At 37.4% G+C, this 144,179-nt stretch overlaps 2 protein-coding genes and 1 pseudogene across 2 annotated transcripts; all 3 read right to left on the reverse strand.

Moving 5' to 3' along the window:
• Positions 1–4,458: 4,458 nt before the first annotated feature.
• LOC134663093 (acireductone dioxygenase) lies at positions 4,459–11,220 on the reverse strand. The gene is made up of 4 exons (XM_063519422.1): positions 11,051–11,220; positions 10,017–10,183; positions 9,140–9,272; positions 4,459–4,629 (listed from the first exon to the last, which is right to left on the reverse strand). The coding sequence occupies exons 1-4, from the start codon at positions 11,171–11,173 to the stop codon at positions 4,498–4,500; spliced, it is 555 nt and encodes a 184-aa protein (XP_063375492.1). The 5' UTR covers positions 11,174–11,220; the 3' UTR covers positions 4,459–4,497.
• Positions 11,221–15,929: 4,709 nt separating this feature from the next.
• Positions 15,930–103,191, reverse strand: LOC134663079 (uncharacterized). Its single transcript, XM_063519399.1, has 4 exons — positions 103,019–103,191; positions 39,231–39,321; positions 16,535–17,232; positions 15,930–16,099 (listed from the first exon to the last, which is right to left on the reverse strand). The coding sequence occupies exons 2-4, from the start codon at positions 39,286–39,288 to the stop codon at positions 15,989–15,991; spliced, it is 867 nt and encodes a 288-aa protein (XP_063375469.1). The 5' UTR covers positions 39,289–39,321; positions 103,019–103,191; the 3' UTR covers positions 15,930–15,988.
• Positions 103,192–122,207: 19,016 nt separating this feature from the next.
• On the reverse strand, positions 122,208–124,093 carry LOC134647489 (uncharacterized; annotated as a pseudogene).
• Between the last annotated feature and the right edge of the window lie 20,086 nt (positions 124,094–144,179).

Below are 144,179 nucleotides of genomic sequence, written 5' to 3' on the forward strand. Positions count from 1 at the left end.
CTCCAATGAAGGCGTAATTAGAGTGTAGAGAAAAATGCCCGCATGAGAAATTAGGCCTGTTATTGTGTATGCAAGTTCCAAGATACAATTAGTAGGTACTTAGCAAAATAACTTACCTACGTGGATATTGTATTTAACGCGTTACTCTGGAAAAAGAATGTACGCATGTCGCCGTTTGACACGTTTATACATTTTACTTCGCAAGAATAAACATAAGTAAAATGTCTACTGTCAGTTAATGTAGCCTATGTAAACATCACTTCGATCCAGAAAGATCTTCCGATAAAAGCCCATGTTCAAATTAACCTGAATATAAATGTGCTAACAAATATAAATCTGTTTTATTGCACGCCCGTCAATAACGCTGCTCGCACTAGCTGTTAGTGCTTGAGAAAGGAGACCTATAATAGGATCTCCGAAGCATGTCGCGCGACGCGAGTGACTAAAAATACGTGAGTACTGTAAAATTATTTTAATGGGGGCTCATGTAGACGGTGCGAGAACTCGCACGCGAGTTTCATTACATTGCGTCATTTGATCGGTCGGCTGAATTGATGTAATCTCAATGGTCCGCAATGTAACTAAAATCGTATACGAGTTCGCGCGCCGGCTAAAACTCTAAATGAGCCCTAGTACCCATGTCTCACGACAGTTTAAATTCGATTCCATAATACGGTACACGGCGGGAAGAAGTTGATAACTCGAGATATTTTATTGAAGAAATTTGAACTTAAAATTAAATTGCATAAGGTTCAAATTTCTTCAATTTTTTCCCGCGAGTTATCAACTTCTTCCAGCCTTGTACGGATAATAGTGTTTTATGTGCATAATCAAATGGCACTTACTTTATGTAGTTCACCATGATCGCGATGTACCATAATCCGAACGTTATGATGCCTGTGGTCTCCACCATCTTCTGTTGGCAACAAAATTTGGATGAACGATGAAATGGAAGACAGTCAAATGACAAATGGTAGGTAGAAATTTTACGTACAAAACTTTTAGGGCCACCCAACACTAGCGTCTCCCGAGCGTCGGCGTCTAGTCAACTCTATGGCTGCTGCTCGACGCAACGTCGGCGCAATTTCGATAGCGCTGACTAGACGAAGACGCTCAAAAGAAGTGCGGGGTGGCACTTACTGTCTCTATTATCATTGTTTATGTTTGGGTATCGTGTGAGCATGCGACTCCTAACTTCGTAAGACCACCATATAACATTTTCCTATTAAGTTAGTTTGTTGCATGCTCACTCACAGTCTGTTTTATTTGTTTAATTTCTTTTTGCTGAGAATACAAATTTATTTTGGGGGTGAGGGTTTAACACATTCAGTGCCTAAAACCCGACTATCGGGTATTTTATGATTTCGTTCCCAGGCCGGACGACCCGATAGTCGGGATCGTGGTTACACCATGGTTACACCTTTATATGACAAAATTTTTGTAGCCTGGCGCGGATGTCTTGTTTGGCCGGGTGGCAATTAATGTGTTACAGTGAGCTACGAAATTGCATGGCTAAATTATGAATGAATTCATTGATAAAGTCGCCATGCACTTTTACGGCTGATGGTACCTACTTAATATAGCAAGGTTTGTAAGTTATTAACAGCCCTAACCTATAGATAGACCTTGCAGTCTATTGTTATTTACATACAACCAAGAAGAGTGCCCAAACCAGTAAAATATGAAAATTACCTCTGTCTCTTACGGGATAATTTGTGAAGGCGGTCGCCTGTTCATTTTGTGGATGTTTTAAATAATTTTTCGATCTAAATATTACATAATACGGGGAGCAACACGGGTGCAAAACAGTAACTGACGTTGTCAGTTGACGCGTTACATTTTTCGTAGAATAGCCTAAAATAAAACTATGGTAAGAGATTAACAAAGAGTTAAGATTAAAATTGATTAAAGTCGATTATGGTCTTGGAGGATATAATCAAACGGAGACGCCATGTCTGTAATTTTCTGTACAAAACAGTCTGCCGATTTTTGCGGGGGAGGGGAACGTCAAATGTATGCGTAACGTAAAAATAGCCATGTCAGATAAACGTCAGTCCATACATTGTGTATGACCGTTGGCCGCCTATTTTCGACAGAGGGGAAAGCCTGTTAATGGCTACTCCGTTTAGTTGTATCCTCCAAGATCATGGTATGTGCGGAAAGGGAAGAGTCGTGAAATGTATGGGGCCCAATACATTCCACAACTCTTTTCTTTCCGAACAGACTATATTTGTATGTTTGTAAATAGGTAATTCAATATGAAATTTACCCGCTATTTAACTGTTGATCCATCTAAGGTTCAAGCTAACTTGGCTGTCAATGCTAATTGTATGAAATGTCCAATGTAAAGTAAACCCTAAATGGCTTAACTGACTGTACCTAGGTACCTACTTACATAATTTAGTATCATGTTAGTATGTCTCACAACAGTTTAATTTCGATTACTTACATAATTTCTGAATAAGTCATGGTACGAGCCGGAGTTTGAACCCGCAACCTCCGGATTGTCTATCACACGCTCCGCTAAGCTACCAGCGCTCATAATGTAGCTTCACAATATTACACATTTAGATATAAATTATATTATAGAGAATCAAACACTTACCCTTGTTATGAAGTTAAACGGATTTATTTAAGTAAATGTAGTAACTACGTCAACCTCCCTTTCATTAAAAAAATTATTATCTACTAGGCCATGATTGGTAGTTAAATTAGGTTATACTTAAGGTCTCTACACACGTTGCAACAAATTGAATTCAATCGATCAATGAAATGCAGCTATAGGGAGTATTACTGCAATGTTCTGCCGCCAGAGTGCAGCACTAGCGCCTTTCGTAAACCATAGAGAAATATAATTATTTCAGAATGTCGTTTTAAAATGAGAGCGTAACTTTGATTGTATGGCGGCGGCATTGTTGGTGAGACTATTAAGTTACCTAAAATAAAAGTTATTGTTACTTTAGTGCTTGGAATAAAACTACCAACTAACATGCAATATATTTATTAACATAAATTCATATAAAATAGAGTAACAATATTTCATAGTCATAGGCATATTTATTTATATTCAAAACTCAATCATGATGTTGAGCAAAATCTATTTTATCATTATCAAGTGTGTTGCTTAGTTTTCCTTTATCCTCCTAAGACCCAGAAGCATTTGTTTTGTTTTTGAATTTGGAACCCTTAGTTACTCAATGAAAGTTCAAATTATTTTTTGGAATATGTACAAAAATTTGTACGCAGGGACTTAGGAGGTTAAATTAATACAGATGTAGTGCATAATTGTTATCCATCGTATTTACTCGAAAACGTTCGCATTTGTCATGCTAGTTCAGTCAACCTCAGTACTTTTTGTACCGAGACTGAATGAAATAGCAAGACACGTTCGTGCGTCTCCGTAAAAATACGAAAGAAAACATCTGTATCTAGATAATGTGATATGTCATGTAACATGTTATGATAGTTTCAAAAGTAGTTTCTTTTATATTAAAGCAAGGCAATATCGATCACATTTTATGGCCATAATGGTTTAATAATAAAACTTAATATAAGAATATAACCTTAAATTAAACATTGCAAATAAACTGCTCCTAAATTATGGCTGGCGAGAAGTAAGTCGTTTTCTCGTAATTTACGACTTAAATACGTGAGTTACCCGTTTGAATATATACTCTGGCAAGCCCACTTTGTTAGTAGAAAAAGGCGCGAAATTCAAATTTTCTATCGGAAGATAACCCTTCGCGCCTACATTTTTTAAATTCTCCTTTTTCTACTGACGGAAATGGCTTGCCAAACTATATTTAGTATCGCCAGGCGTGGCTCACTCCGCGATTTCGTCGCGTCGCTACAAGTACCTACAAGTACATGCGGCCCACACCAATTTTGGTGTCTAGGTAGAGCAGTGTAGTAATAATACCTACACCAAGTTATTGTATAGCATTAAGTTAAATTTTAATTCTCATTTTAAGTGAATAATGTATATTTTTATGAGAATAAATGTCTTAAACCATATGTAGTTGCCGCGCACCGCTACGGGACGGTCGCCTGCTCGCGCTTGCGCCACCTAGCGGTCATATCTGTCGTAATAGACGCGTTTTGTTAGAGAGTGAATCTTCTGTACCTAGTACTATTATTTATTTTGTGGTATCGCTATGTCTTAGCCCGTTTCTACACTTGTAAGTTTTACTTACGTAAGTAGGGACAAAGCTATTTGTTAGAATGAGATAACGATATTCATCTCTCATTCTCTAGTATAGCTGTGTCCCTACTTACGTAAGTAAAACTTACAAGTGTAGAAACGGGCTTAGGCCGCCTTTACACCTGTAAGTTTTACTTACGTAAGTAGGGACAAAGCTATTTGTTAGAATGAGATAACGATATTCATCTCTCATTCTGTGGTATAGCTGTGTCCCTACTTACGTAAGTAAAACTTACAAGTGTAAATCCGGCCTTACGGAAGTTTTGTGAGTGGGAAAGTCGGAATGTGAAACCCAGTTAGCAAGCGGCCACGAATCCCTTAGTAAGTTTCTCCACATATTCCCGGCGAGCGTCCATGTTGTCGGAGGGGCGGTTGTGCGCGGCCCACACCGGCTCACCGATAAAGAACCTCTTCACTTTTATGTAGTTCTGCAAAGTAATTGCAGATTATTACCCCCGAGTGTAGAAGGATGATTAAAGCTCCCTCCGCACTCGTGAATCTCGGCGCGAAGCCGCGAACGCGAGTGTGGAGTCAAGATCGCAGCTCTGCGTAATCGACTCCACAATCGCGTTCGCGGCTGCGCGCCGCGATTCGCGCACGTGTGTGGAGGGGGCTTAATGGGAATGGTGGGGATGGGGAGAGACTCATATGAACTTTCACGATTTTCACATGTTATTATTTACTTTAATCGGACTTAATCGCGTAAAGTGTCATTCTATGGAACTTGCTAACTATGTAAACAAACCGCCATATTAAAAATACCTATCAAACAATATGAATTTACTAGTGACTTTTTTTTACATAGTTAGCAAGTTCCATAGGACACTTTATACTTGGCGTTGTTTAAAAAATCCATATATGCCAAAAATGCCGTACATCATTTTGGAAAAGAGCTGATAGGTACCCCTCAAACTGCCGGATTGATTTTTATCAAGCACTAGCTGTGCCCGCGGCTCCGCCCGCGTGGAATTCGGTCTGTGTCAGTAAGCTAATTCATCCCTAATTTCTCTTTCTCTCCCCTGGAGGCGGAACTTGAAGTAAAGTTGACAGATGGATACGATTAGCGGACTGAAGTCCAGATAATAGTTATTTTCGATACAAGTGCGAAAAAGAGGAAATTCGAAACGAGTGGCGATAAATTAAAACACGACCGAAGGGAGTGTTTTAAATCGACACGAGTTGCGAATTACTTATTCGCACGTGTATCGAACAACGTTTTACAGTACATATGGCACTTTAAAGTTTCGACATACGCACGAAAAGTGCTATTTTACGCACTAGTGCGGAAAAGTAGCCCCATATGTACTGTAAAATATTTTACAATTAGGTAGGTACTTACCACTAAACAAAACTACACTCCAAAACCAATAGTTTTTTTCGCCCTTATTCCAATATTAGACGTGATTTAAACGACACAGAGTTATAGTAGGTGTATAACGGACCCCTGCGTGGGCGGGCGCGATGTGTAGCCAACGCGCCCAATGAGGTGAAGGGGTGATTTCCCCAAGAGTCGGGTCCGAGTCCGGACGGCCGCTGGTGAGGTTGCGGAAGAGTACTTCGGCGTTCCTGGGACCTCGCCTTATAGCAGCGAGGCGGCAACAGAGGGGTTTTAGTGGGTAAACCTGGGGTCTCATTAGCTCACAACAGGGAGTCCCACATAACCATCCCGGCCCGTCCCCGCGCCGGGTGGTATGCTTAAAGCATTTCCCCTCTTAAAAAAAAAAAAAAAAGGTGTATAACGGACAATACAGTACTACTTTTGTATTTTTACGTTCTTGAGTGTACCTATCCAAAACATGTCCATAGCAAATATCATCCAATTCTGTCCTCCAGTCAAATCATTCTGAGCATGAAAAATTAAGATTTATACACATAGAAATCCATACTTCCTAACAAACTTTAGAATTTAGGTCTAATATTATATTAGTTAGAAGTAAGATTACAGGAAAGGAGAATATTATAAATATCAAAAACTTGAGGCCGAGTATTTACACTTTATTTACAGTTATGTTTATGTATGCACAACTAAATATCTACATATATGTATGTACCGGGGATTACTTTTAACAGTGTAAAAAAATGTAATTATAAATTGGCCTAAGTCGTAGTCGCTTGGTAGGGTGCCCAGAATGCCATCTTTATTAAAGTAGGGCTTAACCCTTAAAATCGTATTAAAAACGCGAGCGCAGCGAGCGCGAATTTTTTTTTATAGAAAAAAAATTGAGAGATGGGAGTAATGTTGTCAGGGACACAGCCGCAATGGTTTACGTGAAACGTTGGTGTGGATATCTAATGCGAAAGCCGAAGGCCGAGCTCCATGTAGGGCCGAAGGCCCGAAGCGTCCAGGCTGTCAGTACTTAAGCACAGAACAATAGTATCAGTGTCTAAATGCGAAGGCCGAAGGCCGAGCTCCACGTAGGGCCAAAGGCCCGAAGCGTCCAGGATGTAAGTGTTTAAGTCGTAGTAGTAGTCGCTCGATAGGGTGCCCAGAATGCCACCTTTATCAAATTAGGCTTAACCTTTAAAATCGTATTAAAAACGCGAGCGTAGCGAGCGCGAATTTTTTTTGATAGAAAAAAAATTAGAGAGGCTATGTCAGGGACATAGCCGCAGTGGTTTACGTGAAATTTTGGTGTGGATATCTAATGCGAAAGCCGAAGGCCGAGCTCCGCGTAGGGCCAAAGGCCCGAAGCGTCCAGGATGTCAGTGCTTAAGTCGTAGTAGTAGTCGCTCGGTAGGGTGCCCAGAATGCCATCTTTATCAGATTCGGCTTAACCTTTAAAATTGTATTAAAAACGCGAGCGAAGCGAGCGCGAATTTTTTTTGATAGAAAAAAAATTAGAGAGGCTATGTCAGGGACATAGTCGCAGTGGTTTACGTGAAATTTTGGTGTGGATATCTAATGCGAAAGCCGAAGGCCGAGCTCCATGTAGGGCCGAAGGCCCGAAGCGTCCAGGATGTCAGTGCTTAATCACAGAACAATGGTATCAGTGTCTAAATGCGAAAGCCGAAGGCCGAGCTCCGCTTAGAGCCGAAGGCCCGAAGTGTCCGTCGTAGTAGTAGTCGCTCGGTAGGATGCCCAGAATGCCACCTTTATCAAAGTAGGCTTAACCTTAAAAGTTAAAAACGCGAGCGTAGCGAGCGCGAATTTTTTTGATGGAAAAAATTGAGAGAGGCTATGTCAGGGACACCGCCGCAATGGTTGAATTTTGGTGTGGATATCTAATGCGAAAGCCGAAGGCCGAGCTCCGCGTAGGGCCGAAGGCCCGAAGCGTCCTGGATGTCAGTGCTTAATCACAGAACAATAGTATAACTGTCTAAGTGCGAAGGCCGAAGGCCGAGCTCCGCGTAGGGAGGAAGGCCCGAAGCGTCCAGGCTGTCAGTGCTTAAACACAGAACAATAGTATTAATGTAGGTTAATGTGTGTGCTGGACTCTCCAGTACCCGCTGATGCACCGCAGTACTTACCGTCGAGCGCGTCTGTCGTGCGAATCCGCTGAGCGGTCAACCGTTCTTCGCACTGCGTGAACGTCTCCGATTCTTCCTCAGATTCCTGAGACCGTGCTACCTTGTAACCTCAATACGTTGCGAGAATTTCGCGAAAAATTCGTTTTTTTCGGATAGGTATGGTAACGCGTTTAAAATGCAAGTCCCAAATTGTTTGACATTTACAATTACTTAATACCTATTTAAAAACTTTCGCGTTTCGAACACATATTAACTCACATTTATAGACGGGCCTATCTCGAAATTTATTTTATTACCTTTATTTACCGACGTTTCGACACAGGTTTCACTGGTCATGGTCGCGGCTAACTGATGTCCCAACAAAATTTCAAAACAGAGATTTGTGCAACTACCCGACGAAAAGTGTATGAAAAAGTTTGGGGTAGACATCATATTTTCAAACCACCCACTTCACATAATGTTAATTATTGTCAATAAACCCGCGATAGACCCGTCTATAAATGTGATTTAATATGTATTTGCAAAGACGTTTGACATTGACTAAGAAAAATGTTGTTTTTTTTACAAAGTACATTCACAAAAAAAAAGTGTGCACCACTTTCTTAAGTTAGCGCCATAAGATTCAGGTGCAAACATAACTTAATTGAGTGTAGTGGCCACCCCCCCTTTTAGGGGTTGAATTTTTCTAGCCTAAAATAGGGCCAGGCAGTTTCTTGACAGATTAGTAAAGTTTGCATCAAAATCCGTTCAGCCGTTTTCACGTGATGCGCGGTCAAATAAACAGACAAACAGATAAACAGATAAACAGACAAACAGACAAACAGACAAAAATTCTAAAAACTGTTAGAACGTGTTCTGTTATCGATTCTAAGTATCCCCAACCAACTTTTTTTCGAATATCTTCCATGTACAGACTTTCGACCCTCTTCAGCTTTATTATATGTATAGATAGCCAAGAACCACAGCAAGGAACCGCTTTCACTTAAAAAACTGCATTCAATTGGTCCATCTGTTTGAGAGCTTCGATGCCACAGACAGGCACACAGACAGACACTGGAGTCAAACAATAACACCCCTCTTTTTGCGTGGGGGGTTAAAAATTAGACACAATTAGTGACAACTATTTACTTACATTGAAGTCAAGAGTGAAGCGGTCTTAACCACTTAAAAGCGCCCACCAGCATGTCCCCTGGGGTGACCTTGATTCACATCCAAGTAACTTACAGCCTCGCAGCTTTAACCAGGCGTGGCTCACTCCGCGATTTCATCGCTTTGCTACAGGTAGCTAAAAGTACGTCCGTTCGGACCCAATTTTGGGGAAAGCCATAAGCCACGCGTGGCGCTGTCGCCACCTAGCGGCCATATCTGTGCTGATCGTAACAGACGCGTTTTGTTAGAGAGTGAGTCTTCTGTACTTAGTACTATTATTTATTCTGTGCTCTAACCTCAAAGTTACTTTCAAGTACTCACATTGAAGTCAAGAGTGAAGCGGTGGTAGATACCACTGGGGAGCACCAGCATGTCCCCTGGGGTCACTTCGATGCGGATCCACTGGTCGTCACGGTCACGCACGTCAAAGTAGCCGGAGCCATCCAGCACAAACCTGGAATCCAATGTGAAATGGTTAAGTTTCGAAATCTCTCCATCTCTTTAATAAAGTTTTCACATTTGCAACTTATAGAAGGTCAGGGTCCACTTGCCATCCCAATGTTAAGTATTATTTTTTTGTTATAGCAGTAATACTTATAATAATATAGCCTTTATTTCTGACATTTAAACTTAATCTATATACATATTTTAAATTGTGAAGGTCAGGGTCCACTTGCCATCCCAATGTGAAGTATTTTTTTTTGTTATAGAGGTAATACTTATAATAATATAGCCTTTATTTCTGACATTTAAACTTAATCTATATACATATTTTAAATTGTGTTTTTAACTTGATGTTTCCTTGTCAGTTTGCCTTCTGGCAAAGGCCTCCCCTAGAATTTGCCAGTCTTCTGTCCCTGGCTTGATTCAGGTTAGATTCTTGTTTTGCGTTCTAGAGTTGCTTTATTTATATATTTATTGTTTTATCTGGTTTTTATTAAGTTAGTTATGTTTTTACATTTGGTTTTTGTATTTCGGTTTTTACATTTCGGTTTACTTAGATATTATATTATAGCCAATTTGCTGGAAATCAAACTGTACACTTCATTGTTTATCAGTTTATCATGCATCGTTTTCCTCGATGTAGTGTCCAGCGTGTCCTGTGACACAAAGATATACATACTCTGTGAGCATTTAATCTGTCTACCTAGAGTAACGCTTTAAAAATCTTGCGTTAAAATATAAATAGGAAATGTACCTTATCTCTTCATCAGTATGCAAGTGCTCAGTGTAGAAGGCAACCAGTTTCTCTTCATAGTTGGGCAGGGTTGCCTTGGAAGCCTCCATTCTGTCCTCGTAGGTGTAGCCGCGGTCCTTCTTTATCTTGTCTAGGACTCCGTCAGTCTCATGTGTATCCACATTTAGCTGAAAAATTTAGTAGAGATTTTATTTATTTTCTTTTACATTTATCTGCCATCGGCTTTCTTAGCCATAATCAGATTATATGTATCTTATACATTTCTTTTTCAAGGTGGTGGTCCATTAACCACCATTCCATTTATGTGAAGAGAAGGGGTGGGTTATTCTCTCTGGTGTAGTAGAGAAATTGAGGAGTGATTAACACTTTCTATGGCAATTAACAAACATCGCTTGAGTACATATTAACTCACATTTATAGACAGGTCTATCGCAATATTTAAATTATTACCTTTATTTAGTAAAATAAATTTCGCGATAGGGTCTATTGCGTTTTGAACACATATTATTAACTCATATTTATAGACGGGTCGTCTATAAATGTGAGTTAATAATATGTGTTCAAAACGCGAAAGTTTTAAATATTATATCATTTGAGTATTTTGTGCTCTCAATCAATATCCATACATGTAAATGGCCAATGGACCCCGTATCGCGTGTCAAATCAAAGGTTAAATTTTTTTTGTGGCCTTACCTACCAAAAAGCTGATGTACATTCATTTAAATTTGATTAGTGCAAATATTTGTATTTCGGAGTCTTATTTGAAGTATTCATTATGTATTTTAGTCTACCAAAGTTACTGATATTTCCATGCGATAAAGTTAGAAGTCAAAGTAACAATACTTCAGTTACATTGTTTTGAAAAGATAAGATAACAATAATTATGTCTTTGGATCGAACATGACTCTCGTTTATTTAAACGTAAGTAGATGAAATACGGTCAGTAATGACGATATTACAGTTGGTAACTAATTAGATGCAAATTAAAAGAGAATAATCTGAGTAAAGATAAAAATAAGGCGTAAAAAACTTACGCTAAAGTATTCCACACCAGTTTTCTTATACAATTCATCGAGAGATACAAACTGAGGCGGGTTCCTGTGATGTTCCGCACGCTGATCATTCTTATCGTCGTCCATATACCAGGCTTTCACCATTTTGTAAAAAGAAAATACAAATAAATAAAGAAATAATTAATGCAAAGTACTGAGGAGGGGCAATATTAAATGACCGAGTCTGAGATTGACACATGACATCGCTTTGTTTGTCATTGCCAGTAAAATAAATTAATAAACCTCCAAATTTATAAAATAGAAAAAGAAATTTATTAAAGTCGTAAGTCGAAGTAAACTTGGTTCAACAAGGTAATTTAATTGATTTTGTGACTGAATTAAACTCTATTTTGGAAAATTAGAATTTAAGGATGTTTTTTCCTATGGTACAGTGTCTCTGTCTCACCACTAATTTAAGGGTATTTGATTAATGGCTACACCGGAAAGAGGCGTCTTTTAACCTTGTTAACCGCAAGCGTGTACGAGGGCTGTTTCAGACATAAATAAAAGCAATTATATTTATTTTTTGCTACTTTTTATCCTAGACCTGAACAGCTAGAATACCGTATCACCAAAAGAAGGCGGCAAATACTTTAAAAAAAGTCGCAAGATAGGTTTTTCAACCGATCAAGCATCTGCACGGACTGGATCAAGACCTGGAACCGAACTCCTGCTCCCTTCACCTTGACGCTGGCGAAATTGTCCCAATGAACAGATGCCATAAGAACTAAAAACTGAAACTGAACTGAATAACCCCAGACTAATCCTGATATCTGAATTCTGAGGGTTGATTTCCCGCGCGCTTACATTTTTTAGTTTCCCGTTATTGTCTGGGCTTCCTTTTAGCTTTGCCGTAAGTATGGTAAGAATCATAGATGGTAGTGGTAAGAATAGTGGATTTGTGTCTGGGTGGGTTTGATATGGTAGAGGTAGGTATACCTACCTATGTTGTGTATGGCATGGTCCAACGTAATGTTATAATATGTGGTGGCTATGTAGAATAAATGAAACATCGTCCAATTCCAGTAAAAATAGATTTAATCCAGATAATACTAGTGTTACAACTTAATGCATTTGATGAGCAAACTAGGTAGGATACATCAATGTTTTGGTGGTCTATGTAGGTATCAATGTGGTATAATTTCTTAGCACCGATACGGGTACTTATGAGGGTAGGTAATGAAGAACCTTGACAAACAAGAGTGGGTATATCTATTGAATTTCTCTTGCTTGTGACTATAACACAACATTTAAAATTAAATATATTATATCTTTATACAATCCATTGTCATAACTAATAATATGCACCTACAAATAAACAATTATTCCATTTACAACAATAAAAAAATTAAATTAGGTAGGTATGCTTTAAATTAAGGTCATTTTATTAAACTACCCACATTGAAATTGATTAAAAATAGATTATTTTAATAAACTCAGTATTTAAGATTCTCGGCTTACTTGTATCCCGCTAAAATGAATGATCTTGAATCAGAAAGTGCAAAAGTTACATATTTAGTCGTAAATATTTTTCACCAAACTACCTACTTCTAAATCACACAGATTTAGTTTACACGATTTATATAAATATATTACTTCAAATCTTATTTGAAACGCTAAGTTAAGGTACACCTAAGTTTGATATGACCGTAGTGGCTACGGAAATTAAGTTTTCAAATAATTCCTGATAGGTCAATAGTGCAATGCAAATTAAAAACGTGGAAAAAAAGTAAATGCAACAGATCATTTGATAAAACAAGTAATGGACGGATGTCTAAATCACAATCAAATGAAATAATGCATAAAGGTGTTTACACAATAGTCTTTAGGAAACATCGCGCATGTACAGTCAGCAAAAAAGGTCAGCATGGGACTATGTACAGTCGGCATCAGATATACCGGAGCGGCCGAGATGCTTAAAAATATCTGAACACGCATTCTAACGCCTTGACAATAGAGGCGTGTTCAGATATTTTTGAGCACCTCGGCCGCTCAGATATATCTGATGGCGACTGTACATACATATGGGTAATTAAATTGTGTTTTTTGTAGCTGTGACCACATAGATGAAAAATAGGCAGAGGTATTTCATAACTTGCCGATTTCCACGTGCTTACTTGAGCGGCCAGGGGCCCTTTTCTCAAAAGCTTGTAACTTGTAATACAAGCGGATGTCACTTTTTAATAGCTTTTGTTAGAATGAGACTTCCACTTGTTACAAGCTTTTGAGAAACGGGCCCCAGTGGCCTAAACCAGACAAGTACATATGTTTTATTAAATCGTTTCGTCTATATGTCTTAAGGCCCGTCCAGACGGAACAATTAAATTACCAATTTAATCAGAGATCGGATTATACCTACAATTGAATACTGGAATCGGCGAGGCAATGTCCTTCCTTTTCATTTTTGCTTTCGAACCACACAATTATACTTGGTCAACCAGATCTTGACAGTAGAAATAGGCGGCAAATTTGAAAAATGTAGGCGCAAAGGGATATCGTCCCATAGAAAATTTGAATTTCGCGCCTTTTTTTACTGACAAGATTGGGTTGACCAGCTATAAGTTGTTAATTTCAGCTTGTGCGGAAAATTGTCCCGCCTGGACACCCACTTAGTGACCCTAACTCTGTCTATTTGTCAACTCTGTCTCTAAGACATAGTTCCATGCTCTATGGGCTGGTTTTCCATTTCACCGATTGTACTTTATAATAAGTATAATTCACGCTGTCCTATTTTATATTTCAAGACAAAAGGGGGAATGCGCGCTGTTTTCAGTCGACCAATGGAAACTAAGAGAGACAATAGTTGTTAGGTATATACAACTTATACATTTAAATATCTAAATAAAGTAACAAAAACCGATGAATACACTAACATACATTAAGATGCGTGGACAGTGGACAATATGTTGTTATCTTAATAGTTTTTTGCCATTGACATAATGATGTTAATGATGTTATATTACAGCAAAAGAAATACCTATCATCATATTATTTAGAAAAATGTCGTATATGTATACTTCAAATTCTGTAGGTACCTAATAAGTATAAATATGATAAAAGCAAAATATATTTGATACGTAATATTACGTAAAAACTTTTAACATGGGTGATATCAGTTAGATCTAAACGCTGTGTTTGACATTACACAGTAAAATGTGCCATTCTCAATCTAAAGGGTACTTATTGTCGGTTGTCAATATGGCGCTGTTTGCAATAGCTTCAATTTGAAACCAACCTTATCGACCACCGACAATGTGGTACCTTTTGATCGAAAATCACAAATATTTAAATGATTTTAAAAGACGTCAATTGCTTGTTTTTTATAATCTCCAGATTTTGACCAAAAAAAACGATCACGTCATAACCACAATGATCGCAAAGGTCCACATCTTAGTAGTAAGTACAAAAGAAGAAGGGGTTTCATTATAAGATTTAATACTTCATCTTCTAACAGTACATTGATATAATTGAGATCATTAACACATACCTAAGCTAATAGACATCGGAAATCACTGGTCCAACAATATTTAAATAAGCATAAATAATCAAATATCAATTCCAATCGTCAATACAGTTAATCAGTTTTAAGTTTAATAAATCGATAAAATTAAAACTTAAAAATAGTGTAAAAGCGGTAAGAAATAATAGTAGTTACTATAATACTAAATCTAGAATCAAATCATGTTACAACAAGTCTAAAAATAATTATCACATTATGTACTATTTACAGAAGTGTCGACGAATCGACAACTACTAATATAAATTAATAATTACCCGAGTTAAATGTTCACACCGATTATTAATATTAATCAATAATAAATCGTCACATTCTTATTAATTACAGACAAGACATATTAAATCTTGGGGTTTATTTTTACAGACATTCGTTTGACGAATGTGATTAACTGATTTATTGTTCTCATTTCATATAGGTACTGAAGTCGCAATTTCTTAAAGCAAATAAGCTTAGGGGAAAAGTGAAACCGTCGACATTTCAGAATATTGAAACAATTAATTTCAATCAAAATAAGTTAAGGTTAAATGGGGTTTCTCGTACATTGGGCAAGAAAAACACTATGTTTCCCTTACGATAATATATACAGACGTAGCTAGTGCATTATTGTTTTCCATCGTACTTTACAGAAACGTATGTATTTGTCATGCTTCTTCAGTCTCAGTACTTTTTGTACCGAAACTGAAATAGCAAGATACGTTCGTACGTTTCCGTGAAAATAAGATGGAAAATAATTATGCACTACAACTGTATTTATTTGCCAATGCGGCCAATTCTATTGTACTTTAGGTCAAAAATTACATTTTTTTATAGTTCTGATTAATGTCGTTTACAAAAGTCAAGACTACATACACATGTCGTCAATAAATACTTTGAAAATCACTCATATTTCACAATGTAAATTATCATTTGCATTGGAAACTTCATCAATATTTCCTTGATAACACGAAATACAAGCAATTTCAAAGGTCCGTATGTTATCCTATCTTAAATTGAAAAATACATTAATTTCCACTGTCAATTTCAAGCCAGGCGGTAGACAGTTTAAATATTAATGAAAACAAAACAAAACCATCTACTTAACTACACAGTTCACTTTGGAAGGGTTCTTAAAGAATCGAATACACTTTTCTAAACCTACTTTGCTATCGAGAGCCCCAAAACCGGATAAGTCATTGAGTGCAAAACCCAAAAAAATATAAATAAATATATATGTCACTCGATCACTATATTATAATAAAGCGCCACCTTTTCTCCTCATACACAATGACATATTTTACATAGGGCCCCCAACAGCGCCGTACATTTCTAAAACATGACGCCAACAAACAGCAACTGATCACTAGTAGACCTTATGTCGCCGCAGTAAGGTTCACAAATGGCTAGTCATGTCAACGCTGTTACAGTTACAGCTTGGTGTGTTTGACGGTGTCCGTCCAGTAGTTCTGAATGGTCATGGCCTCCAGCGAGTTGAGGAACGAATCGTTGTCGAGGCTGTACATCTCCTCGGAGTTGTCCTGGAATGTAAAACGATTTATTTTAGCATTAGGCATATAAATTTACAATTCAATTATTTAAGGCCATGACTGATATGAATGTCTATGGTTACGGAAAACTGTTAGAATTGAGAGGTTTCCAATTGAAAATATTGAAATTGACGTGAATTAAGATCAAAATCGCAAAAAGGTGTGTTTAAGTTGGCCCTTATACAGAACTAGCTTCTGCCTGTGACTTCGTCTGCGTGGAATGATGATAATGATTGATAAAAACTACGGAAGGATCCCCGGGCTTCAAATCATCTCCAAATTTCATCTAAATCGGTTTAGCGGCTTTAGCGTCAACAACAGACAAACAGAGTTACTTTCTCTTGACCACAATGGTATGATTAAATTTTAGAAAATTAAGTACAAGTGACATAACAGAAATGAAAACATGTACGTTGAAATACATACCCGTATAGTGCTGTCATCAAGATACCCGCTAGAGTCAGGATTCGAGCATTTATCATTCAACGTCTGCGGCTTGTTCAGGTACCTCCGCCTGTACAGCACGAAGGCCGTGCTACCAGCCAGCGCGCCCAACACTAAAGCAGCAAACGATATCCCAGCTATGGCACCCGTGTCCATACCGCCTTCCTGCTCGATCACTCTTCGAGAAGATTCTACGTTCGGCGGGATGCGAGTCTGCAGGAAATTCTGAGTTTCTAAAGACAAAGGCTTGTCAGTCACTATTCTGCTTTCTGATGTCCGTTCTATAGTATCGGCTTTTACTACATCGGGCCGCGTTAGATTCCTTCTTTTTGATGCGAATGTTGCATTCTGACTGTCAGTTAAATTAGTGAGCTCTGGCGCTGTTGTTGTGTTTGAAACCGTCACGTTTGGCGCTGTCACCGTTTCTGTCACATTTTTGTTATCTGTCGCATTTAGCGGCACTACTGGTGTTGTAGTTGCAGTTGTAGCGTTAGTTACATTCTGAATCGGTTGTATAAGCTCGTCAGTTTGATTGGCAGTAACGTTGAAGGGTTTGGCGGTGGACATTGTTTTGGTGAAGTACATGGCCCGGCCCTGCCGGTCGCCGGGTTCTATTTCTACGTCGGTGGTTAGGTGCTGGAGTTCTTCGGACTGGGGCGCAGCGGTTATTTGGCAGCTCCCTGGAAACAAAGAAAATAATGACGTTAGTAAGTCATGTTATGTTTATAACCTTGTCACGTTATTCAGTAGATTGCTTTAATCCTAAATCATTAGAATAACATATTTAATTTTACAGCGTATTGGCATTTTACAGCGTATTGGCGCCCCTAGCTGTAATGCTGTAAAATTACCCCTGAATAAATATCAATATCAAATTATTAGTGTACCAATTTTTATAGAAAACAATAAGGTAAAGATTGTTACATGTAAATAATTGGACATCGGTCTGTCACGAGCCATTTGCTATACTAATGCAATGAATTTTGAGGAATGACAGTGCGTGCAATGTTAACATACTGTTATTATTTAATAGTTCATTTACCTACGTCTCAATCGACGAATAACATACATTAGACATTTTAATTATAGTCCGAGCAAGAGCTCCGTGCGTTTAAAAGCTGACTCCGGTTGTATGTACAGCCATCAGATATATAGGAGCAACCAAGGTTCTCACAAATATCTGAACGCGCCTCTATTGTCAAGGAGTAAAATTGCGTGTTCAGATATTTTTGAGCACATCGGCCTCTCTGATATATCTGATGGCCACTGTACACACTCGTCGCCGAGAGCCTAGGGAAAAATGCGACCCAATCGGAAGAAAATCAAGTTCAATTTCAAGGAATTAACATGGGTTTTTGCAGTATTAATGGTGTTAGGTGCAACTCACATTAGCCCTGTGTAAGGTGATTCTCTCTCTCTTTCTCTTTCTTTGTAAATGCTTCAAAATGTGGTGTGGTGTGGTCTGTGGGTAAAAATCTAATCTAGTACACTACAACCCGATGATATCAGATGTCGGAAGATCTTTGGAGAAAGACAGCTGCGAAAGAGTGTCCCATCGCATCGAAATCATCGAATCCTTCTATTTTTGCACTAACACTATACATACTATCTTTTACTTAAGGTCATTCGCGCAAAACAGAGAAACAAATAGTAAAATACACATTCATATATTCTCGCGTGTCATCCATTTATGGATTCGTCTGCAAATTAATTCGTACGGCGTAACGAACACAGTTTGTTCAACTGTTATAGAACCAATTAGTCTTTACAAACTGCGATTATACGAGTTCCATAATGAGCGAAAGAGCAATGAAAACGGATCACTTTCTGTGTAACTTTTTTGTATCCAATTATGCTGTGTTTTTTATATTCTAGATACATATGTATTTACGGATTGTAATCATCATCATCATGCTCATGTATTGATTGTACTGCATCGGTCTAGAATGCTAGGTCGTCTAGGCGACATAACTGAACACATAGTAATAAAATAATTGCTATGAGAAAAATTCTTGGCCATAATCGTCGCCGCAAAATGCTCCTTTCCTGTCGAGTTATAAGCACGTTTAACCCTTAAATACATGATTTTTTCGTTTTGCCCGAAATTAATATATATATCACATAATTGTTTGCCGTTTCTAGGAAAAATAGTAAAAAAAAATATATCATCGATTTTCACTGGGAAATCAGTGTTAAAAGTTGCATAGTCTAAATCATATTTTTGGAAATATATAGCTATTAGTAAGGGGTATAGGAAAAATCTTAACTGCCAACAGAAAGGTACACTATTTGTGATGTTCCTATGATAAAATTTGTAAATATAAAATAATTACAAACCCCGAAAAATCTGCCCAAAATCACATACTAAAAATCATCAACTTCCAGGTTTTTCCAAGTTTTCCGACATTTTGTCTATAAACAAATGTAACTTTTATAAATTAAAATACTGCGTAAATTTATGTAATAATTCGGAAAATTTATTAGTTTTACTATTGAAATAATATACAAGAACAAATAGAATTTGTTTAATAATGCATATCATTTGATGTTTACGTTGTGTGTATAAATGCATCACTATGCATTTAAGGGTTAAGCTCGTGGGGCTCTTGGTTGGTTCCCAGAAGCTATACAAGGTGACAACTATTCCGGTTCTTTAAGTTCAAGAACAAACATCTATAGATTCTGATTAAAAGTTTTACGATTTTTACACATTATTAACTGTAATACGGGTCTTCAACTTCAACTCCACTTTAGGCAGTCTCCGAGAACACGGGAGGTAAATTTTAAAACTTAATTAGGCGATTAAGTCCTGTGATAGTTAATAAACATGTAGATGTTTTCTATTTACGACTAAACGAATATTGAGTGTGTGATTGACGAGATTGATACAATTTTTTTTTTAATTTTTAATCGAGTAATTTTTGTTACTACGGGAGCGCGACCTATTATAATTTATAGCATTTAGATCGCTGTTTACAAAAATCTACACGACGAATGAACGAAAAATATAATTGAATAATTATTTTGTTAGGGTCGCTAACTATCCCTAGACAATGATATTTTAACTCCGAGGAGGGCGTTCCAAAATTGAAGCGCTTGAATTGTACAAATTGTTATTGTTGATATTTAATTGCACCTCGGCAAGCTATATTTAGCTGTGCACGTATTAGTAACGAGCTGAAAGAGAAAGAGACACGCTTATGTTTAACAACGAGTGTAACAAAGATCAATGGCATGCAAAAAATAATCAACATAAACATGACTAAATCAAGAATACGTGGTTAGTTTTTCTTGTTATTGGCGCTCACGCTGGCGCTACCCTGTATAGCAAGCGAGGGAAATCCTGCTTTAAAGATAAATGCATCCGGAACGGGTACAGATTATAGAACATTTGTCGCCGTAACATATTCCACGAAACAGGTGTCTTGTGAAGCTTCCTTTGTGGTAGGATTTATCTATGGAAAGACATACAATAGGTATAGGCAAAAATCTAACACCATTATCTGCCGTGCCCCCGTCATGTATTCATATTCATATTCATATTTTATTGATAACGTTAATTACATGTCAGGAGTAAGTACATAAAATAAAATTACATATCACTAAATGTAAACATACTTAACAATAAATAATTAATAGTCGTGTCGATCATAATTATAAACTTAAAACTAAAATAATTCCATGTTTCGTTAAATAATTTTAAATAGTTACATTAAGGCTTTCTAATAATCCATATTAAAATAATATCTAAATTAAAAATAAAATTTTCCAGTGAAAGTAATGTCCCATCATGGTCCCATCGAAACAGTGATTTAGACTTTCACATTGTGTGTATGGATCAATGACACCCTGTCGAAGAATTCGTCGATCGTGTAGCAGGCCATCTCCAATAACAGTCGAGCAAACCAAAGAGGCACGGCCGTACCATCCTTTTCTAGAAGTGATTCAGACCATTTTCGACGTCCTGTAATTTTGTGCTGGCTAAAGCTAGAACCCTGAATTTTCATAGATATTTTCGCATAAGACAGAAGTTAAATTGGACAAGACCCTCTGCAGAATACTACAGCCACAATAGCACTTACTTTATATGTTGCTCTCTATTCGTTCCTATTGGTTGTTTTCTTGAGCCCTCCCTGATTTGATTACGGTAGACGAACGGTGGCAAAGGGGAGAGCTGATAACGATGAGATTACTGTTGCTATCGATTTTCAACGTTTTTGACTAGCTGTGCCCATAGCCCTGCGTGCAGAGCGTGTGTAACTCTGTCTGTCTTTTACCTCTTCTCTTCACGCTTAAACCGCTTGACCGAGTTAGATGAAATTTGGTATGGAAATAGTTTGAAGCTTGAGGAAGGTACTTTTCATCAAATTTGGTATGGAGATAGTTTGAAACCTAGGGATGGACATAGGATAGTTTTTATCAATCATCATAATCCCAGGCAGATGAAGTTGCGGGCAGAACTTTAATATTTGTAAATGTCTACACTTTTTGTGCTATAATTAAAATCAACAAAAGGCACAAAAACCGCTCCATTTCCCCTGATACTAGTAAATTACTTGGAATACGCGTTTTATTTTTACATTACCCACCCAAAACAAATATTATTCTTCGAAGTTCTAATTGAAAATATATTTCAGAAGTTCATTGCAGACTCCCAGAATTTAATAAAATTAAATATTAAATTAAAAGTACCCAGACGCTTGTTTACCAGCCTAAATAAAAGTAAACAAATTCTTGCAATAAAAACTTGGTTTAACCTTCGCATTCCTGGTAGAGCAGATGAATGCAAAACAAAAGAAAAACGAAATTCGTTCACAGCGGCATTTCATTAAGGGCACAATTTTTTTAACATTTAAGATGCTGCTCTCAAGTTACTTAGGAAGAGACAGATAGATAAATAAGTATTTGCAAAAAAAATAGGTAACATGTTGGTACCTATATACATGTTATAGTTTGGGACATATTCTCTTCATACAAAATATTGAATTACGAAAAGGTTAATGACGAGGATGATGAAATTAATTACGATGATTATGAGTTTGGAAAAGGGATAATTTGGGTTCATTCTTGCAAGTAGGAAAAGTGTGTTCCATTCTAAATTACTATATGAATAGGGTTTTAAATAATAATAAGTTAAATAGTAGGTAGAGACAAACCAAAGAAAGTCTGCAGCGCTAGATTAAAAGTAGTTTTTAAAAATCAGTATGCGACAACACCACAGAAAATGGATTAAATAGTCTTGATACTTGTGAAATTTCTACCATATTTACCGTCTATGAAAAAATTAAGCTGTATGCACAGCTTAATTTTTATGGTAAAATAAATTTCATTCCAACAATAGATGTCACTATTAATATGTAGACATATACTAATATTGATAAATAATATTGGGAGAATGTGACATTTGGCTTCATCAAAATTAATAAGCTTTTGTAATATCCGCGACGGCGGTAAATAGGCACAGAGGGCCTACCGCGAACACCGAAGTTCTCAATATGCGAGCATCTTTCTCTTTTACTCCCATTAAGGCGTAATTAGATTGACAGAGAAATTGCCCGCAATTTGCGAACTGAAGTTTTCGGAAAAACGAAATAAACCATTAAAACAATAAACATATATTAAAAATTAATTTTAGCTTTAACTAGTAGGTACCCATGCCATAAGCATGGAGGTTGTGGGTTCGAGCTCAAAACCCGGCTAGTACCAATGAGTTTCTCGAAATGTTAGAGGAAGTTCATAAGTATGCCTATACCTATTAGGTGTGTTCAATTTGCTGTGAAACCTTAGTCTAAACCAATATTATATTATCTAAGTAGGTACATATGGTGAAGTATTAAGATGTTTCATTCCACTTACCCGTCATCAACTCCAAATTTTGTAAACATTGTCGTTTTTCAGCTTGAATCGCCTCGTGCTGACTTTTTACAAGTGTAAAATTATTCGTCATGCGGAAAAGTAACTCCCGCACGCCGGTTTTGTAAGGTTTCACCATGTTTATTCCGTTCATCACAAAACACAATGAATATTTAAACGATTTTGACAAACAGATACCATAGTGCATGACGTTTACTGACTGCTTAAAAAACATTGCCATATGTAGTTTTTTAATTCGATGTCAAATTATTGCGCTGCAGACTTTCTTTGGTTTGTCTCTAGTGTAACGTGATGGTGAATATGCAAGCGGTAAATTATTAACTAATTGAAAAAAAAATACAGAACCCTAAAAACTATTAAAATCCTACCAACTGCGCCATATAAGTATAAGTATCTCGTAATGTGTTAATCATACAGGATTGTGACTCTTGGAGACCCTATACATCTCTAAGGATAATTTGATAAACTATGTTATTTTTTAGTTCTGACACTTAGAGACATTTACACCTCTAAATAAGTTTAGATTTTTTTTCCATGTATCTGTTTTGTTTTTATTTTAATATTATTATTATAGTTTTTTTATGTAATTCGACATTAAGAGACCTTATACATCTCTAAGTAATTGTATTACGTTAGTTTGATTTGGTAGTTGTAGTTGTATTTAATAATTGTTGATGTATAATTATTATTATTTTGCTTGTATGTAAATTCAATGTTGACGTGTAAAAGTGCCCTTGTGGCCTATTTGCTGAATAAATGTTGAAGTTGAAGTTGAAGTAATTTACGATGAAAGTTAAATACACTAAAGGATAATGAAAACAGGTCACTTAGCATAGAATTTTCTTGGACGTGGATGAATTCATTATTTTATTCCATCATCAAGCTATCATACATTTCAATATTTACATAGGTACCTACCTGGTAATACTGAGTGTCAAAATCCTTAACACGTTGATAGAGTTAGACCAAAAGAAGTTTGCAACGAGTTAGATCCCATATACGCAGTGCCAGTGTTATACGTCATAATTTTATAGAAGTTTGACATTTAAAACAACACTCGCACTGCGTGTGCTATCAAGATAGTTGCAGACTTATCTTGGTCTAACTCTACATATACAGTGGCTGTATTGTACCTACTTAAATAAAACAAATTCTGTAAAAGCAGAAGCTATGCATAATATATGATTAGGTACGTTGTGAAGCGCGTAATGACGCACCCCAGATTCCCTAAAACGCAGTATTGGAAATTCCTTTCTATCATTTCTATCCAAACGCCGGCATGTAAATGTCATGCGGATTAAATTTTTCGTGGGTCCCGTTTTACTGACGTGACGCTATGTATATTGAGGATGGTATGAAATGATACAAGTGCGATATACAAAGCATTAAGTATACGCTTTGTGTCAAAGTGGCGCGTGCCTTATATTGAATTTATTACACGATAAGTGCAAACATTGTGAAGATATACAATAGAATACAACCAGTTTTATTACTTCAACAACATAAACCTAGGTAGAGAGAGCACTGGTGGTTTCAAGTGGTCTTATCGCTAATAAAAGTGCACTTTCAGGTAACAATAAAAGTCTAGTTAAATGCAAATCAAGAAGAAGGTTTTTGTCTAAGACTGTCAGTTGTTTTAGGAGATATTGTTTTTCGTTTCTTAAGGGTGTGCAATAGATCTCTATATATTTTTTGGGCAAATACAATACAATATTCTTTAGCATCTGCTAAAGAATATTGTATTGTATTTGCCCAACCTTAATTTTGCCCAACCATATACACAATATCGTAAGAACCATTGGAAATTCATAGAATTTTGTACTTCATTGTGCAAGGAATTCCGGCTTCAAACTGTTTTTTCAATGGCCTATATGGCTCTTATGCGTGGTTGGGCAAAATAGTGGATTGAATAAAGGTAACATATATCTCTGAAGGTTCAGGTTAAAGGACTTACAAATTGAAAGTGGGTCAGCTAAAGGACTAGATAGTGTCCGGTTGGTCGAATGCTTCAATCAAATTGAAACTTTATTTCTAGAGCAGTAGGTGCACTCTGGGTCGAAGTGGTGGAGAGAGCATTTATCCCGATTTCTATGGGCTTACATTACACAGTTCCGTATATGTGCATTGTATGTGTAGAGGTTTTGAAATTTAGAGAGGAGAATGGAACGATGAATGAATGGATTGAAACTGCACGGAATGGACTGAATTATTGTTCTTGTGGTCACTCCACGATTATTCCTATATTCGTAGGTACCTACGTTATATTTATATTTTTTTTTTTTTGCCAAACTTATTATTGCGAAGCAAATCCAATACGTTCCCCTACTGGATAAAGACATTCCAAGCGATACTACAAAATAGTACAAGAAATTGGTATAAGGAAGGAATGGAAAAAATCACACGGTTCTGGTAGGCTTTGGTAGCAAGTTCGAATTTGCGCAAAGCAGTGACTTTTTCCTCTCTATAATAAAAAAAAAACCCATTCTTTCAACATTTCTCCCAATGATCCCGAGCCATATGCTACTAGGCCAATACGTACCTACTACTTATCACCTGCATTCAAACTGTATCGAACAAAACTTCTGCTAATACTAGACCTACAAATACGTAGCATCTGTGTTTCAACCGGTACGACACGTGCAAATGTACAAAAGGCCGACTGGGCACAATTGCAAGTCCATTGCTCCGCGTCCTCTGCCTATATTGGGCAACCGTTTCAACTAGAGTTCCAGAGGGTTTCATTTATATTTAGAACGAAACATATACGCGAAAATATTTCTCGATAGCTAAAGCGGTACGCGGCTCATTCTCTGCAGTCTGCAATTGTTAAGGTTAATAAGACAAACAAAATTTAAAGAATCAGAATACTGCTCCCACGTACTTGTGATATAAAAATGTATGGAACTGCCGTTTCAGTGGATAAGATACAATAAATATGCCAAACTGGGTGGTCGCCATCGCAATGCTTCTAAATTGATACACATGAAGTAAACTTAAACTTTTTCATGACGAACTGTAAGTATACTCGTAAGTAAGTAAGTGCCTATAATAGTTCATTCTATAATTCACAGTGACTTCACCACGTCACTCTATTTTTTCATACCATTAACCACCCCTTTCTTCAGTACAATAACGTGGAGAATCAGTGACTTTTACTTGATACGTAATACGATCTAGCTAGAGCAATGGAATGTTTTTATATGTCAATGAAAATGGGTCACTACTTATGAACATTCCTTTCCAAAATGACTGGTTCTCAATAAGTATGGTTGTAGGTAAGGTAATTGAATCTTTCTGTTGTACCACTTTGTGTACTGTAGGATTAGGAAATCAATCAAATTACATTACCTCAAAATATACAAACAGACGGGTGGAAATTGTGTTCTGTATGGAAGGTCTGGTATATTATTGAAAAGTACTGATTTGTTGCCTTATTTAACATTTTGCCGAGACTAAATTGTTACAAACGGGGAAGGGGAAGAATGAGAATGAAATGGCTCGATAACATCAAAAAAGCGGCCAAGTGCGAGTCGGACTCGCCCATGAAGGGATCCGTATTTAGGCGATTTATGACGTATTAAAAAAAAACTACTTACTAGATCTCGTTCAAACCAATTTTCGGTGGAAGTTTACATGGTAATGTACATCATATATTTTTTTTAGTTTTATCAATCTGTTATTTTAGAAGTTACAGGGGGGGGGGGACACACACATTTTACCACTTTGGAAGTGTCTCTCGCGCAAACTATTTAGTTTAGAAAAAAATGATATTAGAAACCTCAATATCATTTTTGAAGACCTATCCATAGATACCCCACACGTATGGGTTTGATGAAAAAAAAAATTGAGTTTCAGTTCTAAGTATGGGGAACCCCAAAAATTTATTGTTTTTTTTTCTATTTTTGTGTGAAAATCTTAATGCGGTTCACAGAATACATCTACTTACCAAGTTTCAACAGTATAGTTCTTATAGTTTCGGAGAAAAGTGACTGTGACATACGGACGGACAGACGGACAGACAGAGAGAGAGACATGACGAATCTATAAGGGTTCCGTTTTTTGCCATTTGGCTACGGAACCCTAAAAATGGACAAACATCAAAGACTAGGAAAGACTTTGCAAAGGTGGCCACTGACGCCCGCTAGGGCATGGCAGCAAAAGCAGAAGAAATTGTTACAGAATATAACAAGCAACTCGAACAAAGCCCTGAAACTAAGCTACGTAGTCAGATTAAATGCAAACTACGGCCTTCATCAAATATTGAACGAGCGAAATTGTGGCTATTTCAGTTAGGTACTTGGTTCACGGGCCCCTCGTTTTATTCGGAATTTATGGCAGAGTTTGTAGTTTCAGCGTAGATTATTAAATAATTATAATTTATATTTGCGTCGTATATCAAAGTAGTGTAATAAACCCACAAGATTTAACTTCCTACTAATTATTATTTCGAAAATTAACGACCGATTAATAATAAAATTAACGGCAATGTTAAAAATGAAAGTACGTTATGAAAAATATATCTTAAACCCATAGTTTCGTAAGTTTATAAATTGTAATATGTAGAAACGTAAGGTTTGCAAATTCATTATATTAACGAACTTTGGTATAACATTTTTAATCCTATCTACTTATTATTTATTTTTCATCGGGATTCAACAGGTTCGGTTAAGTTGTCCATGTCAATTGAAGTTATTTAATGCGTTATTACTTATTATAAACTGTATACAGAAATATGAAAGCCGAATTTTTTACCTATTCTTAATGTATTCGGCCCCACTATGGCATCGGTGACCTTTGTAATAAGATTAACGGATGTCCACAGTGTGAAGCAATGGTACAGTCAGCATCAAATAGATATTGACAACCAAAGTGGCCAAATATATCGGGGCACGCCTTATCGTTATGGTAACAAATGGTGTCTTACGATATTATTTGGCCTCTTCGGCCGTCACTAGCTATTTGATACTGACTGTAAGTACGTACGAAATACCTGGTTGAGCGGAAAAACAACAAAAGGCGTACGCGTATAAAATTGGGGTCGGGCTTAATTAACTTGTGGAGACCTTGTGTTTTTTGTACGAGTGCGTGTACTTAACGTAGGTAACTATTGCGTGGAACTGACACGTGCTCGTTTACTTAGGTTTTAGTACTAACTTATAAATTATAATGCCTCAGAAAATGATACAAGTTACGGTTGACGAACAAATTTCGTTAAAGCAAACGTTATATTAGGTTCCAGCTGTCAGGAGCAAACATTTTTACAGGTGACTGCTAGAATTTCTCCATTTACCAAGTTTAGTTCAGTGTTACAACAACAGATTAAAATAAGTTTTAAGATCTATCTAGAGATGACATTATTTTAATATTTCACCGTGAGGCGATAGGAAAACTTGAACGTTAATTCTCAGAAAAAAGTTTGCTTTGCTTATAGTTCGTCGAGTATACCTTATACATTTTTCTCCATCTTGTTCCAAGGCGCCAAAAGTGCCTCCATAAAGCGTAAGTATAAACAAAAGCAAGGAACGGAAATACTGCCACGAGTCGGGCAAGCTTCGGTAACTCGGTTGATCAGATCTCTTTTTAAAGACAGTACCTACGGTGTTCCGAAAGGTCGCGAGGTCGAACCTTGTTTATAATTTAAAACTGTATTCCACGGATATACACTGAAGAAGTTGATATACCTATATTTTGTTACCTGTCTGTAATATAGAAGAAATCTCTGTGCACGAATAGCTGTGATGGATTGACGTCATTGCTAAGACGCTGGCCGCATGTTAACTGTTTCGTTAATGTTAATTTCATTTTTATTACTTTGAGTCATAGCAAATGATGTAGGTATTACTGACAATTTATCCATGATCTTCTTGGTTGCTCAAGGATCTAAAACTATTCATTGATTGACTCTTGGTTATTAGATTGGATTCTTCTTCTTCAGTCGGTCCCTCAATACTGAGGATCGTGACATCATGTCCTTCTGTTGAAGACCAGGTTCCTCCATAGGGTTCTGTTCCCCGCCAAGCGCATGGCCTTAGTTTTAGATTTGATTAGCAAAATTCTAAAAAACATAAAAAACTTCAGAAGCGACCTGACTCGACTAACTGCTTTCTTTATTGGTGTGTTGAATTGAATTTCAAATTGAAAGCGGAATGAAAACCATCTGAAGCCAACGTTAATTGCATGCAAATACAATTAAGTGAGATAAAATTGATATAAATGGTGCTAACCACGGTTTTTAATATGCAGTTTACACTGAACAAGGTACTTTACTTGTACCCTTGGGGTTTAAATGCAAAATCAATGGTATTTTTACTTTATATCCGGTATATCTATCAGCTTTATATTTTTAAGTATTAAGAAACATCGCCAACACATATTTATACCAGTTCATGAAATATTTGCAAGATAGAGGCGACGTCTTCTAATGCGGATAAAGTCGCGGGCAGAGGCAAGCTTGTCTTATCGTAGTTTTCAGTGTATATCTTTTTAGATTAACTACAGCTAAAAGCTACAGCTTAAAGCTAAATACGTCTAGAATAAGAAATAAAAAGTCGGCTGGCGTTTACCGAGGAAACGAAAGCACTTACCTACCCATTACGTTCCAGAAAAAATAAAATAACTAAAAGCTACAACTTGATCAATTTACGCTATTAAGTATTAAATGCTCTGAGGCAAACTGAGTACCCAAGTATAGTTTGAGAGTAGGTAGGCGACATTGCCTATAGGTTGCTAGAAATTGATTTTTTGTCATGTTATTTTTGTTACAAGTTTTTATTGCAAACTGTACTTTTCTTTCAACGATCGAAAATTAACCGGCAAAGTGTTAGGTTAATAGATCTATTCCTAACACTTTCAAAGAGAAGCCTTAACACTCAGCTTAAGGCTTGGCCCACACCGAGGCTATTTTAAGCGGTAGATATCCATAAGGAGTATTAAGTACAAGCTTAAGGCTTGGCCCACACCGAGACTATTTTAAGCGGTAGATATCCATAAGAAGTATTAAGACGAGATGAATAGTATTTTTAGTTACCTGGGGGCATAGCCAAGGTGACAATCGTTTGCAGAAAAAGAAACGAAACGCTATCATTTCCCTTCCATACATTATTGCCGTTTATCTTAGAGTTTCGTTTTGTTTTCTTGCAAACGATTCTCATCTTGCTTAGCTTCTCGACACGCTTATTAAGACGAAACAGGAGCTGACATTTAAATATTTTAGGTAAATATACCCGTCTCGCTAACGGAAGCGGCTCCTAAAACTAGTGCGATAAGGACAAGGCGAAGAATCCTGCGTAAAAATCTCAAAAATCAAGGTTTCGTACTCGACTGTTTCCTCCTCCAAAACTTAACCAATCGTAACCAAATTTGGAAATCTAAATGATTATGAAATTATCTGTGTCGGACCGTTTTGCGTTTTTGGCTAATTGATATCAGTTTTGAATACCACGCCTCTCATTGCGGCATAGTCAATTAGGCATTTTGGCCATTTTTGAAGGGCTCTAGCGCCTTAAAAAACAAAAATATCCAAAAAAGCTAAACGGTCCGACACAGATATTGACAATATTAATCTGTGTTGAAAAAATCATTGCTCTAGCTTCAAAACCCATGGAGGAAACAGTCGAGTACGTTTATATGGAGAAATGACCATCCTGTTGGCTCTTAAGAGGGAAGTATTATTAGAGGCAAAGGTTTTGGCACTACTGCCAGCCTATTATGGATAGCTTTATCCATCTTTATCCACGTGATAAAATAACTGTCACTGTTTAACACCGTGGGAAAGAAAGTGACGGACACCGTTTTATCACGCTGTCACGTAGACAAGAACGACCATCATATCCGTACTGGACTCCGTTTAAACACACATATGAGCAAATAAATGTTCTAACCTCCTAAGTCCCCGTGTACAAATTTTTGTACATATTTCAAAAAATATTTTGAACTTTCATTGAGTAACTATAAGGGTTCCAAATTCAAAAACAAAACAAACGCTTCTGGGTCTTAGGAGGCTATAGTTGGTCAAACCAATTTGTCAGTAAATAAGAACAAAAAAAACTATAGGTACTCATCCTTTTCTTTTGGGTGCTAATACTAGTGTAAGACAAAGACAGTATGATTCTCTCTGTCGATGTTTGAAATGAGACAGTCCTTTGACAAACTATATTTCAATATTTAGCCATTTTTACGCACGACCTAAGTATGTGAAACCCCGCATCACCAACATATTTAATGCGCTAGCTCACGTAATATGTAGGGCAAACCTTGGCTTATCGGTGATACTTGGTAATTCGGTGATACTGCATTATAATCTTACACAGTTCTCACCATGAGGAAATGCGAGCTATAAAATTGTTGGCAGCTGTTAGTTTTGATGCTTGCAATTGGGTTGGCAGCGATTTAATTGCTTACATTTCAGCATTGTAAGCTCAGCGTAAGATAACAACGCATCATCACCGAATTACCAAGTATCACCGATAAGCCAAGGTTTGCCCTATAAATTGCCCTTTACCTAATCGTATCTATGCAACGTGTGGACTTGGCTTAAACGAAACCCTACAACCCTGGTCAAGCTGACTCATTCACTACGAGCCTTACATAAGTCCGGTCACCATAATGTCGCATAATGCATTCTGCCGTCCACATATAACGGCCGTTTGAAAATGTATTCAATTATATACCTTATTCTATTGTTACAAGTTCCAAATTCAAACTTTGTTTTTCAATGGCTGATGTTATGCGCAATGGAGCAACGTTATTGACATCAGGGGAATAACGTAGGTACGGTGGGCGTGGATTTTAACGGAGTGCGTATGATGACGATGTTATTATAATTAGATTTTATAACCTCTTTATTCTTCTTTCTCATATTCATGTTACATATTGGCGATCCTGACTACCATAAAAAGACTCTTTTATATAATGCGATGCATAGTTTGAGTTTGGTTGCCTTCTGCATGAAACCATAGAATTTTAGATTTAGTTAGTGACCCGTCCTCTGTTACTTGACCTCAACTTAAGGGTATACTTTTTCCAGGTGGTGCTGACTAAAATGACATCGAAACTTAAAAAAGGTCCTCTCGAGGTACTTAAGGTACTTCTCTACTCGCCATGAGAAGAAATATGTTCATATCGACGGTGAAAATTTCCACCGTCGATATGTTTTGAGCATAGTTTTTTCTCAAGCGCCGGATCTATGGTAGTCACAGTTAAATAAAACTGTCTTATCTAAACTACTGTTAAACCCATTAGATTTCATGATATTGATTGGGCGTTTACATTTACGACACAAATATTTCAGGAACGTTAATTCAATATCATCGAAGCGGATACATTTTATCATTATCCCAATTTGGTAAAACTCTTTTAGTAAAGCGAAACAAAAAAGAAAAGCGATATAATAAAATAAAACGGATCAAAAGTTACAAAGATTCTGCAGAAAAGAGTAAGCGTAATAAACTAATAACAATTGGAATATTTCGACGAAAATTCTGAATGCGATCGTCTTCTGTTTTATAAAAAAGTTTCTTTTTCGTTCTTGGTTCGCTTCAAGATTATCGTCTCCCTGGGCTTTAACTGTAAAAGATAAATAAAAAGTTTTAATTACATAGATTTCCCAGACGTACTCGTAAGCTTGTTTCGCAGCAATATATTCTTCAGACATTAGGTACACTAGAAGTTCTTTATCGCTTAGTCGAGTGGGATTTTAGAGAGCACACACAGTACCAAATAAATAAAACGAGGACCAAATATCTTTATGTCTGTCAAATAAAACTGTTATAGCATATTTGATGTTGTGAAATTAAAATAACCAAGGTAATATTGTAACATGATCACCTTTGCATATATCTATAAGATAAGATCATACAAAACATATTTGTACGGCCAGATCTACTTGTCGCCCATACAATAAAAAAATATCTAGCTTAGTGGGGTTCTGGAGAGCTGAATGAAACAGTACCGAGAAATAATACTAGGACTAGAACCATCTTCTCGTCTGTCAAATAAAACTCTTATACCATATATGTGATGTTGTAAAATGTAAATATTTAAGGCAATTTTATGTATATTTTATATTTGTATATACGGCCAGATCTATCAGTTATAAAACAAGGTTACAACGTTCATTTTGCAAAAATAATAACACCATATAAACCTTTGAAAATAAAAACTAGAGATGCCCCGAATAGTGGTTTTGGCCGAATACCGAATACCGAATATTCGGCCCCTCTCTCGGCAGAATATTCGGCGACCGAATATTCGGCATGACAAGCGAACATTTTGAGTCACAATTATTATGAAAACTGATCGCTAACAAAGCTCAACGTTAGATGACGTTAGCTAACATATATTTTTGTTGAACATAATTAATGAATAGAGTCAAACAAATCAGACTCATGATAAAAATAAAATGTTTTTTATCCAACAAATGCTCAAATAATGGTCTTCGTATTTAACAACTTTCCAAGAACACATTCTAAATATACCTACATAGTTTTTGGTTATTTTTATTGTGCAATTTTTCTTTTTAAGTAGTTGCAACAGATATTCGGTATTCGGCCGAATAGTAGGCAACATTCGGGCGAATACCGAATATTCGGCAAAGTGGCCGAATAGGCCCAATACCGAATAGTTGCCGAATATTCGTGGCATCTCTAATAAAAACAACATAAAGTATTCTTGTATGTTGTTTACTCATTGTGTGCTGGCATCAAACCGCAGAAACATAACTGGGTCACGTTTTCGTTGTCATGAGAGTTTGTCCCGTGGGGATGTGGTGAATGTTGTAAATTGTGACAGAGAGCGCTTCAATGTTTCATGTTGTTTAGCATTTCATGTAAATGAACACATTCTTATTGACTTGTTTCTATAAGAATATAATATTTTGATATTTTTTATGGCACGTTATTTGTGTAATTTTAGCTATCTAAATTTTCTTTAATGTTGTGTATTCATCTTTATTATTTGCATCATTGGATCGTAACAGCTATGTAGTCAAAGGTCCGGACGAACCTATAATGTAGTAGGTACCTACTACATTAAATATATTTCAAAAAATATTCCACTTCTCAGATAGCTACTTACTCAGCTAGTTGTTTGGCTTATTTACACGGATACTTTTCAAGATAAAGTGTAATTACTTCAGAAATAATTAAGAATGTTCCATTTTCAAACGAGACAATACATTCCCCATACAAAAATGTGCTAAGTTTCCGAAATTTTACCATTAAACACACAATTAAACCCGTTATACTAAAGTTCTGATATAATTTGAGCACCAGGAAAAGGGGCTACCGCGAAAACCGAAATTCCCAAATTGCGGGGATCTTTCACTTTTACTCCAATGAAGGCGTAATTAGAGTGACAGAGAAAGATGCCCCCAATTTGCGAACTTCGATTTTCGCTGTTATAGCCCAGTACGTACAAATATTCTCGTCGGTATAATAAAGTCACGGCAATCTGTCACCGTTTGAACTGTGACGCAAGTGCCCTTTGCTATAGAGCATCGAGATGTGCCATTTCCCAGGCTACGGGCCTTATTGGGCAAGGATTAGTTTCACTTGCACGATGCTCACGAATTTGAACCTAGGCAAACCAGTCGATCATCCCAAACCAACACTATGACGTAAAATATGACAGCTTTAACCTCTAGCCACCAACACATAAAAACATAACAAGACAAACACAATTTTGATGTGACAAAATAAAGATTCAAAATACAATGGAATATAAGACCTATTTATAGGCCTCTGAGCGGCTAGAGATTAAGATTTAATACCATAACCCTCTAGATAACTGTTGCCCATGCTTTTTAAGTAAATTAACTACGCTAACATTAAAACATAGTCATATCATATCAATGTCCTGAAGAGAAAATACCCTGCTAGTTGACACTTCCAACTCAATCCCATTTCTATATGTTTTTGTAGGAAAGGAAAATCCGTTTACTAAAAGACAGCCAAATCGACATAGATTTCAATTTTAGATAACCAACTAGAGATAATCTTTATAAAACTGTACTGAATTCAGAACAAACTTCACGTGAATGTGATTATAGGAATGAACTTCTTGTTAAAAAGGCGTGAAAGGTGATGCTCTATTTTGAAACAATGATAAAGCACCTTCACTAATATTTTAACATTATTCAAATGCACAAGGTAACATTGCGACTTTCAAACTTAATATTGAATGAACAACTTCTTTCAATATCTTCGTGTTGTATGTGCGCTTCATTTATTCCCAAAACTTATAAGTAGATATTTTTAAGGCTAAGAGTAAAGATGGCTCTAGATATAAGGCAAAACGTAATGTAGAGACATTCCAAAAATATTGAGTGAACAATTTTATTTAATATTCTCGTGTTGTATGTGCGCTCGATTTATTCCGAATATAGAAATGCTTTTAGGACTAAGAGTAAAGCTGGCTCTAGATATGCGTATCAGTATTCTTTTGACAAGCGATTTTTCGTGTTTAAAATTTAAATGTGCAACGGGAAGGAGTTACCTGAGGTCAACAGGAAATGCATTGGCAGGGTAAGGTCATATCACTTTGTCAACAGGCAAAATGCACTGGATGGTAGAAGGTATCATAAAAATACACTCTTGACAATTTACGAAACATGTCATTGCCCAGCAATGGAATAACGCAGTATTACGCGATTAATATAGTTTAAGGAGATAAGAAAATCGAATGCTCTACGATATATAATAGAAAGATAGACTAGGCGTACTGATGTGCCTAAGGAAACTTTCCAAAATTGCGAAATGTTTCGGAAATTTAACGTAGGAAAAATTCGGAAAATTTCTTACATTTTTGTGAGAGAATTGATACTTTCCAAGAATTGAAAGTTTCATGAAATTTCCGAAAATTTATTGAAGTTTATGGAAACTTTCCGCAACTTGCACATCTTTAACTAGGCGCCATTAGGAAGGTGCCGACATATTTTACATAATACGAATCTACATACATTTACAATGTAACTCGATCTTGAGTTGAGCGTGAGATTACTTGAGGTTTTTCAGACTCGTGTCAGCTTATTTAAAGTGCCACTTGATAGGTGATAGGTTTGATCTTGACTATTCAAAGAGTTTTATTGAGCTCAATGTTATTGAAATTGAGAAATTAATAAGATGTGTAATTTTTATTTCACCTTATTTGTCAACAGGTGACCACAAACGCTGTAAAGGGTACGAAACGTCGAGATGTATTTTTAAATTCATACGCGATATAATCCGTGACCATAGTTTTATTTCATGTGTTACTATCGCGGTAACCGAATTCAAATATTTACTTTTAAATGATTTTCACCCATGTCTATAGCCAGATTTAATTCGAGTTCATCTATACACATGCATCTGTACGAGATGCGCCGACGAGATGGGATTACGAGTAGCAGCAATTAGGGACATTCAGAATGTTTGTACATTTGCAATGCAGATTAATTCTCATTGGAGCGCGTCGGTTATTAGTTTAGTAAGAATTTACTTGGAGAAATGGCTGTAGAATGTACTCCCTATAGAGATGTTCTACAGAAAACACAGTATAGGATTATAAATGGAAGCAACGCGCGTTTGACATCCCTGGAGTTGCGAACACCCATTTTTTTACCATCTGGAAGTAGAGTCTGTGCGGAAAGAGAAGAGTCGTGGAATGTATGGGGATACATTCCACGACTCTTCTCTTTCTGAACAGACTATATGCTTGTTTTCTACAGACGCGATATAAACTAAGGTGCTGTTGTCATTGGTGGAAAGTTTGTATTCGTAGGGTGCTCAATTTCGGAAACTTTACAAAGGAACATCAGTAAAAACAGTAGAACGTACGAACGTATATGTAGTATGTGTCATGCATGTCTAAGTATGTGCAGCTATCTATTTAGGTTAATTATGAGCAGGAATTGACGCGCCCCAGCTAAACGATTTAATCAGCAGATGCACTCGTGTGCTAGGACACATGTGCAGTCTATATTATGCATAATACACTACTGACGTCACGCGGTCAGCCAAAACATATTCGTTATATGTTGTTTTTATTATAACGTCAGTATACGGCTACCATCAGTTTGGCACTGACATAAACGCCGTCGAGAACGTAATTTACTTTCTATACATCTCGCTCGTACTCGCATATTAGTGCAAACGAGATGTATAGAAAGTAAATTACGTTCTCGATGGCGTTTATGTCAGTGCCAAACTGATGGTAGCCGTACGGATTCAAAAAGTCAGTGAAGACCAAAGTGGCAAATATGTCGGAAAACCTCCTTATTTCTAAGGTAACATAGGCAGTTGGTACTCCTAGCAGAAAATTGGATCGAAACATGTCGAGCGTTTATTAGACTTAATGATATATTCGAGTCTCACGAGAGTTTCATGATTTAAAGGACGTAAATATGGTGGCATAAAGAATTAACAAGGACAAGATAGCATCAACACAACATTAATAATAACTTAATAAGTAGGTACGAGTAATTGGAAACACGAGAATTCGGGTCATAATTCAAGCATTCGTGATTTATATAGTATTGGAAACGGAAATGTTTTCTACGTCGCGTGCGTAAAGAAAAATTCTAACAAAATCACGAATTAGGGCGCTTCGGCCATATACTAGGAAGTTTTTCCAGATGGCATTCTGTAAATTAATCATTATATTCTAAAAACGAATCCTCTTATTTATAACATTGTAGCAAGCCTTCGTAAATTTTTAGTCTCTTTTTAACAAATATAAATGTTAAAATAACAGACAGAGTCGTACGATTATCCACGGCTTGTTAGATTTGAAAAACGTTTATGAATAACCCAATAACATTCGTATATGACATCTATTTCAGTAAGTTCAGCACGTAATACCTAGTTATCTTTTTAGAATAAAATAGAATAGAATAGAATATAATAGAATATAATTTATTCGTAAGCACAGACAATACATAATATGAAAGAAAACACAAAATAAGATTAAAGTGCCACGAAATGGCCTCATCGCAGCATGTGGCTGGTGGCTTTTAGGGTTCCGTATTTAGTTGTTATAGTAGTGTTAGTTTATACTTGAAATAACAGAAATAAAATAAATTGCATAACATAAATTTGATTTGTTTTCTAGTAATACGTCAAGATAAGTCTGGTATCCCTAGCCTGAAAGAAATAGTGTTATTTTTCCGTTCCCTCACTCCCCACAGATTTGTTTAGGATCCAAATTGATGTTATTGAGATTTATCGTCTTTTGTTCATCTGGGAAATACTGTTGAGTAAAATTTAGTTGAGACAATAAATACTGTGTTAGGCTGTCGGAATTAATCGGACTTGAATAATTCTCATTTGGACTTTAATCATTCTCCGAATTTTAAAGTAAATTGTGTCAAAAGATATAGATATACTGCATCGAAATTATTTCTGGAACAAGTATGAAAAGCAAAAATGAATTCTTAATAAGTTTTTGGCAAAAATTTAATTTTTGGTACAAGCTTTTATCGCTGACTGTACTTTTCTTACGACAGACGACTAATACTCATCGAGACAATTCTAAAAACCCCTAACACAATTAGGTTGCGTTGTTTCATCACAGACTTCCTATGGCCACCTCCTGTCTCCATCATCAGATCACTTCGACAGTACCATATTATTGTATTGTCATCAGAACTACATACAGCTGCCAATTTTCATGACGCTAAGATCCTTGGAAGATGGTTAAATTAGTTACCTTAGATTCCATTACATAGTTACATACAGGTCGACCTAATAAAAGCTTGTTAAAAAAATCATGACATGACATTCCCCGCACATAGAATTTAGGGAAATACTTAAATGTGCAAGAAGACTTTATGCCACCAGAAAATAGTAAAACCCGATTGGCTCTCAGACAGAATGCAGAACATTTTAAGACGTAACTTTGCACTAGTCCTACCTTATTCCTCTCGCTTTAGAGTGCAGCCCTAGTAGCACGGTCGCATTTTTATCGTCTATCACCATGCCTGTCACGTTCTAACAAGTATGTAAGTGCGAAAGTGACGGGCATAGTGATAGTCGATAAAAATGGAACCGTGCTGAGCCCGCATCTTCTCAGGTAAACCAGTGTTAGTCCAAAATTTAAACACGAAACATTTTTGCGTAATCAGAGATGTGGCGATTTAGATCTTGATGAGTAGAGCAAGAAAGCAAAATGTAGCTTCATTTTATTATAATTTATTTGCATAATCCGTTACACTACGTTAGACTGTACAAGATATTAGTTTTATGTTTATTTTAGTATCTTATTTCTCATTTTACTTGTAAAAAGTAACAAAGTAGTTAGATAGTAATAAAACACTTGGTTATCGTCCACTCCATACAAAAAACATTATGCTAGTAAATAAAAGTCTAGGTAACTTAAGCTGGTTCGCCAAAACTACCAAGACTCCAACCCATTATAATACAATCCCTGATTAGCCCCGAGATGGCAGCGAGCAGAATACTTGATGTAACTAAGTACTTCAGTATCCGCAGTCGTAAAATATGCGGAGCTGAATTGAGAGCTGCATACGAGTTCATCAAAAATGCTGAATTATTCGCCGTTGACGTAAATGGCTTCTTTTACGATTCATTTTGTGACAGACTGACGTTTGAGATTTACATATTCTGTTTCAAGTTTTCTGTTGATATAAGATTAGTAATTAGGTACTCGATAAGTAACTAGATAGAAAATTACTGCGACAGAACATCGGAATATGTTAAATTGTTCTGCGAGTGTGAAGTTTTATATTTAAGCCAAAAAAAGTTTAGGCGTCACACGTAGTAGGAGTAGGAGTGTTACATAAATGTGATACTTAAAGGTAAAATGAACTTACATAGTATGGTGAGCAGCGTCGTCACCCAAAACCAGTGCATCCACCAGTGCAGCGTCATGACGGCAGCGTGGCGGGGGTTATCGGCGCCGATCTGTGAACAATATGACCTGTCAGAACCAGTATCTATCCCCTTATTCATCAAACTTTACGAGTCTGAATTAGTTAATTATGTTTTATCCCTTTCTCCAAAGTCAAAATGACAGATAAAGACAAACGATTCATTCAATTCAGGCTTGTAAAGTTCCACAACATTGGCTTATCCTGCTTGATTTTCCCATTTCTAAAAGTCCTTGGCATAATACCTCGTAAGTTAATCACAATCAGCCTTTTCCGTCTCATTTGCACAAACCTTTTTCTTATGGACGAGAGGGATATATTAGTCTTAGTCCCAATGGCGATTCATTGTGAATTAAGAACTTCTACTTATACATTTGGTTTCCTTGGCACAAGTAAATAAATAAATATACAGGTTTTCACGCGATGTTTCTTTTACCGAAAGCCTGATATACTATTTACTAACAAAATTTGTTTGTTTGAACCTTGTTTTTTCAGACCCTTATATTGGGTGTTAGATAAAACATTACACCAAGTTAACATTTGCAAATTTTGTAGAGAAAAATTGCTGAATTTCGCTGGTCTATTCAAATATACAACTTCAGAACTTAAACGTTTTTGGACTACATATGCGTTTCTAAGCCAACACATACATTTTTAAATACGTACTTACTTATTACTATGTTTATCACACTTTTATAGCTGAACAAAAAATAAAGTATCAACGATATTTCGTCCTCAAAACAACTGAGACAAGTTCAATAAACCTACGCTACGCGCAATAAAAAGGGGTATTCGCCATATCTCTGCCGTATTTATATCAAAGGCTATATTCCTCGGAATTCGCTTCTATTTGCGTTCTTTTATGCACGGGAACCTCGAGTCAAATATAAATTCCTAGCAACAATACCTACAACTCCGTATACATAAAATAAACCAGAATGGAAGCGAAACGGCCGTCGGGTTTGAAATTTCGTCGGTAAAATATGATAGTGATAACAGAAGGCATTAACAATTCGTCGGTTTCAAGGGCTCGTTAGGAAAGGCTCAAGTTTAAGAGCCAGTGATGTGAATAACGCTTATTTTTAGGCTTAAAGACTCGAGCCCTCAAGACTCGTATAAGTCTTGAAGACTCGACTATATTTGAGAATTGTATTTATTTATTTTGCACGTATGAATGTAAGAAATCGTCTTTGCCCCCTTTGAAGCGTAAAGCCTCGAGAGTCTTAAGGGTTCGAGTCTTTAAGCCTCAAAATGAGCGTTATTCACAACACTATTAAGAGCCCATCAACGTGCACACTAGCGCCACTGCTAAATAATCGTGATTATTTCAATTTAACGAGATATTTAAAAAAGGGGGCCGCTACGTACTGTATCTTGTATTAAAGTCCCTTTTGAATACATCACAATCACACTAGTTTCTATGTTGCTGGATTCGTCAATCTATGCGTCCAAAGTTAAAACGGCCGTTTTTGTTTTGAGTTTGGTGGGTCAAGGTAAGAGCGATGCACGATGGTTTTGTGATTCGCAATCATTATTGAAATATAGAATTTCTGTAAGTTCCCTTCCTATACATTTGTTGGCTATTGGAATTATAACTTCCTGTTAATTAATTAAATTTCGAATTGGCATTCACACCGCGCGAGTTTGCCACACGAAGGGATATCCCTTCGCGAAATGTAACAGGACTGAGCGCTTGTCACCAAATTCCCTATTCCTTAAGTTTTAAATGTTCTCAGATATTTCTGGATCTCATGGCAATATTTATTTCAAAAATACCTTCAAATATGAGATGATTTCCCTTGTAGCAGTTTCGCATTTTGCATCTTCTAGTGGCACATCAGTAGGTTATGTAGCATAATTTCGAAAATCAAAAATCCTAAGTACGAAATTCCTAAAGACACAACATCAAAAAACAAATTGTCTAATGTACGAAATTCCTACAGATGCATGTCCTACCTATGTTTTAAATGTCTAAAGTACAATACCTACTGCTAGTGCACGAAAATACTAATCATCTTTTTTCCTACGTTCAGTTGACCTAAGTTTAAAATGTATAAATTGCGAAATTTCTAACGACATGTGTCCTACTCCTACGTTTAGCTGACCAAGTTTAAAAAGTCTACCGTACGAAACTGATAATTTTATTTATCTATCACGACTTTTGGTCGTTCATGAAATGTCAAAAGTGACGTTTCTTCAAATAAAAACGTCACTTTTGACAATTGTATGGATGGGATATGTCAGTGTCAAACAAGTGACAAAAGTAACGTTTTTGTTTGAAGAAACGTCACTTTTGATAATTGTTTGACACTGACATATCCGGTCCATATCGTTTCTATATCTAATATTTGACGTATCTTAAAGTTCGAATAAGGCTGTAAATCAATAGGTAGGTTAGGTTCGTTAGGTAGCTTCAGATGCCCGAAGGGCAAAACGTCCAGAAAAAGGAGCCCCGCGTAGCGGGGCTCCGTTGACTCAGGGTAGGAAGGAAATGTTCTCGGAAATATTGAGTTTTAAAGTACTGTCATTAGGCTTTTAGAACGTAGTTATTTTGAGCACTAGACATATTGACTTTCTAAATATTGTCATTAGGCATCTTGTACAAAGGAACTATGATTTTCGAAAATGAAATCGTTCGATTAAAAGTGTATTAGGACATGCATCTTTAGGAATTTCGTACATTAGACAATTTGATTTTCGATGTTCTGTCTTTAGGAATTTCGTACTTAGGATATTTGATTTTCGAAATTATGCTACATAACCCATCAGTATTACCTACATAAAACTGACCAATTGCGAGAACTGTTCTGACTGCTCATGAAGTCATGATCAATGTTAAATAAGGCAGCGACAGCTGTTATACCATAGACAGTGTCAAACAAGCAAATTTTACTGGACTACGATGACAATGACGGACGGCTTGGGCACAGGCCTAAGGCTTACCCGAACAACTTAATCTCAAAATTCCCCAGAGTCATAAGTATAACAGAAGCGATAAAGCGGGCAAGTAATTATGAACCCTAAAGTTGTTGTTGGTATTCCCGCTGTGAAATATGACATTAACAACAAAAAGTAGTAACAATGTTGTCCGGTTTCAGAGGCTGTTAGGGATGGCTTAAAACTGCGATGGCTCGAGGTACTTACAGTCACCACAAATTGTTACGCCATTTAGGGTCCTAGCTAAATTCGTTGTTCCATACTTACGCTATGGAAATTATGGAATGTTTAATTTAGGTAGAACCCTAAATGGCGTACCAATCACGGAGGGTGACTGTACAACAAGGTAGTACAGGAAATCAGTAATTCTACTTATTCTACAACTTCAATGTCGTTCGAATAGATGTCATTTAAATTCGACACAGAAATAGAAAAGGAGAAACTGGTGGTCTAACCAAGGTGACAATCGCTTGCGCTTCGCCATCGAATCGCTTTGTGTCTCTCTATCACTCTTCCATATTAGTATGACAGTGACAGAAACTCGTTGAAACATACGACGTTTTTAAATTAGCAATAGCAACCTAAAGTGGCTTATTGCAAAGCATGTTGACGTGCCATTGGCACGTGCTTGGAATGTAGGTACTAACAATAACGCTAAAGAGGGGGCTAACGGAAAATTGCAATTTTTATAATTAATTTTTATTTCTAATCAAGGGAAAATGCCATGAAAAAAATCAGAAATCATATGAGTAAAGACAAATCTTATGCATATTTATCTTGGACTAAAAGGTGGGAAACTGAAATAAAATATCCTGTGTACAGCGAATAGTGTTTGATCAAGTGTCTGCGCATGGCCACACTATTATACAATTAATTGAATAAGCATTTAAATTAATGAATCTTCCATTATGAATTATGGAGCATCAATATATTAAAACGAAACGTCATTTTAACAGAGTAAATCATATGTACAATACAAACTAATTAGAATTCAGTTCAAAGTGAATTATAATATACATTACGAAAACTCTAAGTATTAAATTCTCTGAAGTTTGTACACTACCACTGTAATTTACTTTAGAATAAAATAAACTAGGCCAGGGGTCGGCAAACCGCGGCTCTTTGGAGGAAAAATAATTAACCCTTGAGAGTTCATACAATGCTGAAAACATTTTCGGCTCTTTGAGTTTCCTAAACTAGTGATTTCTTTTGCAATAGCTACGGCATTAGGTATATGCTCTTTAAAATCATCTCGATAAATTCGATGTGAAACAAAAGCCTAAGATCGGCAAAATATTGCCCTAAAATGAATTTTCAAACATAAATGTATTTGGTTTTTCCACTCCATACAAGCGGAAATTTCGACGCTCACAAAGTTAAAATTTCCGGACAGGATCACAGGATACGCGCCAGCAATGAATATGCATCGCCACAAAATGCGTTGTCGTGTCGTATGCATATCGAGCTATCAATATGGAGTTATTGGACCGCTGTTGCGTGCTAATGCTAATGCTAACGTTCTTAATTCAAAAACAATTCGTTGGCAATTCGATACTTTCCGGTGGGAACTTCCTAACGATTATTAGCTTTTTTTGATGCGTTAAATACCTATACTCAGTAAGCATTAAAAGGAGTATACAGAAAAAACTACAATGAAACGTGTCGTGATACTATTAGTGCCGAGCGTGACCGAGCGTTACCGAAGGTCTCCATTTCAGCTTGAGCAAAAATGCTTTCATATGTCCAGATCTCCAGTATTCTCCTCTATAGGTCTCAATTCTCAACCGATTCTTGTGAAATTTTGTGAACAGGTTCGATGATTAAATTTCTTTTTTTTGTCGATTTAGTTTTTGGAAGGTTTCATAATGGCGGAGCCATATATTTATTGAGTTTTAAGTTATGCTTGCGAGGTCGCGAGGGAGTAATTATTTTTGACTATGACGATTGATTGAAATTTGCAACTAAATAACACATACCTTGTTCGTATATAATAAACAAAAGAAATAGATAAATAATAAGTACGAGTATAACTGTCCAGAAATTTCAAAGTATAACGGGTACCACGCCTGATAACAGTTAGTTTAAGCTAATGACCTTCATGTACCAAACTCCATTGTCATGCAGACGACGTACTGTACAAGTACATATCGTACCTACTTGTATCTCTTGTATTGTTGTGTACTTGTGTCTGGGCTGTTAAAGCCTTCTACCTCAGAAGGATAAAAACATTAAGTATGTTAAAGAGATGAGATGTCGATTCTACGCTAGATTATGATGAAATAAACAGTAGTAAGATTTTAGTGTTTAAACAGTGTTAGCTAGTAATTAAATTAAGTCAATAACTAAACTAAATACATATTTATTTGAAGTTATAAATGATCAAGGGAGATGTGGAGATCAAGGGGAGAGGCCTTTGCCCAGCAGTGGGACACGAAAAATCAGGCTAGAACAAAAAGGGAAAAAGAATGATTACGGGCACAACCGTACTGCCCTCCGACATACAATCAAGACATTAGTAACGTTATTTTTAGTAACGTTTCGTGTTTGACAATGTTGTTTTGCTACATAATGTAATTCACAAATTGGTGTAATAAAACGCATTGCTATGAACGTAACAATAGTATCCGGTCGTTTCACGACCTTGAGGTCAATTTGCACTGCGAAAACGAATTTAAATTGAATCAAAACATATTGGTTAGAGAAGCTTTCGCTGCTACTGACGGGAAACATTTTGGCGGTGGGTTTGTAAGACTCTTAAGTTTACAGATACATTACGTACATACAGTCAAGAACCGTGATTGTTACGCCAATTAGGGTTCTAGCTAAATTGGACATTCCAGCGTAAGTATGGTACAACCAATTTAGTTAGGACCCTAAATGGCGTGACAATCCCATGTGGTGACTCTACATAGTATATTCTCGTGTGTTTCAATAATCTCTTGACCACCGTTTTTACGTAAAGTGTAATTCTATGGAACTTGCTAAGTCACTAGTAAATTCATCATTCAGAGACAATTTCAATATGGCGGTTTGTTTACATCTTAGCAATTAAGTTCCACAGAATGACACTTTAGTTTAGTGGATACGGATATTTCTAAGTATAATACGTAGTAAAAATGTAAGATGAACCCAAAAAAGACTGGACTAACCTCCTGAGTCCCGCTTGTCATTTTTGCAGTTTTGAATTTGGAACCTTGAACCTATTTCATTTTAATCCAAAATTCGATTTGGATTAAAGCCTCTATAAAGGCCTCAGGGACTCAGGAGGCTAAAATAGATTTCATGTACACATTTATTACGTCCAAAAGGCACTTGACACGACAGCCATTGTAATTTAGGGTCGGCTCCTCGAGTTGTGGAAGTACCCCTGCTTCCTTACAAGTGACTTTTATGTCATGACGTCAAGCTTGAGATGGGTCCTCTATGAAAGCCTGAAAGGGCACGTTTATTTTTGAATCGGGCGTCTGAAAATGATAGTAAGTTTTTGCAATTGTTTCCGTTTGTAAAGATAAAAAAATATATATAAATTTTAGTTCCGATTTGCCCCCGACCGAGCCTAGGCAGATATTTGTTTTTTTTTTGCGGCATAATGAAATGTTGAAAATTTAAACAAACGTTTGCGTTTGTGTATCAAAGCTAAGGGAGAATATTTCGAAGACATTACGTTTCGCATTAGTTAAATTATTGAAGTTTTAAATTTTAATTACTTATGTAAAAAATGTGTGTAAGAAAAATATTCCTAATAAAGTTTAATCAATGTATTTTTGGGCCATCCTGTAAAACACTACAACAAGAAAATAAATAAAGATACCTATTTGCCGCTCTTTCAACAAAACTTTATATTGGGGCATTATCTATGAAAAGGGACCTTATTGTAGATGGCGCTTACGCCATTATTAACGATGCTCCGTATAAATACAATGCCGCGCGACGCTGTGCGGCGTAAGCGCCATCGACAATAAGGTCCCTTTTCATAGATAATGCCCCATATTGGTTTGGTTTTATCATTAGTTTATTTGTACGGATGCTAAGTCCGTATCGGATAGCCGTATAAAGTGTCATGGCGTGATTGATCAACATGGAAGCCATGGAAGTGATTGTCCGCGATCAAAGAGAACTAACACAAATATTTAGTCTACGTGGAGATTCTAGAAAAGTTTATTAACTGAGCGGGGGCATATTTACACTACAGAAATAGAAATACATCATAGTAAACTGATAGTTGGGAGCGTGTGTTCCATAACATTACCGCATTATAAACCGTTACAGCCATATCGAACTTTAAGAAACATTAAGTGTCTAAAGTGACGTTTTTGTTTGAAGAAATGTCACTTTTGACACTGACATATCCTATCCATATCGTTTTTATATCTTTTATTTGACGTATCTTAAAGTTTGAATATGGCTATTAGTATATCTGTTAGCCGAGTATAAAGCTGTAGAGCAAAATGTAACATTTATAACAGAATTTGAGGAGTTGAAAAGGAGTCGTGTTGAGAGTCTCGGGTGTAATTTTATTTATTTATTCCAAGCTTCTTCGTCGGCGTGACGCGTTTTTAAACGCAAACAACTTTTCTCTCGCACAAAGTAGAAAAATTACAGAGGCGAAATTAATTTTTTGAATTCTTCTAGTTGGTAATAGAAAGTTTCTTGTACAGTCATGATCAAAAGTAGCTGATGAAAAGACGCGCCAAATTATCTGCCACCCCCTAATACTTCTCCAAAGAGAGATACATTTCTATAGTTCTCGACTTCTCGTTAAAAAAATTACATATAGAGACATGTCTCTTTTTTGATTTTTAGCTAGTAACTAGCATTGAACGTAGGATTTCAGTAGCGTCCAATAAAACAAGTGTACGGAATCCCAGACAAGATGGATCGATGATCTTTTCAAAATCTCGGCAAACCATTGATAGACAGTTGTAGACATATAGACTTCTATAAATGCTAGAAAGCCGATTTTTTCTTTGGTGATATTCTGTGAGTTGGCGTAAAATTAAAAACTCTGCTTTTTTATTTAACTTTATTTGTCATACCTGTGGACTTAGCACGAGTGTACCGCAATGCTCTGTAATTGATACAGTTAGAATAAGACAAAATAGTCTATCTCGCGCGCAAGTTCGCGAGTCTATTGAAATCGTGGTCGCATCTATCCACATTATCCACATATACATTCTAGCCGTCATTCTTAAGCACACCGTGTCTATATCGCAAAGGGCCTTGTTTGCAGTCTGCGGAGACGTCTCAAAAGCCGACTTCTATCTCCTGTCGCTTTGATATGCGCCTAGATGTGTTCCCATTACTTACCAAGAGCAAGAGAGCAGGTAGGTTTGGTATACCTACCTGTTCCCTTGCTCTTGTGTGTGTATCATGGCATGGCAAATATTTGTGTTGCATCTATTAACGCCTATAAACGCCTCCTGCTAACGAAAGTGATGCAATCGATATAACAGCTCAATACGTATTTAGATAACGATATATACATATTGTACAACATGACCAAGATACAAATTTTAAAAATACAACCGCTGAATATGTTATGGGCTCTTCCCCACCTACATAGAAACGTGCATCATGCTCCATTCGAATGTAACAGTAGTTTTCAAACTACATATTTGGCGTTAAGTCCTTGTAAAAAAATGATACGTGTCTTCATTATGCCCATTTTTTAGGGTTCCGTACCCAAAGGGTAAAAACGGGACCCTATTACTAAGACTCCGCTGTCCGTCCGTCCGTCCGTCTGTCACCAGGCTGTATCTCACGAACCGTGATAGCTAGACAGTTGAAATTTTCACAATTGATGTATTTCTGTTGCCGCTATAACAACAAATACTAAAAAACAGAATAAAATAAAGATTTAAGTGGGGCTCCCATACAACAAACGTAATTTTTGACCGAAGTTAAGCAACGTCGGGTGCGGTCAGTACTTGGATGGGTGACCGTTTTTTTTGCTTGTTTTGCTCTATTTTTTGTTGATGGTGCGGAACCCTCCGTGCGCGAGTCCGACTCGCACTTGGCCGGTTTTTTTTTATTAGGTTCGCCAACAAAATATGCAGCGTTCGACTTTGATCCGGTCGCCATTGAAATGGCCGGGCCTTGGGCCTCGATGGGCGCCTGGGCGGAGGCCAAAATACTCATAAGAACTTCGGGGTGGCGTTTGAGGGATAGGGGCTGGAACTCCCGTTCCGGCTCTTTTATCTGTTCCAGCAAATATCTCTTGCTAAGCACGTGGCAAGGGCGCTACTAGTTTTTGGCACGTATGGACTTGGTGACAGTCGGAATGGGGCATACTTTTTATTTTGTTTTTCTACTCCAGCACTTAAATGTGTCAATTAAATGACTGACAGTGATATCTAAAGCAATGTCATTTGAATGATTTGTCTATAGGCTCATAAGATGACTGCTAGCAGTCATCTTATTAGTATAATACAACTGCTTTATTTTTTTTTAAAGATACAACTTCCGATCATCTTGATTGAAAGAGGTAAGTTTTCATTTACAATAATAACTTTTTTTTTTCTTTTTTTTTCTATGTTTTGCTGTGTGCATAATAATTCATACAAAGTAACCCATTTTCTTAGTCTCAACTGTTTTGTGTCGGGTGCAGCTGTCATAGAAAAAGTAATGTATGCAACAGCTCATAATTGGTTCTTAAAATTCTCGCGTCTTTTTTTACAAAACTCGACTACGTCTCGTTTTGTAACTTCGACCCTTGAATTTTAAGAACCCTTATTATATCACTGTTGCATAAACTACTATATTAAGGTAAGTTTTTAATTTATATCGTGTCCTCATTTAAATTTGGGGGTTATAAGAAAATAAAGCACCTGCACTGGGTAAGTGACTGGAACGTTGGAATAACACTCCCGGCTTTAATGAGACGCGACTCCCTCCGCACCTTATTTTTCACGTCTTCTAAGAAAATTCGCGAGTTTTTGGGTTAATAAAAGCTTTGATGTCTGATGTTTGCTCATTGAGTCATTCGTATAAACTCAATGTAAGGAAAACATGGCGATAAATTACTTTTCATGATAGATGTTTTATTTAGTCAAGTGAACAGGCAAGCTGGGTACTCAGACTATACGAGACACAGAAACGAAAGAACAAGTACAATATAATGTCACACAAACATAATAATAGTAAATAAATTAAATAGGTAGTTAACGAGTCCATAAAACCCGACGGAGGTAAGGTATTAAATAAGTATAATTCGGAGAATTGTGTTAAAAGTTCGTTCAAGTTTTCTCCTGATGGTTAGTTCCGACTTTGGTTGTACCTACAGTAGCCCGGTAACCCATAACCGAACTAATGGGAACAAAAATGTGACAGTCCAGCCCCGGACTAATTAACCAAACTACCTAGTAGGTAGTACCTACTGAAACTAGAGGCTAATCTCATCCAGAACTGGCCAGCAATCTTTCGAATGTCGTCCACCCAACGAGCCAACGGCCAGGTAATCCTTATAATCGCGGTTTTAAAATTTGGAACAATGTCAAAACGTATGGTAATTCCGTGACCAGGTATTATTTAACTAAAAATAAAGTTGTGTTATATTTATTATACAGTGGTAGCAAAAGATATAACTAATAGTTCATTAAGAGCTCTTCATTTTGAGATAAAAATCTCATTTTCCGAAAAAACTGACTAGACATGTTCTTTCCGTGTACCCTTCATATTTTGTTATTTTGTAAAAGTCAGAGACAGGACCCCTTTTGACTTTCGTACAGTTGTAAAGGCCTATAGTTATATTCACATAAAGCTGTCAGCGTTCTTTGACATTAATAACTAAGGCGTGACTTCTAAACGCGTTAGATACCTACTTGACTTAATTAATCCTGAAGCCAGCTAACTCGTTACGAGCATTAAATGAAGAACTTGTAACGCTCTCGGCAATAACGAGACGTTGTTATCTGTTACACTGAGAACTAAGGTATTTGGTAATTATGTTTACAAGGGCACAGCTCAAACATTCGACATAGAGGCAAATTCAAACTTATATTTACCTAACATTAAAATGATATAATTTTGTTCTCATTCGTACATGCGTATTATGCGTCAATGCGTCTCGCTCGCGCCACGTATATGTAAAATTACGAGCGAAATGCACGTGCCAAACTGAAAACCATGACATCATTTAGATTTTGACGTAGTGTGCGAATTTGGGCCTGACTTGTTTGCTGTACGAATTATAGGAGGAATATACTTTTATTATAAAAAATAACATACAATATAATAATAACAGCAAAGGTACCTACAGATCCACAGCGCAGGCTTCGTCATCATACAGAAAGCCTCGTCAAAATAAAATGCATTTTTTCACATATGTCATCCGCAACACGCATCGTCAAATTATACAGGAAATTGGTCATTACAAAATACATAATAATAAGCCATAAACCTATATCCTAATCCGGTAAGTACCCGGCACAAATGTCCCCAAAATACCAGCGGCGTTCCCGCGCTGAATAGCCAACGATATACGCTGGACCAGGTACGAACCAGACCTAGGATCGCAACCCCTATCCCGCAAGCGTTTTCCCAGGTCCCTCACAAAAACCTTCGCCTCGGAACACCAAGGACCAGCCGACTCAACAGCGAGAGGGACAAAATCGTAAACCGGCTTCAAGTTTGAGTACTTGGCATGTTTCTGTCTCGCGGCGTTCTCCGCAGCCCCCCCGGCCGCCCGTATTGTCTGTGCAAGATGCGATGCGGCAAAGGTGCTCACACATGTAGCATCCCACAACAGACTCCGACCTTTAGCCCAAGGAACAAGAGTGAGACCGTCTGGCCTCTTCCCGTCCGTCCGACTAAGACCCTGCGGTTCTAACACGCACGGCAGGTTAGCCAATACCATCGCTCTGCGCACAATATCATTAATCGCATGATGTCGAGGAAACCTGCCAGCACACCGCGCACAACTCAATCCATGGTGCCCGTTTGCCTCCACCATCACCCCACAGACGCACACATGAGGCTCGCACACAGTACACCCGAGCCTTAAAGCAGCACCAATCCTTAGGGAATCGTTATCTAGCGAAATTAATTAATTAATTATTTTGGAGGAATTATTTGAAATAATAACTTAACTAGTACAACTACACCCGATTTGCCAGTCTTCCACCGATCAACATTTACAATTAAAAAAATTTAAGGAGATTTATTTATTTATTTCTAAATTATTTATTTTTAAATTAAAGATATAGTAATTTAAAATATTAAACATGCATTATATCAACAAGTAAGCGCGTAAGAACAGTTGGAACATTTTAAGTCTACTAACTATGCAATACAAGTTACCTAAGGGTTACCGTAATGTTACCGTATTGCAGTGTTAACTACACAAAAGTTAACTGCGCTGTGGATGGATACACCTATAATCATTTAAACAATCTGATTGATGTAGGTACATTTCAGAAATGACCGAGCAATTTTTAACGTAGGTATTTATTCGTTAAAATAAAATTACTTTTTTTAAGAAACGTGCACTCTCGACAATAAACATGTATAATCACTTACCAAAACTTTCAAATTTACTGGAATGACATAATCTTTCGCAACTCTCACGGATAGGTACGTAAAAATATGCGCGTAAAAAGCAATTTATATTATTCTCCGTGAAATGTTTTATGTTCATGCAAAACTTTATGCCAAAATTTATATTTTATTGATACAGGTCGTGCCTTACGTAGCTTTATCGCTAAAACCAGTTTTATTGTTGTATATATTTTCTTAACATTCTTAATCAAATTTTCGCATAAAATAAAATAAATGTGCTTTTGTATAACTAGTAGTTCCTTCCTACGTCATGTTTTGACTTTAGGTACCTTTAGGAGACCCCGGGCTTTTTTAGGAGGCAACATTGTAAGCACTGAAATAACAAAAGTTCAAAAAGATAAGTAAATCGGTACTACTTATATAAACATGCGACTATGCAAGTTTTAGAAAGTTTCTACAAAAAATCTCGTAATTCTCAAGAAAAAATTACAGGAAACAAACGAAAGTTTCATTTTAGAAATGGATAATTTCGATTTCTATACAAAAATATAAGAAATTTCCGAATTTTGGAAACTTTTCGACGGTGATCAATTCAAATCAGTACTGTTGCTGGATTGTCAATCCAGCAATAACCAAACCGGATTGGTGTAAGTATTGCAATTCTTTACTTTATCTAATATATGATCATTTACTTAATCCAACAATTGCATTGCGAATATTTATTGGCACGCGCAAATTTTAATATTTTTGTCGGAACGTTATAAATGCAATGTACGCGTATTACGACACGACATTCAACAATTGATAATATTATAATAATGACTACAACACTTGATATCATATTGATAAACATATCTAATCAAATTTGCATACGGTTAGAGTAATGCTTTAGCTTGATATGAAATGACTTACAAAATACAGAAGTTAATGGACTGTCTTCACCGCAGGATCATTCGAAGCGCGGTGTGAACGTACCTGAAAAGAGAATAAACGGTTAAATATAGAAGGTAATGTTTCTTGTGTTTAAAAGGGCATTGACTCTCAAAATGAATATTAATTAAAAATACTGTAATATTCATGTAGGTAAATAATGTTGCCAGGGAGAGTGATGGCAGGTGGGCCAAAATGTTAGCGGAATGGTGGCCGCTTTCAGACGAAAGGAGTGCCTGGCGTCCGTTGGCTCGTTGGGTGGACGACATTCAGAAGATTGCGGGTCACTTCTGGATGAAATTGGCTCAGCACGGATATCATGGTCGCATTTAAATCACCTGTCATGTCATGCGTTACTTTCGCGCTGTCATACTTGTTAGAAAACGTGACAGGCATGGTTACAGAAAAAAAAGGCGACCATCTTAACCCTACAGGACGGGGATAAGTGGCGTACTCGAAGAGAGGCCAATGCTCAGCAGTGGGCGATAAAAGGCGATTTGATGATTACCTAACATTATCATACGGCCGATTAACTGTGCATCTTCACCGATCGCGCAATCGCGAGCGAAGTGAGAGTTTCACCCCGTTTACAATAGCGCGCCAAATTGATCTATTGCCAAAGTGTAGAGTTGTGGACTTGATTAATTGCGACCTTGTTTCTTTTCACTGACTTGGCCGATTCTCTTCCTTGGGTGTCCAATGATCTGAATTATGTTGTGCTCGATTCTTTTGGTAAACCCGACGTGCACGAGTAGGTAAGGTAAAAGGTTTCGGTAAAAGAATATGGCCGCCAAAATATCTATTGACTACTTTTGTAACTCTTACTCAAGCTTTTATGTTGTAGCACGGAACTTTTGAACAAATTGTCATTCATAGCCCCATTTCTTAATGAAGATTTTAGAGTTTAGTACCTGAACGTTGATGTCTTAAAAGCGACATAGCCATATGATTAGCCTGAATTTTTATGTACATACCTACTTATTGTTGATAGAAAACCGACTCGAAAAGTGAGCACATGGGTCATGTTTAACGTTGCGTTCTTCCTAATTGTGGCTTTTTAGTACATTACCGTAAGTTGACCCCTAGGAAACTATTGATATTGGATAGGAATGGAATCGATTGGCATACAAAAATAGCATGTGAAAAATAAAAGTTTTCATTTTCATACAAATTGTATGGGAAAAGTTTTCCTCGATTTGTGCTTTTCAAGCCGGAAAATTTTTTTTGGTTCCATACAAGCTTTTGATCCTTAATAGGAATGGGATAGATTGGCATCAAAAAAAAGTTTGTCAGAAATGACCTTTTTCTCGCACCCTGTATCTTTTTTCCAAAATCTGTAAAAGCCAAACTTCATTAATTTGAAATCGAGGGAAGGTCTTCTTAGACCGTTTTCTCGTAGCAGCACGGGATCTGGTAGCTGCCCTCACTAACCCAAAAAGAAAATCCATCCTATATACTGCCTATAGGAAAGACGCAGGTTTTCCCGAACGTTTTTGACCCATATCGGCCCCTCCCAACCTCACTCTATCTTTAGCCACATCGTAAATATACTCCGGTGACGATATCCAGCACATTTTCCGAACTCCAATTTAACTGAAACAAATCCGCCCATCGCTAAAAGCACAAGTTTGCGAACATAATGGATGTCTAATAATAGCGGCCGTGGGTCGAGAACTCGGAAGTATTTCAATGTTTTCTGTAAAACAGTTATAAAACAAAGGCAGCATTTTATGGATTCCATCCACGGTATTCGCGTAGGCCACGCAAGTGTAAGTAATTCAGTACACGAACCTTACACTGATGCTTGACGATACGCACGTAAAATACCTATATTAGTCTCCAACCGAAGTCTCGATTTGGGGTTTCGGCATACAAAATCATGTTACGGTCAAAAGGTTCGGTCAAAAAATTGTTGAACCCTTCGTCCGCGTCAAAACTGTATTTTCGGCTGTTTCCGGCCGAAGTTTCGGTTCCGGAAAGATTCAAAACAAGAAGAAAGCCTCGAAAAGTTGTTAAGGCCGTGCATCGAAAAATAACAGGATCTTAGAAAGGTGGCAGTGGCTAGCCCCGGAAACAAACAGTAGTGATTTTCGGATATATGTTTCTTGACTATATGATAAGAGTTTTCGTAGTAGTCGAAACACGAATGCTTAAAATTTTCTCGATAGAAAATAAATCCAAACTTACGTGTTCATTTTTCGGTTTTAGCTTCGTGCAACTAGAAAACACATCCATATCCAGCACAACCCACCTTACAGCAAAGGTTTTCATCTCGTCTTAACTTTCAAAGAACTAAATATTAACTTATTATCCTTTACCGATGGATTTATTATCGATTTTTGATTTTATGAATTCAACAGCAAACGCCCATTTTACGCAGTTCGGTTTCTCTTTCTGTCATGCGTCAAAGTCATAAATGCATCCTTTATGCCAGTAATGTTAGATGGCCGTCGTGCCTCAAAGAGGTAAGACCTATGTCACTTCGCGCAGCGCTCCGAATTACGTAAAATTTTAATATCCAATAAACGTTGAGTCGTAACTCCATTGAGTAGTAACGGAATCGGAGGTAAACCTATGATGGTGCCTTCTTACAGGCCTATACGTTACGCATGTGTGCGTGTTTGCTTAGCTACGTCATGCTACGTCGAAATCTATACTCTTTGTCAGTTACAACGGGTTAGGAAATTTCGACAGATATTGAAATGTATCGGTAGCTGTTTGGTATTTAGCCATCAGAATCTAACCGTAACTTTTTGCTTTATTTTTGTTTGAAAATAAAATATCTATAAGAATATATTTTTTGCTTTTTTTCTATTGTAATGATAAAAATAAATCTAGTATGTTTCATGCTCAAATAATTTAAAATAATTGAATAAATATTAAAAACTAATTGATATTATTCGTTTTAATTATTATATTATTAAGTTTGTTTGAATAAAATATTTTATTTCAATAATACGAAAAGTTATTATATTTAAGTACCACTAAAAAAGGTCCCTACTTACAAAAACTCACTTGCACAGGCCGGGGTTCGAACCCGTGACCTCCGGTTTGAAAGTCGCACGCCACTACAATTTCACATAAGTAATTTACAATGACATGATACCGTGGAAAAAGTGAATATTACAATGTACTGTGTTACTATCATTTTATAGTTTATTTTGGCTTGACAAGGAGGAATGAGAAAAACGTGCAGAGCGAGAGGATTAAATTTCTCTGTCCCTTTCTTAAAGTAGCCAATCCTAATTATGACATCTGTTTTGATATTAATTCTTTGAACATAATTTGTCGATGTTCTTTTTTATATCATCGAGAAAGATTTTTATTAAAAAAATGTGTTGAATTTATATGTTTTATTTATGTTTTTTTGGCATAAATTTCATTACTTTTGACAAATTTTGATTGTGATGACAAACGATTTGATGTGATGTGTGAAACGAACCATGTGATCAACGATTTATCTAATAAAACTTCATTTAGTCGAAAAAAATAGTTGTCTACTACCGGGTGGAAAAAAAATATGGGCCCTGGAGGGAAAGTGCCTTAAAACCTTAAGTTTGCTCATTTTACTTAAATGAAACATTATTGTTTTTTAAAGAAACAACTGCATTCAAAGATTTTTGAAGTGAAAACTTCTTTAGCGGCGCTAGGCACTTTTTGAGGTGGGGAAAAAATGATAAACTCGAGACAGCGTAAGGCGATCATGTGACCGTAAGGTTTAGATGGCATTTAAATCAATAAAGAAAAACTCAATGACATTACATGAAAAAGGTTATAATCTTGTACCGGCTGAAATACGAGGATCTCACAGTATTATAACTTTATATCACTCAAATATAATTCAATAAAGCTACATCTTGATGAAATCGCTAATAAAAGTGAACTCTAGTACTGGTGAATAAAACTCAAAATATCATGACCAAATATATTTAGATGCGAGGTCTGCAAGGTAACTTTACAATTTCTATTCGAATTTTAAACAATTAACGCTATAAATTTGAATTTCGAATTTTAAACAAGCTCACTGACCAGCAATTTCGGAACCAAAAGTTTTCAATAGAAAGGAGGATGGGTCAATTATACATAGTGCTGCAGACATTTTGGACTAGTCATTGAGTTTTCACTTCTGTCGGCACTCCCGGAATGCAACACGTTGTTTTTTTTTAAATTCGCTTAGTCGCGCCCGGGAATCGAACCTACTTTTTCCACACTGTATAAAAGAACACAAATGCTTTTCTTCTGGTAACTTAAATGTTCTATCTATCTTGGTGATATGTCAATGCAATCAAATAATCTGAAAAAATAATAATAACCCAATTTATGAATTCCGTTCCTTCAGAAAAATGCGAAATGTACGTACAATTTTTAGGGATATCGTACTTTTCCCAGAGACAAATTTAGTTGGCTAAGACACATTTTCACTGATTTGGGGTCTGTACTAAAAATCTAACATAATATGATAAGGACTTAATCGTTTTAAGCTCAAGAGTGAGTTTTCCTAAAGCTTTTTCTAAAAATTATGTCTTTATTAACGTTAGGAGTGCACTGCAGCATGTCAAATGTATGCCAAAATGTCAAGGGAGAGAACAATAAATTAAGTTTAAATTCCACTTCCACTCATCAGCAAAGTGATATAAGTATATCAGCAGTTTAAAGTTATTTTAGATTACAAAATTAGCGCATCAAAAAAATCAAAGTGCATAGAAAAAAAGTCTCCTGAGTCATAATAAAATTGAAGTCTCTTGGGTCACCAGAAAAGTCACCAGGGAGAACGATGACCCAAATCACATTTAAAAGAAAATGTAAATTTTGTGTACTACCTACGAACATTTTTCAAAAAACTATGTTTTTATAACATATTAAACCCAGGATAGATCTAATACCTCTTTTCGTACCCCGGATAAAATGGTCGGCGACTAAAAAAGTAACTGAAACGTTACGTTATTAGGTTCACGATGCCGCGTTGTACCCTTGCCTTCGTTGCGATATGTTTGGTAAGTGAGGAGACTTAAAAAATGAGCCATGATTTTGGGACATATTAACAAATATTTTTTTTAATATATATTAATTTTAGCGGACTTTAATAATTTACCAGTTAAATTAGATGTAAATACCTTTTTAGTTAATCGTTAATATGATATATTAGTAGCAGTAAAACATTTTATTGTACAAAAAGACACATAAAACATGAAAAAATGGTAGAATATATTTTTCACACTTATAAGTAAAAACCAAAACCGATACGCGATTGGGATACGCTCTCTTTGTATGGGATAAAAAAAAATTCTCCTGGGTCACCAAGAAAAATCGACATATTAAAATAATTCAGTTCGTTTTTAAGTTCTAGTCAGATTGACTTTTTGGTTATTTGAGATAAATTACAATAACGCTTAGATTTGAAAAACATGATTTTCTATTTTGTTGCGATCGACCCGGGTAATAAAAATACGGCGAATTTGAACTTTTATTTGTTGTCGTTGTAAAATGTATTAAAAATAATGTAGGCACCCCTGACAATTGAAATTCAAAATTATCCAGAAAAAGCGGCCAAGTGCGAGTCGGACTCGCCCATGAAGGGTTCCGTATTTAGGGGATTTATGACGTATTAAAAAAAACTACTTACTAGATCTTGTTCAAACCAATTTTCGGTGGAAGTTTGCATGGTAATGTACATCATATATTTTTTTTAGTTTTATCATTCTCTTATTTTAGAAGTTACAGGGGGGGGGGACACACATTTTACCACTTTGGAAGTGTCTCTCGCGCAAACTATTCAGTTTAGAAAAAAATGATGTTAGAAACCTCAATATCATTTTTGAAGACCTATCCATAGATACCCCACACGTATGGGTTTGATGAAAAAAAATTTTTTGAGTTTCAGTTGTTCTAAGTATGGGGATGGGGAACCCCCAAAAAAAATTTTTTTTTTTCTATTTTGTGTGAAAATATAATGCGGTTCACAGAATACATCTACTTACCAAGTTTCAACAGTATAGTAGTTTTAAAAGTGGCTGTGACATACGGACGGACAGACGGACAGACAGACAGACAGACATGAGGAATCTATAAGGGTTCCGTTTTTTGCCATTTGGCTACGGAACCCTAAAAATGAGTGTTTCAAAAAGGCACCCTGTATTCCTTACATACCTAAATAATCTCTTATTCAATAAAACATATAATTAGTATAATTACTAAACACTGTGATTTATTTCAAATAAATGCAAATCGATCGGATAAAAGATATTAATACCTACCTATACAACAATGAATACGAGTACAGTCAGCTGCAATAATATGTTACACACCGAAGGCCGTTTTGCGGTAGATCATGTTAGATCTTATTTGTAGAGCCATAAGAGCGTGTCACATATTTTTGCGGCCGTCGAAGAGTAACATATTATTGCAGGTGACTGTACCTATGAAAAATTCGAGGGTTAAAAAGCATTTCAACCAAAGCATTTATAATAATAACGACTATGGACGGCTGCAACCCCAGGGGTATTGTAACCCCATAACAATAAGGTTGAAATTTGCATTTAGTGACCGCAAAGTCAGGTGAGCGTAATCAAGTAAATCTGTTTTCATCATATTTTATCAAAAATAATCTCTTTTCTGTTCTTGTGCTATTTTCTTATTATCAATACTCTTAACTTATATGCTATATACGCTGCTGCTTCTATGCTGTTAACATCTTCCAAAACAACAATAAATATGCAGGTTTATGAATTAATTATTTTATTGTTTGCTATTATGAACAAGTAACAACGCCATCTGTTTCAATTTTTTCCGAATTTAAGTTTCTGGCCGACCGCAGCGACCGCGTATAATGGTAGTTAACTTCTGTAACGTTAGATGGTGCTAAAAGGTCACACAAACTTCACGTGCGGCGCGAAGCGTTTCCATGTGTGCGTGTTAGCGGGGAGGGAAGAACTAGCGGGCGTGGTTTACGAAGCGCCAGACGCGGCTGCAGTAGGCCCTTAAATCAGAATCCGCCTTGCAGTGCTAGAAGTGCTACATAACATTAAATTGTTTGTTGCGCTCGGCTAGCTAGCTGTTTAGATTATGCTGCAATGCTGGGCAGCACTGATAGGTATTGAGTCGGCGCCATCTAACATATTACTTAGGACTTCGGTCCTAATACCGGCCCAAACGTACCAAATATGCTGGCTGCGTTGCCACAGTGAATGGATAAAGGTAATTGTTGGACTAGACAAGATCCAGCGGTCACAGCCCCATAGGGTGATCCCATAGGGTGATAGTTGCAGGATTGGAATATTATTTATAACTAGTTGGGTGGTTTTACGGAAACAAGAACTCTCTAAATATCTTTTTCTTTTGACTGATGAAAACATTCATAGTAAGTACACCCGGTAAACAATAGACAACCCAATCGGGTCAATTGCCCCAAAGCCAAAGGGTAGCTTACCGTATAAAACAGGATCAAACTAGAGCAAGTTTATGCAAATGTATACAATGTTTGAAAACCTGTTGCCGATCGGTTCCGCGCTGGTAGCTAGGTGACATGTGGCGCTAACATTAGAGGGGCGGCCCACTATGGGCCAATACTTTGGGTACTACATATATTGGAATGATATGCACGTGAAACTTGACATAGGTAAGTAAGTCAAAGTATTAAATATATAATTATAGACACGGACAAAGTGCCAAAAATATGTACACATTACCTTAATGTATTCGAAGCACTATTTCGATATACATATGTATATTTATTTAGAAGTATACAACCAATATACCTACATATGGTATATTTATTATACTAAGAGACACATAAATAACATGATACTTTCTGGACAAACTGAATAGGTACAGTCAGCCAAGAAAGTGGTCTACCACTTTTCGACTCTATAATCTGATTGATAGAGTCGAAAAGTGGTAGACCACTTTCTTGGCTGATCGTACATACCATAGTGATTAGTCATGAAACTATTTAACTGTAAATTTAATTTTGTAATATGACTAACAAAACTAATATGACTCAAAACAAAGGTGTGTATCCTAACTTCCTAAGTAAGGTTATCTAATACATACACATTTTACACAAGCGTATTTGCAACGTGGCAATAATAACGTGGTTTATTTATTCTAATAACAACATGCAAGGTAAGGTAATACATAACTATATTCGTTCGCTTATATGTACCAGTGATTTTGGCGTGTGCTCGAGATTTTTGGATATAATAAAATGTTGCCAAAAAATAATAACTCTTAAAGGCATACACTTCTAGCCTACGTAATCATACGCCTACCCATATAATAGCATATTTTATGTATTTTAACTTACTTAGTACTTAAAGTTATCTCAACAAAAACCTGGTACATTAATTAACATTTACGCAATTAAGATAATACCTATATCTTAGCATTACCATGAATACGACGCCCGCATTATTACATTCTGCCGTATTCGAACTTCAAGATATTCACAAGAGACGACACGTACTAGATCCATTCTAGATACGTTATAGTTTAGATTTCAACTAGTTCTCTTTTGCAGAGCAATTCGGGCAACCAATGTCACTTTTACGATAGATCGTGTTAGATATCTATTAGATGTGAATTAGATCTCTATAATATCTTGTGGAAATCGTTCAAAAGTATCTCCAGAATCGCGGAAATGTCAAATTTGACAGGTTAGATCTTAAACATATCGTTATCGTATCTTGGCGATGTCTAATAGATATCTATTACAAAATCCGAATCGGGCCCGTTTACTTACACTTTTTTAACTTACTGAGACTTTAGTTAGGATAATAGATAAACATTTCCCCTCTTATTTATATACGCGCTACAAACCTCAATTAGCTAATAATCGTTTGTTCTGATCTGTCATTTTGACTTATGTATTTGTAAGAAAGGGATAAAACATTATTTAACTAAATTATGCCCATAAAGTTTTATGAATAAGGCCGGGGGCTCTTATTTACCTAAATGGTGGAAAAAATTATTCGGTATTTCTCTAAGATTCCCACGATACAGGCTGTTTTTAGCATTAGAAATGACTTGCAGGAAGGTAAGCGATCTTGACTAGTCTTTTAATTGAAAAACGCTATTTAAAAATCAAAAACGATTACTTATGAAAACAGAAGAATATAAATGATCGTATTAGATTCATAATTGTTACATATTTTCCGTAACTTATTTTTAAAATGTGTTTACCAATTAAAAGACACATCAAGATTGTTTACCTTATTTCTAATGCTAAAAAAACGAACTATAGTGTGGGGATCACTGTTCTGATTTTATGGATACTTCTGTATTTCCTGAAAGAAATATATTTCTAATTTAGATTTTTTTGAATTCAGCGAGTTTGAAAGCCAAATTAAGTACTTACATAAATCGGGCATCGAAGAACAATGGAATGAACGATCGTGAGAAAATTAGGAAATTAATTGCAAGATTTTACGAAGAAATCAAGGAGATTGCGAGTTGATCAGATGAGTATGGTGACAAAGATTTGATTTGTGCTTTGTGAGGTTTTTGAAATTTTGTTCATGCATGTACACAAGGGTAGAAGGACATTTACAGATATACTGTATAGTATACATTCTACACTCAAGATCAATAAGAACGGGCCACCTTTTCAGGCCACAAAGTTACCCATTTTCTATGCTCTGAGCTAAGAGTGAAGTAATAGGTACTTTTCAAAATGAAAAGTGGTGAATATTTCATTACTTAGTTACGGTACCACGACAAAGGTAAACAACTTTCGACAATTCAGTTTTTACCCACCTTTCCAGGATTCAGATAGACGTGGTAAGCATAACTTATGTAGATCTGATAATAATGCAACTAAAGAACATTAATTTAGTCATTCTTATGATGACGTGACACATTTTATATACTCATATTACTAAATTATTCATCAAAAACTCTAATGTAAATTTCATCACCGATCGCCGCTTGACCTCTTCTGATGATGCACTTGGCATTGGACTTTATTTGTCGTGTAAATAAAACAGAAGTACTGTCAAGTCAACATCAACATACGGGCTGGACGAAGGTCGGACCTTCAATATTTAAGGCGAATGGAGGTACAAACACATTCACAGTACCTAAACAAAATGGTTTGAGTCAATTGTTCGTGGCTGTAAAAGGATCAGGATCTTTCACGAGTTTTGGCGTTTTCAATCTAGCTTATCTACCCTCAAATTCGATATCTAATACCTTTAAATGAGCAATTCTTGTTTATTTATTTCTTTGTTTATTTATTTATTTATATTCGGGGATATCGGAAACGGCTCTAACGATTTCGATGAAATTTGGTATGTAGGGGTTTTCGGGGGCGAAAAATCGATCTAGCTAGGTCTTATCTCTGGGAAAACGCACATTTCCGAGTTATTATATGTTTTCCGAGCGAAGCTCGGTCACCCAGATATTAGGATTGTAAAACAAGACCATAAAATAACCCATTTTAACCTATCCATTTATTGGTCGGAGTAATTTACATGTGATCTTAGAAATTTTACTGTGCCACGGTACATACATAGAAAGTATCAATGAGACTCGAATATATTAAATATTATGCGTAATATAAACTGATGAAGCAGGTGTTGCTCCGGTTGAGGATACTCGAAACGGACCGGACTCCGGACATGTCAAATGGTATTTAGATATAAATGTATCAAAAAGTTGATAGCATAAGTACTCTACAACTGCTTTTTAGACACCTACTAACATCACATACGCCATCGTTCCGAAAATATACACGCATTTCAGGCACAACAATAAGGTCATGAAAATGTTTGTGAACTCGATCGTGCCGCACACAATACATTTCCCTTTATTGTACACCTCAATAAAAGAAATACCTTACCTTAGAAGCACAACCTTAGAAGTAGAGATAGGTACCAAACACAGTCGGCTATCCTGTCGCTATGTTATGCTTATATTATCTATATGCCATTCTCAAAAATAATATTAATACAAATGAGGAATACCACAAATTGCGATGCCGGAGGTCGCGCTGCGGTCTGCGGCGGGGTGGAGGTTAACGTTCACGTTCGTACTCATAAGTAGGTACACGTGGTTACGGCTACGAGAGGCATTTATATTAAATGATCATGAGAATGGCTGCCATTCCTGGGGTTTCCATATGGAAAAATCTCCTGAAAAATGTCCGGACATCACTCTTAAAATTCTGACAAGTCTACAAGCCCTTAAATCCCTTATTCCAAAGCCTTTAGTGGGCCACTAGGTCCGTAACTCGCCATCATATGCTGTAACTGCAGCATGACCTTCCGTCTTTTAGCTTTTAGTGGTTATTTGTGATTTCAAATAAACCCTGATGACAGTCACCAAGGGCCAACGTAGAAGAGGGTACCGGTTGACACTCGAAACTATAGGATAGGTATTAGAAAATATATCGTTTTAGTCTGAATTGTCACAAAGAGAACAAAATCCTAAGTGTGAAATCCTCAAAGCACCTTTAATAGATTGAAATTCCAAAACATTTAAATACCCCTGGGCGCCATTTTTAAAAGTACCTACTTTTTATTATTAAAAAGCAAAACTAAGTTATACTTCTGCCACTTGTCAAGCTGTCGCCGTTAATACGCAATGTCGTCGCTCCATTTATGACATATCTGCACGCAACCATATACAATGTACATTAATTAAATAGATTCTGCGAAGTTAGTAGCTAATTGTGAGGTGTGAATGACTCATCTTTGCTTTTTTTAATGGCTGTGCGTGAGTATTTTATTTATTGTTAGTTATATAGTTTGTCAAAGAACTGTCGCATTTCAAACATAGACAGAGAGAATCATACTATCTTTGTCTTGCACTAGTACTAGCACCCAAAAGAAAAGGATGAGTATAGTTTTCCTGGTTCTTACTGACTGACATTGGTTTGACCAACTATAGCTATGATGATAATAACATTTGGTACATATCCCATGAAACTCCTTACACATCTTTGGTTTGAATCGCCAAAAATTTCACTCTCTGCTTATAAAGACTCTTCGTGTAGTGTAGGTATTCAGTGTTTAAAGTTTCATGCACCGGCGTTCAAGCATTAAAAATAACACCTTTAAAACTGCCCTGTTTAGAGTCGCCGCTAGTAAAATATAGTGTGTCTAACACAATTTAGAATTTCAAGGGTAGTTCCATCGATCCACTCCAATAGTTGGCAGGCGTCCACACGGGCATGCAGGCAGGCTGTTTTTTAACAAACCCACGAAAGGCTGTTTAGTCGTCTGCGTTCTTGGCAGAGTTCGTTGTCAGTGCATAAAACTATATTCGAAGTTTGAAAATGGTTTCTTCGGAATAACTCTCATACCATAACTAAATTATATACTTTTAAGTAGTAGCACTATCCAAATGTACCGATTCCCACACAAAATAGGCGATTGAGTTGCGGAAACCTGCGCGTATAAAATACAATACAAATATACCGATGTGGACGATTATAATCTTTTCCCAATAGAGCGTCTGTAATAGAGCTCTTTTCTGGTCGGTTCTCTTAGGATACTAATATGCTGAGCTACCTTATTAGAGCTACCAGATTTAGCGAAGGCACTAGCTTTTGAGAAAGCATCAGCTAAACTTATCTTCACTAAGAAGCTTGTTACAAACATCAAATCATATTTCATACATTACTTGCGAGAACCTCATTGACACAGTCCGGATTTACACCCACTGCCTCCAAGGTTTATAAAGGTTAGGTATGCTATTACTACGATCATTCATCACTATCTCACCAGCAATCTTTCACCGTGGCAATAAATAAATCGCACGGAACAGAAGTTATGACCCCAGGTCTATGAATGCTAATTTACGATTCCTTTTGATGGTTGTTTTATTGCTCTTTGAAAAGCATAAAAAAACTCGATGGCCACTCTGTTTTATTTCAGTTTAAAATAAGAGAACATAAGGTACATGTACCAACATTTTATAAATTAGGTTTCATTTTAGTTGTATTAGTGGCAAAAATACGTTGAGAAAGATTATTACTGCAACATTATTATGTAGGTATTGTTGATAAATGATAATTGTAACAAACGTTTGTGTTTGTACATATATCTAGGCTCAAGGAGAATATTTTGAAAATAATACGTTTTGGTTAAAGTACTTAATTTTTTATGACATTTTGTAAAATATGTGTAAGTTAGAAAAATATTCTTAAAAAATACATATGTAAACGTAGGTATGTTTACCCCAACATGTAATTTTAGGTGTAGGTAGGTATAGTATTTAGATGACTATCAGATTCGTAGATACCGGTGTAATTATTTACGTAAATAGAATCGGTGAAACGTTCCTATCTTCCTGTCCTTGTAAAAGTTCCATTCTCAAATGAACCGAATGTAATTAACGTTTGCGGAAACAAACAAACATTTCGCAGGAAAGATAATTTGTGAATTTCGCAACCTTGGGAGTTACGGTAACCGTACTGAGGACAATCGAGTCGACCGCTCAGACTAGCCGGTATAAGGGTTCAGCTCAGATAGACGGTGCAAGAACTATCAAGGAATTTAATTACATTACCGACTCTTGAGTTAAAATATATTGACCTATGGCCAATGATATTATACAGGGTGGCCCATTTAGATCGGTCAATATGGGAAAATCTGAAACTATAAGACATACGACGATCTCTTCTTAGGAACCATGTCATCGATTTTAGTAACAAGAAAGACTGCATTCATACATTAAAAAAAAAAGAGTACTCAGCTCGGGAATCGAACCCGGACGTTTTGAAAAAAAAAATCTAAAATTATTTCTGTTTAGATATCGATTGAGTAGGTCTTAAGCAGTAAATGTTACTATGAAACATGATATCTGAAATGAATAAAATGCATTGTATTCATATCCTTTAATTTATTTTAGTATGTTTTCGAAATGGCCACCATTTTTTTCAATACATTTTACATAAAAAAAAAATTTAAATGATGAATGCAGTTTTTCTTGTTACTAAAATCGATGACATGGTTCCTAAGAAGAGATCGTCGTATGTCTTATAGTTTCAGATTTTTCCATACTGACCGATCTAAATGGGCCACCCTGTATAACCATAGATAGGTTATACTCATACTTGAGGAGCGCAAAAAATACTTCCATATTTACATATTTATTTCTGTGCCTACGAAGAAATCTGTTATTTTTGATTAATTTTCTCATTCCATCCATCTTTGTCACACTCGTTGTTAAACATAAGGTCGTCTCTTTCTCTTTCGGTGTGCGGGAGCTCGTTAGCACGTGCGCATTTCTCGCTTGTCCAGCCACGACTAAAGGCAACTTGTCCAACTTGTCACAAGGTAAGCGCTTCAATTTTAGAACGCCTATAACCTATCTTGAGTTATAAATCATTGCCTATGGCGTTATTCATACTCGTTTGTCAATTCTAACAAACCGTTGATAATCGTTCGTCCCCATCTGTCATATTGGCTTTTCTGTTTGTTAGAATATCTATCATGTCTTGAAGTTGAAACTGGTAGCTTGGCAGTAAGGCGTGCTTCCAAATCAAAGCTGGGTTGGAACCCGGCTGGAACCAATGAGTTTCTCGGAACGTATGTCGTACATATGTACCTATGCCATTTGATATTTATTTGTTGTTTTTCGGTCAAGAAATTTATTGTGAAGAAAGAGCACTATTCCCAATTGGTAATATGTAATTATTTTTATGGTTCAAATCTTCATATGGCTTTAGGTGTGGTTTTCGTAAAAAAATACATTAACATATTATTACTGGAATATAGTTGCCAAAAGCAGAAGTTACTAGGTAACGAATATCAAGATCAAAGTTTCACTGCTTTCCAGAGTTTCCGCCTCATCTGCGCTTCGTAACCTTGAAGGAGAGTCGAAGTTTCACACCAAATACGTTCGCAACGATGACTCAACTGAAGAGAACAAATCAGCAAGAAAAATCGTAATTTACCTACATGAGGTCATAATTGCTGGATTTGGCTTTAAGAGTCATTTAGGACAAAGGTGGGTGCTGTTATTGGTTGTTATATGTATACTTAATGTCTTCTTTGCCTTTGAAGCACCTACGCAAAAAAGTATTAGGTAACATTGTGTTTCGGAAAAACAAAGATGTAATAGTCGAACTACTCCCGATAAAGAAAAAAAAATAGAGAAATGAAAAGCATAACCAACTGAAATAGCGTTTACCAATTTCATTAGATTTCCATCGTGTACTTAAACGTAAATATATTGCTAGAGGTCCTTAAATAACAATCCCCTGACTATTTATCTGTATTATAAGGGTCTCGCAATCGACATACTCGGGTCCCTTCGGGACGTTAAGTCAACTAATGTTGTATTTATTTTCATCCTTGCGACTATTTTTACTTATCATTTTCTCGCAATTTTCCGGTCCAATGCCTTTCAGCTATGGGCTGCTAATGTAGATTGGTTCAATATAAATCGCAAAGACCACAATATTATATTCCGTTGGTATTTGTTGATTCAATTTTAAAACGATTCGTGTATCGCACGGAACGTTACATCAGCCCTCTGGATAGTTTTCTTCCTGGCACAAACATTCTGAACTCAAATTTATAATCTGGATTTCTGGATATCATTTACACGCGAAATTTAAGGGCCACCCCACACTAGCGTCTGTTGAGCGTCGGCGTCTAATCAGCGCTATGGAAAATTGCGTCGATGCGCAGTTGCGTCAACGTTGCGTCGAGCGGCAGCCATACAGTTGACTAGACGCCGACGCTCGGGAGACGCTAGTGATGTGGAGTGTCTCTAACACTCAAATAAGCTAACTTCTCTATTTTCTCGTACAATAATAGATTAGTGTCCTTTCTACAGCGAACGACAGTTCGTGCCTTGTCAAAATCAGCTGTGTCTCCAAAGAACTTTAAAAAAATCTTAGTCTCCTTACTACAATCAGACAAATCTCTGAGCTATATTATCGACCTGCGGGCTCAGCACGGTTCCATTTTTATCGACTATCACTATGCCCGTCACTTTCGCACTTACATACTTGTTAATAGAACGTGACAGGCATGGTGATAAACGATAAAAATGCGACCGTGCTGCTAGGGCTGGATTCTCCTGAGCTACATAAAAAGAAATAAAAGACATTTCCACGAAAACCAGACAAAGGAAAAATTGAGCACTACAAAACCAATTCAGGCAAAATGACAAAAATCACTTTTTCAAATCAAACGTTCAATAAAAGCGAGGGTTACTTTATTCAGCTGTAACAAAGCCCTCCTAATGGTTTTCCTGAATTACCTAACGGACGACAATGGACATATCAAGAGTCTTGAGCTTTTGTGCGAGCACTTATCTTTTGGCCTTCTACAAAAAGGCAGTACTCACCTAATTGTGATTAACCTAAGAGTCTGTGAGACAAATGATTTGCAGACACATAGAAAACAACTCATTATTGTAATTATCAAGTTTCATTTCGTAAAGATATTTCACCATATTGTGTCCTGTATTGTCTATCTCAAAACCAATGCTTTTACTGTCTACTCTACACTTAAGAACGATAAGAATGGGTCACTTTTCATACATAATTAATTTAAACGTGACCCGTTTTTATCTTATTTTATCTTAACCTTTGTTAATCTGTTTCCCTCATTAATCTAAATCTGCTCAGGGGGTCTAGCCAAGATGACAATAGTACATGACAAACGATTGCAGTCTTGGCTACGCTCCTCGATATCAATTATCCATCGACCCTCAAATATAGACTGCAAAAATCAAATATAACCTTCCTTTTGGTTTATCCATAATAAAAAGGGTAGTTAAGATTAAAGGCAGTTAATTTCTTTACTACTTCGACCTTGAATCGATTGCCATGCCATCGTCGCGGCCATTCGATCCGCTGTCGGAGTAATGCTCAGTTTGCGTAAAGGAATCGCCTTTTATTTGATTAGAGGCGGACCACTGAGCAGTCGCAACGACCAGAAGTAGTTTTACTCGTATTGTATCTTTATTGCCAAACAAAGTAGAAATAGTGGCCAAAATATATAGAAGGAATTCTCTAGCAGCCAGCCAGCAGTTTTGTATACATAATGAATGCAAATATTGAAAAAAAAAATAGGACCACAATTATAACTTATGTTACTCAGTATTTGGGTGTCAGCGAATAAAGCTTTAGGTTACCTCTGCCCAAATCAGCGAAGCTCCCAAAAACGTTAAGTGTCTGATAGGGATCAGTTCTTAACTTATCTTAAAAAAAACCAGAAAATGGTAAAGATACAAAATACAAACACACAATGAACGAGAATAGTGTACGATCAAATAAATATAATACTAGGTACTCTGCTCACGAGGGCAGGAACTTAAAATCATATAGGAAAACGACTACCTAAATGTAAACCTAAACATCATGTTAATTGTTAAATAAATTTGGGAAATAACAGAGTTTTGAGTACAATTTAAATAACATTCATATAGAATGAGAACTCCGTTGAAGTCTGTGAAAAGAGTAGAAGGAGATCTAATTGAAAATGAGAATGTTGCTTAAGCCAGTGAAAAAGAAACGCCTACATTTGTAAAGCATCACTATACAATTTTATATCTAGGTATATAAATAGTATATCTTTTCGCTTTTCGCGTTCAGTCCCCAAACTGCACCCAGCCTTTGTGAAAGCGCAGTCAAGCGTGGTCGGTGCATTGGACAATTTAATCGGGATATATGGCCGAAACCAAACAATGCCCTTTGTGCATTTAGTGCCTCCTCTGTTACTCTGATCATTTGCAGAACGTTGTTCTGGGGAACTGGTTGAAATTTAAGTCGCAATAAGACTTAATTAACATTCGTTATTTTTGTATTTTGCGGCAACGGCTTATGTTTAGCTATTTTTTTTATTTTTATTAGCCTATATGAGTGTCCCACTGTTGGGCAAAGGCCTCTCCCCTTGATTTCCACGACTCCCGATTTGGTGTTTCCTCCGGCCAATTGTTCAGGAAGTTGTCCAGGTCATCCCGCCATCTCCGTTTGGGTCTGCCCCGTCCACGTCTCTCTACCGGCATCCACTTGGTGGCTAAGCTAGCCCACCTCTCCGGATGCATGCGGAAGACGTGACCTGTCCAGTCCCATTTGAGCCTAGCGGTTTTCTCGCCTACGTCAGCAATGCGGGTTTTAGAGCGCAGCGGTTTTAGGTTTTAGGTTTAGCTATTGTAATGTCATATTTAACAACGATGGCGTGGTATTGGATATATTTCAACTAAAGAATTGGGAATGAAACAACCTCGTCAACACATATTAAAACATATTTAATATCGGGTGTAACGCGAATATATTTTGTTACCTTTATTTACGACGTTTCGGCACAAGGTTGCGGACTCGTCAAGCTAAAAGAACCTTAACAACATTGTTTTTCATAATGTTGAGAATGAGATCCAAAATTGTGTCATGCAACACTTATTAATATTATTATATATTCCTCCTTCTCCTTCATGTTACGTTTAATCAAACGAGTGGGTACGCAATCGTGTCACACCTGTCGTCACGTGTGAAATTTCGTCACCTGAAGAATCCCTTCATAATTTTCAGGGTTTTAGTTAATTCATACCTGAAAACACTCTATGTAGATTAAATAAGGTTGACTTTCATTTAAAAAAGTTCAAGTGTTCAACAAATACGCATCTTTAATAGGTTGTAAATGTTGTAATTTTGAGATACTAACCTAAATCTCTTTTTCATCACACTTGCTCGTAAAAGGTCTTACGTGAATCCTAAATTTGATCCTACAGTGATGCGGTCCGAAAATTCTAAATTTCGACCTAGGGTTCTAAGTTCACATGTAGGTATGTAGACTATGTAGGTACGTCCGAAATTGGGCAGAAGTTTTATTTTTTTCCTCACAAGTGTGATAAAATATATTGTGTCACGTGCAATACATCGTAAACATAAACATAAGCGTGTCAATTAAGCCCTCTCTTTCGGCTTTGGGCTTCAATTCTCACTCGTTCGTAAATTCTTGTTTACGCCCCTTAATACACAATGTATGTAGTATCTTCATTGGATTTTACTAGTCTACAAAATCGCTATGATACCAACTGTGACTATGTTTCTACATCCATTGTTACATCTAATTCTACCTTCAACTGTATCATCTCACAATTAAAATCTAATTTCGCATGACACAATAGCATGTCAGTCAAGTGTCAGAACCCGTCTAAGAACAATACTCGACGTAATAGAGTCACGGGCTGAAGAGTCGCAATGACTGTGTGTGATATGTGGAGAATTGTGGAGATGTGTGTCACTGTGACATGTCACCAATTAGGGTCTGAATAGATTGAAGTATGTAGGCTAGAATTAGAAAAAATGTTATTGCGTTGTTTTTATCTCTATCATGTAGCCGCCTTTCTTTCTATTGTATTTTGAGTCTTCATTTTGGCCACTCAAAATTGCGCTTAAATCGGCTGGTCTTGATTTATAAACAAGCAGCTTTGGCACTTACGGTGACAGCTATCATCTACATGCAATACCTTAAAAAGCAAAATCTAGCAAACTTGTAATCACCGCGCTTTTTGAAAAATATTATAACACCCAAAACTGCACCAGAAGAGTAGAGTGATGAAAATCGTCGGTATCGCAAAGTGTAGGAAATAAATATTAAATGGTAAGAGATGTGCATTGTATTTATAAGTAATATAGGAGATGATATGATGATGAACTTTTCAAAGCAGATCATTGACATCATACTTATGTACTACAATGTTATATTTTAATCAAACACTGTTGAAGTGTTTAATACATGTAAAAAGACAAATAGATAACAAACAAGTCAAATGAAATAAAAGCTTGCAAAGTCAACTAGTAAACACTAAAAGTATGTAGTAAATTTACCCAACACGTGTAATAGCACAGACAGCAATATCGGTTTAATCAGTCCTATCGCACCTCTCCAGATTATCCGTCAGTCAATAGACTAGAACACCCAGCTTATCTTGAACCCTGTACCGCAAACAACAGTATTACAACTGTAGGTAAATTTATACTGGATGTAATCCTAGGTACAGTAAAACTAGGATAATACTACTGAGTCAACTAGTTTTGTACCCTTTGTGGACGTAATAAAAACGAAGTGAGTTGCAAAGACATTGTGGTTTTAATAGGGTGTGACCGGTTCCTAACCGCAATGATTCATCTCTTGTTTGAGAGTTAATGGTTTGCATTTTCGTGATGAGATGAATCATTTCACTAAGAAGTGTTTTGATGACGAAATGATATTTTTTTATATGCTCATCAATTTCATCGTCATCATTGTCTACAAAGAACGATCTAAACGTCTGTGGAAACAACGTTTTTGGTGGCTTCAGTGCTTCAAGTGTAAACAATTAGCCAGTTACTTGGTTAACTTAGTATATTTAATCTAATTTAGGATGATGATTAATAATTCTTGTTGATGACCATTATCTACTATGCCGTTGCGACATTAATAGAAATAATAGAAACAAAATACATACCTGACCACTAATTAGAATTACTTTTTACCAGTTCTTTAGTATTATTTATCTCATGAATAGACGAGTTTATAATCAGTATGAAGGACATAAATGCAATTTAAAAAATTACCTGATCTAATCGCTAATTATAGCATTATTATGCTTTACGACTTTTTTTTCTTACTACAGTTATTACTTCTTTTATTAGTTTAACAGCTTGAAACTTAAGTAACCAAGACCGTCTGTAAAATATGAACTCGCCTTGTTAGGAACGCGCGCACTACAATTATAAGTCGGGATGGCACGGAAATTATGCACCGCGCCACGGAAATTATGCAATTATGAGAACAGTTTCGAAAGAAAACTTTGGTTGTGTGTTTTTGTCGTGTTTGGCTTGTGTAAATGTGTAGCTTAAAGCTTAACGCTTTAGATGCATATTATGACAGTATGACGTAAAAAAACACTGCAGTCTCGTTTTAGACGCAGTATTTAAGCCCTTGCTACACGGTCGCCGACAAGCCTTCTAACCGTCTGTCCTTGGTCAGTTTTGGTCAAATTTTGTTGGAAACAACTGTCTACACGGTCCGTCCAGACCAAGGCCACGCGGTCTGAGGGGCTTGTCGGCGACCGTGTAGCAAGGGCTTAAAGAGGAAAGCGACGAAGTCACGTGTCCGCTTCTCCATACTATAATTTTTATAGGTCTGATAGGTATACAAAAAAATGTGAAAATTAATTTTCAAATATAAATAACCAGGGAGGATAATAGGGACTACAATTCTACCCAGTAACGGTCGTCCACTATTTTATTAACTAGGATGTAATTTTTACCAAAGATTCTTTCAAACTAAGTTAAGGAGAATCGCACACGTATTAAGTACTACAAAAAAGTGGTCACATTGATCTTACTCGGACTTTAAAAGGCTAACTTTGTAAGCATAGACGCGAACTGTTAATGTGTTTAAAATTTGAGAACAATATGGAGTAATTTAGTTAAATATGAGTTTTAAAACGCATGACGCACTGGTAAATAATATTAGGAACAAACGTCACGCTTTCTATTGTTGCTAATTACTTGCCATTAAAAATATTAATGAAAATACATCAAATACCAACGCCTCCACCATCTTAAATAATCAAAACTTTAAAACATCCTTAATAACTGGTAAATAACGTTTAAATTTGAATACATATTTTTACTTTTGACTGAATGTAAACCCTTGTTTAAGTGAAGTTTTCTAACTCATAAAACCTTTTAGTCAAGTTGTTAACAAAGGCGTCAAAAGACAAGAGAACGTTAATAACGTTAGTATTGTTAAGCGAGACGATTTGCAATGCAAATTGAGCAGACGCTACGACAATGGGTTTAACTTTTAAGGAAAACCAAAGAAGATGCAAGATCTTTGACATTTTAAATGGTGCAACAAGTTTGTAGTAAAATTACTTTGCCACACGTTTGAATTTGGTAAAAAGGAGACATTTTAGCTAATAAGAGATTTCCTCACGGAGGTTAAGTTTTATGAATAAAGTAGTTTATCTTTATCTCTCATTATTAATAATATCTTTAATTCTTTACTTTGTGAATGCAGAATACGCATGTCATTTAATTATCCCACATACAAACTAGTTTTACAGCGAAGTGACAGCTTTATCTATGGCGGCCATCTTATACAAGGGCAGAGTTTTGACAAGGTACAAAATAAGATTAGAGACTGGTTAGATCATTTTCCCAAAATCATAATTTACCTGTAGCATAATTTCTATTCGCATTTTTTTCTATTGTTAATTTACACCAGACGCATTTATTCCTAACATGATTTTTCCATTCGCATATTTTCCCATTAGACAATTTAGCCACTCACAATTATTTCTTACGGCGTTTATCTATTTCTGGGCGGTTTGCCCTTCGGGCATCTGAAGCTACCTAACGAACCTAACCTACCTAACCTATTAATTTAGTGTGACGTCCATGAAAATATTACACTTTGGGGAAAAAAGTGTAGGCTTCGCGGGGCTCCGTCTAGCTAAGTTGTAAACTAAATGTTTGTTTGAAAAGAAACAGTGTGGTGGGACCATGGTAATATTATCGCCTAAGAAATAAAAATAATGCGAATAAAATGACTTGGAAAGTATTCATTATGAGAAAAATTTAACCTAGGAATTAATGCGTCTGGTGTAAATTAAGAATAGGAAAAAATGCGAATAGAAATTATGCTACAGGTAAATTATGATTTTGGAAAAATGATCTAACCAGTCAGATTAGAGACCTATTAGACAAAGTAATAGATCGTGATGTTGCGACCATATGTCCATATTAATCAAAAATTGAGTCTAGAACAAAGGCTCAGTTTTCTTAATACTTAAATCATTGCTTTATGAAATTTTTACAACATCCAAGTTACCATTGCTGCTCAAAATTCCTCGCGCGTAAATTCTTAAGGCCTTAATGCCCACACTTATTAGGGTGTTGGACTTAAGACCTTATTAGAGTAGGCTTAAGGGTTATTATGGAGATTGGAGGTACTCGAGCGGGATCCTAAAGGCCCGAGTCTGTATTAGATGGAACTGATAGCAGATGCAAAGGCTACCTAAATGTTTCGTTAAGGTGGTTCGATTTTCATACAAAATTCAATCGACTTTCATTAAGTAACTACACACTATTACTACATAAATATTTCCGCATTTATCTTCTTTCGAATATTCATTTTTGCTAAATGAATAGGAAAACAATGTTTCATACAGAAATCATGCAAAAATCATAGTTAACTTTTCATCAATTTTACGTATGTGTGCGTCACAAATGTCGTGTACGGATACATTTGCGACGTTGCCATACCATTTCCGACGTTGCCGGGCTGACCACGGCGCGAATTTGAAGTGCCGTCATGTTTAGCGCAATTTTGTTGCACTACCCGATTTTGTTGAATAAGTACCCGAAGTTCGTCAGCTTAGCTAAGAACTATCATGGCGCGTTTTGTAAACAGTCGCTTTTTTGCTTACAAACGGAAGGTTCCCGGTTCAAACCCCAGTCATTGTATGCTGGGACATAACTTTTTGTATTTTTTTTTACACCTAAATTTCGTGTTGTGTTTTTTATATTTATTTAATTTTTCTTATTTTCAAAAATCGATGGATTAAGTATGAGCTAAGCGTATTCGTTTAATTTTTACAAAGATAATTAGAAATTATACTCTACCTAATCTTTTTGATTTTTACAATCAGGACATCCTCACAGCAATAAAAAATAAATGTATAAAATTTCCTGTGGTTGAAAATAATGGAATTTTGTCTATGAATGAAAAACACAATTATTACTAATTACTACCAGGTATGTAAATTATAACTTTATTAGAATCCATATTGTTGCATCATCTTTCTTCCTAATATTTTTTTCTATCATGATTCATGATATTATATTTCTTTCAGGTACAGGGACTACTACGGATAACAAATATAAAAAAATGTACTGTAGGTACTTGAATTAAAAAAAAAATGATTTCCTTTTATTTTATTTTACAATTACCTACTACTTTATTAGAGGCTGGGCAGTAAGGGATTGCTTTACTTGTAGAACAAACTATTAGCGCTTTAAAAAAAACTGATACCTGACACTTACAAACTGGACTTCCTTGGGCTTTTCTACTAAGAATCGTCAGTAGGTATTCTCCATCCTAGCATAAAAAGATATCCTAAAATGTCGGTCATCACGTCAGGTTTTAGTATCAAAAATGTTTCCCAGCCTGCGTGACGTAGCGGAAACTAAAACTTCTATACAAATATTTGGGACATAGTTTTTATATTAGCTTCAGGATTCAACAAGAATATGCTAGTGATTCTGAGTTGGAAGAACCCAAAAAGATCATAATCTGTGAAAATCAGGTATTGATTTTTTTTTTGAAAACGTTGATAATGTATTTTATTGATAATAGCTACCCGCCCCGGCTTCGCACGGGTTAACCAATTATACATAAACCTTCCTCTTGAATCACTCTATCTATTAAAAAAAACCGCATCAAAATCCGTTGCGTACTTTTAAAGATCTAAGCATACAGACAGGCAGACAGAAAAGCGACTTTGTTTTATACTATGTTAGTGATAGTGATGATGATGATACTGAATATCTGGGGGAAGCGCTGGTGGCCTAGCGGAAAGAGCGTGCGACTTGCAATCCGGAGGTCGCGGGTTCTAACCCCGGCTCGTACCGTCGTACCAATGATTTTTCGGAACTTTTGTACGAAATATCATTTGATACCTATTTACCGGAACCTATTTATATACCGATACCTATTTTTCGGTGAAAGAAACCAATGTGAGGAAACCGGACTAATCCCAATAAGTTTACTCTCTGGGTTGGAAGGTCAGGGCAGTCGCTTTCGTAAAAACTAGTGCCCATGCCAATTCTGGGATTAGTTGCCAAGCGGACCCCATGCGAGGAAGAAGAGATTGAATATCTGGGAGACCGACCAAAGCTCAGAAAATATATAAAAACCCAAAAATGCGCGTTTTTTCACAGATCAGACCTAGCTAAGAGATCAAACCCCTTATAGCAAATTTCATCGAAATCGTTAGAGCCGTTTCTGATATCATCCAAATATATAAATAAATATATATATAATAATTGCTCGTTTAAAGGTAAGATAACACAAAAAGGACAAAAATAAACAAAAAGAAATTACCTACTCGCACCAGTCTTGAACCCCAATCCTCTTGCACGTATTTCCACGAACATACCGTAACGCTATTGCAGTATACTTACGTTGTGTGAAATTGTCTACTATAAGCATCACGGAAACACTGCTTGCATGTGTGAGTTATAGTAGGAAAAAGCATGACAGCAACACTCCGTCGACTTTAAAGGGTGGTTTTTGCACAATTAAGTATTCAATGTTTATATTAATAGTTCAATATTTACTTAAAGAGTTCGCTAAACATAGTTTTAAGTATACAAATACCAAGACCATTCCATAAAAAAATTAAACATGAAATTTTGCGAAAGTGGCACCATCTAGCGAGGGTTAAGCTTTGAGTAACCTAGTCGAACCACCTTAAGAGGGGGTGTGTAAAGCCAGATATGGCGTGCTGCGAAACTTGCAACGGAAGAAACGGCCATCGCGCAGGTTTTCATTTATAATCTCAATTACACTTTCATTCATAAATTAATTTGTGTTTAAAATTTGGCCTGTCAAATCCCTCGGCAATATCACCTAGTAAAATAAAAGGTATTGATATATATATGTCACCGTAAGATTGTGAACCCGTTAGTTTATAATCTAACGTAGGTTAGGTTAGGTTAGATTATAATCTCCCTACCGTCAGTTTATAATGTAACTAGCGAGATTATAATATGACGAGTATTTACAATCTTACGGTGTCATATACAACTGAAAATAAATTAATGACATGTTTTCGTAATTTTTTTTCTAGCCAATTTTGGTTGGAGTCTGCCCTTGCAAACGTAGTCTAGTTCCGTGTAAATTTCATGGCATTAAAACGTGTCAAATGCAATACAAAAACAACAATTTTGCGGAAGAAGTTTGAACACTTCATAATTCTATAATAATAAATAATGTCATCTAAGCCGAAGTATTGCTGCTATATTATGCTATGTCCACATTCAATTTAAGTATTTACATGTAACCGAAAACTGTTTAAACATATTCCTGAAGGCCATTACGTAAGCGATCCATTGCTGTTTGAAAATGGAACAGTTTACACTAACCGCGACCATTTAATGGTCTTTGGAAATAATTCCCGTTCGAATTTGAACTCTTTAGAAGAGCAGATAAGGTAGAGTTTCCCTAGTGCTGGTTTGACAGAATGAGATCTCATAATTCGCGGGTAAGTTTAGTTGGCACTGTACTTGTGGTGTGGAAATATTAGCGTGAAAGAATCTATTCAGCTAATATTGCTGTCGGCTGCCGATCGTAAAATTAGACAGATCATGAAAGTCCTAGGCATATCGTGAAACGTGAAAATCATTTATTGTTCCCTAAGCGACGCGAGACGGAGCCCCGCTTTAAATGTATAATAATAATTCAGCCTATAAAGTATATATGTCCCACTGATGACAGGCCTCCTCCCATGCGCGAGAGGGTTTGGGCTAAAGTTAAGAAAGCAAAACCATTTTTTTAAATATATACAAGATAGTACGTAATCCTCTCAGCGAGTTTATAAGTTTATTTCCAATACTCTTCTAAGTTTCGCAGATTAAAGTTACACAAAACTTTTCGGGTCCAACGTAAGATAACGAAAACAGGCCAAGTTTGATGTAAAAGTAAAACTTGGCGATTAGTAAAAGGAATGGATACAAGGTTAACGGAGTTTTGCCTAAAGAACAATGACTGGTGACATTGAGCGCGGGGGTCCGGCAAAGGAAGTGGTTTTGGTGTTTCGGTCGATAACGGTGGCTTTGACACCAATAAATGTCGAGGAAAAATTACGATGATAAAGATAAGCCACTTTAAAATTCACTTTTGGTACCATTTCTGCTACATTTAAAAGTTGTCATGATGACCAGGGCCGCGGAAAAAACGCCGAAGGGTGTGGTGTTTCAGCGGTTCCGTGGGAATCTGCCAAATCCTACACCGGAACAGGCGACACAACAGAAAACCACCGTGTCGCCGAAATAAAATATTTTTTAGCTTGTAAGATTTTTATTATTGCCTTAGTTGCCTGATAATAAATGATATTTGATTTGATTTGATTTGATAAACGTCTCCTAAGTTAATCAGCTGATGATCGTCGTTTATCCCTCTCTATGCCATAACGACGGATAGGGACTAACGACGATCATCAAGTGATTAAGTTAGCAGCCGTTTATGAATAACGCCATTAGTATATAAGTATTTATTCTGAAAAGCCGAGTTATTGTAAGACTCGCAAGATCCTTTCGAGGACACACATTGCACCAGCACCAGACAAGGACAATGATCGCAGTCGAAACGTCAAGTGCTAAAACGAAAAACTGAGCAGAACTCATTTAAAACAAACAAATGCCTATTTATTTGCCTAGCATGGCCTTACAAGCGCAAACACCGCACGCAAACCAAGTAGGCGTTCAAACGAATACTAATGTTGTGGTAAAACATGCTAAACCTATAATGAGGGCACGAAACGTGTTAATTTGTATGCGTTTTTAATCTTCAAACACAGACAAGACATCCTCTAGACTGAGCATAGTAGCGCTACCCCCTCTGCCACAAATATACCTGCGGTAGTTTTACTCCATCTTCGAGTCAGTGTCTTTGTGTGACGTCCGTGTCTTTGAACGGACCAATCACGGCACGGGGACTCGCTCACTTCGTCCCCCGCACCCCAGTATTTTTGGCAGCATCGATTTCTTGAAATAATTGCTCTAAACTCTTTCTAGAGGATTCTTAGTCTATGTCTTCAAGTCTAGGCGGTTGTTTTTATATTGATTACTGGTAGAACTGCGAGATCCATAATAGTCTGTTTTAAAAAACTTTTGTATCTACTCTGGCGGCCTAGCCGAGGTGACGATCGCTTGCGCTTCGTCGCGCTGCGCTTAGACATCGAATCTCTATCAGTCTTCCATATTATTAAGTGCGACAGTGACAGTTGCGTTTCGTTCGCTAGCGTTAGCGATTGGCATGTTGTCTACGGGGCCTGATACATCCTTCATACTCTAGATAGTGTAGATTCATCCTTGTAAAGAGTGGCGACAGTGGCGTAAGTGCACATCGGATAGGACCTAACGGCAGGATCGAGGGGAGGCCTATGCCCAGCAGTGCGACTATATTTGGATGATGGGGAATGGAAATGTTAGTAGTGAGTGAACTTGGAATATTGATTCAAAATATCGAACTATACATTTTATTCCATTACTTATTTTTTTATGGACGATGCTACATTTTTTGAGACGTTTTTCTAAACGTCGTTCGTTATTCTAAATAGAAGTTAACAATTTCAAAGGTGTTAAAATAATTTTCAAATATTGTACGCGCTACGGCACAGCAATTACCTAAATACCTACGTTATTAGAGATCAAACCTAAATTGACGGTGTAAGTAAGCTATCAACCTAAATAACATTCGGAAAGGGTCTAGAACGTAATTCAAAAACAATAGCAAACTAAGCTAACATTCGGAAAGGGTTTAGAACGACCCCTATAAATAATAGGGCATTAGAAGCACATTTAACGCTTCAAGAACGTGAATAGGATTATAAAGGATTTAACGTAATCTGCTGATGAACGTCTTTTGAGGCATCCTATTATTCCTATTTCCTTAATTCTATTCTGGTTGCCACAAAGATGTGTTGTTCAAGTAATGACATGTAATGTACGTCGATCCTAAGGCGGATTACCACACGGATGCGCCTGTGTGATAACCGACTTCATCTTCAACATTTATTCAGCAAATAGGCTACAAGGGCACTTTTACACGTCAACATTGAATTTACATACAAGCAAAAAAATAATAATAATACATCAACAATTATTAAATACAACTACAACTACCAAATCAAACTAACGTAATACAATTACTTAGAGATGTATAAGGTCTCTTAATGTCGAATTACATAAAAAAACCTATAATAATAATATTAAAATAAAAACAAAACAGATACATCGGAAAAAACTAAAGTTATTTAGAGGTGTAAATGTCTCTAAGTGTCAGAACTAAAAAATAACATAGTTTATTAAATTATCCTTAGAGATGTATAGGGCCTCCAAGAGTCAGAATCCTGTATGATTAACACATTACGAGAATAAAAAACATACGAGAACCGAATGAGGCGTCTCAATGCTAAACCGACTAAATCCGGACATTTAAAGAGAGGATTGAAAAGGGACCTACTTGAATGAATGTCTATGATTATAGTCGGTCTATGGTTAGAGTACATTAGCTGAAGTAATCAATAATTTTTCAATCCCTTTCATTATCCCCAAATGACCTAAAATCAAGAAGCAAGTGATAATAGGTACATAAAAAATCGCTGACAAAAAAATACATATCGGCAAACTAGACACCCAGTAATAATGAAATTAAATAAAACTGTAAAGTGAGTATGTGAAGGGTCCACGGAAAGAACATGTCTAGTCACACTAGTGACATTTTGAGTAATCGCGGTTTTAAAATTTAGAACAATGTCAAAACGTATGGTAATTCCGTGACCAGGTTAATACCTGGTCACGGAATTACCATACGTTTTAACTAAAAATAAAGTTGTGTTACATTTATTTTACACTGGTAGCAAAAGATATAACTAATAGTTCATTAAGAGCTCTTCATTTTGAGATAAAAATCTCATTTTCCGAAAAATGTGACTTAGACATGTTCTTTCCGTGGACCCTTCATGTAGCGAAAGAATGACCATGTAATTATTTTCATCCTTACTGATACAGAATGGCCCACAAATGTAGGTAGGGTACCTACGTTGAAAAAAATATTATCTGCGGCACGGTATAGTTTATAAATTTAACAAACGTTTGTGATTGTGTATCAGAGTTAACGGAGAATATTTGTTTTAGTTACATTATTTTGTAAAATATGTGTAGGTAAGTAAGAAAATATTCGTATAATTCTTTGTCAGCGTATTTTTGGGTCAGCCTGTGATGTTTGGTCCGCATTAGGGCGCGTTCCAAACGTGTTATCATCATTCATGAAAGTTAATTTGGCTCAAAAGTAGAACGGCGCAAAAAAATTGCAACTAACTGTCGCATACTAATCTAATCTCAGTTACTTACATTAAGACAATCCGTCACGCTTCGCCCGGGGCTCTTACCTACTGACATGGTTGCTTACCTAACACGTGCAGGCTATACGTCAAGATTGCTTTCCATGCAGGATTGTGGATGAATTATACACGTGATAGAATTACCGTCACTTTTTACTTTCAATCCATTGACGTATATATATATATATATATATATATATATCTCAGGACTGGCCTTACGGGCAAGAATGGAGCATGAATGGGGCCAGTACAACAGTGTGACACCACTACAACGCGATTGATTGATGAGTTCGCATCAAGCGCGCGCGGCCGCGCGATTGGTCGCAACACTCGCAACTATTGTTGCGTTAGACTGCACGATTGGCTCGAATTCGTGAGTGACACCCCTGAACTAGTACCATTTTTATTGCACGAAAGGCCAGGCCTGAGATATAAGTAAGTCAATGTGTCAATCAGTAACAGACACTGTCATTATTGCGCTGTCACGGAGACAAGAACGACCATCATACCCGTAAAGATCTGGCGTTATTCATAAACGGCTGTTAACTTAATCAGGTGATGATCGTCGTTTGGCCCTATCTGTCGTTATGCCATAGAGAGGGACAAACGATGATCATCAGCTGATTAATTTAGCATACGTTTATGAATAACGCCGTTAGAAGGGGTTGACGTTAAGCTAAGTCTGATCTAATCTGATGTCCCTATAAATGTCCTACAACTATCCTACACATGATAAAATTTCGGTAACTCCTAATTTTTTTGTATGAGAATTGAAATTTTCCATTTCCAAAATGAAAGTTTGCTTTGTTTCCTACCATATTTCCGAGAACCTTCCGCGACTAGTACACCTATATATTTGATCGTTAGAGCGGCAAATAGACGAACAAACGAACGATGTAGTTCATGGTAGGCATTCAGCATCATATATATTGCCGTGATGAACCACTTTTTTGGCCGCTCTAATGTCATTGACACCGGCATGAATGGCGTGCGTCGAACCAGTACCGGCGCATCTATTCCGAAATTTCGCAATTTGGCTGTCTTTGTCACTCTTATGTTTACAAGATAAGGTGGGAGAGAAAAGGATCGCTTTCAATTTGGCGTAGGCGGGGTTCATTTACGTGTCGTCTCGTGATATTAATATGAATCGATTTTAATTTTTAAATCTTCATTTCTTAATCCTTACGGCACGGTGCACGGTGTCTTAAGATGATGTTATGCAGCGTTATTCATAAACGTCTGCTATCGTCGTTTGTCCCTCTCTATGGCATAACGACAGATAGGGACAAACGACGATCATCAACTGATTAATTTAGCAGCCGTTTATGAATAACGCCAATAGTATGTATAGAGAGGAATATAAGTACTACCTTTCTGAAGAAGCGGTCGTCCCCTTTCCTCTTAATTTATTCACTGAAATAACAACAAAAAAAAACAACGGGTTTCACTCAGGGAGTGCCGGCAGAAGTGAAAACTCAATGCACTATATATGTATAATTGAGGTTAACGCCATCTGGCGTTATTTCGTCGCATTACTTGAAACCCCTAAGCACATCACTGTTAGTACTCAAGTTATATCAATACCAGTTAGATCGAAACTCACTAGATGGCATTTAAATCAATAAAGAAAAACTCAATGACATTGAAGTAACATTTTTTTTGGTCAGGTCACGTGACCGTCTTACGTCTTACGGTCACGTGACACCTGTTAAGAGTTTAACATTTTTTCCCCATCACAAAAAGTGCACAGCGCCACTAAAGAAGTTTTCACTACAAAATTCTGGAAAAAGTGAAAACCCATGCCGTTGATCGATATGCCAATCGACAATGAGCGTATCGTTTGAAAACGGGTCCATTTACTCCGTAAAGTACTTAATAAGTGACCTAACTTTAAAGCTAACCGGTTTGTTAAAAAACGTCCGTTTGTATGTCAATGTCAACGTATACTTCCTTATTCAACGTCATATGTTTACTCTGCAGTGTCAAACAACACTGCAGTATTCAAAAATTGCTACCTGACGTGTAAACTAACGATTTCCACAAAAGACATACTTCCATACTAAAACAACGCTTTTCGCTTAAGCTTTGGTTTCCTCCGAAAGCGGTGCCGTCATATAGCGGCCGTCTCCATACAAATACTACGACATCCATATTTAGCCGTATTAGTTAGTTTCCGCACCTCAGAGAAGTGCATGCATGCGAAGCCGAAAATTGTTAATAAAGACGCCACGAGTATTTTTTGACTCAGTTAAACAACGTTGCATACAATACTTTTTCTACGACCAAACATTTACTTTGAAAACTAAATAATAGTAAATCAACAGTTATTCCATTGCTTACCGGTGAAATGTTATTCCGTCCCTTGTATTATATTTTCTTGTGCTATTGTTGCAACTTTTTAACACGCACGAAGGCATTTTTTAATTTATAATAATTTTTTTTTAATTTTCTGTACATGTGTGGCATCTCGTCAGTGGTCGGTGACGTACTAAAAGCAAAGAAGTGCATGCACTTCTCTGAGGTGCGGAAACATTTTGTTCGAGATGTCGTCTCTTGTATATAACTATATACCTCAATGTCCCCGGAGCCGAAATTCTATCGGTGTAATATTTTGGCGTGTATCGAATAATTGTTGTACCTAATCAAAAATATCTGTCGTGGAGTTTACCTCTTGACGCAAGAGTATACCCTACTTGTACCTAAAATTTTCTAGTAGCATCTGTTTCTTATACTTCTTTACTATCTTTATGAAATGTAGTAATCACTTCATCCCATAAAACGAAGTCTACCGCCGCGTCTGTCTGTTTGTGTGTTTGTATGTTCGCGATAAACTCAAAAACTACTGAACGGATATCACCTATCGATAGAGTGATTCTTGAGGAAGGTTTGTGTATAATATGTTAACCCGTGCGAAGCAGAAGCGGGTCGCTAGTATAATATACGTATACAAATACATGTCTCAATGTAGAATAGGGATGATGATTGATGACACATGTTGAATTTTATAACAAAATCTAGTAAAATAGATAGCAAACGAGCAATTTATCACAATAATGTGGATATTAAAATAAAATATTGAAAAATTACAAAATTACAGGACCTGAAAGTTTCAAAATTTAAGTTTTTTTTAACTTCCAAAAACGATAAAAGTAAGGGTACCATTCGATTCCTTACATTTCATCCAAAAAAAATATTGTATAGCAACTATATACATAAACGCAAGATTTCACCGACAAAAACGCAATTTTCTTGTTTTGTCCATACTACAAGATGGGCAATGATGTCACGGCCGTTTTGTATAGGGCGTTTCGCGAGTGAAGTGCGACTGTCGGACTTTGACTACAATTTCTGACTTTTGTGTTACTTTAATGCAATGGGTCCCATATAGACATTTGATCCTAAAAACAAACCCGTTCGATTGATACCATAAAAAAAAATTAGTCATGTAGCCTATTGTCTTCACGCCATTCTACACAATTTGGGCACGCAGAATCAACGCGTCGCTAACCAAGAATGTGTTAAGTTTTGTTTTCCTATTCTGTTGTATATTCAATTATTAACGGGGTAGCCTTTGAAGATCATTAGACGAGAAACTTCGTATTAGTTTCAATAACATTACGGAACTAACAAGAGGGATGAATTTACTCGTAGTACACGTAGATACTTACAAACTTTGATGCTTCAGTAAGTATTTGAATTCTTGTTATTTTAATGACTGGTTATGTCATGTTTGCTGGGGAAAATTTGAATAGTTGTAGGCAGGTTGTAGGTATAATAAATTGGTACAAATTCAGCCATCTTCGGGCGCACGAGCGCCGAGCAAACTAGGAGTCGTAGTGGTCGCCATGGCCGAAATCGGCCGGAAGGATCATCATCATCATCATCATCATCACAAATTTATTATCTTTGAAAAACAACGAAACAGAAGAAATATTCAATTAATTCAATTTCAATTATTTATTTATTTCAAATCCATACGATCCATAATTGTTAGTACAACAACAAACAAACAAACAAATCTTAAAATTAATTAATGTTAGTGATAATTAAAATACAAAATAATAATAATAAATCCAATAATAAATCTACAAGTAAGTACTGACAGTAAATATAACTATATAACTGGTATCATCTTGGGTCGTCCCATTCGTTTTTCGCCAAGTTCTTAAATTAGTACTATTCTGCTTTCGTCACTCATTCTACATTGAAAGCCACCGACGATTGTGACGAATGTAGAATGAGTGACGAAAGCGGAATAGGACTAATTTAAGAACTTGACGAAAAACGAATGGGACGACCTAAGATGATACCATATAACTAGGCAACCTAAATATATATGCTGCCTACTTTACTTTATATCAATATTAACAATTTTAGGAACTTAGAGTCTTTTTAGGGTTCCGTACCAAAAAGGTACAAAAGGAACCCTTATGGTGCGACTCTGTCCGTCTGTTTATGTATCTGTAGTCTCTGTAGGTAGGTATTAAAAATTATTATCGACTAAATCACGATTTTTAGGGTTCCGTAGCCAAATGGCAAAAAACGGAACCCTTATAGATTCGTCATGTCTGTCTGTCTGTCCGTCTGTCCGTCTGTCCGTCTGTCTGTCCGTCCGTATGTCACAGCCACTTTTCTCCGAAACTATAAGAACTATACTGTTGAAACTTGGTAAGTAGATGTATTCTGTGAACCGCATTAAGATTTTCACACAAAAATAGAAAAAAAACAATAAATTTTTGGGGTTCCCCATACTTCGAACTGAAACTCAAAAAAATTTTTTTCATCAAACCCATACGTGTGGGGTATCTATGGATAGGTCTTCAAAAATGATATTGAGGTTTCTAATATCATTTTTTTCTAAACTGAATAGTTTGCGCGAGAGACACTTCCAAAGTGGTAAAATGTGTGTCCCCCCCCCTGTAACTTCTAAAATAAGAGAATGATAAAACTAAAAAAAATATATGATGTACATTACCATGTAAACTTCCACCGAAAATTGGTTTGAACGAGATCTAGTAAGTAGTTTTTTTTTTATACGTCATAAATCGCCTTAATACGGAACCCTTCATGGGCGAGTCCGACTCGCACTTGGCCGCTTTTTTATGTTTGCATTATCCTACATGGTGTGCTACCTACAGAGAACTAGAAAAGTACCTACTACATATAAAGGAATTCTTAAGAAAATTTCATTAAAGTGGAAGTCCGAACTAAGTTCTTTTACAGGGATTCTTATTAAAATACCTTTCCGTTCTAACAAGACGATATTCGAGTTTTAACATACCCAGCTCGTGATATGGCGACCAGTTTTGCTTCAACCAATATTCAAATTACCATATTTCAAATAGGTAGTTTATGTCACAGAAAGTTATGGCATGTTTCGTCATATGACGTTTTTGTAATATGAATATTAGTGATGTAACAAATTAGATTTCTTAAAGGTATTGCGCTTCGTGTCAAATAAACAGGGGTTTCTTGTGAAAGACATGCTAATTATCTTCATTACACATTTTATGGAGCATATCATTGTAAGAAACATAAACGCACTATGAAAAACGCTGTATAATATCTAATATCCTAAGTACTTAGTGAGTTTTTATACTAATTTCGGTTTTCTATTGTTCTGGGCTCTGCAATATAAGATAGGCACAATTTTATTGTGTTCAGCTTTCTATTTGCTGGTGTTTCGGAATTCAATGCAGGGAATAGGTATATTATATGTATGTACAAATATACTGTGTGTAGAATAACAACAATGGCGGATTAGGAAACTATGAGACATCTATTACTATCAACAGAAGTTTAATTCTCAACAGGTGAGCTGTTCAAAATGGTCTACACACAATAAGTTTTGAATGATTCACGGTTTCACTAGACTATATAGGGAGCTCGAAAACAATACAAAAGGTATTCACGGTTCATATCAGTAACAGTATCATCTTGTGTGGCAACGTCTCACCTTGCTGCAAATCCACGCCTGTCGATTTTGCTTTAACAAGGTTACATATACAAACATATATTTGAGGTACTTCTCTAATTTTACCTACCTACTTCCTCAATATTACCTACCAAAAGATAAAAAAATGCAAGGTTTGAAAGCACATTATTCTTATCAAAAAACATTATTTATGATGTACGATTTTAATGTGCGAAAAGATTAATTTGAAAGCTCACTCTATTTTTCAAGGGTTTTCATTTAGACCTTTTTATAAAAATGCAAGGTTTCAAACCTAGTCGGTCTCTTCCCATTAGAGGTACATTGTAAGTAGACAATTATTTGGTCTAGCTAGATAATACCATTTTTATTTCGTAGCTCACCTACGCATGCACCGCTTATACAGTATTTGGACACCCTCAAAAATATATTTGCTCGCCTTGCTTATTCAGCACCTCCACTGCCAAGAGAGATGCCAAGAGATTTTACTTTATTTTCATTTCTGTTGGCATTGCTGTTGTTAAATAGTAATTATATTTTGGAATAAGTACCCTACTTTTACTTAATTTCAAGTTCGATCGGCTTTCATAATTGTAGGTGCGATTTACATGCTTTGTGGGCGTTTTCTAAAATAAATATCGAACACCTGATTCTTTCAAATCTGGACATTCTTGGGTTCTTCTACTCAGAATTGACAGCATTCTCCATTCTTCCATTAAAAAAAGATGTCCCAAAATGTCCATTCCATTACGTGACGTAGTGGAATGTACAATTTTCATACAAATTTTTGGGACAAGTTTTTTTATCATCAGGATTGATTGAGTAGGTATGCTAGTGATTCTGAGTTGAAAGAACCCAAAAACACCCGGATCTGTGAGAATCGGGTTTTCAATATTTATTTTAGAAAACGCCCTTGTAGGTACGGTAAAGTTTTCGTAGCATTTTGATGACGTCACTATTCGGGAGATTATTTCTTGCAAAATCATACCCCAGCAGTTTTGAGCTACCTAAGTAGTTAGAATGCATAACAAATGGTTATTTCAGCAATGCTACCATGTCCTAAACTGCCTGCTAGTTTAAAGTTAAAAAAACGTTCAACAATTACACGTCCGAAATAACCAAACAACCGAACTATCCACAAAAAATATAAATTAGTACAAAACAAGTGAAGGTCTCGCTCCAATTTCACCAATGCAAGGTCAGATCATCAATACCAGTCGTAATGACACTGCACAGACTGCACTGCTTTCTACACCAATGATAGATTGTTTAGAAACAAAAGCTTTCGAAACAATCGCCGTATTTAAGGAAATTAAACTTGGTGAAGTACATGACACGGTTGAAATTAATTTGTAAGTAATTTGGTGCAGGTCAAGTTATGTTGGAAGCTCGGAGTAATAATCCAATATGGAGTGGTGACACGCACTAATTTCTATGTGAAAAATTCTGCCGTTTTCGGCGCGGGGGGCGAGGAACGCACACAAATAATGTAAACACTAATGCATTTTTTGCATGCGTCGCTACACACGCACACGACAAAATTATCAAACACTAGCATAAACTATATTCACACAAATACAAGAACAAACACAGACAACCCTGTCCGTGAACGAGATGATGTCAGTTCTAAGTAAACGTAGAAGTGCGAGGGACTTGTCGATAATATTGTCGATATTTTATTGACTGAATTTTAACTGTCTTCTTTAGTCAATTATAACCATCAAAAACATTACATGTAAAAAGGTGCAAGTCTCGCAACGCTTCTACTACAAAAAAGTTTTGAGATGTAATGCTAATGTGAAACCAAGTCGGTTATTTTAATCAGTGCCAGGGGGTGTTAAAACCGTATCAATAATATATCTTTAATTTGTAATACGTATAATGACTTGGCCATCGCACGGCTGCATAATGACATAAGGATTATCGTCACCTATTAAAAATAATTCTAATTTGAACATAACGCTAGTTGCAGTTTGAGCATTACATATATTTACGAGTACGGTAAGAGTAAAGCATTATGTGCGATTGCCAAGTCATGATATGTATTACAAATTAAAGATATCTTATTGATACGGTTTTAACACCCCTGGCACTGATTAAAATAACCGACTTGGTTTCACATTAGCATTACATGTCAAAACTTTTTTGTAGGTAGTAGAAGCGTTGCGAGACTTGCACCTTTTTACATGTAATGTTTTTGATGGGATCTCATCTCTTTTTGTAGACAGTCCTTCTTTCGGGTACTCATACCCATACTATGTATACACATATCATAACTAAACACATCTTTATTCATACTCACATCGTACATACATCGTAGTGTACCTTTACTTTACCTACTATTTGTAGGAAGTGCAACAGTAACTTTGTAATAGCATATATTTATATGGAATTACAAACTTACTTATGCAGTTCTTAGATATTTAAAACGTGACTGATATTGCAATATTTTTAGGTTTTCGATGGCTTGATAAGCTGAAAACTGCTTATGTTTAAAATTTATTGCATCTTTTGGAAATCTAAAAAAATAAATCAAAATAACAATATATTTATAATGTTCATATAGATTTTATCGATATTGGTTTTTATGGTGTCCCATCACTAACTATGGTAGAGTGATACCAGAGTAATAAATTAAAAGTGCCTATTTATGGAAAATGACGGCAGTAAATACCTTAAAATCAATGATGTTATATAACATAGATAGGTTATAGTCATACTTGAGGAGCACAAAAAATACTTCCATATTTATTTCTGTGCCTACGAAGAAATCTGTTATTTTTGATTAGTTTTACATTCAACCCATCTTTGTCACACTCGTTGTTAAACATAAGGTCGTCTCTTTCTCTTTCGGTGTGCGGGAGCTCGTTAGCACGTGTACATTTCTCGCTTGTCCAGCCGCGACTAAAGGCAACTTGTCCAATTTGTCACAAGGTAAGCGCTTCAATTTTGGAACGCCTATAACCTATCTTGAGTTATAAATCATTGTAGTGTTGAGTCGCTCACTCGTGAGGCACCTCATTTGTACCACTCATTTTGTCAATTTGTCGCAGTACTTCGTACCGCAAAAATGTCTTACTTCACTCCTCTATTCATTTTACTTGATTCTAAAATTATCTTTCTCCTAAAAGTTCTATTCTTAACCTCCAGAATTGCACTCCAATTAAATGTTACTATTTATTTATTTTTAAAGGAAGTGATGAATACATAAATATGTATATACATTAAATATTTTGTCGCCGTTGGAATTAATGGAATAGTCGACGCTGAAAATATGCTAGTACCTCACCTCATTTGAAGTAAGACATTGTAACACCTCATTTTATAAAATGAGGTACTCATACAAACTCATTTTAAATTGATGTCCTACCCATCACTAAATCATTGCTTAAAATAAATAAATTACAATACAAACATTGGACATGTCAAATAAAAAATATACGATAGAAACTAAGAAAAAATGAATTTTCAAACAGTAGTAGGGTAGGTGCGTTAGTTTTCGACCAGCTTTAGTTTTCGTCCACTTGACGAAATTGAATATAAATCTACATTGCTGCACAAATTTGGACTTAATGCAATCCTTAATGTCGAGACAATATATCTACGAGGGGCGTTCAAAATATTCTCGGTATTGATATCTTACGACCTCTTCTAAAATTTCTTTCGTTACTGGCCGCTAAGGTTTATTCATTGAAATTAAAAAAAAGTATAATTCGAACCGAGATAGTCTTTTGTTTTTCTGCAATTGCTGAACAAACATGAACATCATGTGCGAATTGACAATGTTAACTAAATTAGAACATCGATGCGTTATAAAATTCTTGACAAAACAGGGTAAAAATCAAAAAACCATAAAAGAGGAAATGGATTGTGTTTACCGTGAGTCTGCTCCTTCTTTATCTACCATTCAAAAGTGGTCAAGCGAGTTTAAACGCGGAAGGGAGAGTATTGAAGATGACCCTAGACCTGGCCGGCCTGTAGTAGCTACTTCACAAGAAAATATTGATAAAGTGGAAAAACTTATATTGGAAGATGGTCGAGTGAAGGTAAAATCTATAGCACAAGTAACCAATCTCTCTATTGGTACCGTACATGATATTATACATGACCATCTTAATATGTCAAAAGTAAGTGCAAGATGGGTTCCGCGAATGCTGACTCGGCTTCAAAAAGACATGCGTGTAGCTTGTTGTTCCGATTTTATTGACCTGTGCGGTGAAAATCCTGATGAGGTGCTGCAAAGAATAGTTACTGGAGATGAAACCTGGGTTCATCATTATGACCCAGAGAGTAAACAAGAGTCCATGCAGTGGCACATTAAGGGTTCAGCTCATCCCAAGAAGTTCAAGGTCATCCCTTCAGCTGGCAAGGTCATGGCCACGATATTTTGGGATTGTGAAGGAGTATTACTAATCGATTATAAAGAAAAAGGTGTACATATCACAGGACAGTACTACGCTAACATTCTACGTCAATTAAAGGATGTAATTAAAGAAAAGAGGCGAGGAAAGTTAACCAAAGGTATTCTGCTTCTGCATGACAACGCCCCCGTCCATACTGCTCATATTGCCAAGGCAGCTATTGTTGAATGTGGGTTTAAAACTGTTACTCACCCACCGTATAGTCCGGACTTAGCCCCCAGCGACTTCTTTTTGCTCCCCAATCTTAAAAAGGATCTGCGTGGAAATAAATTTTCTGACGATGAAGCATTGAAGGCGGCAGTGGAGGAGCATTTTTACACGAAAGATAAAAAATATTTTTACGAGGGATTAAAAAAAATAATTGATCGATCTTTTAAGTGTATGAACATAGGGGGGGAGTATATTGAAAAATAAAAATATCAAACTTTTCGTACTTGTTTGTTTTCATTCTCATACCGAGAATATTTTGAACACCCCTCGTATCTACATAAAAAATGTATTTGGCAAGTAGCAAATTAAATATCAAATATGTTATTTGCTAATCTGTCATGTGGACGAAAACTAGAGACTACCTAGAGCATGGACGGAAACTGCACAATGACCCTATATCGGTAATACTTATCACGTTATTTATGATTTATACTATTTATTTCATTGAATGGATTATGTTGATATAAAAATAAGGTGTTATAGAAAAATAATGTGTTATATAAATTATATAACAATAAGCAACACAAATTAGAAGTTAGGTATACCTAATGAATATTTAGAAAGTCTTCTTTAAATTTTACCCTAAATTAGATCTAGTACCATGAAGTGGTATCACTTTCAGATTGACAATGTTTTTTAGTTTTTTGCTAAATTAGTGCACTATTTCATAATATTTACATGTAATAGTACTTACATATGAAAAGAAACGTGTTTTTTAAGTACGCTAGATGTTTCCGATCGGTTTTTACAGGATAAAACGCTACAATTCGGCATTTTCTGCTCCTAATATTCCGCTTAGACTGACGTTTGCTGAATGGCGTATGACGTATGGCAACTAGTTTTATATAACCTCCTTGACCGGCGGCCGCCGACTTTTGGCAGAGGGGAACGCCTGTTAATGGCGGTTCCTGTTGGTTTATTATTCCGAGGTTGGAAGGGGTATAATATGATAACTGCAGCGCGATGAATAGAATTGGATTATTATCGGAAGAAAAGTCAATATTTCTCGTAAATCGTAAGTATACTTTATACACTCAGAAAAAATATTAGCTTAGCAACCCTGCATGGGATCCTTTTAATGTACCGAAACTTTTTTGACCAAATTCCGTTTGTAACCAAATTTTACCAACTGCACGTTTCTTAACTCAATCTTTCCCATATAAACATTTGACAAACTTAAAATCCGACAAATAATAATTTCCCAAACTGCTTTGCAACTTTTATAAGACCAACTGTTTTTTTCCCAGATGGTTTACATGGACTATAAATTTTCGCTCAAATTTGTTTTTGTCAACTAAATCACTGGACAAAATTATTTTGTCCATAAATATATTTACTTAAAAAATGTTTCTTCAAATAAATGTATTGCAAAACCACTACTTGACAAATTATGTCTATTCAAAACATTATGTTACTAAAAATGTGTTACGTCTAGGTTAGGTAAAGTGGGCAAACCAAGCCCCCCGCATTGAAAAAACACTACAGTATTATTACCTATATTTTTACGGGAACACCCAAATATTCCGAAATATGCTTTTCCGACTTTCATAACCTCGATTTTCACAATCCCGATTTTTTTTGATGTCCGAAATATCGAAATTACGACTTCGAAAACCACGAAAGAATAAAATCACGACTGCGCTCTTTCCGAATACTTATCCGATTATCATATGAACGAAAGCTTAAAGTTCCGATTTTTTTTCTCTAGTTTTGTCTGCAATCAGTCAGACTATAAGCAGATTGGTTGAGTGCTTTATATCATGACGAGCGAGTCCTCCAGCGAGGGCTTCTATTCATTTAGCTTTGACAATTTTGGATTGTTAAAAAAAAAACGGGTTGCACTCAGGAAGTGCCGGCAGAAGTGAAAACTCAATGACTAGTGCAAAATGTACTATGTATAATTAGTAGTCGAGTTATATTAATACCGGTTAGAGCGAAACTCATTAGATGGCAGTTAAATCAATAAAGAAAAACTCGATGGCATTACATGTAAACAGTTTTTCATGTAATGTCATTGAGTTTTTCTTTATTGATTTAAGGGCGTTTTTTTTTGTTGTCTCCTACACTCACGAATCACGAATCATGCCATCTAAATGAGTGGCCATCTAAATCTTACGGTCACGTCATCGTCTTACGCTGTCTCGAGTTTAACATTTTTTCCCCGCCTCAAAAAGTGCACAGCGCCGCTAAAGATCTTTTCACTTCAAAAATCCGAAAATATTTTTACAGTACATACTACTTTTCCGCATTAGTGCGTAAAACGCTTTTCGTGCGTATGTCGAAACTTTAAAGTGCCATATGTACTGTAAAACGTTGTTCGATACACGTGCGAATAGGTAATTCGCAACTCGTGTCGATTTAAAACACTCCCTTCGGTCGTGTTTTAATTTATCGCCACTCGTTTCGAATTTCCTCTTTTTCGCACTTGTGTCGAAAATAACTATTTCCCGATTTCTCTATTCCGAAAAATCATTGACCGGTCGGAAATAAGTAATTCGGTATTCAGAAATTCGATCTTTTGTAAACTCGGAATAATGAAATCTGTGATTTTCAAAATAAGACCTGCTAACTAAAATCCGCTTTGATACGCAAGGGCGAAGGGGCTGCTTTGCTCGTAGCGCCGGGGTAGATGCGGAGCAATATTCGATAAATTCGCAATATCGTTATTCGAAATCAAAAAATGCTTTAAGTATATTAAATATTGTGAAATAATAATTGTCGAAATAAGTAATTGCCAAAATACAAGTTTGTCACGTTTTTTTTGATAATTGTTACATTTGTCATGTTTTGTTATGGTTTTTGTATTCTTTGGCAACTAATAATTTCAAGTAATTGAAATTTGGTAAAATAAATGTTGCCAAAGTAAGGAAATGTCAAAATATGTTTTTGCATATCGTTCTCTTGGAAAATATTTGTATGGGACTTGTTTAGTTGGGAAATGATTAGTTGGCTTTTATATTTTTGGAAACGTGTAAATAAGAAATTATTGAACAATAATAAAAGGGAGAAAATAATTCAATACCGTAGTCACGGTTTGTAATCAGTATCAAATAGTCGTACCTATACAATATTTATAAGCGACAAAATACAAGTATTTTTTTTCTTTTAGCCAGAAGAATATTTTTATTAATGTTGACTGTAAGTAAGGTCAAGATCACGTGGCTGGAATCCCCGAAGAGCGCCGTAAGTCACGTTTCCGTCCCAGATGGGCGTGACTACAAGGAATCGCGAAAATAAACTTAGAGAATAACTTTACAACTTTAATGGTTTCTCAAGATAAGAAATTTGCGAATATTTCTCAAGCAATCTACGTTGTTTAAGTACCTATTTTGGGAACTAAGGCATACTGAAAGTTAACCGTTTATAATGCACCTTTACACACAACATTTTTTAAACGCCTGATGGCTTAGCATACGTTATTGTGTTTTTATCGAGTAGCGAGTCAAGAACTATATTAAGTATAGAAATAGAAATATTTTATTCGTAAACACAAATGGTACGGTTAAACTATCATACTCATAAGAAAAACTTATGAAGGAAAAGTGCCACGACATGGCCTCATCCCACCCTCATTCCGATGAGACCAAGTGAAAGAATCACGGCATGTACACAAAAGTAACAAGCAAAAATTTTTTTTTTGCATAAAATTCAATTTTTGAAGCAATTTCTCATCGCTGGCTGTACTTTTCTTTTAACAAGCAACTAATACTCGTCGAACAATGCTAACAAACCCATACACAATTAACTCCTGTGTCCATCATCAGATCAGCTCCATAGTGCCATATTAATATTCCATTATCAGTTATCACCCAGTAAGTCCTATCCCCTTGATTAGGCGCGAGGAATCCCATGTGCACTACGGCATTTGATCTGTAGATTCAATTGGTTCTGCCTCAGTACTCTCAGTAGTTGGCAATATTACGAAACTCTTATGCGATGTCTTGCACCATTAATTTAATAATCCAAACCTTATGTAAGTCGGACCTATCCTTAAAACTTTAAAATCCCGAGTTTTATCGTTAATTCCTTTGCCTCATTATCATAGCTTTAAACGGGTCGCGAATTAAAAGCTAGTGCAATTAAAAATGTGCCATTTTTAAATAAACCAGGGCACCCAGAAGCGTGAAAAGCTGCTTTGACGTGCAAATGAAAAAAACACGTTAAAATGTACGATATTCATGTGCGAAAAGATTCATTTGGAAAGCTCACTCTAGTTTTCGAGGGTTTTCACTTAGATCTTTTTGTGAAACCTTTTAACGTTACAGTGGAAATGATAAATATGGAAAAGCATGGATAGCCGCATATTTTTCACTTGAATTAAATGTTGCTGTACAGTCAATGAACTTGATTTCTGTCTCGTTTTGTTATTTGTCACAATATTAATCAGTAAAAAAGCAAGTTTAAATAGTCAACGTTTATTAACGTTTGAGATATAAACCTCAGACAACCTGCATCAGCTGTCAAATTTTCGACCAAATTATTTTGCACATACTTATTTCTATTGTCTCATTCGTTTGCTAATATGTACTTCCTATTTATTGTGCTCAATATTTCCGTAGGCGTATCTTTGATACTGATAACCTAACTCGCATACTTCTTGTATCTTTTCCACGCCCACGAAGATCAGAGGAGAATCTGGCGTTCTGTGTAGCCCACAAATTGAGTTGACTAAACATACAGCCGCTAAAATTTATGATAAACCCTGTTGTCGTATTCATTATTAAGGTTCTATGGTAAAAGATATAAATATAGGTATTGGAATAGTATTGGTTACTATGTACAATTGGTAGCCTAGAGATAAGGCGTGCGACTTCAGGGGTTCGAATTTCAACTCGTACCAAAAGTTTCTTAGAACTTTTTGTGTAGGTACGAAGAAATATCATTTGCTTTTCCCGTAAAAGCGTATTTTCTCCCTTGGGTAGGAAGAAGGGTCTCAACTCTCAAATCCTGACGATCGAGAAGCGAAAGCGATCTCCATGTTCCTCAATGCCACCGGAAAAATGCTAAAATACGGACGAGGATGTTTTCTTTCGTGATCGTGCTTTATTTCATCTTAATACGACATCAAGATTCACAAGAACAAATTAACATACATTTTGAGTTGAACAAAAGTCTGGAAAAAAGTACCAATTGGCGCCAATATTCAATTTGAACTTTTGTCCTCAATTTTCGTATAGATTTAATCGTATTGTTAGTATCAAATAAACTCAGTCCGACGCTGCCAAAATCTCCAACCTTGAACCGAATAAGATCCGCTTGGCTGGACATGAAGCCCAAATCAGACATCAAAGAAACAAGTTGGCAAATAGATACTTATACTTGGAGACAATATGAGCATTTTGTCGGCAATTCACTTCGCCTTCTCGTTTCAAGTATTCGTGTAGCATCTTTTAATTTTTTTTTTCAATAAGTATACCTATTGTATAAGTAGGTGCTTAGAAAAAACTTTTGTGATGCAGAACCATGGACCGTTTTGATGCAAATAAGGCAAATTGAATTAGGAACCTACCTATTTTATGGCAACGATGAGCGTTTTCTTATGATTCAATGAAGCAGAGATGTTAGCTTTAGAAGTGATATGAAAAAAAGTATAGGATACTAATAACTGACCGGAAATTAGTAAATATTAATTTCAAATTTAAATCGGTTATTATTTTTCTATATTTGCCAGCTGTAGGAGTTATAGCAGTTAATGTTTAAAAAATCTAAGTATCCAAATCATAAACCAATTAGCACTAATCGCAAACATAATCAGCTCAGATGTTTTTTTATTTATTTCTCATTAGTCTCATTACATTCAGTAAGTCATCCTGTATTATACAGGGCGACATCAGGGGGTGGATTAATACCTTAATCACTATAGACAACAGTTCGATAGCGGGCAGCTCAAACACTACTTAGCCAAATTGAAGGGATAATCCCAAGGATTTTGGACTGGACTGGATTGGACCTTCGGATATAATAATATCCTTGATTGGCTATCGAAAGTATCAAAGTACTGGATTTATTATTGGGTCTTGTTATTATAGGCGCGGAAATAGTGTGCACACAGGTTTAGGTTTAGCTGACAATATTACATTACTGACTAGTGATGGGTAGGACATCAATTTAAAATGAGTTTGTATGAGTACCTCATTTTCTAAAATGAGGTGTTACAATGTCTTACTTCAAATGAGGTGAGGTACTAGCATATTTTCAGCGTCAACTATTCCATTAATTCCAACAGCGACAATTTTTTTAAGATGTATGAAAGCTTGCAGCGCTTACGCTTGTTGTCTTTCGTGTTTAATTGTTAACGTATTTTCGGTGGTGACGCGAAGCGATATTGAAGTACGTCGCGTGTCGGTCTCACTCCCTCTTTGGGTATTTCTAATTCATTGTTTCATTTTGAAAGGATTTTTGAGGGGTTCATCAGGTTCATGTCACAGAGAGGCGGTGAGTGGACCTTTTATCGTTGCAATAAGGTTTGTAGTTCGGCAGTTGACAGTGTGTTGAGTGTCGGCGAGCAGGCGAGCACCTAGCGCCTCGCGCGATCCAGGGACTCTGTTGCGAGTTGTGAGGAGTGTATGAGTTTTGAGGGTCGCGAGACTCGCGAGTGAATTTGAACGGATACGAGTTTTTTGAAATTTGAAGTGTGTGAATGATTTGTGTGGCAAGAGGTGTTTGTGATGCGCGCGAGTAAATGAGTAAAATGAATAGAGGAGTGAAGTAAGACATTTTTGCGGTACGAAGTACTGCGACAAATTAACAAAATGAGTGGTACAAATGAGGTGCCTCACGAGTGAGCGACTCAACACTATTACTGACAATATTACTGACAAGTACCTACACAGGAATACCCCATTAGTAAGCATTTACCTCATAGTTGGTAAACTCTTGAGCGTGAGTTAATGCATTTAAGTGCAACAGGCAAAGTAGTGTCCGACCGAAACATGTTTTTTTGCCGAAACCGAAACCGAAACCGAATGTTCGGCTTTGGCTCTAGTTTCGGCCGAAACCGAAACCGAAACCGAAACTTTTGAAGACTTGTTAAAATCGTTGAAATAATGTCATATAACCGCTTTTAAACTCATATTAAGGGGCTGTCAACACCCAATGTCCTTGAAATTTATGTTATTTAAGGGGCTCCGCCACGCCAATGACCTTCGAACTGAATCCCTTAGTTTTCTTATGTTTTTTGTAGCTTATCATATTAACAGGAACGGCTTTAAGCAATATAGTATTCCATATTTACTTCAAATTCTTATGTTTTTTGTAGCTTATAATATTAACAGGAACGGCTTTAAGCAATATAGTATTCCATATTTACTTCAAAGTTCATTGTCTTCGAGATATTTGGCATCAAAGTTGAACAATTTAAGGCCAAAAAACTGGTTTTCTGGCCATAACTTTTGTGTTAATTCGTTTAAATTTAAAACCCTAGACACGTTTTACGACACGTCAAAAACGAACCCAAATATGTAGATTTCGTATAAGTAATATCCTTCACAGCAATCTAGATACGAAAAAATCGGTCAGGTGCGAGTCAGACTCGCCCACCGAGGGTTCCGTAATTTTTAGTATTTGTTGTTATAGCGGCAACAGAAATACATCATCTGTGAAAATTTCAACTGTCTATCTATCACGGTTCATGAGATACAGCCTGGTGACAGACATACAGATGGACACTGGCGCAAGTGCCGGTCCCGCATTGGCTTACACAGCCACGAGAGTAGGGATTGCTCCCGGTACTGAGTTTGTATGGCGAGAACCAGGAATTCCCGGGAATTCCCGGTTCTCGCCATACAAACTCAGTACCGGGAGCAATCCCTACACGAGAGACGTTGTTCGTCGCTTACAGACGCTGCATAAATCATCTGTCAAGATGTTAAAGGCATCAATGATGATGATGATGATGATGATGATGACGGAACCCTAAGAACTCAACCGATTAAATAATGTAAAAGCGGCCAAGTGCGAGTCGGACTCGCCCATGAAGGGTTCCGTATTTAGGCGATTTATGACGTATAAAAAAAAAACTACTTACTAGATCTCGTTCAACCCAATTTTCGGTGGAAGTTTACATGGTAATGTACATCATATATTTTTTTTAGTTTTATCATTCTGTTATTTTAGAAGTTACGGGGGGGGGGACACACATTTTACCACTTTGGAAGTGTCTCTCGCGCAAACTATTCAGTTTAGAAAAAAATGATATTAGAAACCTCAATATCATTTTTGAAGACCTATCCATAGATACCCCACACGTATGGGTTTGATGAAAAAAAAAAATTGAGTTTCAGTTCGAAGTATGGGGAACCCCAAAAATTTATTGTTTTTTTTTCTATTTTTGTGTGAAAATCTTAATGCGGTTCACAGAATACATCTACTTACCAAGTTTCAACAGTATAGTTCTTATAGTTTCGGAGAAAAGTGGCTGTGACATACGGACGGACAGACAGACGGACAGACAGACAGACAGACAGACATGACGAATCTATAAGGGTTCCGTTTTTTGCCATTTGGCTACGGAACTTAAAAATCTGGTAGACAATAATGGAGATAAAGATCGAAGAACCGATAGCCGTTTGTCTTATAAAAATCTATCTGTAGTGCAAAAGTAGGAGATACGATTCAAAACTTGTCACATAAATCGATGAAAACCGCAGGTAGCCTCTTTTAAGAACAACTATTTAATTTAGTAAAGCAAAAATATATTTATACCTATGTTAATATTTATTATATTTTAAGACCGTGGCCGCACTCGATACATGATTGAACGACATCGGCTCGATAGAAAATAATTGCAAAGGTTGGTCTTAAAATCACCATTAAACGGTTCTAATGTCAGTCAGATGGCAGTCGCTTTCGTAAAAACTAGTGCCGACGTAAATTCTTGGGATTAGTTGTCAAGTGGACCCCATGCTTCCATGAGCCGTGGCCAAAATGCTGGGATAACGCGAGGAAGATGATGAGTTTTCTTATTATTCCCTTGCCCAGGCCCAGTAACATGCGACAGTGCTATCTCATTTACTACGATACAATTAGACAGTGTGCGAGTTTTAGGTATTGACAGCCTCTTAAGACTGCGTCGACCGTTCAGTGGCCCCATCATTAGTGGAATTGTGTTTAATAATAAACCGATTAATTTCTGTATATATAAATCAGTATATATATTAATATTGTTGTCCTACTTGTTCCACAACTTTTGGTCTTTGTCACATAGTTTAGTTTCATAGAACGAAGTACCATTGCGTATGTTTCGGCCCGGCCGAAAGGTTCGGCCGTTTTTTGGCCGAAACCGAAACTACGGCCGAAACATGATTTTTTGGCCGAAACTGGCCGAAACCGAAACCGAAACCGAACCTTCGGTCGGACACTAAGGCAAAGTACAGTCAGCGTCAAATTTTGCTAAATAGAATAATTTTCAAAAATTGCTACAAATTTGTATTTTTGGAGACCTTTTAGAGGAGCTTATGTGACCTTTTGAGCAGTGAAATTCATTGTATATTCATGAAAAATTGACTTGGTTGGGAACCGAATCACGAAGGACCATGTGTTAATTGCATACTATACAATTGCATAGTTATATCTGATTAAATATGTAGGTACGAGAATCCTAATATAAACTATCAATAAAACTTACAAGTAAGTATGTAACAAATCGATGATTCACCGTTTCGTGAAAAATGCCGCAAAACACAACGAACTTGAAAACGCAAACTTAACTCTTAAAACATTACCTTCAACGCGCCGCCTATAACTGCGACAAACCAGGGGTAGGTGCCAGGCACAGTTTAGCAACTTTTCACAACACTAGTACATCCAGGCTACACAAAAACGAGGACCACAACACTGGCACTAGGAAATTCAAAATGGCGGACGACACGTCCAACTGGTTTGCGCGCCAAACCGCGACTGAGCTAGGCACGTTTGCCCGGTAAACTCCACCAATAAACAAATGAAACGAGCGGGTAAATTGTACCTCGTACATTACTGCTCAAGTTTGTATTGAGAACAGAATGAATGTAGTCTAAAACGCAATGTATAGGAAGTAAACATAAGTGACGTTGAACAACGGAAAGCGAAATTGAAGTACCTAGTATTTTGCTTGTCATTGGAATGGAACTCTTAATGAATTCACGTGGAATTCACTTAAGATATATGCTACAGATATGAGATTTGATAATTGGTTTCCGATTGGCAAATACAACCTATAGCCGGCGGAAATGTGACATGCGAAACATAATATATGTATCGTTTAATACTTGAATATAGTTGCACACAAGACATAATAGTTCCTTCCAGTCTCAATTAGATAAGTTTATTAGCAAACAGGTTACGTGTGTATAATGAAGTTGTTAACTATTAAGACGTAACTGGGGTGTTGAAAATTATGTATAGGTATAGGTATAGAACGTCTGAAGTAATAGTTAATATAATCATCGAAATAGTAAAACCGTAACACTAACAGTATTGGTGCCCGAGGACATTTCAGACATTTGATCCGTCATCAGAATATTGTGAGAATCAGAATTCAAAAATAACTAAATACGGTAAAATAATTTAGAACCTACCTATCCAAGGTCAGCCCGAGTAGTTTGCGCGTATAGCCTAGGCAGGAAGAGAGGTAGGTAGGAAGAAGTATTTAAATTGCCAACTCCCCAGTTATTAATCATGTAGGTATTATCTTTTAATCCCGGTTCACCCCCTCAACAAAGGATGATTTTCCGGAATAAACCGGAATAACCTCCATGTTCAAAACTGTATTCCAAATTTCATTCAAATCTATTTAGCTTTTTAACAAGACTTGATCAAGTAACAAATAACTACACAACTTGGGATTTTTCCACCAAGACGTTACGGAAAACTAGTTTTAACTAAGAAAATAGGGTTTTTACAGTAACAAACATAACATAATTATTTCTTCTTTCTTTCTTTTTCTTCTTCTTTCCTTCTTTATTTCTTTAATTATTTAATGTCATTAACCTAATTCCTAAAATGTTGACCGTATTTCCTTTCGTTCTGCATGCGGTTTCAATTTGTAAAAGCAGGACTACGAGTATCTCAAAGCGAAACTGCAAATGGGCAAAGCTTGTACAGAAAAGCTAGTGCAAAAGCTTTAGTTTAGACCTAGGTCAGAGCGGGTCGTACGTGAGATTCGGGTCATGGACGATTGAAAGTACTTCACAACTCACTGGACTCGCATCAATTGGACCAGTACAAGATTGATCTTCGGTTACAATTAGTTCTTAGGGAACTTTAACCTCTAGCTTAGATTTTAAGGAGTTTTCTGGAGAAACGCACAGTTGAAAACTGCCAACTTTCTTCAATATATACATAGATAAGTAGTAACTACAAAACAACAAACAGTATGTTAGCGTAGTTCATTTCTGTCATAGGAAATATGAGTAGGTATATATATGTCCCAGAATTAAAAAACTGCTACCACAACTAGTAACACGAGTATTACAGGTATTTCGAATTGTTTTAACCTAGATTGAGGTGTTAGTATTATAATTGCTAACCTTAAGTGCTCTATTGTTCCTGCCATTGCGTTTTTAACTAACTTTTCTCATGTCAAAAAGCGCTAAGCAATATCAAAGAGAAATGAGCAACCAACTATGTATACCTAACTTGGACAAATTGCTACGATTTGTTGGTCAGACTAATACGTAAATCCCCTCGTGCCATACGCGTAAACATGCACATAGCCTGTTATTAAAACTATAATGTTTACATAACAGCGATTGTTTAGAGCACCCTCTTTGCATAACTACGCCACGCTTCGGTTGCCCTGCTGACAGGCCATTACCTAATTCTAAATCTGGGACCAATTTCGTGGTGGCTTTCTAAAACATTAAGAGGAGATGTAAATCTAAGAAATTAGAAGGAAACCAATATATGAGGCACACGAAACTTGCGACGGAAGGTATGGCCGTTCGCGTGGTTTTTTACTTGTATCAATTACGTCAAGGTCTGTAGCGCGATTTTCGTAGAGTCAAAAGGGTCAAAATTAGGGATGAAGAAATGAAATCTTACTTAGCTGAAACGAAGCAATACAGTCAGCATCAGCCATTCCAAATAGTATCTTCGGAATTAATGGGCCTTTTTATTGGAATAGGTAAAAGCAAAGTCGTTACAAGTACCTTATCAAACTTTCCATCATCATGTGCAAATCAAAAAGATAACATCCATTTCTCTCCTCCATACGCTTTTAATTGTTTACGCTCATGTCCGCCGCGGTGGAAAGTGCCAACGCTAAACAGATCGTGAAATTATATCGCTGCGCGTGAGTGTCTTTTAACGCTCTTGTCAACGTCCGAATTCGCTTTCGATCTTCAATTGTTAATGGGTGATCAATCAAAAAAGTATAGGTAGGTAATGTCTATTTGACACCCATGTAGACATATTGATCGAGGACGCTGTTTAACTGTTATAGTCGCTAATTATGTCGTAGCATCAAACGTGGACTTTATTTAGCCTTAGTACCAGTTTGACACTGACATATTCGCTAGCGTGAGCGTAACTTACTTTCTATACATCTCGCTCGTACTGGAATATTAGTTCGAGCAAGATTTATAGGTAGATAGTAAGCTACGCAGACGTTAGCGAAAGTGTCAGTTTGACACTGCTAAGGCAGTCGTGGTAAGGCTACTTGTTAAGAACCCAAATACATCTTAAGGGGCCCACTGATTAACAGTCCGCCGGACGGTATCGGCCTGTCAGTTGTTCGGAACTGACAATTTTTTGTCCTAACTGACACGCCGATACACCGTCCGGCGGACTGTTAATCAGTGGGGACTCCTTTAGAAAGGTCATGTTTAAACAAGCAACAACGGTTGCACTCCGGGAGTGCCGATAGAAGTGAAAACTCACCTCACTATGTTACCGACTCCCGGTGACACGATACATACGTTTAGCGGAGATATTCTATTTATTTATTATATATTATTATCATTCTCAAATAAGATCACACTTTTTCATTGACATGTTTATTTACATACAGCCATGACAACGTCAAATTATTTGAACATAAGTAAAGAGTCTTGAAAAGGAGTCCGCAACATAAATGTCAAATAACATTGAGTTTTTGTTTATTGATTTAAATGCCATTTAAATTATGAGTGGCCACCTTACGGGGCTTACGGTCACGTGATCACCTTACGCTGTCTCGATTTTATCATTTTTTCCCCACCTCAAAAAGCGCCCAGCGCCGCTAAAGAAGTTTTCACTTCAAAAATGCGGCAACAATGTCGATACTGACTAAGCGGTAGAAGAATAAGACGAAGTTATATAACATCAGATTTTCTTAACTTTACAGTATATTTCTTTCCTCTCTAGCCCCGAAAGACTTCTGCAAATCATTAAAAAAAAATATCTCACTAATGTTCAAGTAAACTTAGCATGTTAAATAGTTGGAAGTGAGTCAATATGATAAAGATCTGTATAATATATCTGTATCTGTACAGATTTCGAATTTGGAGTTAAGCCAAATTAAGGTTAACGACCCAAAGCTGTGATATGACAATGGCGGTGAGGACAACGCGCTGCTTATATAGTATCCGTAGTTGTAGGTATTTTTAGTACAATTTGTGAATGAATAAATCAGATTAGATTAGATTTATTTGTAACATTACCTGGTATTACAAATGTCTTTTTTGTGTTAGATTATCCAAGGTTAACAGGCAGGTATCATTGTCAAATATCTAGTTTCAATTTCCGCGTGGGATCTTAACGCTGTCACTAAGTGATTACGATACCTAAGAAGCCTACTTGCCTGTTTACATTTCCCAAAAAGATTATCCCTATACGTAACATCCCAAGGCACATACCTACCTAATTCAATTCACGAGGCTTTACAATTATAATACTTTTCATCATTATTTTATTTTCCTCCGGCCTAAATTAGGTTACTAGATTACCTTAGTGTTTAATAAGCATTTAATTTTTCCCTTTATAAATTTCCCTCAATAAATTTACTGACGCCTCATTTCCTCCCTTTTAAATAACATCATCACGATTATTTCTGATCGTGATTCTTTTTCTTTAATTATATTGACTTCAATATCCTCTGCAAAAAGGGCATAGCTGCCTTGACAATCTCATTATTACAATATCTTTTATAATTGAAGGCAGAACTGCATTCTGTAATATTATTATTTTGCAATTTGAGATTGTTGGCAATTGAACTATATTCGTAGGTAATAAAGCTGACTTGAGTAAGATTTAGAAAAAGAAAAGCGGCCAAGTGCGCGTCGGACTCGCCCATGATGGGTTCCGTATTTAGGGGATTTATGACGTATTAATAGATCTCGTTCAAACCAATTTTCGGTGGAAGTTTGTATGGTATCATATATTTTTTTTAGTTTTATCATTATCTTATTTTAGAAGTTGCAAGGGGGGGGGGGGACACATTTTACCACTTTGGAAGTGTCTCTCGCGCAAACTATTCAGTTTAGAAAAAAATGATATTAGAAACCTCAATATCATTTTTAAGACCTATCCGATGATGAAAAAATTTTTTTTTGAGTTTCAGTTCTAAGTATGGGGAACCCCCAAAATTTATTGTTTTTTTTTTCTATTTTTGTGTGAAAATCTTAATGCGGTTCACAGAATACATCTACTTACCAAGTTTCAACAGTATAGTTCTTATAGTTTCGGAGAAAAGTGGCTGTGACATACGGACGGACAGACAGACGGACAGACGGACAGACAGACAGACATGACGAATCCATAAGGGTTCCGTTTTTTGCCATTTGGCTACGGAACCCTAAAAATTGAATGATTCTTGAAGCCTTATCAGTATTTACACAAAAAGTTTTAAATTTCGTTGAATTGATACCTATACTCGCCTTTAATACGTTTGATTTGACCTGAATTTTTACTTATACGCATAATTGAGTCGCATAACTTCAAATTCGGGTAAATCCATGTCTCAGATTATGAGATTTTGGTAGTAAGAAAAGGTAATGGGGTAGATAGGTATTTGCTGAGAGGGTCGAATGAATTTACCCTGAGTCTGAAGTTAAGCGACACAATTTTTATCACTGTTATGTTAATCTGATGATACCTAGTGAGCTTGGCGATTTGGAGATCGTATGTAGTCATAGAAAATTAGAAACACTGTTATAAAATGAATCCACGTTGAGTTTAGGCTCGTTAGATAGAAAAGTACTGTTGACGATTTTATAGCGTGTACCAAATTGAAAATTTAAACAAATATTTCATATAATTTTACTAAGAATAATTGTTAGTAAAGTAAAAAGGGCCTCCTCTTTCAGTTACCCTTGTAATAACTAATTAGTCTCGGACGGGAACGCGACTCGACTCAAATTAATGTCATTTTAAAGTCGGACAGAAGCGACATTTTAAGTGTCTTTTCTGTAAAACTTAGTTTGCTTTGCGATGTTGAATTCAAAATGGTTTTGTCTTTATAATGAATCTATTGTCCCAGTGAAAATGTATATTCCATTAAGTTCATCGTGAAAAACAACGAAATTGAAATCTCAAAACTATCGAAATAGACTAACCTACATAAAACGAAACAGAATATGCTAAAATAGGTTTTAAATCTACCTACCTCTTAAGGCTTTACTATGGCTGTAATATTGGTTGGAGAGTAATTAAAAAATCATTAGAGCTTAATAGGTTTCTGCCCATCGTGTACGATTTTGCACCTTACTCCATTATAATAAGCGGAACGTGTATACATTTTTTTGAATTTGGTCGTACAAAGTTTTGGGTAATCTGACAATAGCGTGACGTCACGATTGTGAACAATTTGATCGTGAGATTGTTGATTCAAAGATTTGATTGAGAAGAAAACATGATTTTGCAATACGATCGAAATGGAATAGATACCTTTGTGAAGCCATACAGAGAAATGAAAGTTTGTCTTGTAATTTTCAATCATGTCTTATGGACCAATTCGAGTTTTAGTTATGCGATCTGATTCCGATTCGATAGTGATCTGTCAGTGTCAAAAGTGACGTTTTTACTTTTTGGTGGAGGAATGTCAGTTTTGACACTGACAGATCTGTATCGTATCGGAATCAGATCGCACAAGTAAAACTCGAATTGGCCCGTTAGGCTCAAGTTTAGTGTCCGAACGGTGTTGAAACGAACGCAGGCATCTTTCTGTGTCACTCTAATTATGCGGTAATTGTAGTAAAAGAGAAAGATGCCCACAATTTGCGAACTTCGATGTTCGCGGTAGACCCCTCTGATGCGAAAACAAACCTTTCAAGTGACATAACATAACGGATATTACCCCGTAACTCGACACGGCCCTTTTAGCAAAAGACCTTAAATTCTAATGAATCTGTAGGTGACGAGAGGCCTTCTTAAATTGGTCGGCAGTTTCAAGGGTCTGAAGCCTCATAGATTAAGTTACTATGTATTTAAGTAATCCAAATGAAGGATGTTCGGAAACTCACGTAATATATGGTGAAGTACTTAACGTTATTTATGGCGATATGGTTGAAATAGGAACCGCTACCTCCTAATGCATTATCACCTTGATAAATAAACAAATAGACTATTAAAAAAAGTTAGGTAATTGAACATTTTGGTTTAAGTAAAAAAAGAACTTAAGAAAACGGCCGAGGATAACATTTAGTTTAGAAACTTTAGAATAATTTTATGGATGATTTTTCACGCACGGTACAACGACATCTAGCGGGTAATTTGACAACTGAAATTAATTTCAGTTAACTCCTTCCTTGCAAATACATACAGACAGAGGTCTGAGGGTATAACTTATTTTTTGTATAAAACTTATATGTAGGACCCTTACGTAGCTAAGAACTCTATCCGACATTGATTTATTTACTCTAACGGTACAAACAGCAACACTCCTAACTGTACATCGATGGACCTTATTACTAAAGGCATAAGGTCCACCGATGTACAGTTAACAGTGTGGGCGGGGGTACAACAGCGGTGCTGGCTTAGGAGTGAACTTTATAACCTGAACCTGCCAAAGGAACCTGATCCTGATACCGTTACGTAGCTGAATTATAAAGGTTCCAACAGTATGTTAACTTCATCCAACGTTAAACATTTTTGTTGTTTTACGCCGCTTAGAAGTCAGTGTGAGACCTATCAGTTCTGAAAATACATTATGTGTCAAAAAGAGCTGTTTTTGACACAAAATGGACATGACACAGATTAGGGACAACATTTTAAATATGTATCTCTTTATTCTCCTATTGTAGTGATTTCCAACTGTATTTTTAAACTGTCATGTTAATCTAGTTTAAAAAACCTCTTTTTCTACTCGTCGACTGCAATGCTTGAATTAAGACTTCGTATACCAAAGTGAAATCGTATACTTTTTTCACTATGGGACCCCAACTGAACTATAATACAAATACAAATACAAATACAAATAATTTATTGAGAAAAGTATAGTACAGTGGTTGCTCTTAAAGACTAAGAATTTATAAAGACAAGTGATTTACAAATGCCTGAACTAGGATTCCCTGTGTTTCAGGCAGCGAAGGACAATATTAACTATTTATTAATTATTCACTTAATTATAAACTATAAGTAGTACACAATATAAGTCTTATTACCTAAACAAAAAAGTAGGTTCTTAAGTATTAAATATCAGAATACAGTAGGCAGTAGGTAATCATTTTACGACTATTAGTAAGTTCTCTGTATCATCGTACGTCATTTTTTGAAAGGCGCGTCGTAGAGTATTCTTGCAACAAGCATAGCTAAGTGGGTATAAGTCTAGTGTTGCATTTAACCTGTTGTACAAAAATGGGCCCAAAAAGACAAAGAATCTAGATGAAAATACGTATTTTCTTTGTACGGTTTGCATGCATATAATTAGGGCTTGCAATTCGAATATTCGAATATTCGAATTTGTCGAATATTCGACCTGTTTTGATATTCGAATATTCGGCCGCTCAGGTTTCGAATATTCGAATATTTTTTATTACTATAAAAAAATCTATGTCATCCGCTGTAGTTACAGTTTCTGTGTGTTTTACGGGTATTTACAGTGAATGAGGAACGGTAGGTACCCAAATACGAAGGAAATAATATTTTTACTGTATTCCTCTCGATAGACTTCGTGAATACAGTGAAACCTAACTCAATTTAAAAGAAAACGAAATCAAAAAGTATGTTATTTTTACGGTGCGTAAGTTTTAAGTTAAAGGGTCATTCTGTTTATTCAGTACAAGCGTACGTTAAGCGAATTTTTGAAGTCTAAACCTTGCCACTTCGATAAGTGGCAATTCTCAAATTTAATCATACCAAACCTGCCCGACTAGGTAATCTAACCATGTACCTTTAGCTGACGAATAATCCACCCAGTACTCAACTAACTTTTTCCCTTAAATATTCCAATATTATATAATTAGCCGACCATTAGGAATAATAACTTGCCAAAACAAATAAAGTCAATAAAGATTCAAAATACAATGAAATTAAAGGCCTTTTTACAGGCCTCTGAGTGATTACAAGTTAATTTAAATCGGAAAATAATTACCTACTAAAAAAATATCTTACATACCTAGGTGTTTGGATGGTTAAAGTTATATTATTTCACGCAACGACGCATTTATAATAAGTTTTATCTAGAAATATTAAATACGTCTAATTTTGGCGTTTTACTTGTTTTTATAAATGTGGTGTAACATAAATGTTACGTAACCTAGGTTAATCGTATGTAATTATTTCTGCGTTCATTAATATAAGTACATTATTTTACAAGTACGATATTTTAACACTTACCTAACATTTACTTGATACCTACACTAATCTAGGGATTAAAGTAATTACGTGTGTTCTAATTAAAATCTCAACTTGTTATTTGCGCTTCTGACTGTACTCGCCGCGCAAATCAGTACTTGGGCCACCGACCGGTTCCATGCCCCTTGCCGCGCTTTCCCCCCGCGCTGTCTGGCTGCCGCGCCGCGGTCCGTCCGGCGATTCATTCGTTTCTGAGATTCAACGCAGGCGCACGTCGCTCTCTCGCAGCGTCCGTGCAAGCCGCGCACTCGCAGCGCATACAATTTTATATTTTAATGAGGGCTTAGTAAATTGCCTCAGTTTCTGTACTCGTTTAGTACATGTAATGAAAGTTAGAGCCAGTGTAACCCCTTTGGGTAAGTGTTGAACATTTAAGAGTGCTTTAGGGAGTAGTAAATTTGAATGTGTGTTCAACGGTTATTTACCGTTAAGTTGTAACGATCTTTTCTTTGTTTGATTATGAACTTCCTTAGCGTAGTTTAATAGGTGCTTAGTTTCGCTTGCAAATCTTAAATGCTAGTGTTAATGTTTTTCTGTCTTATTTAAAAGCAGGATTAAAATTGTAATTTGTATGTTTTTAAAAACTATATGCTTAACTGCTCATTTTGTAAGCTCCGCCTGACTGTGACATTTTAACATCACCAAGGCATTCTCACGGCTATCACGCAGTACTTTCTCTTCCGTTTCTGCTCTTCTTCTTCAAGCCGGTCACAGTCAAGGGAGCCGTTTCGTGGGTTAATTACTAAGGCGAGCTAAAATAATTCCAGGGTTCAATAGCACGGCTAGAAGGCCGACGATGACACGCTCGCGCTGACCCTGACGACCTGGTGCTGACCCTGGTGGAACACGGCTGACGTCCCTCAGTCCTTCATCGCTCACAGCAACACAGCGGGCCAGGGAAGTACTAGCGTGTGGGCAGCGACTACTTTCGTGAACCGGGAGTAGAAATCAGACGGTTAACGGACTTTGACCCTTCGACGATCTTCTCGAATGCTTGCGACGTTTTGAGCGATAAATAAATTGTTATCAAGTGAGATTATTTGTTTTAATTTAAACCTCACAGCTTAAACGTAGCAGTGGCGCCCTTACGTGTTTTTTTTTTGGAAGTCTGATTTTACTCCCGGGTAAGTAGTTGTGGTACATGTGCTTGGTGTTTGTTTCTTTTTACGTTTTTATTTTTTTGTGAAACGTTTTTTAAGTTTTTTTTGGTTGCCAGCAACTAAAGTGTACGTAACTGTTCTTTTTAATTGTGTAACTAACTTTAGGTTTTTCTCAGGGTACAGTCGGACGTATTTTTGTAATTTAAATTTAATATAGTCATATATAATTTTGCAACAGTTGTCTAACGGCTGTAATTTGTAATTTTGTCCGCTAGTACAGTCTGCTACATTTTGGAATTTTATTTTTACGGCTCAATTTCGGTAATACTCGGTTTCGTACGCATTAGTTGCAATTTAAACGCTTTTTTCTGTGTATTTTTATTTTTGTGTCTGTGCTTTGTTTCTTTTCTTCATCTTTCCGTTTTTTTTACACTTTCAACCAGAACGTTAGTAGCTTTATCATTTTATATTGTGACAGGCGGAGTATTTTGATTTTATTTTAAATATTGTTCAACATTTAGCCAAAGTTTATTTAATAATAGTTCGTAATGGCTTATTCCATAAAATTTATGTCTCTTCAAAAAAGTGAATTAGAGTACGAAGTGGCTATACGGGGTGAGACTCCAGCTGCTTCAGTCCAAGACTTGCGTAAGCAGATAGCCAAATGTGGTCCCGTTTTTCCATCCGAGGACATACTTGTTAGCCCGTTTGACGCGAAGGAGGATATAGACGGGGTGGCTTCTGTTTTGGAGAAGGTCAATACATTGCTTGATTCCAAACCTCTCAATAGAAGTTCCTTGCTCCGAGCACAGAATTTGATCAATCACGTCTATCATCGGCTTAATCGCGTGACTTGTGTCGAGGAGGTAGAGAAAGAGGCTTATGATCAATGTGTCAGCTTATTTAGGCAATTCTCGGACCGCGCCAGTTCCCTTAGGGACGTGGTTGATCCATTGGCTTCCACTAGCACTGGTGTGCAGGCTTCTCCTGTCACTTTAACGGCGCCTCTTAATGTCTCGGTGACGTGTGAGGGTAACGACGCGAATAAGTTCTCAAAGTTAAGATATGACGGTCAGACCTCTGTGCGGGCATTCATTCAGCGCGTATCCGAGTTTTGTGCGGCAAGGAACATTTCGAGTAGCAAGATTCTTCATAATGCTACTGAAATTTTTACAGGCAATGCGCTTCATTGGTTTCGTAGCGTTAGGGAAAAGGTAACAAGTTGGGATGACCTAGTTGTACTTTTGAGGCAGGATTTTTGTCATGCTGGCTATGATTTCAAGCTGATCAATGAAATCAGGGCACGTACACAGGGGGAAACGGAAAATATAGTGATTTACCTAGCGATCATGTCTGGTCTTTTCTCTCGTTTAACTAAGCCTTTGCCTGAGAATGAGAGGTTGGAAATTTTATTGCACAATATACGGCCTTGTTACGCGAGCACTTTATCTTCCGTTTCTGAAATTAAGACTATTGAGGAGCTCAAAAATTTATGTAGGAACTATGAGAACATTCAGTCACGCCTTTCTCAGTTCAAAGAACCCCCACGTGCGTCTTCTGATACTCTGGCCCCAGAGTTCGCCTACTCTGGCGGTTCTTCTAAAAATAAGAATAATTCTGCTACTAATTCATATGGGAACAATTACAATAATTATAATTATAAGTATAAACAGTTTAATCAAAACTATAATAAATCGCATGCTCAGAGTAATAGCAACTATAGCGGTAGTACTAATGGCAAAGCAAATAATACTCCTAGTTATGTAGCTGCGGTCACTAAATCCGAGCCGAAGGCACGTTATTGTCCGAGATGCCGGGTGAATACTCATAATTTGAGACAATGTACAGTGAATAAGGATGTCATTGTTTGTTTTGTTTGCGGTCGTAAGGGCGTAAAATCTCCTGATTGTCCTGATTGCATTAAAAATAAGAACTCAGATCCAAAAAACGGATAGAGCAGAATTGTGTCGATAGTTGTGCTACACCTAAATTTGATAAGGAGGACTGGCAGGATTGGTTGCGTACAGTTAATCTTTTCTTTAGGTCATATAGGGTTGACACAATTCTGAGGCAAAATTTAGAGGATGATGACAGGCCTTACGTCTCAGTGCAAGTCGGTAATTTAACTTTGTCAGGGTTGTTGGACTCTGGCTCTGCGGTAACAATCTTTGGCAACGGTGCTCATTCAGTACTCGTTGACAATGGGTTTAAGATAATGAGCGGAAGCTGTTCTTCGATTACTGCAGCGGGTGGTAGCGTTTATAGATGTGAGGGTTACATAGAGTTACCTATTAACTTTAATAACCAGTTTCATGTTGTGAAGGCTTTTATCGTGCCGGCTGTTGTGAATAACTTCATTTTAGGTTGGGATTTTTGGCGTGCTTTTGATATAGTACCCGAGCAACTTTGTGCTATCATCGTGAATGATGGTGCTTCGTCGGTTTGGAGTGTCACCAAACCTGATCGTGAAACCTTCATTCAGGGATACGACAATTTGGATGACTCACAGAGACTATTGGCGGACAATGTAGTAAAACAGTTTGAGGATATTTCTTTTCGTAGTAAAGGTTTAGGCGTAACGAATTTAATTACACACCACATTGATACTGGCGATACGAGTCCAATTCGTCAGCGCTACTACCGGTTATCTCCTGAAAAGCAACGCATTTTAGTTGAGCAGGTGGACGAGATGCTTTCTCTTGATGTAATTGAGCCTTGCGAGAGCGCTTGGTCTTCGCCTGTATTGATCGTCACCAAGAAGAACGGACAACCTAGATTTTGTCTCGATAGCCGTAAGCTTAATTCGGTGACAAAGCGTGACGCTTATAACTTGCCCTATATTTCCGAAATTCTGGATAACCTTAGGGATGCTCGTTATCTTTCTTGTATTGACTTGTCCAAAGCGTTCTGGCAAATTGAGATAGCTCCGGAGGATAGGAACAAGACGGCATTTTATGTTCCTGGTAGGGGTACCTTTCACTTTAAGCGAACTGCGTTCGGCCTGACTAACGCTCCTGCTACTCAACAAAGATTAGTGGACCTGTTATTCTCAGAGTTCGGTCTTAAAGTATTCGCCTACATGGACGACATAATAGTGGTTTCCGAGGATTTCAATAGTCACGTAACATTACTCTTACGCGTTTTGGATAAGTTAAAGAGAGCTAACTTAACGGTTAACTTAGAAAAGTGTCGTTTCTTTAACAGCCAGCTTAGATATCTCGGTTATGTGGTTGATGGCTCTGGCTTACGAACGGATCCGGAAAAAGTCGAGGCTATTTTAAATTATCCTACTCCAACTTGTCGCAAGGAGGTCAAGAGGTTTCTAGGGACTGCTACGTGGTACAGGCGTTTTGTACCTAATTTCAGTACAATTGCTGGTCCTTTAAACAAGCTTACTTCTTCAAAGAAGGGCTCTCCGCCGTTTGAATGGACCTCGGAGGCAGACTCTGCATTCAGGGAACTTAAGGAGCGACTTGTTTCTGCTCCGGTGCTTTGCTGTCCGGATTATTCTAAGCCGTTTGAGGTACACTGTGATGCCAGCAATTACGGGTTAGGTGCCATGTTGACCCAGACTATCGATGGTAAGGAGCACCCGATCGCGTACATGTCGAAGGCCTTGACCGCTGCTGAAAAGAACTACAGTATAACCGAACGCGAGGCTTTAGCTGTAGTGACTGCGTTGGAGTATTGGCGTTGCTACGTAGAAAATGGACAGCCTTTCACGGTCTACACTGATCACAGTGCACTTAAATGGTTCCTGTCTATTAACAATCCCACCGGAAGATTGGCTCGTTGGGGTGTTCGTCTCTCAGCATTTAACTTTGTTCTCAAACACCGTAGGGGAGTGGATAACGTCATTCCGGATGCGTTATCTCGTGCGTCTGTTGGTGCTATTAGTACTTCAAATTCTCATCTGACCTCCAGAGATACTTGGTACACTAATATTTTCAACGGTTGCCTTCATAACCCAATTGATTTTCCAAATTTCATGATTAAGGACAATTCCTTATACCGCTTGTCCAAAAATAAGCATAATCTTACGTCAGAATTTTCATGGAAGTTGGTTGTTCCTATGGAGTTACGTCAATCAACCGTTTCCGATAATCATTCCGAACCTTCAGCAGGGCACATGGGCATTTTTAAAACTTACCGTAGACTTTGTTTACGTTACTATTGGCCTCGTATGTATCAGGACGTTGTTCAGTTTGTTGGATCGTGCGACAAATGTCTGGCATATAAGGCTCAGAACCACCAAACTTTAGGGGTGATGGGTAGGCCAAAACAGTGCTCACGACCATTCCAGATGATCTCTATTGACTTGATGGGCCCGTTGCCAACTACGAGGAAAAGAAATAACTACATTCTAGTTGTCACGTGTTGTTTTTCGAAATATTGTTTGATTTTCCCGCTTAAACAGGCTACTGCGGAGGTGATTGTACAAAACTTAGAGGATTCTGTTTTTCTAGTGCACGGGATACCACAAACGGTCCTAATGGACAATGGACCACAATTTGCGGGGAAGGTTATGGATAATTTTTTCAAATCCTATAATGTTCCAAACGTTTTTTTTACTCCGAAATATAGTCCGCAGGTCAATTTGGTAGAGCGTTACAATCGTACGATTATTACTTGTATTTCCACCTTTGTTGAGGATGACCATAGATCCTGGGACGTATTTATTCCCAGGGTTCAATTTGCCATAAATAGCGCCGTCAACGAGGTCACGAAGTATGCACCATCATTTCTGGTGTACGGTCGCGAGTTAGTACCTTGTGGGACACATTATACGGACAACGATATCGGACACGAGGTGTTGTTCCTACCACGCGATATCTACGCCGAAAACTTGGGTTGCCTTTCCGCTATTTTTGATGACGTGCAAAAGAAACTGTGGCACGCTCATGAAAGAAGTACGTCACACTACAATCTTAGACGTCAACTTGTGGAATTTTCGGTGGGCGATATAGTTATGAAGCGCGCCTATTTCTTGAGTGACAAGGGCAAGCAATTCACAAAGAAACTGGCTCCTAAATTTATAAAGGCTAGGATTATTGGGAAAAAGTCACCTCTGGTATACGTTTTGCAGGATTTAGGGGGTAAAGATCTTGGTACTTGGCATGTTAAGGATCTTAAGTTAGTGGGTCTTAATAAGTAGTTGGTTATTATACTTATTATTTTTAGTTAGTATTATGTCTGTTGATCACACTTCAAATTTGTTGTTGAAGATAATTACATTGCGCTTTGACATCTTTAGGTAACGGTTCTTGTATGGTCTCCAGTTCTTGCAACGGGAAACCCTTATAATTTTTCTGGAATCGAGCGTGGTGATTAAGCCTATAGGGTAATTGCTAACGTGGTAATGTAAGCGTGAAGTATGAAAGATATGTAATGTCAGTGTAATTACAGGAACCAGGCTTCACGGATTTTATTCCTTAAGGGTAATAAAATCCTTCATGGCGCGCCGGGGTACTGTAACATAAATGTTACGTAACCTAGGTTAATCGTATGTAATTATTTCTGCGTTCATTAATATAAGTACATTATTTTACAAGTACGATATTTTAACACTTACCTAACATTTACTTGATACCTACACTAATCTAGGGATTAAAGTAATTACGTGTGTTCTAATTAAAATCTCAACTTGTTATTTGCGCTTCTGACTGTACTCGCCGCGCAAATCAGTACTTGGGCCACCGACCGGTTCCATGCCCCTTGCCGCGCTTTCCCCCCGCGCTGTCTGGCTGCCGCGCCGCGGTCCGTCCGGCGATTCATTCGTTTCTGAGATTCAACGCAGGCGCACGTCGCTCTCTCGCAGCGTCCGTGCAAGCCGCGCACTCGCAGCGCATACAATTTTATATTTTAATGAGGGCTTAGTAAATTGCCTCAGTTTCTGTACTCGTTTAGTACATGTAATGAAAGTTAGAGCCAGTGTAACCCCTTTGGGTAAGTGTTGAACATTTAAGAGTGCTTTAGGGAGTAGTAAATTTGAATGTGTGTTCAACGGTTATTTACCGTTAAGTTGTAACGATCTTTTCTTTGTTTGATTATGAACTTCCTTAGCGTAGTTTAATAGGTGCTTAGTTTCGCTTGCAAATCTTAAATGCTAGTGTTAATGTTTTTCTGTCTTATTTAAAAGCAGGATTAAAATTGTAATTTGTATGTTTTTAAAAACTATATGCTTAACTGCTCATTTTGTAAGCTCCGCCTGACTGTGACATTTTAACATCACCAAGGCATTCTCACGGCTATCACGCAGTACTTTCTCTTCCGTTTCTGCTCTTCTTCTTCAAGCCGGTCACAGTCAAGGGAGCCGTTTCGTGGGTTAATTACTAAGGCGAGCTAAAATAATTCCAGGGTTCAATAGCACGGCTAGAAGGCCGACGATGACACGCTCGCGCTGACCCTGACGACCTGGTGCTGACCCTGGTGGAACACGGCTGACGTCCCTCAGTCCTTCATCGCTCACAGCAACACAGCGGGCCAGGGAAGTACTAGCGTGTGGGCAGCGACTACTTTCGTGAACCGGGAGTAGAAATCAGACGGTTAACGGACTTTGACCCTTCGACGATCTTCTCGAATGCTTGCGACGTTTTGAGCGATAAATAAATTGTTATCAAGTGAGATTATTTGTTTTAATTTAAACCTCACAGCTTAAACGTAGCAGTGGGCATCTTATAAATAGTAGGATGATAAAATCTAGTCAATTAAGTGGATTTCTGCCAAATATCCTTAGTTTTAGCAATATGTGAAAAAAGCTTTTGAATAAAACGATTTCTCGTTCCTTTTCTTATTTTTTATAATATTCGAATAATTATTCGAATATTCGAATACGTCGTCAGAAATAGTCGAATATTCGAATATCTGAAAGTTTCGAATATTTGCAAGCCCTACATATAATATCTTTGCGCCTTTTATTTCTATAATCAGTGTTGAAAGGAGTTCTGGCGTGCTGCTTTAGTACTGTGCTTAATATATATAATTGACGAACAGTTAGTACTTCACATGATTTATAAAGGAGGTCAGTAGGGTATAGGAATGGGCGGGAAGTGGCTACCTTTAATAAGGCTCTTTGAGCTCTTTCTAGGGTTAGTAGTGTAGTTTTAGCTGTGCCACCCCAAGACGAGATGCAGTAAGTTAGTATCGATTGACATAGCGCAAAGTATACTTGTTTGATTAAATTTGAATCAGCGATTGAACGAAGTTTTTTAAATATAAACATTAACTTTCGAACTCTATTGCACAATGCTTCAATGTGATATTTAAAAGAGAGGGTTTCGTCTATCAGGACTCCCAAATACTTGATTTTGTCAGTAATAGCTAGAGATTGACATGAGCAGAGATTATTCGAGTTTTCCTTACAGTTATGTGCGTAAAGTTTGAGGTTATGTGCGACCGGATCTGTTTTCCGCATGGAAAATCTTATAAAATTCGTTTTGTCGGAGTTCAGTGTTAGTAGATGCAGTTTTAGCCAGTTAGTTACAGCATCAAATCCGCGTTGAGCATACTCGTAGGCCTCGTTTGTTGACTTTGCGGAAAAAAGTAGGGCAGTGTCATCTGCGTAGGAAATGATTTTGCCACTATCTATTTTTAGGTTGCATAGGTCATTAATATAAATCAAAAATAGGGTCGAGGCCAAAACGCTGCCTTGGGGCAAGCCAAAAGGAGTGTTTTCTAAATCGGAACTTATGATGTTATCTATTTTTACGCATTGAGTACGTCCGTCTAGGTAGCTCGCGATTAATCTATGCTGTGTTCCTCTAATACCTAGTGTTTCGAGCTTGTGCAGTAAAATGGGAGTAGAAACAGTGTCAAATGCTTTTGCGAGGTCCAGGAAGATGCCAATTGTCTTGTTACCCTTGTCTAATTCCTGAACTAGATAGTCAGTCAATTCGTGTACAGCATCTGCGGTTGATAATTTTGGCCTAAAACCAAACTGTGTCTTTGCCAAAAAGGCATTCTTCTCGAGATATTGTACAAGTCTGTTATTAATAATTTTTTCTAGGATTTTGGATGTCGCTGGTAACAGAGAAATCGGTCTATAATTTGTTACTTGAGCTTTGCTACCAGATTTGTGGATAGGGACTACAACGGATTTTTTCAAACATTTCGGAAAAATTCCTTCAGAGATGCATTTTTGAAATATGTGTGTTAGCGGTGGAACTAGGATGTGTCTGAAGGTCTTTATTATTTTGTTCGAGATGCCATCCCAACCAACCGCGGAATCCTCTTTTAAGTTCATGATAATTCTGTCAACCTCAGTTTCATCCGTATTTAATAACACAAAAGATTTGGAAGATTTGTTTGGTTCGGATAGCAATCTTGAAGGGAGTGGCGATGAAAATCCCTGGACTTTTTCAGCCAGGTTTTTGCCTATGTTAACGAAAAACTCATTTGTGTTATTTGCAGCCAACAATTCGGACGGACCTGCTTGCAGCAAACTTGCGGATGATTCACGTTGTTTTGCTGTGTGTGTTACGTTTTTAAGATGTTTCCAAACTAATTTACTGTTTTTTCCAGCAATTTCCAGTTGTTTTTTGTCGTAGTTTGTTTTTATGTTTTTTAGTAAGTTGGTACAAAAGTTACGATATCTTTTATACGTCAGTTGCAATATAAGATTGTCTGGATTTGCTTTAGCTTTCAAGTGTAGTTTATCCCTGTGTCTTATAGATCGAAGAAGTCCCGTGGTTATCCATGGTTTTTTGTTAAAATTCTTGCTATTTAAACGTGTCTTATTAGTGTTACGTAAAATTGCTTGCTGGACATTTTTGGTCAAGTACAGCATACTATTTTCTGCATCAGCAGAATTATAAACGGGGCCAAAGTCAATATTGCGTAAATCATCTCCAAGTTTGTTTATATTTAATTTATTGACAAATTGCGTGCGCGTGCATGTACTACGTGATTTACGATAGAGGGTTAGTAGGGCAGCTCTGTGGTCGGTCACTGTAGAGTTAGTAACAAGTGCTAACGCCGAAGAATTAGATTTTACCATAATATGATCTAAGCATGACCCGCTTTGATGTGTAGGAAGCGTGTGCGCTGGTAGTAAGCCATGGAAAGAACACAGGTTAAGATAGCTTTGTGCTGTCAGCGAGGATTCGCTGTTTTCAGATAGAATGTTAATATTAATATCTCCTATCAATACTATATTTTTGAAGGATGTTAGTTTACTTAGATTTTCATCCAGGGACTTGATAAAATTATTGGTATCTCTAAAGGAGGGGGGTCTATATAAGGCTAATACTGCAGTATCTGATCCGATTTTAATTAAGAGCCGATTGCAATCTAGTATATGGGGTTCCACAACTGTGATATTTAAATTATTTTTTACATAAACTACTACCCCGTCATTTTGGTTATAATTATACTTAGTGCTATACGAAATGTAACCGGGCATATTTGGTAGATTGGTATGAGTACTAAGCCAGCATTCAGTCAAGACAATGATGTCACAAGTAATATCTAGTCTTTGTTGAAATACATTAAAATTATCGAAGTTTTTGCAGATACTCCGTATGTTTTGTGTTAAAATTGATAATGGACTTCGACAGCGACGAACATGTTGTTTGCAGGTTTCGACATCGCAGGCTTTAGACTCTGATACAGAGAAACTATCTAGGTCAGAAAATATGATATTGTTCATAGGTAGTTAAACTAATGAAATAAGAAGTGCTATATAAGTATGTAGAAAGTTAGCGCTCCTAGGCGCCTTCATAATCTATAGAGTTTAAATACCTTTTTTCGGCCATTTTTCTAGCTGGGCAGTCGGCTTCGCCTGTTTGGTGGTTGCATGGTTTCTTGTAGTGCGAGCATGTTGCACATTTTGGTGCTTCGTCCTTTTTTGTGCATTCCTTGAATGAGTGACCCGCTTCGCCGCAGTGGCCGCAGATGTTGGTCTCCATTTTGCAGGTCTTCGCTGCATGATTGTAAAGCTGACATTTGAAACAGCGCGTCACCAAGGTGAAATCCCTAACAGGGCAGGATGACCAATTCACAAAAACTCTGTCGTTCGTAATTAAGGCCTTGCGTATCGCTCCCTTCAATTATATAATTACAGGTCTCGGCGTCCTTTTTTCCGGATTTGTGACTGAGCTTAGTGGAAGACATAAATTTTTCGAGCGACCAATCTTGTAATTTATCGGCTAAGTTTTGATTGAAAATGCACTTGAGGACTTCAGTTTCCTGCATGTCCGCGGGAACTCCAATGACTACAATTCTGGGCTTGCGTTTTTGTGGCTCGTCAACGGTGAGTCCAGAGGTCGTAAGCTGCGCCGATTGCTTCAGTTTTATGACGTCTTCTTTTGAGTCAGTGCTTATCACTACACCGCCGTTTTTGATCTTGCGCAACCCTCTCACGTGCAGCTTCATTTCTTCGGGCCGGATAATCTTTTGAACGAGAGATATTGTCTCCTCACTCGATTTTAACTTGTCGACCGGATAGATTGCGACTGAGCTAATGTTAGATGGTTGAACGTACCTCGTTCCATTTTTCTTAAGGGCGTCGGCAAACGATACAGGTCCCGAAACTTGTCGGCTGGATTCCTCAATTGATTCCTTTAGTTCTTGGATACGTTTTACGAGGTCCATCTTTTCCTGCTGCGCTTGGCGAGACTGATATGCTTGGACTGCGTGGCTTTTTAGAGATTGGTATTCAATAGCCATTTGTGAGGCTAAGTGGTTCAGGCTGCGACACAGGTTGTTGATTCTGAGCTTCTGGTCAGTGTTGAGTTTACCTTCTGCAGATGTAGAGCATACGTCGTGGAGGTTCAGTTCGATCTTTTTCAGCCAGGTCTGGATGTCACTCGTGGGAATTACCTTCGGGGGCTCTTCTTCCTGCTGCATGTTTGCTGGTGCGGGCCCGGGCGGGCCGGGCTGCGGCGTGGGCGTTGAGGGCGGGCTGCGGCGTGTTAGTCCACTCCGGTTAAATGGACTATTCTCCGACATTTTTCGCTTACACCTGTTTACTCCACTTATACATTATACTGTAGCCGTAGGTCGGGGTAGATGACTAATGACCCAGATAATGCACGAATGAAATGCAGACAATCACGAAATTATGCACGTGAATAATTAATTATTTTAATAAACACGTCCGATCTCATTGACGGCTCATTGAGAATCAATCATAATATTCATTTCGATACTGTTTAGGCAACTATAATATTCATTTAGATACTGTTTAGGCAACTATAATAATCGTTTCGATACAGTTTAGTCAACTATAATGAAATTGACCAATCGAAAGCGCGGAGCAAGTACCAGGGCCTCATGAGTTACGAGAAGGTGTCGTTGACCAACCGGCCGGGGGCGCGGGGCACGGGGGCCGGGTCGCGTACGAGTATGAAGGTATCGCGGCTGCTCGCGCATCGTAGCTGTATACTTTTGGTTTTTTTACCTACATATATGATTCTTCTACTAGTTTTAAGTATTTTTTTTGTTGACTCGTAGAAAAAGTATTGTATATAATAGTGATATAATCAAGATTTTTAATTTCGTACCTTCCTTAGGCAACTCAGCAAGCTTCGTTGCCTAAACACGGTACTCGACTGAAAAGCTCTCCATTATATCACGATTGTATAAAATACTATTTCAAGAATATATATTTCGGTATTGACTGTCGTCTGCTTTAAGCCATAGCGGTGGTGTTAGCACTGTTGGGATAAGTTGCTAGAGATTTTTTTTCACGGTAAGCAAGTACTTTCACAAGTCAATGTACTGTTTGTTTTAGATAATTTTATAAACTGTGCACTATTCAGTGGATTATGGAACAATAGAGCTAAACGCCCGTCAGATACCGTAAGCCGGGATATCGTTTTACTGGTACAGTCGTTATCAGATACATCGGAGCGGCCGAGGTGCTCACAAATATCTGATCACGCCTCTATTGTCAGGGCGTTAGAGTGCGTATTCAGATTTTGCGAACACCTTGGTTGCTCCGATATATCTGATGGTAACTGTACAAGGGAGGCGATTGATAAACTAGGAACGTGGGGCCAATTACGTTTTAACCATTTGACGTGGTTTTGATCTTATTTTGAGACAACAATGAGTCGTGTTTTTGGGTGCGGGAATGTTTTTCACTAGCAAAACCATATAAGGTAAAAATTGTGAAAACGGAAATTATTTTAACTTTCCTGAGCACATTTGGAGCTTACTAGCTTGTGTAAATGTTAAGTACGGAGCTAATTTAATTTATTTTAATTGGTAACCTGGTCTGGGCTGAAAAACAGCGCTGCAGTGTCACTCATGCTGAGTTGATGCTGGCAGCATTATGCTGACGCCCAAACCATTTGTCACAGCAAATGTTTAGTTATTAAGTTACAATAGTCTGGTTAAGTTTTTAGATAATAGGTATACCTAATATTTAAAGTTTAAGTAACTTCTTTTTTTTTAATATTGTGTGTCCTGTATTCGCTGTTGTGTTGTGATTGTGACAATAAATACATCTTCTTCTTCTACTAACTTTATTTTACTATTTTTATTCACACATGCCCATTCGAGTTGTAGTTATTCGATCGTTTCCAATATGATAGGTACTGATCTGTCAGTGTCAAAAGTGACGTTTATGGTTTATGGTGGTATCAAAATAAAATGTAACTCATATCAAATTGTTAAAACAGAATCGGCCACCGCGCCTGCTTAACGATTGAAATTGATGGCTGTGATATAGTTTAGAGACCTATTTTATCGCTAGATGGCATTGCCCTTGGTCACTATGATTGTCATCCTACAATGTGTTGTTCGCTTGACAACTAACACACCTGCATGCCTAATGATTGAAATTGATACGTATAATAGCTGTGATCGTGATATATTATGTTAGTTTAGGGGTCTAGTTTCTAGATGGCATTGCTCGTAAATGCTACGTCACGATTTTGATTGTGATCATATATTTCCAACGAATCGACTTTGGTGCAAGACATAGCGAAGGTCTTGTGGTCTTCGGTTGACATAGCTGCGTACCGCGAGACGTTCTTTAAAAATGTACCTCACCCCAGTCACCCCCCATTCATTGTGACGGCATCATTCATCACACAGCTGCAAAAGTGCATACGCACTTGATAGATGAATCCCATTCAAAATGTGTTCATACAGGTTTGCAGCTCACTGTACGCAGGGTACCGTATACAACGAAATAAAACCTTGAGATCCAACTTAATAATGAACACTTACAGTTAGTTTCGACTGTCGATGATAACCTGAAAAAAGAAACAATTGATTAATAAATCGACTATAATCCGTCTAACCCAACTTTTCATCGACTTGAACAAAACAAATTAAGGAGGTGTCATTACAAACGTCATAGTTTCATAGAAATTTGAAATTAATGATGACATTGCCGTACTTAGTCATTGCAAATTTGGTCCAACCTAATCCAAATAATACACAAATGCGAACACGAATTTAAATCGGCGGGACAAAAACATTTCTCTTAAGTTCCAATCTTGTTTCCACGTTAATAGGATCATCATTCACTTGCCCTTTTCTCATTAATTTGGGGTCGGGAACGTCCACACCTCTCAGTCACTCGTCGCGTCGTCTCATCATTTATAGAACACCATTTTCTTAGAGAGCGGCGAATGAAATGAATGAACTCACAAACAGTAAAAAATACTATTGAGATGAATTAAGTTTTCTAAATTCGCTAGTAAAATATAAACTAAGTTAAGTCCGACTGTAAGTAGTTAAGTATGTCTAATGAAGAAAGAAAGCTGTGATGCCTGTGATAAAGATAAAACCATAAAAGGAGCAGCTAATAAATGCTATATTTATCAAATTTCCCTTTTACATAAACCCAGGATTACGTGAACATTTTAATTAAACATTTCATCGATACTACAAATTCTGTTTTATGGGCACACGTTACCGCCATGTTGCAAAACCGTTACATTTTACGCCAATCGCCAATAACAGATTAGCGTGACACCTTGACTCGTTTCGCATACTTTCCATTTCATTCTGCTATTCGATTCGACATATGTACTTTTTCAGATACGAATCGATTTCGATACTTTCGATTGAATATTGTTCGAAATGTTCGAATGAAAACGCAATATACTAACTAGGTATAAAGCCTGATCAGTAATATACGTATGATCATTTTCAAGAGGGCACTGTTATTCTACAGTTTTCAGTATAGTATGAAAAAATTAGTTCCAGTAAAATTCCGCAACATGGCGCGTGATCATATATTCCCGGTCCAGCTGTACCTACAGCAAAAGTTGCAAAGCTAAGTTAAATAGTATATATAGGTATTACATACCTAAGGCAGTAAAGAAAGAAATGTCTCAGATCACATGTAACTGTCGGCCGAGGCCTTTTCTTATTTACTGGCGAGGTGTGTTTATTTACTATTTTTGCCGCCGCAACAAGCCGTAAAGCAACTACTTCGTTTAGCGCAGTGGGCCGAAAGTTGACGAGAGCCGAAGGTATATGCAGTATGCCCAGTATGCTCACATGGCATACACGCAGTCATACAAAGTTACCACAGTAAATTAAGTGGAAATCGTGTTAAACCGGCAGTGATTGACTGGTAATGGCCCTGTTCCGGTCCATTACCAGTCAGGCTTTTTCGAACGTTACCTACTGGACTGGTTACATCCATGCGCATGTACGTTCACTTGTTTTATATGTTGTTGGTGTTGTGTAATTGATTTTCTTGTTGTTTATGTCTTCAAATTGTCCGCGGGCTGAAACCGGCCCAAAAACTTTTGACCCGCGGTAAGCTACATAGCGCGAGAGCGAGTCCGACTTGCACTTGGCCGGCTTTTTTGCCTGTGTTGCTGAATTGGCTTCTACCTATATGATACATTTGCAAATACGACACTTTACACATGTTCTCAGCCTTTACAACCGCATTGTGTTTAGGTAACATTTTCTCACACTAAGATTAATCAAGTAATTACGGGTTCGTGTTGCTAACGACCTAATTGTGGATAGTTTTGCATAATTATTCATTAGTTGCATAAGTGGTAATCATAATTAATTGGTGCACTGCATGTTGCAGCTGCAGCCTACTTTGTATGGGGATTGCATTGGTGTTTGATTTTATTCGACTTGGTACGCGTGAAAAATCTACATCATAGTTTATATAAACTAAGTTGAAGTATAAAGCTATCTAATCTTCGTGTATGTGTATACTTCATTCTTCTTTGAAATGCAGCCCTCTAGCTAACAATACCTAAAATAAAAAAGGGAACGCAAAACCACCCAAATATCGTCCTAATCAACTTGCCTAAAGATTTATTTTCGTTTTAATTCAATGTACCTGAGTTTGGTGAGGTGTGCAATAAAGAGAATTGTATTGTATTGTACCTTATGATGACAATATTAGCAAAACTGCACCGGTTTGCCGTCGGATTTTTATGACGGTCTATCACTGCACTATAAGATATAAGTAAGGTACCTAATTAATAATGTTAAGCGTGTTAGTCATACATGTATTGCCCATGACTTATTGTTCGAATAAAAACAACATTAATAAAATTATGTACATTCACCAATGTCCGCGATCGATAATCGACCTTGACTCAGTGGCGGTAGCCGGAAGAAATCTCCAGCATCAATTATTCACCATTCGACACGCTTACCACACTGGAGAAACAAAATGATATTGTTTTATTGCTTAAAGGGGGCCACAGATTACCAGTTGGCCGGACGTTATCACTATCAGCCTGTCAGTTGAGCAATTAAAAGCAAAAGGTGACAGTTCCGAACAACTGACAGGCTGATATCGTCCGGCGAACTGGTAATCTGAGGGCCCCTTAAGAAAACAATCAAATCACAACTGAATTTAGGCGAAGAACGCGCGGAACGGCGGAGGCGCAGCGTTGTGTGTCCAGCCTAGGCAGATTACTACACCACCGTGATACCGCAAAATATATAAGCATTTTCTAGTAAGATTGCAAAGTGAGATAAGAGATCGTACTAGAACAGTTTTCGTTAGACATGGTTTCTACTTACAAGCAGCCTTTCTTGGCCGATTTTAAAGAAGTTGCATCTGGCAATAACCTTGCATAGGCCATGTACGTAGGTTGTCAGTATTTATTATTTTATGGCAGTAACCTCTATTTCATTCAGGCTCATAATGCCCTCACAAAACTCGTCATCGACAGCAATTTACGGAAAAAGGCCCAGTAATGAATGCCATTCATAAAACTGTTCATAACATACACGCCTTATGTATGAGGCGTGATGAATGATGATAGTATTTTCATGCTCATGTGCCTGTTTCCCCGTATTCTACTCTTTCTGGGTCTGTATTCATGAGTGTTGGCATTTGCAATTCATATTCAGCGTATATATTATCTTTATTCATTTGGGATGTTAGGTTTAGGCTTTACAGAGGATATCTAGAAAATATATTAGCTAACTGCAAACAAAATCAAATGTTTGATCAAGTTTCATGTAAATGAAAAATTTTAAACTGTCTCGTCTCAGGGGATTTGAATCCTGGGATGTCAGTGTACTGGACTATCAACCTGAGCTACCGACGAAACTTAGTAGGTACCTACTTATCCGATTGCGTTGAACATTTCGTTCATATCCTTCCGTTTTTTTCTTGGCTTGATCCCGAAGCTCGATGACCAAGACTATGCGCGTACACGTAAAAAATTCCAAAGTACTTATGTATAACAGTAGGTACCTTAATTCCCTAATCTTTAACGACAACATGTTACGTCTAAAGACTAAAGCATATCGGATTTTCGCATATGAATATTCAGGTTATCGTGTAGAAAAGCAGACAATAGTTGACTTCTTGACCCCATTTTCATCACCTCAACACATAACACCCTGGGACCAGTCTTATCACTCCATCTTCTCACGACGTACTGACAGCATTGTCACTGAATTATTATATCATCGCATGAGAAACTGGGTGAGAATGACCTCTGCTGGCGCATTTTGGCCTCGAGGTTGGTCAAAAACACTTTTTTTTAATAAAAAAAAATCGGTCATGGTGTCGGGCCTTGCTCAGTGTATTTCCGGAGTCCATCCGTCACTATCTTGGTAGTGTTGGTAGGAGGTCGCGTCTTTTGAGTCTATATTTGTAGACTCACCTCATTTTACGAGGCTCAGCGCTTAAAAACTTCTGTTTTAAGTCCCGAGTCCTTTTTTGAGTCTTTTTTAAACATACCTAACTCAAAAGCACTCTAGTCGCAAGTCTCTACAAAAGACTCTGTCTCTAACAAGTTGAAAAAACCCGGCCAAGTGCGAGTCGGACTCGCGCACGGAGGGTTCCGCACCATCAACAAAAAATAAGGCAAAAAAATCGTGGTTGTTGTATGGGAGCCCCCCTTCAATATTTGTTTTATTTTATTTTTAGTATTTGTTGTTATAACGGCAACAGAGATACATCATTTGTGAAAATTTCAACTGTCTATAGCTATCGCGGTTCATGAGATACAGCCTGGTGACAGACGGATGGACGGACGGACGGACGGACAGCGAAGTCTTAGTAATAAGGTCCCGTTTATTACCCTTTGGGTACGGAACCCTAAAAAGAGTCTAACGAGTTTCGAGACTCAAAGTCTTAGCTTAACTAAAGCCCTTGCTACACGGTCGCCGACAAGCCTTCTAACCGTCTGACCTTGGTCTGTCCTTGGTCAGTTTTGGTCAAATTTTGTTGGAAACAACTGTCTACACGGTCCGTCCAGACCAAGGCCACGCGGTCTGAGGGGCTTGTCGGCGACCGTGTAGCAAGGGTTTAAAAGTAGGAGCACAAAAAGAAAGAGAGTATCTTCGCATTCCGATTATTTCGTACCTATAGAACCTACTCCATTTTGGAACACGGTTAAAATTAGATGACATCTTTGTTATAAAATCAGCTCAGTAGTTTTCTACGTTATTACGGTGCATGGTCGTTAAAATAAACAATATCAAAGAGCTTTGCTCGGAAAACATATAAAAACTCAAAAATGCGCGTCTTCCCAGTCACAAGACCTAATTTTGCGCCCCCAAAAACCCCCATATAGCAAATATCATCGAAATCGTTAGAGCCGTTACCGAGATCCCCGAAATGTAATATAAACAAGAATTGCTCGTTTAAAGGATTTTATACCTTTATACATTTTTACACATAAGATGTTACAATATGAATCTTTCATCAGAAGTTCATGAACAATAGCATTAGTAATTAGATCACGTAATTTTAAAAGCCCTTAAGCATTTAAAGAATAGAATAGAATAGAATAGAAAAGGTTTATTTGGTGTTGAAATACATGCTTAACCTATAATACATCTTATTCTAGTACAAGACACCAAAATGGATGCCACTCAGCATATGCCGATGACTAATGTCCTTAGCCATGGCGCTGGTTTTCAGGGCAACCAATTAAAATACACATAAAAAATATAAAAATATAAAATAAAGCAAAACTTAAGAGAGAGAGATAACATATGAGAGAAGAGGTGACAGTTGAGTTAATTAATTGATAACAGTACATAATTTCGTGTTTGAACAATTTGGAAGTAGAAGTATGTGTTTGTAAGCATGAAACGAGCTTAATAGCTAAAAAAAATAACAATAATAATAATATCTAACGCAGTACGTCAGTTCATATGTTGGAAGTTTGAACATCGGTTAAATATTCTTTAATCTTAATTTTAAAGTTTGCTATTGACGTACAATTTCTAATTGGAGGTGGCAGATTGTTCCAACACTTCGTGGCGGCGTAACGAAAGCTGCCACGAAAAGCAGACGTACTGTGCTTCGGAACAACAAGCCGCTGCGCACCCCGCACTTCACGCTTAGAGTATTTTAACTTATCAAATAAATATGAAGGTTTTTTGGTATGCATGACTCCAAAAATCAACAAAGAGAAGTGTAAAGTTCGCCTGGCAGACATATTCAATAATTTATTTTTGTTTAGAAATGGAGTGATATGGGAACGGCGTGGTACATTAAAACAATATCGAGCGCAAGCATTTTGTATACGTTGTACCAAAGTAGAAGTACGCGCCAGCAAGCAACTACCATAGACACCATCGGCATAACCCAACTTAGACAAAATTAAGGAGTCACAGAGATTTATTCGTAAGTCTACTTTAATAAAGTCACGAAAACGATATAACACGTTCAGCCTGTAAAAACAATTTCGCACTAGTTCCGTGACGTGTTCTTCAAAACGCAGCTTTTCATCCATAATAAATCCATAATAAAGCTGCTATCAAATGAAATTTCTTGCCAAGTATTAGTACGTAGGTTGCCCTGAAAGTTTCGGGAATTGCATACTTAGGAACGTATATTTGACATGTGTTATACCTCTTTGTTACAAGCATAGTCTCATTATTCGAAAACACTGGCCACTTAGAAAAAAAAAACAATGTTCTATTTTCAATTGTTTTTTAAAGTCGTTGAGTCGCTGGTGAAAATGGAGCTGTCCCGCGAAAGTTTTAGAGCAATGATTTATTATGACTTTAAAAGTGGATTAACACAACAACAATGTGGAGACCGATTGACTATTGCTTTTAGTAGTGAAGCACCTTCGAAGACGACAATATACAGGTGGTATTCGGAATTTCAACGTGGCCGTGTGTCTCTTGCGGATGACGTACGTGAGGGTCGACCGAAAACTGCCGTTACCGATCAAAACATCGATGTTGTTCGCCAACTGATAAAAGAAGATAGGCATGTTACATATCGGGAAATTCAGGAGACTTTAGGCATTGGAATGAGTCAGGTACAAGTTATTTTACAGCAAGAGTTGGGCGTGCGGAAGTTGTTTTCCCGGTGGATTCCTCACTTGTTATCTGACGAGCAGAAAACGGTCCGTGTCAATTGGTGCCACAAAACCCTAAAAAGATTTAATGGAGGAAGCTCAACTGCCGTTTTTAGTATTGTGTCAGGTGACGAGTCATGGATTTACGCATATGAGCCTGAATCCAAAAACCAATCTCGAGTATGGGTTTACGAAGACGAGCCGAAGCCAACAAAAGTTGTTCGTTCTCGCAGCACGATCAAAAAAATGGTAGCCACGTTTGTCTCCAAATCGGGTCACGTGGCGACTATTGCTCTTGAAGATCGAAGAACTGTCAATGCCGATTGGTATATAGGCGTTTGTTTACCGATTGATTTTGCTGAACTGCGAAAAAATAACCCTAACCGCCGTATTATACTACACCATGATAATGCCAGCCCTCATACTGCTCAGAAAACAAACGACTATCTGAAGGGCGAAAAAGTCGAATTACTGGACCATCCTCCGTACAGCCCCGACCTAAGTCCCAACGATTTTTTTACTTTCCCGAAAATAAAGAATCGGTTGCGTGGTCAGCGTTTTCAGACCGCGGAAGAAGCAGTCCACGCTTATAAAATGGCCATTTCGTCAACCCCCAGTTCAGAGTTCAATAACTGTTTTGAAAACTGGTTTCAGAGAATGAAAAAGTGCATTAAACACAAAGGAGAATACTTTGAAAAACAATAAAAGTACTTTTATTTCATTTAAACGCGTATTTTTTCCAATTCCCGAAACTTTCAGGGCAACCTACGTAGCGGCAGTATTGAGCTACGGGCAGCATAATTTCCACAGACATATATGAAGTAGGCATCGCCAGAACCGCTATTAATAAGAAAACTTTATTAAAACTTGGACCGCCAGGTATATTAGGTAATCATTGAAAATAAAAATCTATACATCTATATTCTATATAACTCAAATAACTCAATTCATTCATTTGTTTCAATATAACAGGGATTCAATTTTTTGTTAGGTTAGGTTAGGTTAGGAAGTAACAAAAACACACACACGCACACACACACACACACATAATAAATTATGAGCAGATGACTTAATCCATCATTTGGCAATTGTATTAGACAATTGTTATATTATTTATGGATTAAAACTCGCAAAGTAAAGGAAGATTGGGAAGCTAGTGCTTTTGCGTGAAATCTTATCGCTAGTACGAGGGGCGTTCAAAATATTCTCGGTATTGATATCTTACGACCTCTTCTAAAATTTCTTTCGTTACTGGCCGCTAAGGTTTATTCATTGACATTAAAAAAAAGTATAATTCGAACCGAGATAGTCTTTTGTTTTTCTGCAATTGCTCAACAAACATGAACATCATGTGCGAATTGACAATGTTAACTAAATTAGAACATCGATGCGTGATAAAATTCTTGACAAAACAGGGTAAAAATCAAAAAACCATAAAAGAGGAAATGGATTGTGTTTACCGTGAGTCTGCTCCTTCTTTATCTACCATTCAAAAGTGGTCAAGCGAGTTTAAACGCGGAAGGGAGAGTATTGAAGATGACCCTAGACCTGGCCGGCCTGTAGTAGCTACTTCACAAGAAAATATTGATAAAGTGGAAAAACTTATATTGGAAGATGGTCGAGTGAAGGTAAAATCTATAGCACAAGTAACCAATCTCTCTATTGGTACCGTACATGATATTATACATGACCATCTTAATATGTCAAAAGTAAGTGCAAGATGGGTTCCGCGAATGCTGACTCGGCTTCAAAAAGACATGCGTGTAGCTTGTTGTTCCGATTTTATTGACCTGTGCGGTGAAAATCCTGATGAGGTGCTGCAAAGAATAGTTACTGGAGATGAAACCTGGGTTCATCATTATGACCCAGAGAGTAAACAAGAGTCCATGCAGTGGCACATTAAGGGTTCAGCTCATCCCAAGAAGTTCAAGGTCATCCCTTCAGCTGGCAAGGTCATGGCCACGATATTTTGGGATTGTGAAGGAGTATTACTAATCGATTATAAAGAAAAAGGTGTAAATATCACAGGACAGTACTACGCTAACATTCTACGTCAATTAAAGGATGTAATTAAAGAAAAGAGGCGAGGAAAGTTAACCAAAGGTATTCTGCTTCTGCATGACAACGCCCCCGTCCATACTGCTCATATTGCCAAGGCAGCTATTGTTGAATGTGGGTTTAAAACTGTTACTCACCCACCGTATAGTCCGGACTTAGCCCCCAGCGACTTCTTTTTGCTCCCCAATCTTAAAAAGGATCTGCGTGGAAATAAATTTTCTGACGATGAAGCATTGAAGGCGGCAGTGGAGGAGCATTTTTACACGAAAGATAAAAAATATTTTTACGAGGGATTAAAAAAAATAATTGATCGATCTTTTAAGTGTATGAACATAGGGGGGGAGTATATTGAAAAATAAAAATATCAAACTTTTCGTACGTGTTTGTTTTCATTCTCATACCGAGAATATTTTGAACACCCCTCGTACGTGGGTCATACTGAAAGTTTCTGGATTCTGATATATGAGAAAATTTATTTTTTCTAAGTGGCCAGTCCAGGAATTTTCAGTATGACCTAAGTATAAGCTAGGCTTTGTGTAATATTATAGCACCCCAGTTGGAGCTATTCAGTTTTTTCCCCCTAGGATGAAGTTCAAGCGTAACGCTTTGTTCCTCTTTGGCTTCATGCGCCCGAAGTCAAAGTCCTGCCCTGCGTAGAGTGTTCCATTTAGAGTCATGTCTGTGACAATTTATAAGCTGCCTAAGTGAGGAGTTCGAGCCATGAATAAATTATCGAGTCTAAACAGCCTCCAATTTGGGAAGGGGAAGCTACCTTGAATAATTTATTGATAATAATAAATCATTCATACAGCCCTAGAAGGTTTTCACATTGTCCGATCCGATATTGGATGCCAGATGACCTTTGGAGAAAAACAGCTACTAGAGAGTGCTTTATGATTATGACATATATTTTTTATCTCTGCTTTCTATATTACATACTAGCGACCCACTCCGGCTTCGGCACGGGTTAACAAATACATAAACCTTCCTCTTGAATCACTATATTTATTTAAAAAAAAACCGCATCTAAATCCATTGCGTATTTTTAAAGATCTAAGCATACATAGGGACAGACAGCGGGAAGCGACTTTGTTTTATACTATGTAGTGATGTAGTGATTACCTAATGAATATAAAAGGTGCATTTTACAAACATAAAATAGCCAATAAAAAAACAAACGGACAAAGCCGCGGGCAGAGGCTCTTATTCTCTTAACAATAAAGTCGCGTCAAGATCATTTTGAACACCTGGCACTCTTAGCAACTTCTGCTGCTGACTGTACTTAGATAAAGTATGCAAAGTATATAAGCGTTTACCGGCGATTGCGGTCTGCAACACACTAGGGGTGACACATGAGTTCTATGATCAAGGTTTTTTTTAATTGGCATAATTGCAAGTTTTAATTGGTCTGTAATTCAGGAGAAGTTCCTGATGTAGAGACGGAAAAGTTACCCTGATCTGATCTATAAAGAAAGCCCTTTTTTCTCTCAGTTTTTCAAGAGTAATAAAAGTTTAAGGTGGGCGTGATGTTTTTAGGGTTCCGTACCCAAAGGGTAAAAACGGGACCCTATTACTAAGACTCCGCTGTCCGTCCGTCCGTCCGTCCGTCCGTCTGTCACCAGGCTGTATCTCACGAACCGTGATAGCTAGATAGTTGAAATTTTCACAGATGATGTATTTCTGTTGCTGTAATACTAAAAACAGAATAAAATAAAGATTTAAGTGGGGCTCCCATACAACAAACGTGATTTTTGACCGAAGTTAAGCAACGTTGGGCGGGGTCAGTACTTGGATGGGTGACCGTTTTTTTGCTTGTTTTGCTCTATTTTTTGTTGATGGTGCGGAACCCTCCGTGTGCGAGTCCGACTCGCACTTGGCCGGTTTTTTTTATGTAGGACGTTATATTATCATTTTCATCGTTGCCTTATATTCGTTAGATTAACTTTACTTTGTCTTTAAACATTCATACTTATACAATACGAGTATAATATAGGTACTTACATGTTTTCACAAAAAATGTTCATTATGCTAGATGATATGTTTTTAAATGGTATCATATTTTTCAATAAAATGTAAGGAATCGAACTTTGAATTTTTAGGTCTTGTATTTCTTTGTCCAATTCATTGTGATAAATTAATTATTCATTTTTTAATTGTTTTACTAGAATTTGTTATAAAATTCAATACGTGTCACCATTTCAACATTTGATCACGCTAGACATTGAGCTTTCAGGATTTGAATCGTTTCGACTCTATAGACAATTTATCTCAGCTTAAATATAGGTCCACGGTACCATGGTGCAGCCCACAGGACATACTTGTTCTGTGGTGCAGCCCTAGCCTAGGGCCCTGCAGCTGCGATACTAGTTTATCTGGGACGGGAACGGGTACTAAGGGCCGGCCGCGGTCCTTGAACCTCGAGTTACCGGCTAGCTTACAACGAACAAGTTAGCGTCAAATATATTTTTTGATACAAACTTTTATTGCAGACTGTACTTTCTCTCTGTGGCATATCTGTCAAGTACTTTTCGACATCGTTCGAATGAGCCTAAACTCAATGTGTTTACGTTTTTCCGTCGATATAAATACATCACCTTTTCGAAATTTCGCGTAGATAATTTAAGAAAAACACCTCAAGGTGTGCGGCCTAATATAAATTGGTTTAAGATTATTATCAAATCGAATAAAAACAGCTAAGGTATTTTCTATAACCTCTAGCCGCCCATACGTCAAACCTTGCCAAGCAAAATGAAATTTTATTTTGTCAACACAAAGTTCAAATTAGAATGGAACAGGAGACCTTTTTATAGGTCTCTGGGCCACTAGAGGATAAATTGAAGATTATAAATACTTAAAATTAATATATTTATACTCAGCTTTAGATGAAAATCTCAAAATTATAGGTTTTTTTTAAGGTTTTGTCAATTTTGCCAAACAGGCATACCATTCGGGTGGCTTATTCGAAACCATTATTTTGACATGAACATACATGTGGGTTAATAAAAGTGGCTGTTTATATTCTTTATCATGGGTCTTCGTTTGAAATTTAAATTATGTATAATGTGACGTCACACGAGATCTCTTAAATCCATAGTAGAGAACAGTGGCGGAGCGTCAAACATATCCATAGGCAAGCCTGGGCTAATTTGTCTTACATATTTCCTTTACAACTCTGCTCAAACGTCCAAAAACAGGCAAGCCGGTGGGAATCGGCTTTTAGGGACGCGCCGCCACTGGTAGAGAACTGAAATTTCGGAAATTGCGGGGATTTTTCTCTTTTACTCCAATGAAGGCGTAATGAGAGTGACAGAGAAAAATGCGCCCAATTTGCGAACTTCGATGTCCTCGACATTTAATCTTCAATCGAAAATTTCGCTTACAAATAATATATTAATTTTATACATAAACTATTATCTCTCTTATATTCCTAAAATTAAGACATAAATTAAATTTGAAACGTGATTTCTTGGTAACTTCAGAGACATTTTACGATTTTTACGTAACGCCAGAGACGTAAGTGTCATTCTAAAAGTTGATTTGCCCAGTATCGGACCGTTTGCATATGTCATAAAGAGCTGTCGCAAATGATTATTGTTATTGTTATTAAAATATCCCATTCGAGTAAAGTGACAGCTGTGACATCTGCCATCGACAAATAATTTGGCAACAGCTCAAATGCACTCAACTGGATTGTGTCAGTTCATATGCACGGGCACAGTATGACCTACTTCAAAGTTCGATGTAAGCTTTCGTACCCCTAGTGTAGATAAATTTCATTCGATAGCGTGACGTGTGCGTTAAGTGTCATTTTGTATAGGATTTTGAGTTTTAAAAGCGTCCTGCTTGGCGCGTTGTTCAAAATCTCATACAAAAACAGACATAACGTAAACCGGATCGAATTTCAAACTTTCAAGAAAAGAGCGTACCTACTACCATCTGTAATCCGACAATGCACTTACAAGTCTTACAACCCCTCTGGTGTTGCGGGTGTCCATGGGCGACGGTAATCGCTTACCATCAGGTGATTCACCTGCTATATTATATCATAAAAATAAAATGACTTCAAGAGCCATAGTTAAACTGACCGAGCAGAAATGTTTCAGCGGTAAGCTACAGAAACACAGCTGTACCAAGTACCATCCTCTCGACGCTCTTAACTAACCATTCCTAAACCTTATCCCAAAGACATAAGATCCATCGAAGGTCAACTATTGCTCGTACAATATACTCAAGATCTCAAGGCTGCTCATTACGCGTGAATCCTCAAGAAAAAGTCCAATTACCACATCCGGAGTTACTTTAGAGCAGCGCGCTCGCTCGCGCGCATAGCTCCGTCTCTTTTTATAGTTGTTATGGTAACGATGCTTGCAATCAGATACCTACTGTTTGTAAGCAACGAAGTGCGACTTGTAAGTTGTACTGTAATCTACCGGTCGAAAAAAGGTTAAGAAATCTACTTTTAACTCGCGTACTTTGGTCTAAAATAGACTGAATTAGAATAATAAAATTAGTCTTTGAAGAAGACGCCATATAGGTATATATTTAGTTCGATTTCAGCTCGAACCACGGAGGCCTTGGTCGCTTTTTCTTTCGTACTAGAGTCTGTTCGGAAGGAGAAGAGTCGTGGAATGTATTGGGCTCCATACATTCCACGACTCTTCTCTTTCCGCACATACTCTATATGAATATTATGAATATGACATCTATTTCGTTGTAATCACTATCATCCGTGACATGATATTTGAGATGTATTTGAGTCTATCACGGCAATATTATTCAGCTTTCCTCAAACGTGATCTCGCCACGTAATCCTTGAGTCAAACAGGTAAATAGGTGCCTATTGTGTGAGAAGCATATAAAAACGAACACAATAAATATATCATCGGTTGGCCTGGTCCAGTGATTATGTTTGACTCATATTTGAGTACAGTGAAGAAGTCGCAGGTTTCAACTGTTTCAAGTCACGATCACGGTAAAATCATAACTTTGGGCCAACCGAGGGCCAATTCCAGAATAGATTTTGACATCAAAATGATATCTAAATGATGTAATTTAGTTAAATTCGCGCGTGCATTTCGTTCGTAGGCACTTTGCCGTAAAGTGTCATTCAATAGAACTTGCTAACTAAAATGTCATTCAATAGAACTTGCTAACTATGTAAACAAACCGCCATACTAAAATTGACACTGAATGTCAATTTACTAGTAACTTTTGTTTACATAGTTAGCAAGTTCTATTGAATGACACATTATGTAAACAAACCGCTATACTAAAATTGACACTGAATGTCAATTTACTAGTAACTTTTGTTTACATAGTTAGCAAGTTCTATTGAATGACACTTTAGATACATCTTTTCCGTACATGTATCTATGTAGATACAGTCGCCATCAGATATATCGGAACGGCCAAGGTGTTCACAATATCTGAACACGCACTCTAACGCCCTGACAATAGAGGCGAAGAATATTTGTGAGCGCCTTAGCCGCTCCGATATATCTGATGGCGACTGTACATGTATGGCGAAGGCGAGACGTACGACGCACGGGCGAATAATATCGTTTTGATGTCAAAATATGTTCTCGAATTGGCCTTCGGTTGGCCTAGTAAATCTGCTGTAAGTTTTGACACATTAAGTTAATTTAATTAACTTGATGAATATTCTTGCTCAATAATTTTCTTTTTGAAGTGAAAACTTCTTTAGCGGCGCTGGGCACTTTTTGAGGTGGGGAAAAAATGATAAACTCGAGACAGCGTAAGGCGATCACGTAACCGTAAGCCCCGTAAGGTGGCCACTCATAATTTAAATCAATAAAGAAAAACTCAATGTTATTTGACATTAATGTTGCGGACTCCTTTTCAAGACTCTTTACCTATTGTATTGTATTGTATTGTAGTACGGGCGATTTTCCGCAACTCGACGTCCTGCGCCTATTTTGCGTGATAGGGGCTAGTCCTGCCAGCCCAGCTCCTCGAGGAATCCTATCAAACCTTTGATGTTGAGTAGGACCTCGGGGAGGTCTCTCGGGGATCCGAGATGTTTTGCCCTGTATGGGGCCACTCCGCTGCATTCCAGCACCACGTGAGAGGCTGTTTCTTCCTTCTCCATGCATCCACGGCATAGGGGACTGTCTGTGACACCTGTTATAAAAAGATGTTTGTTAAAAAGTCCATGACCTGTTATGACACTGGTTACCATACTCAGACGGACTTTTCCTAGTTGAAGGAGTGCCCTTGTGAGCTTACCGTTGATGCTAGGCATGGCTTGTTTGGCCTGTCTGCATCCAGTCTGGTTTAGCCAGTGTTCTGTGTGTAGTTTCCCTGTGCGTGCCAGCAGCATTGAGCGTACCTTGCTAAACGGTATCGGGAGAGTCGGTTCCGGGCCAATCGCCCCCGCACCCGATCCTTGTCTGGCAAGCTCGTCCGCAGCATCGTTACCTCGGGATCCACTGTGTCCCTTGATCCATTGTAAGGTGATCTTGTTGTTCTGACATACCTCCATTAGTCGTTCGTGGCATTCGTGTATGAGTTTGGATGTAACTATATGGCTTTTTAGGGCCATTAAGACTGCTCTACTGTCGGAGAGTATGCGGATGGAGGATCCTACTACCTTCCTTGCAGTGATGGCAGCCGCCGCGTTTATGATACCCATGCACTCAGCTTGGAATACCGAGCTATGGGATCCTAGCGGAGTGGTGATTGACATGTTCAGGTCTTCTGAAAAGGTTCCAGAGCCCGATCCGCTGTCTGTTTTGGACCCATCAGTGAAGATTCTCAGCTCCCGGGGATTGAGTCCTTCGTAGTTGTCGTCCTCATATAATTGTATTTTGTACCTTTTGTCGAAGATGGCTTGTTTGTGAATTCGATCCGTGCCTGCCGTGAGCACTGGAAATTCGTTGTATACCTTTTCCAGGCATGTTGTGTGAAGAGCTCCTGTGATGTTAGACCATATATTGAGGGTTCGCAACCTTACCGCTGAGAGACTGGCCTCTTGTTGTATGTGTAGGTGCAGCGGTGGAAGGTTTAGCATGACCTCCATGGCTGCAGTCGGAGTGGACCTCGTGCAGCCAGTGGTGGCCGCGCATGCGAGCCTCTGGAGTCTTTGTAGCTTGTCACGTACGTTGCCTAGGTTTGTTCTTGGCCACCAAACCAAAGCACCGTAGCAGAGTAGGGGGCGGATTATAGTCTTATAGAGCCAAAGGGTAATTTTCGGGTTGAGTCCCCACCTCTTACCAATCATCCTTCTGCACTGCCAAAAGACTACTCCCGCCTTGTCTATGCGTCTGTTGATGTGATTGTTCCAGTTGAGTTTACTGTCGAGAGTTAGCCCTAAGTACTTAACTTCATCGGTCAGCTGTAGCTCAGTCTGGAAGAGTGTTGGTCTGGTAAAGTTGCCGAGTGCCCTTTTATTGGTGAACATTACCATTTCTGTTTTGGTGGGGTTAACTGATAGGTCAAATTCTCTACACCAGCGTTCTACGATCCGAAGAGCTGCCTGGGTGAGATCGCATACTGTACTGGCAAATTTACCTGATATTAATATTGCCAGATCATCAGCGTAGCCTATTGTGTAAAAGTGTTCCTCGTTAAGTTTGGTTATGAGGTTGTTAACCACTAGGTTCCACAACAGAGGTGACAGGACTCCCCCTTGAGGGCATCCTCGCACCGCCGCTACGGCCTGAGGTTCGCCTACATACCTTATTGTCCTTTGATTTAGCATGTTCATGATCCACTTTATTAGTCCGGGTTCAGCGCCGTGGCTTTCTAGGGCATTCCCTATACTGGTAAAGTGAGTCTTGTCAAAAGCGCCCTCTATGTCAATGAAAGTGCCAAGGCACATTTCTTTGTTGTGGATGGCTCTCTCAATGCGGCTTACAACCATGTGTAAAGCCGATTCCGTAGATTTACCTGAGCTGTACGCGTGCTGGTTGTTGTGCATCGGTATGTTCTTTAGCGCTCTATCCCTCAGATCCCTGTCACACAGTTTTTCCAAGGTTTTAAGTAGGAATGATGTGAGACTGATGGGCCTAAAGGATTTAGCAGCTGTGTAGTCGTTCTTACCTGGTTTAGGTATGAATACCACATTCACATCTCTCCATCTTCTGGGCACGTACCCCCAGGCTAGGCAGGCTGCCATGATGTTGGTCAGGGTTTCCTGGATGAGTCCTAGCCCCCACTGTAGGAGAGCGGGGAAGATCCCATCCGGACCAGCCGCTTTGAAGGGATGGAAGCTGTCTATGGCCCACCTGAGTTTCTCAGCGGTGACGACTCTGCGCGCCATTTGCCAGTTGTTATCCGTTGTGCTGTATTCCTCTTCCGGCTGATCTGCATCAGCGAGACTTACACATCCTGGAAAGTGAGTTACCAGGAGTAGGCGTTGGGTCTCTGCAGGGGAAGATGTGTATGTGCCATCCGGTTTTCGTAATGAGCCCAGTTGTGATGTGGGCTTGTGCGCTAGGGTTTTCCTTACCCGGTTGGCTTGGTCTAGTGTTTCGATGCTGCTACAGAAGTTCCTCCATGACAAGGACCTCCAATACCGCAATTTCTTCTTGTACCTGGCCTTGGCTTCGTAGTAGTTGTCCCAGTCCACCTCGGCCGTTGTGTTCATGGCCCTGTTGAAGAGTTTTCTGGTTTTCCGCCGGAGTCTCTCCAGTTCAGGGCCCCACCACTGGTGGCCCGTTATGGCAGTCCTTGCCGGTGGTTTTAGGGGGCACGCCTTGTGGTAGCTGTCTATGAGGGTATCGGTTAAGATATTTACCTGCTGTTCTATCTGAGCCGGTTCCCGAAGGTCATCCCTCGGTGGAAGCAGATCAAGGCTTTCGCCTAGGGCCTTCCTATAACTGGCTCGGTCCGTCTTCCTGGGATTCCTCCGGGCGGTTGGTGTGTCGCTAGATGCTAGTAGATTGAAGCGAATCCATCTATGGTCTGAGCAGGAGGCCTCCTGGGAGACGTGCCATCCCATGACTAGTTCACTGACCTCCTCTGACGCCAGAGTCAGATCGATAATCGTCCTGCATCGTTTGTTTACAAATGTTGGTTCAGCGCCTACATTGAGAATGTTTAGATTAGTAGTCACAAGATATTCAACAAGTGTCTTACCTCTGTTGTTACTGGTCTTCATTCCCCACAGCGGGTGATGTGCGTTGGAGTCGGCCCCGATGATTATTGCGAGGCCTGATCTCTCGCAGTGGTTGACCAGTCGTTGTAGTTCGGCGGGCGGTGGCTCGTCCTCTCCTGGCATGTACGCCGAG

Source organism: Cydia amplana, chromosome 4, assembly GCF_948474715.1.
Source record: "Cydia amplana chromosome 4, ilCydAmpl1.1, whole genome shotgun sequence".
In the NCBI taxonomy this organism is placed as follows: domain Eukaryota; kingdom Metazoa; phylum Arthropoda; class Insecta; order Lepidoptera; family Tortricidae; genus Cydia; species Cydia amplana.

Excerpts from the sequence above, each read along its gene's own strand:
- LOC134663079 (XM_063519399.1), bottom strand. The coding sequence starts at position 39,288 with ATGACGCTGCACTGGTGGATGCACTGGTTTTGGGTGACGACGCTGCTC. Across the intron at positions 17,233-39,230 it reads GACGCTGCTCACCATACTAT|GGAGCTGCCAAATAACCGCT; the intron begins GTAAGTTCATTT and ends CTTTGTTTCCAG. Across the intron at positions 16,100-16,534 it reads TTGATGACAGCACTATACGG|GACAACTCCGAGGAGATGTA; the intron begins GTATGTATTTCA and ends TTTACATTCCAG.
- LOC134663093 (XM_063519422.1), bottom strand. The coding sequence starts at position 11,173 with ATGGTGAAAGCCTGGTATATGGACGACGATAAGAATGATCAGCGTGCG. Across the intron at positions 10,184-11,050 it reads CTGGTGTGGAATACTTTAGC|CTAAATGTGGATACACATGA; the intron begins GTAAGTTTTTTA and ends TAAATTTTTCAG. Across the intron at positions 4,630-9,139 it reads GCTTCACTCTTGACTTCAAT|AACTACATAAAAGTGAAGAG; the intron begins GTGAGTACTTGA and ends ATTACTTTGCAG.